At 40.9% G+C, this 119,238-nt stretch overlaps 6 protein-coding genes and 2 non-coding genes across 8 annotated transcripts; 5 read left to right on the top strand and 3 right to left on the bottom strand.

Annotated features, from left to right (window-relative positions):
* The first annotated feature begins 17,934 nt into the window (after positions 1-17,934).
* rusc2 (RUN and SH3 domain containing 2) lies at positions 17,935-30,048 on the top strand. Its single transcript, XM_077715970.1, has 13 exons — positions 17,935-18,032; positions 20,372-21,665; positions 22,424-22,781; positions 23,997-24,479; positions 24,552-24,725; positions 25,443-25,610; positions 26,860-26,936; positions 27,013-27,187; positions 27,243-27,348; positions 27,422-27,468; positions 27,595-28,363; positions 28,451-28,585; positions 28,779-30,048. The coding sequence occupies exons 2-13, from the start codon at positions 20,529-20,531 to the stop codon at positions 28,987-28,989; spliced, it is 3,840 nt and encodes a 1,279-aa protein (XP_077572096.1). The 5' UTR covers positions 17,935-18,032; positions 20,372-20,528; the 3' UTR covers positions 28,990-30,048.
* A 3,417-nt stretch (positions 30,049-33,465) lies between these two features.
* Positions 33,466-68,970, top strand: wdfy3 (WD repeat and FYVE domain containing 3). Its single transcript, XM_077714737.1, has 64 exons — positions 33,466-33,589; positions 36,356-36,566; positions 37,328-37,451; positions 37,761-37,870; positions 38,334-38,579; positions 39,100-39,292; positions 39,376-39,562; positions 40,100-40,266; positions 40,334-40,813; positions 40,887-40,997; positions 42,161-42,354; positions 42,432-42,721; positions 43,536-43,724; positions 43,834-43,917; positions 44,551-44,746; positions 45,276-45,490; positions 46,875-46,987; positions 47,047-47,320; positions 49,135-49,235; positions 49,308-49,526; positions 49,597-49,778; positions 50,460-50,852; positions 51,627-51,738; positions 51,812-52,002; positions 52,613-52,765; positions 52,843-52,916; positions 52,988-53,149; positions 53,208-53,423; positions 54,292-54,509; positions 54,574-54,770; positions 55,474-55,608; positions 55,696-55,875; positions 56,601-56,834; positions 56,905-57,004; positions 57,398-57,558; positions 57,649-57,878; positions 57,983-58,092; positions 58,725-59,086; positions 59,158-59,235; positions 60,044-60,289; positions 60,375-60,543; positions 60,882-61,051; positions 61,470-61,618; positions 61,689-61,809; positions 61,889-61,974; positions 62,043-62,123; positions 62,204-62,258; positions 62,333-62,452; positions 62,527-62,644; positions 62,707-62,813; positions 62,885-63,038; positions 63,478-63,569; positions 63,650-63,862; positions 63,945-64,086; positions 64,591-64,745; positions 64,852-65,010; positions 65,077-65,256; positions 65,321-65,503; positions 66,066-66,159; positions 66,221-66,352; positions 66,445-66,669; positions 67,387-67,498; positions 67,570-67,767; positions 68,630-68,970. The coding sequence occupies exons 1-64, from the start codon at positions 33,489-33,491 to the stop codon at positions 68,748-68,750; spliced, it is 10,875 nt and encodes a 3,624-aa protein (XP_077570863.1). The 5' UTR covers positions 33,466-33,488; the 3' UTR covers positions 68,751-68,970.
* Positions 68,971-70,849: 1,879 nt separating this feature from the next.
* Positions 70,850-80,921, top strand: cds1 (CDP-diacylglycerol synthase (phosphatidate cytidylyltransferase) 1). The gene is made up of 13 exons (XM_077715548.1): positions 70,850-71,248; positions 73,513-73,667; positions 74,447-74,543; positions 74,609-74,706; positions 75,318-75,457; positions 76,106-76,164; positions 76,320-76,402; positions 76,949-77,036; positions 77,195-77,263; positions 77,466-77,624; positions 77,703-77,822; positions 77,902-78,005; positions 79,031-80,921. The coding sequence occupies exons 1-13, from the start codon at positions 71,159-71,161 to the stop codon at positions 79,152-79,154; spliced, it is 1,386 nt and encodes a 461-aa protein (XP_077571674.1). The 5' UTR covers positions 70,850-71,158; the 3' UTR covers positions 79,155-80,921.
* Positions 80,922-81,178: 257 nt separating this feature from the next.
* Positions 81,179-91,191, top strand: LOC144195529 (uncharacterized). The gene is made up of 3 exons (XM_077715233.1): positions 81,179-81,295; positions 88,148-88,678; positions 90,265-91,191. Exons 2-3 carry the CDS (start codon positions 88,291-88,293, stop codon positions 90,714-90,716), a joined length of 840 nt encoding a protein of 279 aa, XP_077571359.1. The 5' UTR covers positions 81,179-81,295; positions 88,148-88,290; the 3' UTR covers positions 90,717-91,191.
* trnac-gca (transfer RNA cysteine (anticodon GCA)) lies at positions 85,486-85,557 on the bottom strand. The gene has a single exon. It is a non-coding gene; the product is annotated as a tRNA-Cys (tRNA).
* Positions 86,178-86,249, bottom strand: trnaw-cca (transfer RNA tryptophan (anticodon CCA)). The gene has a single exon. It is a non-coding gene; the product is annotated as a tRNA-Trp (tRNA).
* Positions 91,192-91,352: 161 nt separating the features above from the next.
* Positions 91,353-110,303, top strand: rasgef1ba (RasGEF domain family, member 1Ba). Its single transcript, XM_077715234.1, has 14 exons — positions 91,353-91,986; positions 94,413-94,585; positions 95,338-95,460; positions 95,532-95,669; positions 98,559-98,756; positions 99,502-99,576; positions 100,792-100,887; positions 101,061-101,163; positions 102,174-102,253; positions 102,332-102,427; positions 104,080-104,175; positions 107,831-107,954; positions 108,041-108,113; positions 110,091-110,303. Exons 2-14 carry the CDS (start codon positions 94,424-94,426, stop codon positions 110,113-110,115), a joined length of 1,389 nt encoding a protein of 462 aa, XP_077571360.1. The 5' UTR covers positions 91,353-91,986; positions 94,413-94,423; the 3' UTR covers positions 110,116-110,303.
* A 3,497-nt stretch (positions 110,304-113,800) lies between these two features.
* On the bottom strand, positions 113,801-117,244 carry bmp3 (bone morphogenetic protein 3). The gene is made up of 3 exons (XM_077715909.1): positions 116,552-117,244; positions 114,929-115,770; positions 113,801-114,008 (listed from the first exon to the last, which is right to left on the bottom strand). Exons 1-3 carry the CDS (start codon positions 116,763-116,765, stop codon positions 113,817-113,819), a joined length of 1,248 nt encoding a protein of 415 aa, XP_077572035.1. The 5' UTR covers positions 116,766-117,244; the 3' UTR covers positions 113,801-113,816.
* Positions 117,245-119,238: the final 1,994 nt, after the last annotated feature.

Genomic DNA, 119,238 nt, shown 5'->3' with positions numbered 1-119,238 from the left:
GTTGTGAGACAAGTGCTGGAGATCCTGGTGTAAACTGGGTAGGACTGGTAGACCTTGAAAGCACTTTTGGTGGCTCGTTTTGGTGTACAGTGAAGTGGGATTGGCTCCTCGAGTCGGACCCTGTGGACATTTGAGGTGGTGGGATTGTCCCTGAAGCTTGAGCACTGACAAACATCCGCGTATGCTCTAGCCTTTGTTTTTCAGAGGATTGGATAATGGCCGAGACATGTGACGATTGACTGTATAAAGTCTGAGAAATTTCAATGGTTTGTTGGACATTTTGATGAATTCCGGTCTGACTTTGAATTGGACTTTCTTCCCAGCCTCCAACGGTTGCCTGCTTGACTAGATTTTTAGCTTTTGCAGGAGTACTTGGATCTGGTCTTTGCAGTATGGGGGCGGGTCTTCCCACCAAACCAGGTTCGGTAGTAGATTGTGTTCCACTTGGAGGCAGTTGGACCACTTTCTTGGGTTCAAAGCCTTCCGGGTAGTTGACGGAGGGCCAAATGGACTGTGGAGCTCCGAGACCAAAGTTGGGGACAATTTGAGGTTGTGTTCCTGGTTGGTCGGCCATTCCTACTTGGTTAGTAGGGTAAACATTGGGTGAGAATTGCCATATTTCTACAGGAGTGAAAGGTGGGCGGTACTCCTGCGGTTGGTAAAAGCAACTTTGATACAAAGTCGGTGAAGAAAGATCGTCCACACTTTCAGTCTCACATTTTGAGGTCTCACTTTGAAGATCCACAGTCAAGTCCACCAAACCGTGTAACAACTTCTTTGATCTTTGGTTTCTTTCCTCTGGTTCTTTTTTGCTGTTTAGGTTGGTGAAATTTATGGGCTGGCCATCATCCACTACGGTAAAACTCCTGGAATCGCTTGTTATTTTCACACTGTCCTTTGCGGAGAAGTCCACCGGTTTGTTGGTTTGCTGGTATGGCTTGGGAGGAAAGAATGTGGGTGTCTGTCCGTGTGAGTTCTGGGTGGCGTTGAGAACTGTTGGGGAAACACTTACTTGCTGGGATGCGGTCTTAGGATAAAGAGGTTCGAGTTCTACAACCAGGGGTAGTCCCACAGAGTGTTTCCTGGCCATTACTCGAGGACTTGGTTTATTGGTGAGTGAAACAGCTTCGTGGAGACCTAAAGAAGACGCTGGTGCTTTTATTTCTGTGATCTGGAGTGGTTTTGGGGACATATCCAAGGGTGTCCTTGGGGTGGAAATGACTGAAGAGGACTCTGGGACTATATTTGGTAGAGTGGTTTGGGAAGAACTGAACCGAGGAGGAATGGAAGCTTGGATCTGGAGCTGGTGGGACTCAATCCAGTCCAGTGAGTCTTGAGAGGGAAGTTCTTTGACAAGGGGAACGCCCACGGAGTGTTTTCGGGCCAGTTGGCGGGCGCTTGGTTTCCCTTTTGTTAAGGGAATTCCTTTAGTCAGCAAGTCTTGGGTGGTCTTGGGAATTGGGCTTTTCTGGACAACTGGTTTGGAAGACATGTCAAGGGCAGCCGTGACAGAATTGGCCGGTGACGAGGGTTCGAAAGGACGCCGAGGCTGTGACAAGACCCTGTTGTGAGCTCTGGCAACATCTCGGGTGGGGGACCTTCTTGTCTCATAGTTTTCGGGAAGGGAACGTCCCAGGGGGACTACCGTCACTTCTACAAAGGACAAGTCCTGTGACTCCTGCTGACTTGGATGAGGGTGTTGTCTCTCTGGACTTGCAGGTTTTCGCTTAGTCAGTGAAAGTGCTTCAGAAGTGGATTCGGAGTCTTTTGACTGACTTTTAGTGCTTTCTAGCGAGGGTTTTTCCCGATTTGTGGACATGTCCAGGAGCGCTTTAGCCGACTCAATGACCTCCTGGTTTTCAAGAGACAGGGTTGAAGTGGATGTCCTCCTGCTGTCGGTGCAAGGCGCTTGAGACAAAGAATTTGGGGAGGACATATCGAGGACTGCTTGGAATAGGTTTGCCGGTGTGGTTACTTCTTGGTTTTTGATTGTTGATGTTGATTGAAAGCTTGTTCTTCTACTGTACACGCCGGAACTGTCGGCAGGTGAGGGTGATTTTGCTGGCCTTTGTGCATTGGATGTGAAATGTTCCGGCTGTTCTTCAATGTGGACTTGCCTTGGAACAGGACTCCTTTGAGGAGAAGACATCCTGGACTGCATTGAACCAGATTTTGCTGCTTGGCTAGAACAATCCAGTTGCTGGATCTCATTCCGTGGAGATGTCCCGTCTTTATGCAAGTCCACAGGTGTCCCCGGGTATCTGGATCGGGTCTGACGACTTGGTGATGTTTTTTCGGGTGTGCGAGGGCGAGGAATGTCAGCGTTATCCCCCAAAATCCATTCCCCGGCCTTCTTCTCTTTGGTAAGATCAACCGCCACCTTGTCGGTTAAGACCACGTTTACCTCCGGTTCTTTACATTTTATTAATTTGTGTTTAGAGAAGTCAACAAGTTCTGATTTCTGCTTCGGGATTTGAACAGCCGGAGGCTTGTTTTTATCGCCGGTGGCAGAAAAGTCCAAGACTTTGTGGGTTGACGGAGCACCCGTGGATGGACCGGAGTAACGATTGGTGTTGTAGAGTTTGCTGTCATCGTTGGGGTAGGGATTCAGGATGTGTAACTTTGGTGGTGGTTTTTCACAATGGTCTGCAACTGCGGGTAAGACAGCTGCAGGGGGGAGGATTTCACTAGCACCGCAAATCCCTGACGAGGGCGTGTGGGTTCTTTGTGGGAATTCTCTAGGCTTTTCTGTCTGGGAGGGCTGCCTCGCTAGTCTAGGTCTCGGAGACGGAGACCTGGCCGTAGAAAGAACTGAAGTCGTTGGCGAGGAGGGAGTTGGATTGGGTGAAGGCGGGAGGTGGCTTTTCTGAGGTTGGGGTATCTTGGACCCTGACGAGGTTTCAGGTTGGGGTGAGTTAGACCTTGATGGTGTCTGGGGTAGGGGAATGTTAGACCTTGATGGGGTCTGGGGTTGGGGTACCTTGGACCCTGATAGGGTCTGAGGTTGGGGTGTCTTAGATGCTGATGGGGTCTGGGGTTGGGGTATCTTAGACCCTGACGGGGTCTGGGGAAGCTTCCTGCCCATGTTTGAGCACACCTTGCTATCGGACACGGTAGGAGACGAAGAAACAGGGTGAGATTGACTCACATTGGCAATGGGGGACTTGGAAATAGTTTTTCCTGAAATGGCAGAGCTTGTTTTTAGTGGAGATTGCTGGACCGTTGTGTCCTCCGCGTGGCCAATTCGAATTTCGGGGATTGGTTGATGTTTGGGGGATATTGGCTCGGTGGACCTTGGAGAGGGTGGACTAGGAGGGACGTTTTTAAGCCCTTGATTGATCCAGTACGGTCCTCCGTGGGTGGCTTGAAGGGAATTTGTCGTCAGGTCGGCCGCTTTCATTGGGGTCTCGCGCTGTTGGCTGAGGTTTTCGGGGTGTCCCACTGTGACCTTTTTTAATTTGTACGCCGTAAAGTCCAGCGGGACTTCGGCTTGGGAGGAAAGAGACTCCCGGAACATCTCCGAGAAGCTTTCCAAATTCATGTTCATGATTTTTTGCCCTTTTCTCAGAGCCGAGGTGAGATCCTCGGGAGCCTCGGCCGGCCCGGGTCCGATGCCAAGCGGTTCTGGACCCCAAGGAGTTTTCTCTTGGATAAAAAGTGGGATTTTAAATCCACACAAGGTGATTTTTTCCTTTTCTTTCTGCGTGAGAATGTTGGCGATGTTCTCCGTAATGTTGCTGAGCGTCTGAAGGTCTTCTGGAGCGGCGCAAGCATAAAAATGGCGCCCGGCTCGGTCCGTTAAAAGAGAGTAAATAAAGCCCTGGTCGGTGTAGACGTAATAGCCGCAGTCCCCGGTTTCTGCCGGCCACCACAGTCCTTGATCCAGGAGCGAAAGCCACTGTTGGTACCATTCCGAGTCCCGGAAAAGCAAGTCGTCCTCATCGTCCAGTGGGACGGAAGCAGCCGATCTACTCAAGTCCACGGCGCCCTGGGTCAGATCCACTGGACCCTTTTTGGTGGCCAATCGTTTTAAAAATTCTGTGGCGGATTTCAAACTAAAGTCCTCCACGGGGGCTTCTTTGAAAGCGGCTACGAAAGCCAAGTCCGTTAAGGAGCGACAGCGGTTCAACTCGCCGTTGGACTTGCACCCGGACAAATTGAGTCCCCCGCCGGGCATAATCCAGGGTTGCTCTTTACTGCCAGATCCATTCAGGTGCTCACAGCTGGTCCAGGACTTTCTATCTCTGCAGCTCATGTCAAACAAAACCGAGTCTTCCTCCTGGTCCAGGAAGCGATTTCGGTTTTGGAAGAGCGGGGCGGTCTGATCTTTCCAAGGATGTGACGGCACGTTGAAGTGACCCAGGTCGATTTCTTTAAGACCGGGCCAGGCGTGGCCGTCCCACTGGGACGCCCCGGGGTTATCCGTGGGAAGGGGTCCGGATGGACGTCCGAAGACCCGGTCTTCGGCGTCCAGGGCCTCGGCGAGGGCGTAGTCGTTGAGTTGCTGCCAGAGAAGCGCCTCGATCAGACACTGGTGTTCGTAGAGTTCTGGCGGAATGACTCCGTGTTCTGTAAAGTTGAAGAGAAGGTCCTTGTAGCCATACTCTCCTTCCGTCCCGTATAGGAGGCGCTGAATTTCTTCCAGGTAACGTTGGGTGGGGGACACTGTTGGGTTTTTCCAAACTGGAGCTGGTGGTTTTTCGGAGGGGTTTACGGGTCCAGGGACTGGAAGCGAAGATGTACTGGATGGAATCTCGTCCTTGGTTTTGGGCAAGAGGCGGTTCAGGAAGCCTTTGTCTTTTTCTGGAGTCGGGGTGCTGGTCTCGCTGGGAGCGGTTTTGAAAATGCTGGACAATAGACCGGGAGAGGCGGGGCTCGTGGCGCTGGTTTTGGTTTCGGGCTTTACGCTGACTGAGGTCTTTGAGGGTGAGGGTGTCTCCTCTTTGCCACTCAGAAGACCGCTCAGGAAACCCTTCTCTGGAGCCGGTTCAGGGGTGGAGTGCGACTCCACTGGTTTGGTTCTCTGAATCTGAGGGCGCTGGATCTGTCCTGGGCTAGGTAGTGGTTGCTCCTTGTTTTTAAGTTTGGCTTGCTCAGTGGGAGACGGTGTTTGCTCTACGTTGGCGGAGATTTTGCTGAGAAGGCCTGAAAATAACCCACCTGATTCGGATGTGGTTGGATTTTGGCCTCGCTGAGGAGGACCTGGGGTCTTCGGGGCCTGCTGTTCCTGAGGTGGGCTTTCACCAGAGGCCAGTTTCAGAAAGCCAGAGAGCAAGCCTCCACTCTGACTCGGTGTTTCTGTGTTGGTGGAAGCTTGAGTATTTTTACCTGGCGCCGGTTGATGTTGAGGAGTTGGTTTTGGACTCAATAATCCAGACAAGAAACCTCCTTGTTGATTAGGTGGTCCTGAATTTTCCTGAGATCCGGCAGTGTTGGGCTTCTGTTGAGTCCTGGCTTGCGAGACCGGTTCTTGCTGGGTGTTGTCGCTAGTTAATTTACTCAACAAACCTGAGAACATTCCACCTTGTTGCGGTTCAACCGCGGGTGTAGCGGCCTGTTGGGGTATCTGGTTTTGCCTACGGAGCGGTTGTCTATTGGAAGAACTGGGAGGTGCTTCCGGTTGCTTCTGTCCCGGAGGAGGACCCGATGAAAAGAGTCCGGATAGGAAACCGCCTTGTGGATTAGGCGCTTGCTGGGTTGTCTTGGGATTTACCGTTTGCGGTTTTTGCTGTTCTTGTTGAGCGCCTGACGGAGGGGTGGTCTGGGGGGTTCCCGCATCTGCAATTTTGCTCAGAAATCCACTAAGCATCCCCGTGGGACCGCCTGGGGGAGGCTGCTGCGGGGGGATTTGGTTTTGCCGATGCAGATTGGGTCTGTTGCCCGCTGGTGGGGACGGTTGACGACCCGGTGGGCCGCCTGGAGGTTGATTCTGAGCTTTTGCGGCGGGTGGGTCTTGGCTAGCCATTCCAAAGAGGCCCGAGAGGAAGCCCCCCTGCTGAGGGGCGGTGGATGATGGCGTTGTAGGTTCGACAATTTTGTTGAAAAGCCCCGAGAGCAAATTACCTGATTGCTGGTTTTCCGGCGGTGCGCCTTGAGTACCCGTAGGTTCTTTCTTTTTGTCTTGTTGGTCCACGTTTAGCGTTGTTTGCTGGTCAGAGGGAGGAGTTTCCAAAGAACTTGATTTGTTTTCTCGCGATGGAACCTCAGACTGAGCTAGATTTTGATCTTTTTCTGTCATTTGGGTCATTTGTTTCCCGACATCCGCCTTTAGGTCCTGACTCACTTGGTTAACGGAGTCTGTGGCTTTTTTTAAGAGCCCAGACAACAGTCCACCCATGGGTGGTTGTGCACCTACGGGTTGAGGTTGAGCAGGTACTGGACCAGATTGCTTTTGTGGGCCAGGTCCAGACCCAGGTCCAGGTCCAGGGCCAGATCCAGGGCCAGATCCAGACCCAGGCCCTTGTTCTGGTCCAGGCCCTGGTCCAGGTCCAGGTGTTGGTGGCTGATTTGTCTGGACGGACATGTTGTCAGAGGCAAATTTGAAAAATCCAGTTAACAGTCCTGACGACGATTGCGCCGCAGGGTTGGGAGTTTGGGAAGATGGCGCCGAGGGTGACGAGAACAGGCCGGAGAGGAGTCCTCCCTGTTGAGGCTGACTCTCTCCTTGGGTTTGAGTTGGCTCTTCGCTAGGACCTACCTTCAACAACCCGGACAAAAAGCCTCGAGGCTCCGGAGTTTGCGCTTGTTCACTTTCAATTTTGGAAGGATTGTCTGTTGGCGTTGTTTCTGTTCCAAGGGTAAGGCCCCCCTCCTCTGATGGTTCGCCGTCTGGTTTTGGGATATCGCTGGGTTTGGTGAGGGTGACGGTTGGGGTCACTGGAGTTTTTGCAGGTTCCTTAGCCGGTTCGCTTTGGGCCACTTTGAAGAGATTTGAAAACCAGCCCGTATCCGAGTTCCCTTTCGGGGTGCTTTCCATTAGCGTGGCACGAATCGGAGATGGTGTTCTTGCCGGACTCGGGGACGGACTCCTCGAGGGCATACCGGCGGTCTCCCCGGTGGCAAACTTGAGAAATCCGGACAGGGCCCCTCCTGGGGGTTTGGCTTCGCTGGAACTCGGAGGATCTTCGCCGGAGAAGAAGGGGATCTTGAGTTTTCCGCTTAAAAAGGATTCCTCGGGCGGATTGGGACTCGGCGAGGCGCTTTCCGAAGTGTTTGAGGACATCAAACTGCTGAGAGATTTGCGGAAAGGACTAAATAAGCCCGAGTCTTCCGGGGTGGCTTCGGGTACTGTCCGGTTCCTCTGCGGAGTGTCCAGTAACTCGCCAGAGGACTCGGTCTCTGGGAGAAGTTCTACTGATCCACTTTCCGTGTCCGGAAGGAGCTCGACGGAACCGCTACCCGAATCCGGTCTGGGTTGGATCTCTGAACGGTCATCGGGACTAGGGACGGGGCCGGTGGAGTTGTCACTGGCGGCTGTTTGGGTTTCTGATGCTTGAGGGGACGGCTCTCTCGTTGGAGGGGCGCTAGAGAACAACCTCATTGGACTGAGCCTCCCCAGTACCGATTCCAAACCGGCAGAGGACTGGTTCGCGTCTGTGGATGTCTGGCTAGCTTCAGCTGGCCTAGGGGATTCCCGCGATTGGAAAGGTACGAGGGACTGCAGTGAGAACTTCTTCTCCGTTGGGGGGTCTTGGGAGGCGGGTGGGACGATGGCCACCGGTGGGGAGGCGCCACTGCTTTTGGGGATAAAGGACAGAAGCTTGGAAATTCCAGATTCGCTTTGAGGAGTCGCCTTGGAGGCGGGGGAGGCGTCCACGGAGGTTTCTGAGGCCTCAGGGGTGGTTTTGGGGAGGGAGGTGAGCAGTTTGAAAATACCGGACTCGGTTTTCGGCTCGGCTGGAGCCTCGGCTTCCTTGCTGCTTTTGGATCCGCCGATCGTACCGAACAAAGACGTCATGACATTCTTGAGTTTATCGACTTTTGCGTCCTGGTTTTTGACTTCCTCAACTTTTGCATCCTGGTTTATGACCTCCTTGACTTGCTCGTCTTGGGTTTTCAGGTCCTCCTTTTTGCCATCCTCAGGTTTCGAGCTCGGGAGCGAAGGAAGTTTTCGCCCGGTAACTCTCTGCTGCGACTCGTAGCTGTTAAGCTCCTCCTCTTTGACGGCCAGATATTGCGAAACCGAGTCGACTAAACACTTGAGCTCATCCATGGGGTCCACGTAGCATTCGCAGGGCTCCTCTTCGGCCAAGAATCCAGAGACCGGACCTCTTCCGGAGCTTCCCAAATGAGACACGTACCCACCGGGGTAGCGGTAGGAGTCATACTCGCAGGGGACATCCGTCTCCAGGAACATCAGGTCTTCCAGTTCCTCGTCCGAGCCAAAGGAGTACTGCATTTCGTCAGAACCCACCGATCCGAACTGGCTCCTGATCCTGGCTTCCTCCCTGGCCGCCTCCTCTTCGCGGAAGGCGGCGTAACTGTCCTCCAAGGCCGTCTTGGCCCACAACCTGGTCTTGAAGAGTAGACCGTCCCGGTCCGTGTGACCCTGAAGACGTTTGACCGACGGGATGATGTCGATTTCCGGAGGCGGGGACTCGTCTTCCGGACTGCCGGCTTCCCGGTAGACTAAACGGACGTCGGCGACGGCGGGGTAAGATGGCGGACGGCGCCTTGCGGCTCGCTCTTCGGGCGAGAGGGCGTCCCATTCCACCGCCTGGTAGAACCGCCCACCTGTGGATTTGGGCGAGGCCTTGTGTGGCGAATCGGCGATACGGTAGATGATGCTCTTGTCGTCGTCCTCCCACATTTTCTGTTCGGCGTCCAAGTAGTCGTCCAGGATTTCGGAGTCAGCCATTTTGTATTTGCCCTCCCAGTCGTCTACGCCCATACCCGAGTCCACCGGGACTATTCTTACGCTGCGCCTTCTCCCCGACCGCCTTTAGCGGTGAAAGTGCGTGAAAAGAAAGATGGCAGAAGCAAAAGAAGGACGGCGCAAAGAAAAGAGAAAGCGTTAAGACAGAAAATGGAAAGAAAACGCCATCTTTGGTGAAGATATAGTCAAAGTGGTTTAGGATTACCCGGAGGAGCGCAGGTCGTGGTAGTCTCGGTCCAGGCTGTGTAGCGAGTCCGAGTCCCGCGGATGGCGCTGGTGCCGACCTCCGACGGGGTATTGGTGAGCTGAAGAATTGCTCTCTGAGGTGGTGTAATAGCGCGGGGGGTGCGAGCGGACCCCTGCATCAATGTCGTGGTCCCCCATGATGGCGCTGTCGTGGTCGTCCAGAGCTGAGGACAAAAAGGACGACGTGTGAAAAGGCCTGGAAGTCACAATCTTACAAATTAGGGCCAAAGGGTGAAAAGACCAAAATGGTGGCCAAGATTAGGACTTTTATATCAAAATCTGGGTCCAATTTATAATCATTTTATTTATTTTACCATTTATTTACAATAATCATTTTAGTTTGACTAATTTCATTCTAAAGATTTGATCCATCTTTGTTACAATACTCGAGTAAAAATGCAAGGGATTGAGGAATGAAATGCTTCTCTCTGGCGGTCAAGAAGTATATTGCAGTTAAAAAAATACACATTTTGACTCTAATTTAGGCTTTTTGACTCCTATTTACAAAATTCAAATCTCACTTGAAGATTAACCCAGTCTGGAAACAAAAACTGGATGCAAGGAATTGAGGAGAGAAATGTTTCCCTCTGGTGGTCAAGAAGTATATTGCAGTTAAAAATAAAAACACATTTTGACTCTTAACGTAGGCTTTTTTACTCCTGTTTACAAAGTTCAAATCTCAGTTGAAGCTTCACCCAGTCTGAAAAAAAACTGAAAATCACGTCTTGGATGATTTGATTTCCAATTTTTAAGAAAACCTTTTTTTTAGCGCCCCCTTCTTACGTACTTGGCTGATGCGTCCATCCGAAATAACTCCAGCTGCCTGGTAGTCAGCCAGCGATTAAAAAACAACCACAAGAAGAACAAGAAGAAGAAGAAAAGTCACTCAGAGGAAATGAGCGCCACTGAGGAAGATGAAGATGGATGATAACGACGAAGATGACGATGAAAATGATTTTCCTCCAAAAGGAGGAAGAAAGAAAGCAAAGTGGAGGATAGACAAACTGGAAATAAATGGCAATGACATCATAGATTTGAGAGGAATGTCAAAACAAAAGTATGATATGAATATTTAATACTTACAGCACTGCGAGGGGACGGATGTCAAGCCTCCCCTGCCATCTAGCGGTGGATACTGCAAAAAATGTCACATTTCATACAAATGAAAAAATACTCTTGCAGTGTTTTTCCCAGACTTTTTGGAGCGGGTGGCACACTTTTTGCAGTGTGAAAAATCTCTATCTATATGCTTTATTTCTTTTAAGACATTAATAAATTATTTTCTTATAATGTTCTCTCATTTTTGTGGGTTTTCTCACATCAAAATCATACAAAATTGGGACACTTTGACCCATTTTAAAGGGTTTAGTTGGTAGTTTTTTGAGAGAATTTACATATAAATTACAAAATTTTAAAGTTATGAATAAAATTCAGGAACCAATTAATTTAGTAGAAGTATGACTGTAATGTCATGTTTTTGGTCGCATAATTTTGACTTTTCTCCAAATATTACTGAAATCTCCAAATATTACACAAAAAATTGTTGTCCTCAAAAGCATAATTTATAATTAAACATGAATATTCTGACTTTAACCTTCTGATAGTTTATTTTTAATCTGGTTATATTCATATATTCCTTTTTCTCTCTGAATATTACATTGTATGACAATTTATGACTGGTTGGGAAACACAAATGAAGTTCACAAAATGACAATTTGCGCCTGTAGGGGGCAGCAAAAAAAACCCCAAAACTCACGTCTGGCTCGTCTATGTTCATGTTGTTAAGGCGATCCAGTTTACGGCTCCAATATTTGGCTTCCTGCTCTGGAATTTCTGTTAAATCGAAAAAAAAATGACAAATATTAACATTATTTGGCATATTTCAGGATTTGAATGATTGGCAGGTGAATTTTTGTAAGTGAAAGTTAATGTTTACCAACCAAAAGGCATTTCAAATCGGGCATCCAGCAAGACTTGGTGCCAAGTGGGTTTGGTGGTCCCGAAGATCTGGTCTTCCCTCATCAGGACCTCCGAGTCCAGAGAAATCCACTCGCCGGGACCCTCCTGAAACAAATGAAGTGCTTGGCATTTTTTCCCTTAACGTTCACTCGGGTGCACACGGACTTAGGTAGACAGTACGTGTATGATTACCTCGTTGGACTGCTGAATGGCGTCCAGTGGCAGGAGGGACGTCCCGATCAAAGTGTCCCAAATTAAACCTTTGTTCCATAATTCCGCCACCAAGCCCGAATCCCGCTGGCTGATCTCGCTACAAAAAAAGGCATTTTTTTGTTTATTTATGACATCCATATATCTCTTTTAATGTTTTGTAGCAGCTACGACGAATAAATACTATCTTTAGACATTTGGCGTTCCAAAAACTGATGTTTATAATTTTCTCATATATTTTTGATCCAATTTATATGGTCTACTTTTTATTTTGGATCATTTTCTGTTGATTTGAGGGCAATTTCTTGTCACTTTTTATTGATTTTGGGGCATTTTAAGCTTTTTCCTGCTCATTGTACATTTTTTAGATCATTTTGTGGCCATTATAGGAAGTTTTTTTGATGACCAAACAAGAGTTCACAAAAAATGTATTTTTTTATTGATTTAGCCTCAAAAATAGTGACTTTTAAAAAGATTTTTAGCGTCAAAAATGAGTTGAAATGTGTTTAGTTGTGACCAAAGTATTGCCTGCCAGTGACAATTGAATTCAATTAAAGTGGGAAGTGACTTTTTTTGGGGCTATTGTTGCTGACTTTTGTACTCACAACATGAAGTCTTGTTCCCAACATGGCTGGTTGCCACGCACCGCCACCGTGGTGCTCTTCACGTTCTGGACCTTCAGTGTCACGTAAGAGTTGAATTTATCTGGGCAAAAAAAGATGAATACAATAAAAATTGGGAAATACTTGAAAAACATGCAAAAATGGACCTAGCTAAGTCTAATTCAACTAGCATATTGACCCGAATATAAGACGATCCTGATTATAAGACGACCCCGTCTTTTTCAAGACTCAAGTGAGCAGTACAACCAGGAAGTGGTCTGGTTTGACATCTCTAGGTAAGATAGCGGCACCCTGAGCGAGCCACAGCAGGCACAATTAATCAATTTTTCACATTTTATGCAAGATATGCTTTAATTTTTTCCTAAAATTTCATTTATAGACGTCAAAATACTTTGTTAAGTTTATATTTTCTTTATTTTGAAATAAATGACCGTATTCAAGTCAGATTTCACTATTAAAGTCGAAATTGCCATCAAAATACTTTCAAAATAAAAAGCCGATAGAAATAGATTCCGTACTATTCGGGTTTACAATAGTTTATTGGTGAACAAAAGCTAATTAGCCAGCAAGCTATTGAAAATTAAAGCTAAGGAGTCAACTTGTCAGCCCCTCCCTCTCCTGTCAGACGAGTGGTGCGTTCAGGAGCAACCTCGGAAAACACAGCGCTCGACAAATCATCATTGAAACGCGATTCATTACTTTGGCGTCCTTATTTAAAATATAACGACGAGTTGGAAAATCAAACAAGGCAGATGTAAAACTCATTAACTAGGAGAAAAAAATCTAAGCGATTGTCAGACTAATTAAGCAAACGACATATTTTTCCAGGCCAATGGCGCCGCTGGGATTTCAGCGTCCGTTCCCGCCAGCGACCAAACGTATCAGTTATTAGCAAAAATCAGATCAAGTTTTCGGAAGTAGAGCATCAGACTGGGACGAGTTTAACCGAATAAAGTTTATAAAGAAAACTTGGACTGACAGTAATTGACTGGCAGACATCTTGGGTTTTTTTCATCGCAAAAAAAGTGAATTAGTGATTAGTAAAGACACGATAAATGAGGGAAGACTGTACATTATTTGCATTTTTCAATGTTTTACTCCCCGTATAGGAATATTTGGGGTTAACTTGTAGCTTTTTTAAACTGTAACAGATGTGATTATAACTATTTTTTGATCAATTGTCACTAAATGCAACCGTGAGATCTAAATCAAAATGAGTGGTCTCACCTGAAGGTCCATGGAGGTCGGCTTTCTTCACTGTGGGGGGAAAAACAAAAGAGAAAAACATGGGTTATTTTTATAGCAATACTTTTAAAATATAGACACAAAGCTTAAGTTGTTCTTAAGATTTTCCCTTCAAAGTAAAACATTTGTACTCCCTATTAAAACCATGAATATGAAGGTAAAAATTGGGAATCAGGGGGCGGCTTATATGCGAGAAAATGTGTAGATTATTAAAACCACGAATATGACCTAAAATTGGCAATCAGGGGGCGGCTTATACGCGAGAAATTGTCATATTCAGCCATTTTAAGGCTATTCTAAGGGTATGCCTTATACGCTGGGGCGGCTTATATGCGAGAAAATTAATTCATTATTAAAACCATGAATTTGACCAAAAATTAGCAATCAGGGGGCGGTTTATACGCGAGAAATTGTCAAATTCAGCCATTTTAAGGCTATTTTAAGGCTATTTTAAGGGTAAGGCTTATGCGCGGAGGTGGCTTATATGTGAGAAAATTAATTAATTATTAAAACCATGAATATGACCTAAAATTGGCAATCAGGGGGCGGGTTATACGCGAGAAATTGTCAAATTCAGCAATTTTAAGGCTTTTTGAAGGCTGTGGGTGTCTTAAATGTGGGTAAATAGGGTAAGTCGGAGGAATGGCTGTCACAGACAAGCGTTAAAAGTTCAGTCATTCATCAGGTCAGTCGGCCCCGTCGATTAAACGTGGCTAAAAGCGGGTCACCCTGTGCGCACGTGTCGGCGATTGTGTGCCGGATAATCCCCGCCCACAGGATAATGCCTTAAGAGCTAGAAACCCCAAGTGGGATGGATGCCTTGACAAAAGTCAAGAGATCAACAATCATTTTTATCAAAAAAAAAAAAAAAAGAAAAGAAAAAAAACAACACCACCCACAGGAAATATTTGTAATCTGTCCAAGCAATCGAGTCATTCGTGGGATTAAACGCTCAGAGATTAATGACGTCATATTTCATCATACCCAGGCACGCTATACCGAAAAAGTCACGTAAATATCTTTAAAAAAAAAGCAAAAACTAGATTTTTATTTATTTATTGTACTTTACATTCCAAGTGTGACAATTTGTAGTCCAATTAGCGGCATGCTATTATTAGCATGAGCATCTTTTTAGGCAAATAAGCTGTGGTGAGTGAGCGACCCCACGACCCCTTCAGGGCCCGTGGGAAAAAAATGGGACGTTTCCGTGCCGGAATGACGTCGGAGATGATTGAGATGAGTGGAAATTAGCATGATCGGGAGTGTGTTAGCGTGAGTGCTATGCTCCAACACACACACACACACACATGCAATCTGGACATGAACATACATAAACACACACACACACACACACACACATGCAATCTGGACATGAACATACATAAACACACACACACACACACACACACAACTAAATGAAAAGACACACACACACACTCAACTGTAGCGGCAGATGGCAAAAGGGGATTACCCTCCAACCCGCCATCCCTCCCACGACACACTTGTATATTTTATCCTGCTCTGACCTCACTTCCTGTTCTGACATGTCACTTCCCTGCTGACCATTTCCTGTTCTGAGCTGCCATTTCTAAGTTCTGCTAGAAATGAAAAAGTTGATTCAATTTTTGGGTCCTGAGGTCTAAGGTCAGGTCAAAAAAATATGGCGATGTTTTGAATTTGGTTGCTTAGGCTAAAATATTTTTAGTTCTTTTGTGATTTTTTTTAATTGTCCCTGAATGCAACAAGTGAGGAAACCCAAGATCCTGTGAAGGAACTTGGACGACATTCTATAAAAATGATAAACGTCAAATCAACGCTAAAAAAATGTCTGAATTTGCCAAAATACAAATATGCACACTAAAACATTTTTTTAAAATGACTTGGTCAAGGTCGCTCTACTTATAAATCATAGATAAAACCAGACGTAAACAATAGAGAATCTTACAAAACGATTTTTTAAAGGAAATTGACATAATAAAATGTTTGCGGTTTGTTTAATGGCCCGATTCTATGACGTGATTTTTTCCGATTTTTCCGCATGCGCTTTTCGAGTTAGCTGTGGGCGGAACGGAACACAGCGTAGACGTAAAAAGTAGAATTCCGTGCGAAGGTTCCATTACGTCTCTGTTTCAAGAAGTAGCGCCAAAATAGAACCCGGAAAAGGAAATAAAAAAAAAACATGCGTTCATATGCAGTTCTACCGGTTTGTCGAGATTGCTTCCCTTCATAAATTCTTTGTCTAGTCAAGATAAAGCGCTTCAGAAAATGAATCCGTTCTAATTAGCCTTCATTTGTCTTCTGTTTAGTCTCCGCCCACTAAAATCCCGTCCAATAAGAGACGTTTTTGCTAGCATGCTATCCACGTCATGATGTCATCGAGTGTTAGCTAGCTAGCACTAGCAAGACGTGATTGCCAATTCTGGTTGTGATGTCACAAAAAAGTGGGCGTTCCCTATTGCATTGAAAAATAGTATCAAGTTTGTTTTGAAAGTTTTTTGACGTGGAAAAGTGGAAGCCGCTGTTGTTGTGGTCCTCAATTTGACGGCGTCTTAGCACCATCGATTTGATTGAGCGAAAAAAAAGGAGGCAGCTGCAGTCTGGTCAGCATATTAACCGGACGCTGGTCAATCTTTGCCTCCGGCATTCATTTTGCCAAAATGACAGACGGATGATGAAGTGACAAGAAAAACATTGGCGCCCTCTTTGATGTTATCGACCCGGATTTGAGCATGTGCAGACTTGCTAAGGGCCCCGACCAATAAAGGGGCGCCTCGAGGTCTACTCCGACGGGAACGACAACAATCGGCCATTTCAAATGATGCCAAAGTAGCAAAGTGTAGAAAGTCAAAAATAAGTGTGTATATTCATTTTACTAATAAGTTATTTATATATATATACTATTAATTTGTTTTTTATGTATTTATTTTCTATTTTGGGGGGTTTTATTTATTTATTTTCTATTTTTTTATTCGATATTTATTCATGTTTGTATTCTGTATTTATGTTTTTATATTTTATATCTATACATATTTTATTTTTATTTTTTATTCATCCATGCTAAGCCACCTGTCTGTGTACGATTGGGAGTGTGATTGGTCGTCTGTGTATGTCTCTGACTGGCGACCAGTCTAGGATGATGTACATTAGATAAAATATTTAGATTTTTTTTTTTTAAATCGTATTAAGCAAACTGGATCAAAAGCCCTAAACATATTTTTTTAAAATAGATATAAAACTATTGATTTCAGCTCTTTTATGAGTAAGGCAAACATTTTATAATTATTTTTCATTTAAAAAAGAAACAAAATTTGTTAATTATGTTCAATATTAAATTGAAAAACAAATATATTTTTAAATATTTATTTTTCGATGTTACAAAATGCTTTTTAGCTAAAACAGAGAAAAAAATTGATTAAAAAAATTGCAATTAGGGGAAAAAAAATGAATAAATGAATTATTATTTTGTTTAAAATAGGGAGTTAATTCTAAAAGGCTGTATATGGTCCACTAGCTTTTTCTTTCAATGTGCCATTACACATTATTTACAGTATTGTTGTGTTTAAATGCCCCCCAAAAAAACAGTTTTTTGCCGTGCTTACAGGTTGAAGCGGGACGGAGGTACCCGGGGATTTCTTACTCATGTTTACAAATGAAATTTAAGAATGACAACGTATAGTAACATCAAGTCAATCGAATCAGGCATCCTTTCACGAGTAAATTGGACAAGTTGACTGACCTCTGACACACAGCAGCGACATTTTGGGGGGTCTTCCACACTCTTTCCTTCAATCACTTGTTGCATTCATGCCCTGCCCGCAGGTTCGAGTCCCACTTTTCAGCCTGGAGTAGAAATAAAAGTAGAAAAATGGACATTATTCCCCTCTTCTTGTTGTCGCTACTCCGGGACCGAGAGGCTGTGTGACGAGTTGTCCCGAGTTCTGAGTGTGTGTGTGTGTGTGTCAGTCAAACGCGCACACGCAAACGATTAAAAGGGAGGATCAAATCCGACGAGCTGGGCGGCTCCTGTGCTGCGTTCAAGGGTTACGTGTACAGCCCGTCATTTGCAATGTCTACCTCTCTCTTGGGCTTTGGAGTCAATTGTTGTTGTTTATTTTTGGAAATATGTCATTTAAGTTGTTGGGTGGATGGTAAATTGTCGTTTTGGGGATATTTTGCGAGAATTTGGATGATAAAAGGTTATTTATATGGTCGGGAATTGAGGGATAACAAAATTTGTGGTTGATTTTGAGGGGATATAAAACAAAATGATTAATCGCGGTTGAAATTAACTGAATTGGAAGAAGGAAAACCTTTCAAACTACACTTATAAAATTATAATTATGCACTGAACTTGTTTAAATTGTTATTTTTTATACATCAAAAATTTTACAGTGTTTAAATATTAGTTTAATGGTCATATAGTCAACATATCATTTATGTCATCACTGCTAGTGGTTTTACTGTAATTTTGCGCCCTCTTGTGGCAAAAATTGACCAGGCCTGATATGTATTATAAACACATTGCATATTTTCAGACAAAATACTTCTTTTAAAATGTCAATTATCAAAAGAACCATGACCACAAAGCATATTTAACAAAATGACACAACAAATACTAATACACAAAACATAATTTTCCCATTAAAGGACATTGAATATTATAATAACGCTTTCCAACTGATGAACAACAATACAACTATAATAACGCGTCAACGAGTATCTGTCAATCATGATGCGGGTTAGGTAAAAGAAACATCCCGTTTTGGCGCATGCGCAGTGCACCAAGCCGACAAGAAGCATCTTCGTCGACGTCGTCGTCGTCCTGCGGACAGTGACCCCCCCATCCCAGACGACCCCCAACGACCACTACCAAGGTGAGTGCCTTTTAATGTTTTTAAGAAGCAAAAACAAAAACGTTGTGGAGTTTCGGCGATCGGTACACTTCGGCCACGGCTCGGCTCGACTCGGTTCGGTTCGGCTCGCAGCTTCCATTCTTTCCGAGCGGACGACGCCTCCCTCTGGTCTCCCTCCCTCCCTTGGCCTCCCCCTCAAACGCCCTTTTCTCCGCATTTCCCCACGATTTCCCGACATTTGTCAAGCGAGATTTCGGTTCGTGTTTGGTAAAATGACGCAGAATTGGATTCTGTGCGGAGGTTTCTCTACCCCCCGCCCCCCTCATCGCATTGACACAAAGGGACTTTTGTATCAGCATGGCGAATTATTTGACATTTAAATGTTTTGATGCATTGTCAAGAGGTGTTTAGACGTCAAATCGGTTTCTGATTGGTTACTCTATGATTTGCACGACTCGCTAAATGACGCACTCGGCATTGGGACCCCATTTGATTACATATTGATCCCGAAATGACCGAAACAAACCGCTATCAGGCTACACGAAAGTCGTGAAAACTACATCCACTCTTGTGTGTCAAAATAAAAGCATTGCTTATTATCGGATCAGAATTTCCTATTAGATGAGATAATTACTTTTATTTTGAAGTCCTGATAGGAAAACGCCTCCCACATGCGACCTCATTGAATCTTGTGGCCTGGCTATGTGACACAAATAGAAGATGTAGGTTGATGCTAGCTGATGGCTACTTAGACACCTGTTTACTGCTGCTTTATTGCACATGTAATAATACAAAAAACTGTAATATCAGATATAAGTTCTGCAAATATGTCACCATGGCAACTATTGATGGGGCCAGTTGTTGTTGTTAGTTGACGAGAGTGACCTATGTGACTAATTTATGTGATTGACCAGTGCTAGTTAGTGAGAATGACCAATGGTTGATGTGAGAAACTAGTGACCAGATGACTATTTATTACTAGTTGTTACTAGTGTTAGTACTTAGTATAAAAAATACATATTGTGAGCAATACCACTAGTTGTGTTAGTTGAGAAGTGACCAGTATGACTAACAAAGTAAAGAACAACAAACAAAAAAATACATAATAATAATATCAAGTCATCACAATATAAATCATTGGCAAAGTTAACAAATACCAACAACAAACAATACATAAGCAGTCAACATAATAAGCTTTAGCTAAGCTAATGTGCTAAAAGATACTAGTTATTATGCGACTATATTGCAAGTAGTGTGAAGATTTTTATTGAATTTTTACTGTCCGTGCTCCTTTAGGAACACTTCTCTTCGGGTTACGTAACATATCTGGCAACCCGCCAGGGCTGGGCGGAGGACGCGCATTCTTTCTTTTGCCGTGTGGGTGTGCGTGTGTGTATGTTATGGTCATCTTCCATGTACACTTAGCTCTGGCAACCACTTGGACCTGGCAACCAAAACATGACATTTGTAAGGTTGCCATCTAAGTCAAGACAAGTTATGAATTTGACAAACTCTTACATTTTTTTTAGTTTGTTTCTTTCAAGTTTTTTGGGTGTTAGGGACAAGTTTACCTTAGCAACCAAGATGGTTGCTTAGCACGAGTTAATGGGGAGTTATGTGCATTTCTACATAGTCAGTCTGCATTTAGTATCCGTCTTTTAGCATTTGTTAATGTGCTATGCAGACGCCAACTGGGAGTGCTAAACATGGAATCCCAGTTTGGAGTGGAGGGTGGGACGGGATAGACACTTAAGCACCCCCCACACGTCATCATCCCACTCTACTCCATTTTCCTGGAAGTGCATGTGTTGTGGTGTAAAAAGGATTGCGTTTTAGCTAAGCTAATGTGCTAATTAGTCAGTGTTAACCGTGTGGGAAGGCTGGATTATATATTTTTCTATGTATATATTTTGTGTTGGCTGGCCTTCCTTTATTTAAATCGAAGACACAAAGACTGGTAATAAAAAGATTAGATGAAATTTCCTATTGAGGTTTTAATAGGATTGCGGTTTTATCCACTTGGAGGTTATTAACGTGGTTTAAGATGGAGTCTTTCTTTAAAAGACATCTGGATCTACCCAGGTGGATTATTTTTCTGTAATTCCGAGGGATGATATTATAATAGAGGATTATCGAACGATTGTACGGATCATTTGACTTAAAAAAGGGGGATTTAGTTCTAATAAAATCAAGAGAATTCATCATTTTAAGCAAGCCTGATATGACAGATGGGAATTCACTTGTATAACGCTTAATGTGGATTGGCCGGTGGGTAACGGATGAGGCAATCTCATTGGCTGCTTTTCTACGTCCTGGAAATTCTTTAAAAAATAACGCAAACTGTCTTTCTATGTCTACAGATGTCGCACTCCACTCATGTCCGACGTTGTGATCCCGCCCTCGAATTTCTCGACCCCTCCTACCAAGTCCCCGGCGACGCCCCCGAGCTCCACCCACCCCGCCGCCATTGAATCCAATTCCAAGTCCTCGCAATCCCAGCCCTTTTTTTGAATCGCCATGGACGGCGTCTCCTCCGACAAACGTTCCGGCGAGACCCTAATCGTCCGTCACGTCCCCCTGGTACACTGCCAAGTGTCCGCCCCCCCTGGCCACGACCCATTTTGCCCCCCAGAAAACCTGGGACTGAGTCGCACCACTTCCCTCCCCGAGAGAGACATCCTCCAGACGGAGGCGCTGTTGTACAGCAGCCTGATCCAGACGGCTGCGGTTAGCGACGACTCCTCGCCGGCTTCGAGCATCTCTGACGAGCAGTTGGCGGCGGCCATGGGGCTCACCTTCCCTCGAGTCCCTAGCGGGATCCGCCCCCCTCCACGTCGCAATCCCTTCCTGATGAAGACGGAGGAAGACTACGAGGAAGACGAGCGCCCTAGCGGCTATGGCGAAAATTCTCCCTTCCGCCCTAGTGGCCTCGCCGACTCCACCCCGCCGTCGTTCCGCCTCCACGACCCGGCGGCGCCCGTCCGTCGTCACGGTAGCGCCGGCTCCGACATGTCTGTAGACTGCGCCGGGCGCGAATGGGAGGACGACGAGGACAACGACCATCCCATGGCGTGCGGGCGCAACGGCGAGACATGTTCGTCCCCCCCGCTCCGCCGCCGTTGTCGAACCCTGGGCCGGAGCATCTCGCGGGACTTCCCCGAATGCTACGGCGGTAGCGATTCGTCCTGCAACAGCTCGGACGGCGTGCTAGTGAATTTCAGCGCCATTTACAACGAAACAGACAACGATATTTCCGAAAAGCTCGCCAATCTCAACGGCCCCGCCGAGCGAGCGCTTCGCCCGGGGGAGTCGTCAGAAGGCGCCTTCTATTTGGATCTTCTCGCGTCCCCGACGGATCCGGCGTGCTATTCGCTAGCCAGAGAGCCGCCGTCGGTGGATCAGGAGCTCGACGCCAACTGCAACGCCTGCGGACCGCCGGATTGTGGGTCGGAGAGCGTCCAGGCGTCCCGCCCGGTGGGGGTGCCGGCGCAGAATTACTACAAACTGGTGACCTGTGACCTGTCGTCCCAGTCGTCGCCGAGCCCCGGGTCGTCGGAGCGAAGCAGGGGCAGCCCCCCGAGTCCAACGCGACCCAGCGAGTACTTCCTGTTCCGACAGAGGACCGAGCGGGAGGAGGACGAAGATTCGATGCCGGTAAGAACTACGAATATTAAGTTTGAATTTTCAGATTAAAGTCTGACTTTTCCATTCTTGGCCCTCTTTAATTATTATTGTTTTTTTTTTTTACAATTGGCCCTAATCCTTTTGCGTAGAAATGTGTGCTTTGTCTATTGTCACATGCTTATGAATACAAGTGCTTGCAGATTATTATAGACCATTTTATTTTTAAATGGGTGACGCTACATTCCCACATTTGTGCGACATCTGTGACTCAAAATCATGTCATAAATAGTTGTCTCGATCACATAGTTTTGACTAAACTATTGCTTATTTTCTTGCTTTGTTGTTATTAAGAAAATATATTTAAAAACTTATATAGTAATACCGCTACTTATGAATGCCTCCAGGTCTGACTTTTTCTGGATACGAAATATGCAAATGAGTACCTCGAGATACGACAAAGATTCAAGTTATGAAATCCCCCAAAAAGTTTTGAAAATATTGTCGCAGATACATTGATTCTCACTTTAGAGGCTCGCTAACCTCTACTGGGCTCTCATTGGCTGTCTCACAACAACCACTATCCATCTTTCAAGGTTCTCTCTTACATACCTGGCAACCTCGGCTAAATGCTTCCCTTATTAATGATTGCAATTCCCCTTATTAAGCGATTAAAAACTGTACAATTGCAATGTGGCAAATATTTTCACGCACACACACTTATGGCACACGTGAAAGTCTAAAATGTACTACAAAATCCTGGTAAATGATAACAAATCACGTCTCCCCAGTCTGACTTGGCCGCTAAATATGAAGACGAAGACGAAGAGGCAGCGGACGTGGTCCTACGAGGAGGCCAAGTGTACGTCAACGCGTCCCTCCCGCAACGTTCCCGCAGCTACGAACGGCAAATGGACAAGTCGCCGGGTCGCCCGGGCCCCCTGGAGCGCATGGCCAGTTGCCCCGTACGCCTCAGCGAGGAGGCGGGGCCCCCGGCCCGAGTCACCTCCTTCGCCGAGATCGCCCGGAGCAAACGTCGCCAGGTCAACTCGTCGCCTCTAAAGGTCGACGCCTTCTCCCCGACTGAGTTTTGGCCCTCGTGGGAAGAAGGCGACGGCCATGTTGTGACAGGGGAGTCTGCTGCTGAAGGTTTGACATCCACGTTTTTTTTCGCCTCCCTACCTTTTTTCTCGCATCATTCTTCAAAAAACAACAACATAGTTTTACATTTACAGACTTTATTCAAGAGTAACTTTACTACCAGAAAATATTAGTCAAATAAAAAAATACAATTAAAATAATATTGGTCGAAAAGAATGCTTAACTGCTTAACATAATGTCTGTTTTTATAAGAAATAACCAAAAAAATCATCAAAATCCGACTAAAAAACTGTTTCTTAAAGGTCCAATTCTTTCCTTATTACCCAGAAACCTTTCTTCTTGCCTTTTCTGCTTCCTTTTTCCATCCAAAATCATATTTTCCAGTTCCACTTCTTTTCTCATCTTGCTGTTCCCACTACGACACAATATCGCCCTCCTGTGGCTACCACAAACACTGCACCCAATCTCTAGCAACTGTAATTCGGCCTTTAGACTGACAAACATCTTGCGCAATGTTATGAGACGTCTCTCCCTCACACACACACACACAGACACACACATAAACACATCCCGCAATATAAACTGGTGCAACACACTGGTTTTGGGGAAGGGAGAAAAACACTAAGACCAGAATATGGAATTCTTCTGAGGTGAGCCTCGCATTTTACTGCATGTGTCCTCCGCCTTAGTGTGTAGTTGTCTGTCCCCGTAAGATGAGTCAGCAATTTGGTGGCAATTTGGCCAAGCTAAACTAAACTAATGTCCGTGTACTAGTAATACCTGGAAAGTCAGGTTACATTTTTTTTTGATTGATTACCAATGACAACCATTTCTAACGACCACTCGACTCGAACCTGCGCTTTCCTCTATCAACAACGTCAACTCGATTTCATGTGGGCCGGACTATTTTGGATATAATATTTAGATTTTTTTTCATATAAATGGATTAAAAGAACTGGATTAAAATATCTGATTATTCAGTTTTTATAGATCTAAAACAATGCTTTTATTAGCTTTTTTTAAAAATATATTTTCAGATTTTTACCAAAGTGACTAAAAAATTACAATTATTGCTTTAAAAGGAAGAAAATCAGGAAATGTAATATACATCTATACTCTTCATTTGAATTTTATCCTAAAACAGAAAGTCGGCACTCGTCATTTCGTTTCCCGGGCCACACAAAATGATGCAGCGGGCCAGATTTGGCCCCCGGGCCGCCACTTTGACACACGTCCCGTAAACAATTATTTCTGCCATTTCAGGTGGCCCCACCCACCCGGGCGTGGTGCGTTACAGCAAAGACAGACGACCCACCAGCCTCCCCATCCAGCCCTTCACCTTCCACCACCAGTTGGCCCCCATTGCCCCCCAGCTCAAGAACCTCCCCCCATTGGCCGCTCACGCAACGGGCCCCAGGCCCCGCCCGACCTCCGGCGGCACGGAGGACGAGGAAAGCCAGGACTCGGGCGAAAAGGAGCGCCCCCGGGGCCGGGGCAACGGGGAGGCGACGGGCCCCCCCAGGTCAATTCGCCCATCCCCCCTGGGGAGCCACTCCCCGGCCCGCCTTCGGGAAGGGACTTGTCCAACGTGTAGCCCGAGCCCTTCGACCCCTCGCCACCGGGGGCCGCCCGATGTCACCAGGTCAGACGGGATAAGAGGGGTGGCGCCCCCTGCCTCACCGCCCATGCAACAGGACACCCTGAGCCCCCTGGGGACCGTCGCAGAAGGGGCCAGGATGCACAATGGTAATGTGAAAATTCATCTTCTTCTTCTGGAAATATGTTCTTATATTTGTTATTATTTTTGTCGCCTGGCAGCACACCACCTTTCCCCCCAAGCCTTAAAGTGGCGAGAATACCGACGGCAGAACCCCCTGGGCGGCGAAAGGGCGCCCAGCGTATCTTCCGCGACAGATTTCCGACGACCGCTCAGACGCAACGTCTTCGATTTCCCAGCGACCAACGTCAACCAGAGCACAGGACGCCATTACGGTGCGATTATTTTGCCATTATTGTCTTTTTCTTTGAAAATATTGAAGCTAAAAGATGTTTTTTTGATGCAAATGTACGCAAGACTTACTTTTACTAGTTTTTCTGACTCCCTTTTGGGATTTTAACGTTGATTTATTGGAAATATTACCCAAAAAGTACTAAATATTTCCCAAACAATGGTGTCAGAACTACAGAAAAAAAACAATACAGTCTTATAGGCGCTTACCAAAAATAATGACAAATACAAATATACACAAGCAGTACATCAACATTAGTTTCCCCGTCAAATTCTTATGAATGAGCTCATTAGAGGAAAACACATTTCATTCCCCTTACATTTATGTTACAACTATATATAAAATCACATTGAAAAATACAATGATGAATCGAATGAAAACATATTTACAGAAAATATAGGATATGAATTTGGATTTGTTATAGTTGTATTAAGTTCATTTTGTCTTATCTGTTTTAATTGAGTTGTTTATGACATCTTAACCTAAAGCTAAAGCTAAAAACACCATTGTCTATCATGAACAAATCAGTTAAAACACATTTGTCACATTTTAACTCATTCTAAACCATATTTTAGATAACTTGGAGGGCACTTACCGTTTTTATTGGCATTTTTGTTTTTCCAGCTACTAATTTACGACGATCTAATTCCTATTTAGTGTGTGTAACTGTGTTTGTTTTTGTTATTTTGCCTGTGTTCAGTGAAACTAATGCAGCCGAGTTGCAACGATTTCCTACCCGATTACTTTTCCTTGACGGAGAGACCGCCGGACGAATTCTGCCTCTCGCCGGACGCATCCACGTCTTCGTCTTTTTCCTCTTCGGCCGTCTCGCAGTCGCACACCTGCGTGGATATGACACACAAAAGAGGTTAGCTTCAACCTAAAATTGACAGGCTTTAACCTGAGAAGATCAGCAACTCACAACAGCCTGTCAATCTCAGAAATTGACATTTGTGAGTTGCTTAATAGCTTTTTTTGTGTACAAAAAGTATGACCAACATGGGCGTGGCTATTTAACTTATGGACTATTCAGTCAATTGAGATACAAAAAAATGCTGAGTCATTTTTGAAGCTATAAAACAAAGACATTACACTTACTACAACATTCATTTTGACCAGCACATCCATTGACGCCAACAATGTACTTTTAAAAGAGCATGACATGTTAAAACAATATAAAAACCTAATTTATGGCTTATTTCCATCATGTACAGTACAACCAATACGACGTGTAAATCCCAAGCACATAATGTAGCAGCACAACGAAACATTATTAAACAAAAAGTCATACTTTGCATTCTGTATTTCGACACATATTGACCACACGAGTGTTTTGTACAAACAGATTGAGTTATTCAACATGTCAAAGTTGAGCTAATTACCTTAACTCGTCGAAAATTTTGCATTTACGATGTACCTGCGGCAAATAGTACATGCTTACGTAGCCATTAGCCACTCGCCGCTAGCGTTAGCCTCGCGCCAATCGCTAACTACCATTATATTTCCACAACACGATAGTATTACCCCCCACAACAACATTAACACTTCTATAACGACAATTGGCTTTCATGAATACTCGAGCAGAACCTCGTTTAGCAAATTAACATTTTCGAACAAAGTTTAGCATACGGGCTTAATGTATAACAAGCCTATGTTGAGATCAACATGAATATTCATTGACGAAAATTGCTCTTCAAATAAAATAAAACCCACACGTCTTTGTGCGAACAAGTAGGGAACTTGGTAATCATTGATATAGATGTGACAAACATTGTTTTATAAGTATTTTTGCATTTATACTCCGTACCGAATGCTCGCCATGTCCTCTCGTTGTTGCTCACCGGAGGAATTAAAAAATGTGACCGGGGCTTGACGGGAGTTGTGTAATGTTAACTGTTGCCACCGGAGGGCACTGTAAATCCCAAATTAATCCAACTGAATATGGACAATGAACACTGACGTCATCAAAGCTGCCAAAATAAAATGGAAGTTTTTTTTCTAATCGATTAATCATTGCGGCACAAATAAAACAAGTAACAACATAATTTCATCAAAAAATCTGCAATTCTAGCACATAAAAAATGTGCCCTAAATGTGATTTTGTCATCTTTTGGTAGGTTTGGTGAAGGCGGTCAACACAGCAGTGGATTTGATTGTGGCTCACTTCGGCACGAGTCGAGACCCTGACGTCAAAGTGAGTCCGCCACGCCCCCTTTTTTTTTACATCAGTCTCCAGACCCAAATACCAATTTCATTTTGGGTGTTGTCAGGCTAAACTAGGCAACAGCTGGGTGAGTCCCAACGTGGGTCACCTGATCCTGAAGTACTTATGTCCGGCCCTCCGCGAAGTCCTTCAAGATGGCCTAAAGGCTTACGTGCTGGACCTGATCGTTGGACAGCGCCGATGTCAGCCTTGGAGCTTGGTGGAGGCTTCCTCCCAGCTGGGTAAGTACTCCTGCCGGTCCAATCACGACGCGGAATCCATGTTTTGGTTTTGCAGGCCCGTCCACGCGAGTTCTTCACAAGCTACTGACTAAAGTCAATCAATTCTCGGAGCTGACGAGCCACAGCATGAGACTGAATTCCTTCATCTTGGGACTCCTCAAGTGAGTCTTTTTCATTTTCCCAACGGGATTTTCAGCCTCTCATTTATCCCGGGACTATTTTTTTCTTCCCCAGCATGAAGTCTTTGGAGTTCTGGTTCAGTCACCTCCTGACACATGAAGGTAAAATCATTTTTTTTGCTACAAATACGGCCTATATGTGAGAAAATACAATATATCTACCATAGTAGTAAAAACATGCCAACAAGTCATTAGCAGCTAACCAGTAGGATGTTTCTGTTGTTCCAGATATCATAAGTGCCCACTATAACCCTTGGGGACTGGTCCCACTGGCACAGGGGACCTGTCGCCAACTATTTAGCGAACTCCTTCTGTTGCTGCAACCTCTGTCGCTCCTCCCCTTCGACTTGGACCTCCTTTTCGAATATCGGCTACTGGCGACGGGACGCGAGCAGCAACGGCGGCGCCAGGAGTTGCTGCACTCGGCGGGACGTTCCGCCTCTCGGTCCACCCTGGAACTCATGAAGGGCTGGGGCGCCGCCGTCGGGGACATGGTGACCGGGAAGGGACGAGAGGGGACGCGGCATAGAACCGACACCCCCGGAAGGGAGTGCGTTCCGGAGGAGGAGAGGGGGACGGCCGTCCGGAGGGTGAAGGGAGTCGGGCGGGAAAGTGAGGACAATGTGGGTTCGGAGGAGGGTCGACAACGTCAAGACCGCCAGGCGGGGTGGTGGTACCAGCTCATGCAGTCCTCCCAGGTCTACATCGACCAATCGGCGGAAGGTTCCAAGTTCGTCAAGGCGGATAAGCGAAGGGCGTCGGCCGAGCGAAGACGGCCGCCGCCCGTCAGGGAGGGCGTGGTGGAAGGCGCCGAGTCCGGATCCTGGGAGCGCCTATCATGGATGGGAAGTCCGCCCGAGTCGGTCCTCAACCGGCAGGTGACCGAGGCTCATCCGGACCATGATGCTCGGGGTCAGGGGCCGCGTTGGGGGCGGCTCTTTGGGTCTCCGACTAAAACGGATGCGGGTGAAATAAGGTCGAAGACTTACAAGAGCAGGTACGTCCTATGCTAATACTCCTAGCGGTTAGCACAGCTATGGTGGCTTTTGTATGTCAACAAATGCAAGTTTCTTGTCCTTTTCAGGCCACCTTCGGGCTGGCTCGGTCTGGATTCGTCGGTTTTGGACTTGATGGCTCAGACCGTCGGTGGTGGAGGTGGAAAAAAGTTGGAACCCGTGACCGTCGACCCTCCTTCACCTGTGGGTAAACTTTCAACATGGTAAGAAGTTCTTCAAAAACTAGCAATATATCCCAATGGCGATATATCACAATACAATTGGAACATCTTTCAAAAACTAACAAACAAAAAGAGAAACCATTGGGTTGCTTCTAAAATCTTCAAAATGCCTACCTCATTGGTTGCGATTGACGGGACCACACGTCCAATCCCTTTTGACCTTTTCGTCCCACAGTGAAGTCCGAGCGCTGTGCCACCACATCGCCACGGAAACGGGACAACTGAGCTTCAGCAAAGGCGACATCCTACGCGTGCTGAGCAAGGCCGACGCCGATTGGCTGCTCTGCTCCGCCGGCACTTCTCGGGGCCTGGTACCCATGGTCTACGTCTCGGTCTACGAAGGCGACCATTCCGACTCTCCCGGTGATGACGCCACATCCAAATAATCCAAACCCAAAGAGACTGGCGCCCCCAAGCGGCGCCGTTAAATACCATCGTCAACGCCCGCCCTCGACCGGATCGGGCGTCCAATCCATTTTAGCAATAAAAATGGATTGCATGTCAGGGGTTACGGTTTTATCCATTTTGTATATAAACAAAACACCTGGTTGGACTTGCCAAGCACTGCCTAGCGTGGAAGTGGGAGGGGCCAGCATGTAATGAGGCTGTAAGATTAGCATTCGAGGCTGTAATATTAGCTTTTTCCATGATGGGATGCATCAAACATGTCCGCAGGAATGGAATCGGTCAAATATTTTAATCTTACCTCGTCTTTAAAGGGTTGTAGGAAGCCCGCCCCCTATTTCATATAACAATAAACATGTATTTACTGTAATATAAGTGGAGCTAGCACACGTAGCTTTAGCACGCTTCGCTAAAACTATCCTCATGTTATCTACCGACGGTGGGGCAGAGCGTTGGTTTCTCCAGAAGTGATGGAATGTTTGATTTTAGCACTTCCGTAGTTAGCATCAAAGCTAATCCATGTTAGCATTGAGTGAAATGAACTGTAAAGTTGGAACGCCACTTTATATGATTTTGGGAGATGAAGACTTGAGGGAAATATTCATTTTAGAGCCTGGAAAATATTTTAATGCTATGCTTTTCCCCCTTATGTTTAAAAAATGTTTGCTACTATTAGCCATTAGCCTGAAAATTTCAACAGTTAAACCCAACACATTTTTTTGTCTAATAACTTCCCATCATCCCCTATTTTTTGGCAAGATTGTCACAATAACAGCTCCAGATAAATGTTAGCAAGCTAGCTTCTGGAACAAAAGAAGGGAATTTTGCACTGTTTGAACACTTTACTGACATTGTTAGCTTGCTTTTTCTTGTACAGTCCAAACTATTTAATAATGCCAACGCGATTTTTAGTGTAAATATGTTGATGGCGACGTTTGTCGGGGATTGGTTAACTTGTAAATACCATCAACATCCTCTCGTGTGTATGTACGATGCTAACTGACTCATGTGGCTAACTAAAGTGCTCTTGTGACACACAATCATCTGACTGCTGTTTATTTTTGTCAATATTTTTGATTTAAACAATTAAGAGGGACAAATTGAAAGGCTCCAGCACCCCCTGCGAGCATTGTGGGGATAAGTGGTCCACAAAATGAATAAATTGATGAATATTTTTCAGGAGTTTTAGACGTAAAATCACGTTGTTTGGTTCTTGTAACCCCCCCCCCCCCCCCTCCCACATCGGTGCTTGCTTTCTTTCTTCCCACCGGCAGATGTCACTGTCGTTCTCCGGCATGTCGTCCCCGGTTGACTGGCTGCTCACTCAGTCGCCGCTGGGCTCCACTGGAGGGATGCTCTCAGACCGGCTTGGACGACGACGAGCTCCGTGCTAAGATTTGTTTCCCTCCTCTATTTGTGGATATTAGTCAAGTAAGAAAAAATGGCCACCCGCCGGCGGTGAAGCATTCCGAACGGGAGCGTCGGACCCAGGCGTCCCGTGGCGTCGGACCGAGGCGTCCCGTGGAACCCTATGGATGTACGTGGAGGCCGCCCACCCGGAGCTAACCGACGCGTCGCCGCTCTCCTCGCCTCTCAATCCGGGCCGAGTGTTTTGCCGTGACCACTACTTGGCTGGTAAGTCCCGTGGGCTAAACGGAGGCTAAATGGAGGAAGCTAAATAGCTAGCGGGCGAGTTAGCATAAACAAGCCCTGTACCGTCTCGGCTAGTTGACTTCCCACACCCATTTTCATCCTCAAGTATCTTTTCCTACGTCTTTTTATTATTTTATTTTTAACCTTAATTATTCATGTTGCGTTACGTATTGTCTTATGTTGTCCTCGGAAGGGGGTTTAAACGTGACACCTGGGGATGCTAACGGGTTCGGGTTGGGGCTAGCTAAAGGACCTCCGTGCCCCTGAAACGCCGTCTTCCGAGCACTCTCAAGCGGGGAGGTGTCTTTGGAACGTCCCGGTGCCCGAACCGTAGCTTCCCCGGAAGAGGGGCCGAGCGGCTGGAGGCCACTGACGGGACTTTGATTTATCGGAGGACCGTGAGGGGCAGATGGGGGGAGGGGTGTTACGGTTGTGGTACCGGGTGGCCTTTTTTCTTTGGTTCGAGAGTGACGTTACGAGAGGAAATGACTGGCATTTTAGTCCGCTCGAGACGGGCCTCGGTGCGGTTTTATCACGGTCGGTCGTTGCGGGATTTGAGTCTGATGGAAAATATGTGTGCGGCGCACTAATGTGTTACACACGTCCGATACGGTTCTTGTTGACATGAGTACTGTGATGGAAATGAAGGAGATGGTACCTGGGGGGGATGCTGGTGGTTTTTAGGGACTTGGACCAAAAATGAGAAGACATTTTTTCCATAAAAAAATGATGTGGTGGCATTTTTTAAATCCCAAAAATCCACATGGAAATAATGTTTACCTCATTGACACCATGATAATGCTTAAATATTCTTGTGATTAAAGTAGGGTAAATGACTTGAAAATGTTTTGAGCAAAAAAAAAATGAGTCATTAAAAAAATTAAAGACATACATTTAAGATTAAATTAAGTTGATATGTTTGACATTTGAACTGACAACTTGACCTTTGACATCATTTAGGCACTGTACTAGCTAAAATTGCTATGTCGGAGCATTAAACCAACTTTGTATTCACGTACTTGTTATGTAAGATGTAAACAAAAAGCTAAGTGGTAACAATCAAATTCCAGTCTCATTTTTTTATCTTCTTTCAAAATGATAACTAACAACAGAAGCTTTGAAGTTAGCCGCTCCGTTTCACAACATAGCGAGAATTGTTCCAAAATAAAGCATAATATTATAATTGAACCGGCCAAGATCTATATTACAAACATATCTAATGTCTAACGATACTATCTTGATAATATCAGGTGTTACAGTTGACAGACATTTTTTTAACTCACAATAAAATTACAATATAAAGATACATTTTGCCAATTTCCATTTTCCGACCATACTTTTTAAGCTGTTAAACTTCCTTTCAATGGTAATTGTTGTTTTTTTACACCCAGATTTATTTGAATTCCACATGCTAGCACTAAACGCTAGCTTAGCAGACCAAACATCATCACCTGAAAACCTCGTTAAGTTGGGAATCGACAATATTTTAGCTTTGTTTTGGAATCAGTGGAGATTTGAGCTCCAATCTCTACAAAAGACACCCTCAGGTCCTTTCTAACTGGTTTCTCCAGAACTCCCTGTTTTTGGGGGAAGAAGTATTTATTCATTATTACAATAAACCGTGTTGCCCGAAGCTAGCTAGTTTCGCCAACGAGTAGCAAGGATGATTGGAGCTCATTTGCTCACCGGATTTTGAAGGGTTAGTTTGGTTTGGTTTGGACTTTGAGGTCAGGGACATCAGGGACTTGGCTGGGGCTTGTCTGCCATTTAAAAGGGCGTTCCGCGAGAAATCTGCGTGGCGTGTCTTTGAGGCAAACGCGTTAAACAAAGAGCAAGGCTTCAACTGAAGAAGTAACAGGATCTTTTTACTTGCTCCAGGCCTCCTCTGGAATCACACTTTGGGTTGGATTCAACATTTAAAAAAAAAAAAAAAACTTTCCTAGTATTGTATTCGCCCAACACTTCAAAAAAAAAAGAAGATATAATAAAACATGCTCTATATATGTCTCATTTTTCTGAGATTATACTTCAAGATGATTTTATAATGGTTGTTTTCCTACTGCAAAACAGAAAATAACCAACAAATAGCAAATGTTATTTTGCTGACATCTACTGGTGAAAAAGAGTATAGCAATAACAAGTCTTATGCACATATAAGCCGTACCCTTGATTCAGTCATCATTTTTTTAGTTACAAATACGGTTTATATGGAAAAAATGAAGTTTACTAAAAACACATTTTAAGGTCTGGCCCTTTAAGAAAAAAAAAACACCTGAACATGCTTATTTATTTACTTAAGACCTATTTATTTATGTCCAAAAATGTCTTTTTCTGTATCTGTATTCTCTTGCTACTGCAACAGTCAATATCCCAAATACGGGATGAATAATTTAATCTAAAAACCCATTTTTTTTTTCAATTTTAGCACCCAATCCCTACCTCCCAAAATGACGCCATCGGTCCAGTTTCCGCTCAGCTGATCCGGCCGGCGCCGTCCCTCCAATTGACAATCAAAGACAAGAGCGCTTTGTCAAAAAGTCTGCTTTAATAAGTCCTTTCCCCCCTGTTTTTCTACCTAAATGGTTCATTCCTTTGGGCAATGCATTGGCCACATGCCTCAATTCCGTTCTTATTCCAAAGCCTCGTGCGGCCCTCCGGTGTCAGGGGGGGATCAGCTGCACCAGTCCCAACAGGATCCAAACACACACACACCCAAACACACACACACACACACACACAGACGCGCGGTGGCATAGTGGGCCGAGCGACTGGCAAACAAAGCCACTGGCAGTGCCATGCTTCTCCCTTTTCTCACGCTTGGGAAGGCATGACACCGCCGTCGCCGTGGAAGGAAGGCAAAGGGACGCAGGCACGAGTCCCCCGCACAATTGGTTTCGCCATGCTGGCCGGACATCGACAAAACGGCAGGTAGGGGAGAAAAACAACAAGCCGTCTCCGTGGCAACCGCCTTGGTTTTTACGGCTAAGGACGCTGGCTAATGATGATTGGCGACATGTTAAAGACGGGGGCGCAAGTGATTTGTTCCGTTTCCTAGACAGCCGAGTGGTGTCGTGGATTTTTGGTACGGGGAAAATGGTGGAGTGGAATGGCCGCCATTTACTCGAGTAGTTAATGTTAGAATTGTTGTGGTTCAGTTTTGTTTAGGATTAGTTCCGATTTTTTTCTAGTTTTTTTATGTGTAATCTTCTAAATATGTTTTTTTTTTATTGAATTACAAGTGAAATGAAATTTCACCTAGTTCAAAACAACTTTTAATGGATAAAAATAGTTGTAAACAGAGCTTTTTTGCAATTGTGCCCCCCTTAATGGAATACCAAAAATGGCTACACTATCTTTTCCATTCATTTTAAAGGTTTAAAAATATGTTCAGCACCAAATTAGTATCAAAAAAATATACTGTATTTTCACAACTATAAGGCGCACCACATTTAAAGGCGCACCGTCAATGAATGACATATTTTGATTTTTTTTCCATATATAAAGCACACTGGACTATTTTGAGAAAAATGAGATTCAAAGTAACAAAACAAAAACAAATGCATAAAATTCCCAGTATAGAAAGGTATGTTATGCTACCCTGTTAGCATTTGACTCCTATTTTTCAATGCGACGCTACAAAAGTGACTCGAACGAGTCCGCAATGTCTCAAACGTGTCTTTTCGTGTTTGAAGTCGCTCTTTTATTTATTCGCGGCTGTCAAAACGGAGCTCCCCGTCCTCGGCGTCCTCCCGAGAGAGCCGCAGACGATCCCGCCGTTACGTCACTCTCGCTCCGGCACCCCTTTGAAGACTCGCGCTGAGGTTTTTCCTCCAAAATGGGCTAGTGACGCTCATTGCGCTTGACGTCCCCTTTGAACGGAACAGACTCGTTTTGATTGTTGCAGAAACTTTTAATGGGAGCTTATCAAAGTCTTTAGTTCACAAAAATATGCCTTAAAATGGCGGAGTAGGGATTTTGCAAGCGGTTGAAACCAGGTCTGGGTTTTCAGACATTTGTTGACGCAAGCTAGTGGCTAGTAGCGTATATTCTCGCATATAAACCGTGTTTGTAACTAAAATATATATTTTTTCAGATGTTTGCAAAGTAACATTTGCTATTTGTTGGTTATTTTCAGTTTTGCAGTAAGAAAACAACCATTAATGGATGTTGAAGTATGATGAGATTTAAAGCTTTCACCAGATCGTGCATAAATAACTATTAATTAATTTTCTAGGATATTGAGCCGAGTAATATGCTTTTGATTCATAAGGTATCTTAAAAGTACCACGTTACATTATTTTTCTTAATATTTTCTCTTCAAAGTAACACATTTGTATACCATATTAAAAAAAATATGAATGTGGAGATGGAAATAGGGAATCAGGATGGCTTATACGCGAGAAATTGTAAAAAAAAAAAGTGTCTGTGAATGGTTTGGGGGTGGCATGGCATTCATTTTGTATCTTTCCAAAATGTCTGAATCAGTGTCTATTTTTACCCGGTCAGCAGGTGGCGTGACGCTAGTGGTCCGTACGTCCTTCCCGCCTTGACTCAGGAAGCGGCGTGCTGATTTTTTGACGCTGATTTGCCAATTATTTGCAGACATTTGGCCTTGAACCCACCCACCGACTGACGACTGCCTTTTCCCACTTTCTATTTTAATCTCAGTGGCTTGGCTTCTCTTAAGAAGATGACTGCACTTTTTTAGCATTGCTAGCTTGCGTCTGATTGTGAAATGTAAAGAATTCACTTCTTGTCCTTTTTTCCAATTTGAGGAAGTGCTAAAACCACAAAAACTGGATTTTTTTATTTATTTATTTGATTGACAGCCCGTTTTTAATGTTTGCTCTTCTCCAACAATGGTGGACACATGAATTAATATGACACATTTTAGACATAAATGAATAAATATAAAAAAATTAAATACATAAATAAATATAGATAAATGTAAAAAAAAACCAAATAAATAAATATATAAATTTAAACAAATTAATCTAAATAAATGTAAAAAAACAAATACATAATTATAAATAAATAAATATAAATAAATGTAAAAAACAAATACATAATTATAAATAAATATAGATGAATTTAAAAAATAAATAAAAAATATATAAATACATATATTAATAAATAAATGTATAAATATGCATATATTAATAAATAAAAAATACAAATAAAAAAGAACAATAAATATATGAATAAACAAGCAAATAAAAAATACATAAAAAATATATCAATAGATATATCAATAAATAAATAAGTGTGTTTCTGAAATATATAGATATACCTATACATAGATGTACATGTTTGCTCTCATATGAAAGCAAAACATACTATTATTATTCCTCATTTGGGCTATTATGGTGAGATATAACAGGCAAAACTAAAAGTTAGTTCTTTTTTTTCCGCCAAGCTCTGCATCCGTTCTTTGTGCTGAGCTGGAGCTTTGATGGCGTCTCCTAGCAACAGTCTTCAACTGAGGAACCGGCGTTGGGATGGCGGGCGGGCGGGCGGGCGGCTTGTGGCCATGTTGACAAACTACATTATCAAACCACCAAAAAAAACCGACCCAATCTGAGAAAAAAAATACTTTTTTGGGGCTAAAATACGTTTTCCCTTCTCAGATGGATAACCCTTGGACATTAAAAGTAACATTTGGATTGACGAGAGCACTTTTTCTTTGCATTTCAGGGCCAGCTTGGTCCCGAGCAAGCCTCTCAAGATGAACATGGTGAAGAGGATCATGGGCCGGCCCCGTCAGGAGGAGTGCAGTCCCCAGGACAACGCCCTGGGACTGATGCACCTCCGCCGTCTCTTCTCGGAGCTCTGTCACCCTCCCAGGCACATGACCCAAAAGGAGCAAGAGGAGAAGCTCTACATGATGCTGCCCGTCTTCAACCGGGTAAGATTTTGGGACTACCAATTCAGGGCGTCCTGTGCTTAGCTGGGATTGGCTGCGGCATCTGGGAGCATCACGGCAGCGCGCTCGTAACATAAAATTAACAAATTTACATTAACTTGAATGACGATGCAGACACACTCAAAAAATAAGTTGAATCTAACCTTACACTAAACTTCATTCTCATTTTGTTTGATATTTTGATACCTTTCTTGTCTCTAATGGCCCCGCCTCCACCCTGACTTTCAAATGCAACCAATGGAGGGTTGTTTGCTTTTGTCTTCCCTTCAAAATAAAATGATGCACACAAATGTCCTCACAATAGGATAACGCACGAGAAGTAGTATATACCCCTCTCGTATTAGCGAACAAGCTCTGCCATTCGCGCTGAATAATGTGGGAAAAAACACTGAAAAAATGCTAAGCTCCGCCCAGTGCTCGTAGAGATATTACAAGGGGGAAAAAATGGAAAAAAATCGAATTTTTTGTCTCGTATCAAGATAAATATTTGCTCAAAAATGTACTCGTATCTCAAATTACATGTATGTCAGGGCACTCGTAAGTCAAGGTATCACTATACTTATTTTTTCCTATCATACACAGTAGAACCAATGAAAGACATTCAAAACAAACCATCACAACGCCACGCATGGAAAAAATGAATGGAATGAATTCATTTCTGGATTTGCGTGGGATTTTATTGCATTTTTGTGTACAATCTTGATGATTTATATTGTTTGTGGCTTTGTTTTTGTTGATGTTAGGTTTTTGGGAATGCGGCGCCCAGCAGCATGATGGAAAAGTTCTCCGACCTGCTGCAGTTCACCACGCAAGTGTCTCGCCTCATGGTGACCGAGATCAGACGCCGGGCCTCCAACAAATCCACCGGTCAGTCTACTCTTTCAAACACTTGTGTTTATTATTATTTTCAGATGCTAATTTAGCATCGGATTAGCAACAAGTCAAATTAGCCTGACCAAATATGGCGCTGCTTTGACTATATAGATATATTAGATTAGATTAGAATTTTATTTCAACATGTATTTGGGAAATTTCTTGGTTCCAGTAGCAAGCACAGACACAGAAGACATTGTAGAACTAGTTAAAAAACATGGAGCCACACACATGGTAGCCAGGGAGTCAAATGAACAATTTAATTTATAGATGTTGTGTTAAAATGTTTGCATTTTTGTCCAGAGGCAGCCAGTCGCGCCATCGTTCAATTCCTGGAGGTGAACCAGAGTGAGGAAGCCAGTCGTGGCTGGATGCTCCTCACCACCATCAACCTGTTGGCTTCCTCTGGGCAGGTCAGTGCCTTAAAAAGACTTCCGGCTTTTATGTGGGTAATGAAAAATAAGGACAGTCATTTCATGATGCTTTATGAATTCTGGACATTTTCCGTTTTTTTTCCCGTGCTTTCATGGCAAATTAACTATTAGAAAAGCCTCATTGATAATACATCATATAGCTTGAAGCTATTTTTAAGGATCCTCCCCATGCATTTTTTTTTACGTTAATCTGCTTTTTTTTTAAAGATATATTTCTGATACAGATCCAATGTCCGTATTTTCTACCCATATCAATAATACAAAAGATAAAGTGAGCAGAAAATGACAAATATATTCTTTTTGGTACGAAAGCGAGCCCTCCTCAAGAAATGCTGTGTTTACAAAGATTACACAATGTTATGTTACTGTTTCTCTTTCCTTCCTTCCTTTCTTTTTGTCTCCTGACCAAGCAAATTTTTGCATCCGTTTGCCTTTCTTCCAGAAAACGGTGGACTGCATGACCACCATGTCCGTGCCGTCCACGCTGGTCAAATGCCTCTACCTGTTCTTTGACCTCCCGCACATGGCGGAAGCGGCTCCCCCGGCCCAGGCTCCGCCCCCACCGCCTCCGCCGCCACCGCCCGCCCCGACGTCGCCGCCGCCGCCGGCCCCCCAGGAGAAGGGCCAACCCTCCACGGAACTCCCACTGGCCGACCGTAGGGCGCTGCTACAGAAAGTCTTTGTTCAGGTATAAAAAAAAAGAAGTATAATGAGATTTAAAGCTTAAACCAGCAAGTGTACAAATATGACAACAAATAAACAGATAAATACATAAGCAATAAATAAGTAGTTTAAGTGAATCAGCCTTATAAATTACAACGCAATACAGTAAAAAAATTTGAAAAAAAAATCTGATATTTTCATTCATTTTGATTTATTTTTGAATAAAAAAACATTTTTAAAAAAATATCAAAATTAGCAATAAATCAAACAGAATGCTTTCTGTTTTCCATTTTAATTTATTTTTTAATGTAGATAAAACATTTCTTCAAGTGTATTTACTGCCTTCTGTTTTTTTTTTAAATACATTTTCATATTTTCAGGAAAATAAACAAAAAAATGGGAATATACATTTTTTTCATTCACTTCACTTCATTTATAAACATGAATATGTGCTTTTATTAAATATATTTGAATGAGATTGAGTTCCTGAATTTTGGAGTCTTATTTTTTAATGAGGTTTTCCAATATGGCGTCTTGTTTTTCAGATCCTGGTCAAGCTGTGCACCTTTGTTTCTCCGGCCGAGGAATTGGCCCAGAAAGACGACCTCCACCTTTTATTCAGCGCCATCACGTCGTGGTGTCCGCCGCACAACCTTCCCTGGAGGAGGAGTGCCGGAGACGTGCTCACCACCATCTCGCGCCATGGCCTCAGCGTCAACGTGGTCAAATACATCCACGGTAGGTGGCGCTCTAGGCCCAAGCCCCATTTGACGCCGGGCCTTTCCTCCCCGCTGAGTTGTCGTCCCCTTTTTTGTCCTCAGAAAAAAAATGCCTGTCCACCTGCGTGCAGAACATGCAACAGTCGGACGATCTGTCCCCGCACGAGATCGTGGAAATGTTCGCCGGCCTGTCCTGCTTCCTCAAGGACTCCAGCGATGTCTCGCAGACGTTGCTGGATGATTTCCGCATGTGCCAGGGATACAACTTCCTTTCTAATCTGATGCTGAGGTACGGTACCGCTCGTGGAAACAGCGCCCCCGTTATCTGTGGTGGTCGAAAAGTGTAATTGCAGTTTAAATTGATGGTATTTGTATATAAATCAATCAATTTGGTGTGGGATTAGCGTTCATCTCGCAAACAGCGCACCCATTTTACGTGGTGGTTTGTTGGTGTAATTGCAGTTTAAATTGATGGCATTTGTATATAAATCAAACAATTTGGTCTGGAAGTAGTGTTAATCTCGCAACAGCGCCCCCATTTTCTGTGGTGTTCGACTGGTGTAATTGTAGTTTCGATTGATGGCATTCGTATATAAATCAAGCAATCAATTTGGTCTGGAACTAGCATTCGTGTTGCAACAGCGCCCCCGTTATCCGTGATGGTTGGGTGGTGTAATTGCAGTTTAAAATGATGGCATTTTTTTCGAAAGTTTTTAGTATTATTGTTGACAAAAATAATATTTCTCGATACAAACAGTGTACAAACAACAAACAAATGACTAATCCACAAATAACAACTAATTAATGAATAATTCATTATATACAGGCTGGAACAAGCCAAGGAGGACGAATCACGGGACGCTCTGAAAGACCTGGTCAACCTGGTGACATGCCTGACCACCTACGGGGTGACGGAGCTGAAACCCGCCGGCCTGACCACCGGGGCACCGTTCCTACTGCCGGGATTCATCCTTCCGCAGCCTTCGGGCAAAGGTAAGACACCCTCCGGCGTCCCTCTCCGTCTTGGAAACCATTTAGCCCCTCCCCCCACCTCCCCCAGGCCAGACGGTGCGCAACATCCAGGCCTTCGCCGTGCTCCAGAACGCCTTCCTCCAAGCCAAGAGCGGGCGTCTGGCCGTCACCCTGCTGGACGCGGTGGGAAGCGTGTATGCCGCCGACCCGGCCAACTACTTCATCTTGGAGTCCCAGCACACGCTGTCGCAATTCGCCGAACGCGTGGCCCGCCTCCCCGAGGAGGCCCAGGCCAAGTACTTCCAGCTTCTGGAGTTTGTGGTCTTCAGCTTAAACTACGTCCCCTGCAAAGAACTGTTCAGCGTTAGCGTGCTACTCAAGGCTAGCGCCTCCCACACCTGCAGCGTAACCGCCGTGCGCGCCCTCTTGAGGATGGCGCGCCACGATCCCGTCTTCGGGGACGTGCTGAGGGAGGTGGGACTCCTGGAGGTGCTGGTTAACCTGCTGCACAAGTACGCTGCCTTGCTCAAGGAGCCCGCCACGCAGCAGCAGCACGAACACGATCAGGGTGAGTCGACGGGAAAAGTGAAAGAATGATTTTATGAGAAGAAATGTAAGATTTTTGCCTGATAATATTGCAGGTGAGTGCAAAAACAACGTGGCGGCCGAGGAGCAGAAGCAGCTGGCCTGGTTAGTTATGGAGACGCTGACCGTTCTCCTGCAGGGATCCCACACCATGAACACCAATGCGGGTAATAACCCATACTATTTTTTCTCCTTATCTGCACACCCCAAGAAGATTAAGATTCATATTTAAACTAGGATTCAGTACTCAATTGAACAGAAAGCCAAAAATGCAACACTGTTAGGGCTAATACCGCAACATCAAAATAATCTTCAAGCAGAGAAGTGTGTGTGTGCGTGTGTGTAAAAGTGTGTGTGTGTAAAAGTGTGTGTGTGTAAAAGTGTGTGTGTGTAAAAGTGTGTGTGTAAAAGTGTGTGTGTAAAAGTGTGTGTAAAAGTGTGTGTGTAAAAGTGTGTGTGTAAAAGTGTGTGTAAGTGTGTGTGTAAAAGTGTGTGTGTGTGTAAGTGTGTGTAAAAGTGTGTGTGTGTGTAAAAGTGTGTGTGTGTGTGTGTGAAAGTGTGTGTGTGTGTCTGTGTGTGTAAGTGTGTGTAAAAGTGTGTGTGAAAGTGTGTGTGTAAAAGTGTGTGTGTAAAAGTGTGTGTAAGTGTGTGTGTAAAAGTGTGTGTGTGTGTAAGTGTGTGTAAAAGTGTGTGTGTGTGTAAAAGTGTGTGTGTGTGTGTGTGAAAGTGTGTGTGTGTGTCTGTGTGTGTAAGTGTGTGTAAAAGTGTGTGTGTGTAAAAGTGTGTGTGTAAAAGTGTGTGTAAAAGTGTGTGTGTGTGTGTGTGTAAAAGTGTGTGTGTGTCTGTGTGTGCAAGTGTGTGTAAAAGTGTGTGTGTGAAAGTGTGTGTGTGTGTAATTGTGTGTGTGTCTGTAAGTGTGTGTAAAAGTGTGTGTGTGCGTGTGAAAGTGTGTGTGTGTGAAAGTGTGTGTGTGTGAAAGTGTGTGTGTGTGAAAGTGTGTGTGTGTGAAAGTGTGTGTGTGTGTAATTGTGTGTGTGTGTAATTGTGCCTGTGTCTGTGTGTAAAAGTGTGTGTGTGTGTAATTGTGCATGTTTGTAAGTGTGTGTGTAAGTGTGTATGTAAGTGTGTGTGTGTGTGTGTGTCGTATGTGTCATGGTTTATCTTGAACCTACATAAAGGAACTAAAAATGGAAATTAGCCCTGGGCTACAATCTTACATATTTCTGTTCATTAACATGATTCTAGATATGTTCATGAATATATAATAAAGTCAAGGCTATTTCCTTTAGCAAAATCTCCAAATGACGTTTGTTCTTGTAACTTTCCGCAGCTCTTTTCCGCGAGTTTGGCGGCGCTCGCTGCGTGCACAACATCGTGAAGTACCGTCAGTGTCGCGAGCACGCGCTGCTCATCATCCAGCAGCTGGTCCTGTCGCCCAGCGGCGACGACGACATGGGGACGCTACTGGGACTCATGCATTCGGCGCCGCCCGCCGAACTGGCGCTCAAGGCCGACATACTCAGGGTGAGCGTTTGCCATTGGCCGGCTAGAGAGATGGTCACTAGTCCCGCCCCCTCACCCACGTGATTTTTTGTGCTCAGGCCCTGCTGGTGGTGTTGCGCGAGAGTCACCGCACGCGCACCGTCTTCCGCAAAGTGGGCGGTTTCGTGTACGTGACGTCTCTGCTGGTGGCCACGGAGCGCTCGCTGTCCCCGTCGTCGTGCCAGTCGGGACGCAACTCCAACCCGAATCCCAACCAGAACCAAAACCAAGTGTTTGAGCTGCTACTCACCGTCTTCTGCACGCTGACGGCCGCCATGCGCTACGAACCGGCCAACTCGCACTTTTTCCGTACCGAGATCCAATACGAGAAGCTGGCCGACGCCATCAGGTAATTATTATTATTATTTTAGATTAGATTAGATCATTGTATTCATCCTGTTTTTGGGAAATTCACTGTTACTGTAGCAAGAGGGTGAGAATACAGACACAGCAAAATACACCCTAGACATAAATAAATAGGTCATTAATAAGTCAATAAATAAATAAAGACCAAATTAATTATTTATTTAATTAATTAATATATAAATAAACAAATACAATATGCATATAAATTAATAAAAATATACATTCATAAATATGTAAGTTAATAAATATATAAATATATAAATGAATAAATAAATACATATATAAATGAATAAATGCAAAATTAAATTAAAATAAATTAATTTAAAAAATATGAATAAATACATTACTAAATTAATTAAAAAAAACGTCAAAAATATATGAATTACTTCATATATATATATATATATATATATATATATATATATATAAATGTCAAAAAATATGAATTACTTAATACATAAATATATTAATAACTGTTCTGATCTGTATGTGTTTTCATGTACCTTATTTTCTCGCATGTATGCCTTATTTGACGCCCCAAAAATGATGACTGAATCGACGGTACGGCTTATATGCGCATAAATAAGACAAAACACCATAACGCAAGACGAGGTGGCCGATACGGTCATTTATTTCAGAATAGAGAAAAGATAAACATATAAAATACGAAACAATACTTGAGTGAAATTGTCAAATTCAACCATTTTAGGTCAATTTTAAGTGTATGGCTTATATGTGGCTTATATGCGCTAAAATCCGTATTTCCCACTTTTGCGCCGTTGCGATTTTGTGTTCAGACTGCTGGGCTGCTTCTCGGACTGCAAAAAGCTGGGCCCCACCAGCGTGTTCCCGTCCAACTCGGAGCCCTTCCAGCGTCTCCTGGAGGAAGAGGCTGCCCCCGGTGGCGACAGCGTGTGTCCCACCCTCCGACACTGCGCCAAGCTTTTCATTTACCTTTACAAAATGGCCACCGATTCCTTTGACAGGTACAGACACAGCCTCACTTCCTTTCGCCTATCTCCTCTCCTTCTTTTCCCTTCCCTTACGCGCTATACTAACTCTTCTTCTTGGTGTGGCTTGCCCACGTGCGTCCAGTCGGGCGGAGCACGTCCCCCCTTGCCTGACTCACGAGACTTCGCTGCCCTCGCCGTGGGGTACACCCGCACTTACCCGGAAAAGGTACTTGCTTTTGCTTGTCTGCACGCCATTTTTTCCTCTCTTTCTTTACTGGAGCTGTCAAAGAATATTCTGTAGCTGACAATGCTAGTTTCACCAAGCTAGGAAATGTGCTTTTTGTATGAAAAATGGGGAAAATGTGCAAAAAAATTGGCTCGCCGTGAGAAAGAAAAACAGGAAATGTTAATAGTTTTGGTTTGTGGCTTATTGACATTTTCGGAATTTCGATAAATAAGTTGTGCATTTTGTAAAACGTTCTATTATTTTGAAAGGTCAGTAGTGTGCTCACTTCCTCTTCAATTCTTTCACTAAAACCAAAAAGTCAGTCATCGTCAATTAGATTTTTGTATATTTTTTAAACTTTTTTTGCAAAAATCAACTACATTAAAAAGGAACTATTTGAAAAGTATGAAGATCATCAAAATATCAAAATTCTACCCACAAAATGTTATTTTGATAAAAAAAAACTTGGGCCCAATTATTGGCATTTTTTCAAAGATTGGAACCCAATAAAAAAACAGCATTTCTTAAAATGTATTCATTTATTTTGGTTTTTAACTCTCAACATTTTTACCCAGCATATTTTTCAAGCTGTATACAATCACCACGCCATAATATGGTCTGGCTTTTTTTCAGGCACGGCTACCACGGTTCCTCGGCACCCCCGGCGCCCATCAAGCTGCTGACGGAGCTGAAGGTGCTCTCCTCCAACCCCGTCCCATCGGCCCTCTCTTCCTCGTCGTCGGGGGGCGACGTGGTGGTCATCCACCCGGGCGCCGTGCTGGCCATGGTGGACCTGCTGCCCTCTGTCTCCTCCCAAAGTCAACCTGAGGTACGAGGGGGGCGCTATTGAGCCTTGGACCAATTTAGATATAATATTTAGATTTCTTTTATTTTTATAAATGGATTAAAAGTACAGGATTAAAATCTCTGAATATTCAGGTTTTTTATAGATTTAAAAAATAGAAATTTTAGCTTTTTTAAATATATTTTTAGATTTGACAATGATTTTTGAAGAAAAAATGGATTAAAAAATGACAATTATTGATTTAAAAGGTGGAAAATCAGGAAATATAATATACATCTATACTCTTCATTTTAATTTGATCCTAAAACAAAAAGTCGTCACTCATCATTTACTTTCCCGGGCCGCACAAAGTGATGGGGCGGGCCACATTTGGCCCCTGGGCCGCCACTTTGACACATGTGATTTAGTTGGTAGTTGTGTGGGGACTTTAGAACGAATTAATTTTTTTACAGATAAAGTGCACCTCTACTTAGAACATTTTGAAGTTACGAACAAATTAACAAACCACTTCATTTCTTAAATAGAGGTATAACTGTATTATTCCATTTTGCAGCACGCTTTGGACCTCCAGTTGGCGGTGGCCAACGTCCTGCAGCTGATGGTCAACAGCGAACGCAACCAGCAGCTTTTGTGCGAGGCCTCGCTGCATCAACGCCTGCTGCAGCGCTGCAGCCAAGCGCTGGGCGACGAGGACCACCCGCTGCACCCGCCGCTACAGCGCATGTTCGAGAGGTTGGCCTCGCAGGCCTTGCAGCCCGTGGCGCTCAGGTATGACCTCACACTTATTTATTATCCAAAAATTACAGAGCAGAAAACGGTCAAAAATGATATTTTGTCGTGGGGAGAAGATGATATTCTGATTTTGGAAGCTTTTCGTGGTCCGATTGGAGTTTTTTGTGCAAAAATTCAGCTAAATTTGATGTCATGCTGTAAATAATAGTTCACATTTTTTTCAGTAGTTTTGGCAAAGAAATTAAAAAGAGACATGGACAATCTTTCAAAATATAATCATTATATAATTATTGATAATAATTGTCTTATTGATAATAATAGGCTTATTGATAATACAAAATGATAATCAAAAATGCAAAATGGTAAACTTATTTAGAAGATGTTTTGTTTTTAAATGAATTATCCTGATGATTAAAAATGGCCAGGCAAAAAACAAACAAAAAACACATTTTCAGGCAAATTGGTGTTGAAAAAAACTGCTTGAATTTTTTTTTTTTTAAATTACATATTTTTGATGCAAAATTGTTATTAAAAGGTGTGTGAAGAATTATGGATGAATCCTAGTATTGGGCATCTCTGATTTTGGTTTCTGGGACCAGTCTTGTTGACTCCAAACAATATTGTTAGCTTTGTCCCATAATGATGACATCATCAAGAGCCATTGCAGTTCAGTGACTTGCTTTGCCTCACCACTTCTAAATTGCTAACAACCACAATAAATCTTGGCTTGATAGCCATCAATTCTTCAATCTATTTTGGAACAAACTCATTTCAGCCCCAAAATGGAACACTAATTCACAAAATAAATCCAACAGTAGCCTTTATTCGAGGGAGCGAGCCCTGCGGCTAACGCGGCGTGACCGGGGCAGCGTCAACCCACCAGCGATATCTCATTTCCCGCTTGACTAGCGAAGCGAGACGGCGGTCACGACGACGACAAAGTTCATTGACATGCACGCGCCGCCGCCGCCGCTTCCCTTTTCACATGGAAATGGCGCCGTGCTTTCTTTTTTTTCCCCAAAAAAAGGCCCCAGCAAAGCAATTTAAATCAATAATTGTCATTTTTTAATCCATTTTTCAGTTTTTTTTGTTAAAAATCATTTTGTAAAATCTAAAAATATATTTTAAAACAATCTAAAATAAACATTGTTTTAAATCTATAAAAAAACGGAATATTCAGGGATTTTAATCCACTTCTTTTAGTCCATTTATACAGAAAAAAAACGAAATATATCTAAAATGGAAATTGAGTTGACTCTATATAAACCGCCATTTTCCAGGAATTACTGGTTATAATAACACAAAAAATGATAAAACCATGTGCTTAAATCCCAAATAAATGAAATAAAAATGCCCCAATGAGTGCAAAAAAATTAAAAAAGATGACAAAGCCCATGTCCAACTCTTTTTATTATTACAGGGAATTCCTGCGTCTTGGCAACCCGCTCAACTGCGGCGCTTGGGACAAAAAACTCCTCAAACAGTACCGAGTCCACAAACCCAGCTCGCTAGGCTACGACGCCGACACCAGAGGTAAAAGCGGCCCCGCGCCCTCACGCCATCTCGCCATTTTACCCAATTTATCACGGCAGGAGGCATGACCACGTCGACGGAAGGCTTCGGGGCCGACAGCGTGTTCGCCACGCCGGCCGAGGATAGCGGCGGCGTGGGCGGGCAGTACAACGGGCAGTACAACGGGCAGTACCGCATCAGCCGTAGTTTGGTGCGCTCGGCCGAGGGCAGCGCCGTGCCGCTGACCCGCGTCAAGTGCCTGGTCTCCATGACAACGCCGCACGACATCCGACTGCACGGCTCGGCCGACACGCCCGCCTACGTGGAGTTTGATGCCTCGCTGGAGGGATTCGGGTATGTTTCTGACACACGGCTAGCCATGCTAATGTCGCTCAATACACATACATTATCCTTTATTTATGTATTTCTTTTTAAATATCTTTTTTAAAGCATTAGTGGTAAAGATCCGCATTCAAGAATGATGTAGGGGTGCTTTGAGTTCGGTTGCTTGGGCTCAAAACTAGGACATTGGTGTCAAAGTGGCGGCTCGGGGGCCTAATTTTGGCCCGCCACCTCATTTTGTGCGGCCCAAAAAAATAAATCAAAGGTGCCGACTTTCAGTTTTAGGATTTAAATGAATATGAGTATAGATGTATATTAAATTTCCTGATTTACCCCCTTTATATCAATAATTGTCATTTTTTAATCCATTTTTTTTGTATTTTTAGTTAAAAAATCATTTTGTAAAATCTAAAAATATATATAAAAAAAGTTAAAATAAACATTGATTTAGAGCTATAAAAAACTTAATATTCAAGGTTTTAATCCAGTTCTTTTAATCCATTTATAAAAAAAAAAATCTAAATATGATATCTAAAATGTCTGACACCCTTGCTAAATATGTCTAGGTGCTGTTTTTCTTTGGCTTTGTGTGTTTTTTTCCCTCATTTGTTTATACTTTATGTTTTGTCTATGTGTGCCACCAAGAGGTATTAGTTTTTGAGTGTGTATTTTAATTATTTTTATTTTTTTTCCTGGTGTTATGTTTATTTTTTGGTGAGTCTGTCCTTGTGTTGTTATTTTCCTTATTTTCGTGTTGCTTCTAGATACGTTTATTGTGTGTTTGTGTGCTTTTGCGCTTGATCTTTGTATTTCTTTGTTCTTATGATGCGTGTCTCCTTCTTTTATGTTCTTGTTTTGGAATGCGGCTCTGTTATTATCTTTTTGTTTTTGTCTGCGCGTACGTAGTTTGTCTCCCGGTGTTTTGTCAGTGTTTGTGTCTATCCTTGTTTTCTGTGTGTGTTGTTTTTGGGCCAGTTCCAGATGTTTGTGTCCTATCAAGGTTTTTAGTCAGCGCAGAACAGAAGCTAAAGTTTCAAGCTTTTGCTCTCTAGAGACAATGCCGCTGGCCCATTTTCTCAACACACACACACACACACACACACACACACACACACACAGACGGATAGAGCAACTCCCTCCCCCTGCTTTCCCATCTGTCAACATGAAATATTGATACTCTCCTCTGTTATTAACTCTTGCGCACACCCGTGTCGTACCTACAAATAGCAGGAATGGATAATGTTGTTCATCCCATAATTGGGAAATTTCATTGTCACAGTAGCAACAGGGGGAGAATACAGACACAGAAAAAGACACCCTAGACATAAATATTAAATAAATTATAATAAATACAAATAAATTAAGAAATTTATAAATAAATTAAGATTAATAAATAAAAATAATAATTAATTAATTAGCCAATAAATACATACATACATATATAAATAAATTAATGAATTGATCAATAAATACATTTAAAATAAATAAATGTCTTTTAAATTAAAAAAATATTGAAAAATTAATAAAATATATTTTAACATAGATAAAAAATATTTAAAAATAAATAAAAAAATATTTAAACATAAATAAATAAATATTTATAAATAAATGAGTGTTGCTGAGATGTGTATTTATATATACATATACACCTATACCTACATATATAATACACCATACATACATATATATATAAATACACCATACATACATATACATATATTTATAAATATACATACATACAGACAGAATACACAATGGTCATAACATTAAACCAATGGACTCATAAGATATATTTGATGAATGTCGTTGTGTGTGTGTGTGTGCAGGTGTTTATTCCTCCCCAGCCTGGCCCCTCACAACGCCCCCAGCAACAACGCCAACGGTTCCAACGTGGGCGACGGCGACGTCATCAGCGGCATGGGGACGGGTACGGCGCCCGTGGCGTTCTCGCCGTGAGAGAACGCGCTTTTGAATGCCTTCGCCGTGTTCCTCCTTCCAGGAGAGCGTCTGTTTCCCCCGCCCTCGGGCCTCAGCTACTCCACCTGGTTCTGCGTGGAGCGCTTCGGGGCGGCGCCGCACAACCACCCGGTGCGTCTACTGACGGTGGCGCGGCGGGCCACGTCCTCGGAGCAACACTACGTGTGTTTGGCCGTGGTGCTGTCGGCCAAAGACCGCTCGCTCACCGTGTCCACCAAGGAGGAGCTGCTGCAGACCTACTGTAAGAGCTCCGCCTACTTTGACGGTGGCGTTCGCAACCTTTTTTTTGACGTCTGCTTTCCATCGGGCAGCCGACGAGTCCAGCGAAGAAGCGTCCTTCTACGAAATCCTGCCCTGCTGCGCTCGTTTCCGCTGCGGCGAGCTGATCGTGGAGGGACAGTGGCACCACCTGGTGTTGGTGATGAGCAAGGGCATGCTGAAGAACAGTATGGCCACACTCTACCTGGACGGACAGATGCTCAACACCGTTAAGGTATGTACCAAACCAGAAAAATGCCTATCTGTCAACCTGGTACAAATGCCAATAATTATTAATGATTGCAATTCCACTTATTAAAAAAAAAACATAGAAATGCAATATTTATGACTGAGTGCCTGTATCATGCTTAAAGCACGTTAGCGTGTTAGCAGTTTTCTGCTAGTGACAAAGACCACCCAGATTCACAAAATTTTACAAAAACGTAATTTCAAATCTAAATAATTTCCCATACAAAAGTTGTTCTGTGGCAATTGGTGTCAAAGTGGCGGCCCAGGGGCCAAATCTGGCCCACCACATCATTTTGTGCGGCCCGGGAAAGTCAATGATGAGTGCCAACTTTCTATTTTAGGATCAAATTAAAATGAAGAGTATAGATGTATATTACATTTCCTGATTTCCCCCTTTTAAATCAATAATTATCATTTTTTAATCCATTTTTTTGTGTTTTTAGTTCAAAAATAATTTTGTCAAATCTAAAAATATCTTTAAAAAAGCTAAAACAAACATTGTTTCAGATCTATATAAAAATGAATCTTCAGGGATTTTAATCCAGTTCTTTTAATGCATTTATAAAAAATATATATAAATATTATATCTAAAATGGTCCGGCCCACGTGAAATCGACAGGACGCCGTCCATCCCCCAAATTGAACTGATTGGTCGCTATCGTTTCAGCTCCACTACGTCCACAGCGTCCCGGGCGGCTCCGGCTCGGCCAACCCGCCGGTGGCCAGCACGGTGTACGGCTACGTGGGCACGCCGCCGGCCCAGCGCCAAGTGTCGGCGCTGGTGTGGCGCCTGGGGCCGTGCCACTTCCTGGAGGAGGCGCTCCCCGCCGCCAGCGTGGCCGCCATCTTCGAGTTGGGCCCCACCAACGTGGGCAGCCTGCAGGCTGTCTACCTGCCATGCAAGGAATCCAAGGCGGAGGCGGCGCCCGCCGCCCCCGTGGCGTTGGTGCCCGAGGAGAAGGTGTCCTTCAGCCTCTTCGCCGTCTCCGTGTCCACGCTCACCGTGGCTAAGATCAGGAAGGTCTACAACAAGTTGGACAGCAAGGCCATCGCCAAACAGGTCAGATTGGAATAAGGCTAATGTTGTTAGCTTCTCCTGCTAGCCGCCTGCAAAAGTGTGTTGACTTCATGTATTATGATAACATTGGATGCATTGAGAATATTTAATTGTTCCTTTGTTTTTGGAAAAAGATTCATAAAATAGCCTGTATATAATATTTTGTCTTTTTTACTAAAAAATATTATTTTTTAAGACAGTCATACTTCTATTTAGGAAACTAATTGGTTTAATTTGATTTTTTTTTCATAACTTGAACATTTTGTAAGTAGAGGTGTACTTTATATGTAAATTCTTCAATTTGTTCCATGGTCCTCACAAAACTACCAACTAAAACCTTTAAAATGGGTCAAATTGTCCTAATTTTGCATGAAAAAAATGTGGGAAACACAAAAATGAGAGAAAATTATGAATAAATTATTTATTAATGTCTTAAAATAATTAAAACAAAATGAAAATGTGCCCTGTGCCTCGGAAATAGTTCCCTCCGTTATAATGGGAGATGTAATACCCTCACATGTCCGCCAGGTGGCGAATAGGGCACATTCTACCATATCTCGAGTCATTCTTTTGCATATAAAAAAATCGTAACCTGAAAATTTCATATCTAAAGGCATTTGTAAGTAGAGGTATTTTTCCCACTTTCATTTACTGACACAAATATAAAATTAAATATAATATTTAAAATTCTCCTGGCTCTTTTAATTATAATAAAAAGAAATAAAGAATCCAGGAAATATTGAATGTCTTTCCTGTTTGCCCCTCCCCTTTGCGCAGCTGGCCGTGTCCTCCCACGAAAACGCCACGCCCGTCAAGCTGATCCACAACGCGGCCGGCCACCTCAACGGACCGGCCCGCACCATCGGTGCCGCCGTCATCGGCTACTTGGGTAAAAAAAAGCCACCGAGTCGACCGACCTGGGCCTTCTTACGCTAACATCGTGTTTTTTTTGTCCTCGCCAGGCGTACGCGCATTCTCGCCCAAGCCGGTGGCCACCAACCTGCAGTACGTCGGCGGGGCGGCGGCCATTTTGGGTCTGGTCGCCATGGCGTCGGACGTGGAGGGACTTTATGCCGCCGTCAAGGCGCTGGTCTGCGTGGTCAAGAGCAACCCGTTGGCTAGCAAAGAGATGGAGCGCATCAAGGGATACCAGGTGCATCAAAAATACACAACATTAGCATAATTCAAATCAAAAGACTTTGTTGTCATCATACACAGCTGCGTATAACCCAAAAAGTGTGTTTTCCCAGTAAACAAAACATAAATAAGGCATATAAATAATGATAAGAAGGAAGACAAAACACCAAACTGGGGAGCAAAGAGCCACTGAACCCACGCGTGCGCCGCCATTTTGGATCTTGGCTCCCAATCAGCCAAACAAAACAATTTCATATAATATAAATCAGTTTAAAAGAACTGGATTAAAAGCCCTAAATATTCAGTATTTTTTTTTCAAAAATCTAAAACAATGTTTATTTGAGCTTTTTATTTCTTAGTGCGGGAAAAAACGTCTTTTAATCATTAGTTTTTCATTTAAAAAAGACACAGTATTTCTTAATTATGTTCAATATTATAGTGAAAAACAGAAAATATTTTTAAATATTAATTTTTAGATTTTACACAATGTTTTTTGAACTAAAAAAACACAAAAAGTGCCACTGTCAATGAATGCAAAATTGAAATCCAATCCTTCTTTATCTTCATCAAATAACTACGGAAACGACGAATGGCTAACACGCTAACGCTAATCTCATTTTGCTTAGCTGTTGGCGATGCTGCTGAAGAAGAAGCGCTCTCTCCTCAACAGCCACATCCTCCACCTGACCTTCTCGTTGGTGGGCACGGTGGACAGCGGTCACGAGACCTCCATCATTCCCAACTCCACGGCTTTCCAGGACCTCCTCTGCGATTTTGAGGTTTCTATGAGAAATATGAATATGAAATTATGAGAAGAAAAGCTCAAGCACCCCCCTAATTCTTCTTCTTTCCCCAGGTTTGGCTTCACGCACCTTACGAACTCCACTTGTCTCTCTTTGAGCATTTTATCGAGCTTCTGACAGAGTCCAGGTGAGTCTTCTCATGGTTTTTCTTGTTTTTTCCACTCCGCCATTTTCGCTTCTGACCTTTGAACCCGGCAGCGAGGCGGCCAAGAACGCTCGTCTCCTACGCGAGTTCCAGTTGGTTCCCAGGTTGCTTCTCACCCTGAGGGACACTTCGCTATCGCAACCCACCGTGGCGGCCATTGGGAACGTCCTCAGCCTCCTCCTACAGGGTTTCCCCAACACTCACGACCTTCTCAGGTATGATGCCCGCCATCTTGGCTCGTTTTCAGGACCCTAAAATGTCTTTTGTTGGCAGGTTTGGTCAATTTTTGTCGTCCACGCTGCCCACGTTCGCCGTATGCGAGAAGTTTGTGGTGATGGAGGCCCACAACGAGGAGAAAGCGGACGCTAGCAACGAGGACGACTTTGGCGGCCTGCTGTCGGCTAACCTGATCCTGCTTCGAAATAGGTTGCTGGACAACCTGCTTAAGCTTCTCTTTGTCACCAAGGACAAGACGGCCATCAACTCGCAGTAAGACGCTTAATCTATACCCAGGGGTGGGCAAACTTTTGGACCTGGGGGCCATATTGACTTGAAAAATGTTACAGATGGGCGGGGTCAGAACAGAAGATAGGATACATATAAAAAAGTGCATCCGTTAACAGTACATATGAAACATAAACAGAAAAAAAGGAGTATCAAGTATTAACATACTCATCACTCATCATTCAAGTAAAAATTATAAAGTACAAAGTAAAGAGGAATGTATTAAGAAATATTAAAATGTCATTTAAAAAAAATAGTGGCTGTAAAACACCAAAAACAAAGAAGAGTGAACAGAGATACTGCCACTGGCTTCCACGTGACGGCGCCATCTAGGGGGAAAAAATAATAAATAATAATAATAAAATTTAATTAAATTAAAAAAAAACATTATTTGGACAACGTCGGCGGGCCAGATTTAAAAAGCCAAACGGGCCATATGTGGCCCGCGAGCCGTAGTATGCCCAGATCTGATCTATACATTTAAACAAAATATATGTATATATTTTTTGGACAGAAATAGAATTTTCCATGCAATGCATTATCCAAACTATAAGTCGCCATATTATTCACCATAACACTACAATTATTTTTAAATATAAAACATTCAATTTAAAAAAATATATTGTTAGGGCTAATCCTCAACAGCCAAATAATCTTCAAGCACGGAATAGTTTTAGACTCCATTGGCTGTCAGGAGTGGTGAAATGGCAGGCCGCTTTCCCAAATGGACGCTGTCTCTTGTTGGCTCTGCTCCCCCTTCCATAGGAGGAGGGGGTCCAATATTCCACAAATGTAATTTATGTCTTGATGAATTTATCGTGTCTTTTAAGAGAACAATTTCAAACTCTTTTAGGGCTTGCGAGGACCTGGTTCGAACCCTGGGCCTGGATTGGCTCCTGATGTTCATGGAGGAGCACCTCCACTCCAGCACGGTGGCGGCGGCCCTTTGGATCCTCACCGTGCTCCTGTCCAACCCGGCCGTCCTACACCGCTTTAAAGAGGGCGCCTGTGGCGGCGGCTGGTTGGACCACACCGACTCGGTGCTCACCAACAAGATCGGCACCGTCCTGGGTGAGTGTCCGTAGTCATACTCCGACTCTCCAGCAGAGGGACTCAACGGCGGACATGTTTACAGGCTTCAACGTGGGCCGCAACGCCAGCGGTCGCTCCACCGTGCGGGAAATCAACCGGGACGCCTGCCACTTCCCCGGTTTTCCCGTCCTCCAGACGCTTCTGCCCAAGCACACCAACGTCCCCGAACTCTACTTCCTCTTGATGGCGCTATTCCTGCAGCAGCCCGTGACCGAGCTGCCGGACAGCCTGCAGGTACATGTCAGTACCGAAAACTTTCTTACGTTACTTCTTCATTTCACCAATATTTTTTTTTACTGAATGTCCAAAGTTGAACCCAAATTGAGGTCAAAAGGTCAAATACAAGTTTTGTGGTCAATTGACAGCCACTGATATCCTTTTAAGTATTTTTCTGATGATAAGTCGCATTGGCAAAATAATACAAAGTGAAGCAGAAATATTTAGTTGTATTTTTATGAGGAACATTTTTTTATTTGATCAGAAATCAAGTAAAAACATGTTAAAATTACAGTTTTTCAATGGAAAACAATGGACTAAGTAGACATGTCTTAACCTAACCATTTTCCTGATAACTATGACCGGAAAAAAAACAACATAAAAAGGCTGTTACTGGGAATAGAGAAGAAACAAACAGATACATTTCACTTGAAAATGAGTTGCAAGGTTAGCCAAACAATGTAAAAATGTGCGACTTATAGTCCGGATTATGCATCGAGTGGATAATTCAATTTCTATCCTGAAAACTGAAACTAAACAAAAAAAAATCTCATTTTGCTATGTTTATGTCTAATAGTGGCTTTTTTTTATAAATAATTTGTATTTTTTTAACCAAAATGTAATTGTTAGTCATGTGACTTTTTCAACTTTGGACATTCTGCTCCACACGAGAATCAAAAAATCTTCCCAAATTGAGATGTTTTTCTTATCACCCTTTCCGCCGCAGTTCGACCTGGACTCCATGTGGACGTTTATCTTCGGGGTGCCGGCGTCTAGCGCCACCGTGGTGGGATCCGTCCACAACGTGTGCACCGAGGCCGCCTTCCTTCTACTCGCTATGCTACGTAGCATGCTTAATTTGGTACCAAAACAATACAATTAAATTAAAAATGCCACGTTGGGTCACCCAAGTGAATTGACGGATGTTTTTTATTTAATTTTCCGTTAGCCGTGGCAGTCGGAGGAGGAGGGCTCATGGCTGCGTGACTACCCGGTGACCCTGATGCAGTTTTTCCGCTACCTGTACCACAACGTACCCGATTTGGCCCCCATGTGGCACAGTCCGGATTTCCTGTGCGCCCTGGCCGCTTCCGTCTTCCCCTTCAACATGAGACCTTACTCCGAGATGGTAAAATATAGACCTAAATGCTAACATTTTCGCTAAGGACAAAAGTTGAGGTTTGCCAACTTGAAAATGTTGTAAGTAGAAGTGTACTTTATATGTAAATACTTTAATTGGTTCCAGTCTTCACACAATTATCAACTAAACCCTTTCAAATGGGTCAATTTTGTCCCAATTTGTATGAAAGATGAAGAAACACACAAAAATAAGAGAAAATTATATATAATTATATTTATTTATGCCTTAGAATAGATAAAGCATATGAAAATGTGCCCTTTACTCGCAAAATTAGTTGGTTATTTTGTAAGTAGAAGTGTACTTTATATATAAATTCTCTAATTGGTTCCACGGTCCTCACAAAAATACCAACTAAACCCTTTAAAATTGGTCCATTTTGTCCCAATTTGGTATGAAAGATGTGAGGAAACAGACAGAAATGAGAGAAAATTATAAGAAAATTATTTATAAATGTCTTGAAAAATAAATAAAGCATAGGAAAATGTGCCTTGCGCCGCTAAAATAGTTCCTTCCGTGACTGACAATATTTTCAAAATAAAATGACTGATAAGAAAATGCAATTACTTTTTGGAAGGATTTCCTAACTTGGATATTTTTCCTATCTCTCCAGTCACTCATTTGCATATCCAAAAATGTATAACCTAAAAATTTCGTACCTAGAGGCATTCTTAAGTAGAGGTACGATGTGATTGGCCGCTTCTCCTCTCGGGCAGGTGAGCGACCTGGACGACGAAGCGGGCTCCCCCATCGAGGAGCTGAAGGCCTTTGCGTCGGACTCGGGCATGAACCGCAGCCAATCGGAGTACTGCAACGTGGGCTCCAAGACGTCGCTCACCAACCACCCGGCCAAGAAGTACGTCTTTGACTTTATGAGGGCGCTCATCCTGGACAACATGTGCGTCACGCCGGCCGCCAAACAGACGCCCGTCGTCGACCTCCTGCTGGAGGTGAGAGCCAACGCCGCTACCGTCCAATCAACCGGCTCGCTCAGTCAATAAACGTTGTCTCTGTCTGAAGGCATCTCCGGAACGTTCCACCAGGACTCAGCAGAAGGAGTTCCAGTCCAACATCTTGGACGGCGTCATGGAGCACCTTCTGGCGGCCGACGTTTTGCTAGGTGAGACGCGCGTTCGAATCCGACCGGGTATTCTGCTTTCCTCCCACATTTCAAAAACATGAATGCTAGGTTAACTGTAAGCTAAATTGACCCTAGCTTGGAGTCATTTGTTGTTGTTGTTTCCTTGAAGCCTGGGATTGACTGGTCGCCAATTCGGGAAGTACCCCTTCCTGATGTCTGTCGTTAGCCATAACCCTTGTGAGGATAAGCACTTCAGAAGATGAACAAATTAATGAAAACTATCGATATTTGGGTAGAAAAATGCATTGTGAATTTCAACAATTTCCCACTGAACGAACGACTCTATTGAAAAGAGTCATTAACTGAGTCAACTAAAATGCCATGATTTAATCATAATTAACTTCCATTTTTTTCCATTCCCGATTTTTTCAGGGGAAGACTCATCCCTGCCACTCAGTAGCGGCGGCAGCTACCAGATTCTGGTCCACAACGTCTTCTACTTTACTCAGCGTGTGGTGGACAAGCTTTGGCAAGGCATGTTCAACAAGGACTCCAAGCTGGTGGTGGACTTTATTGTGCAGCTAATTGGACAGGTGGGTTCCGGGCGTCCATTTTGTGCCGAATACCTTGACACTACCAAGTATGGCTGCCAAATGTTGTTGTCTTTGTCTCTGGGACTTCAGTCCAAGCGGCGTTCTCAAGGTCTGTCCCTGGACGCCGTGTACCACTGCCTAAACCGCACGGTGCTGTACCAGCTGTGCCGGCCACACAAGACGGTGGCTCAGCAGGTGGCGCTGTTGGACGCTCTGCGGGTCCTCACCGTCAACCGCAACTTGGTGCTGGGACCTGGCAACCACGACCAGGACTTTGTGGCTTGCCTTGCTCACTGTTTCATCTGTCTACACGCTGGAAGGTGAGGACATCACATTCATTGGGAAAATCTTTTTTTTTTTTTTTTTTTTTTTTAAAGAACCCGTTTTAAACAAGTCACCTTTGTTCTAAAATGCCAATCAGCAGCAGTGTGGAGGGCTTTGGTCTGGAGGCAGAGGCCCGCATGACCACGTGGCACGTCATGATGTCGCCGGAAAACCAGCACGACGCCGGGAACAACCACGACGTCGGCGAAGGTCAGACAGAGCCCCACCCACTATTTCCCTCTGGTCACTGATCCGATTTGATATAAAATAAAATTAAAAAATAAAACAATTTAATATTATTTAAAGTAATCTAATCTAAGATAAAACAAACTAAGATAAGATAAACTATAAGAAAAGAAAACAATCTGATCTGATCTAAGGTAATCTAATCTAAGTGAAAATAAACAAATATAAGATAAGGTAAACTAAACTGAAGTAAAATAAAACAATTTAATCTGATCTGAAGTAATCTAATCTAAGATAAAATGAGACCAGATCAGATAAAATAAGATAAGATAAACTAAAGTAAAATAAAACAATCTAATCTGATATAAATTAATCTAATCTAAGATAAAATGAGACCAGATCAGATAAAATAAGATAAAATAAGGTAAGATAAAGTAAAATAAAACAATCTGATCTAAAGTAATCTAATCTAAGTTAAAATGAGACCAGATCAGATAAAATAAGATAAGATAAACTAAAGTAAAGTAAAATAAAACAATCTAATCTGATCTGAAGTAATCTAATCTAAGATAAAATGAGACCAGATAAGGTAAGATAAAAGAACCTAAAATAAGATGAAGAAACAATGCGATCTGTCTTGTCTGTGGTGCATGCAGGTCGGCAGCTCCTCCTGAAGGCGGTGAACCGGGTGTGGACGGAGTTGATGCACAGCAAGCGTCAGATGCTGGAGGACATCTTTAAGGTGGCGCTGCCATGCAACGACCGCGGACACGTGGACGTGGCCACCGCCCGCCCCGCCTTGGAGGAGCCCGCCCTCAAGAGTTGGCACAACCACTTGCTCCACGAGAAGAAGTGCATCAGCCGAGGCGAGGCCGCCGCCCCCGCCGCCGCCGCGGCCGCCGCCGCCGGCCAGTCCAAGCTGTCGCGGGTCAGCAGCGGCTTCGGGCTGTCCAAGCTGACGGGCGTGCGGCGCCACAAGAAGGAGAACAGCCTGAGCAAGAACAGCCTATCCGCACAGGTCGGTTGCAAATTCCCCGAATTGAGCCGCAGTCCTTTTTTGACCTTTTTTTTTTCGGGGTATAAACGCAGGAAGCCTTCCAGTGGATGTTCACCCACATCGCCGTGGTCAGAGACCTGGTGGCCATGCAGTACAAAGAACACCAAGAGGTACCTAATATTGATCCCACCATTTTTAGAGAGGTTTTGGACATGGGAGGTCACCAAATTTAGCTCACCTCTTGGGAGGCGGGGTTTGTTCAATATCGCTTAAACAGCCCAAAAATGCCAAATTGGAATTTGACGGACTAGCTAGCCAAAATGCAATGTGAAATGTTAATGGGGTGATTTTTTAAAAGATAACAGCAATGGGAATATACATTTTTTTCCTCTTTTTTTTTAGTTAAATATACTTTTATGTTTTTTTTGTTTAAGAAAACCCCAATTTATTTCTTATAGGCCATCATTAGTTTTTAATGGAATAAATACAAAAGTCATCTTTGTAGCTTTATGGTTCTGGATATAATATTAGAAAAGAACATTATAAAAATATATTTAAAAGTACTTCATTGCCACTTCCTTATTACAACTTTTCCCTGCAAGATAACTTGCTTTAATTTTCCAAAAATAATTTATTAAAATATTTTTCCTGAATTCAATTCAATACAAATACAGTTCAAAACTAATATCCTTGATTTTCATCTTTTTTAAATATTTAAATGAATGAAGTTTTTTTTTTGTCTTTTTCAGGTAAAAGTAGAATCTTTATTTAGGATATATTAACTTTTTTTGCATATTTACTATACAGTAATCCCTCAAATATTACGGTTAATGGAGACCAGTTCTGGCTTCCGCTTACAAATTTCAGCGTGTATTTTCAGATTTTTTATGAACGTTAAAAATAATAATAATAATAATAATAATAATAATAGCGATAATGGAGGGATTACTGTAATTTCTATTGTTTGTGCCTTGACAGCGTCAACAGAACGCCCTGAAATACGTGACAGAGGAATGGGCGTCCATCGAGTACGAGCTCCTCCGCGAGCGGGGTCTTTGGGGTCCCCCCATCGGCTCCCACTTGGACAAATTTGTGCTGGAGATGACGGAGGGCCCGTGCCGCATGCGCAAAAAGATGGTGCGCAACGACATGTTCTACCTCCACTACCCTTACATCCCCGAGACGGAAAACAACTCCAGCGCCACCAACACCGGCGGCGTGCAGGTACAAAAAGCCCTCCAGAATTTGACAATTTCGTAAGTAGAGGTGTACTTTATATGTCAATTCTGTCATTCGTCTCCGTGGGCAGAAAACGGTGCGCTACCGCCGCGCTATCAGCGCTGACAGCAAGGAGTACTACATGCGCCTGTTGTCGGGCAACCCCGGAATGTACCAACATTCGGTGGAGCACAGCAGCGAGGGCGAGACCGCCCGACACGAACCCGAGCATGGGGAGGACACCATCGCCAGGGTCAAAGGTGAAAAGATTTCAATTTTTTGGGGTGGTTGGGCTTCATCCATGCATATTTTCTATTATTTAATCCTTATATAGCCTGATTTATGGGTGGATTTGTGTGTATGTTAAGATTCCCTCGCTATGTTTGTCCAAACCGTGAATTGTAGAGAGTTGAATTTTTTTATGGGGGTCAGAAACAGCTGTCGGATCCTGATAGATGTGGAAAGTAGTTTATTTTTTTAAAGCTGAAAGCATTAGATGTATGAATAATTGTTTTTACATGATGTGCCTAAACGCATCACGTGGCTGATTGGTCGTGAGTTAGGGTTAAAAAAAGATCCCTTTTTGCCCCTCCACCAGGTCTGGTGAAGGCGCCGTTGAAGCGCTCCCGATCCACGGCAGACGGTGGCGATGAGGACACTCAGGATCAGATCCAGGATCAGCTCCTGGATTCGGGAGGTTCGGAGGAGGAGCATCAGCAGCGCACTGACAACACTGCCTTGCTGAGACTATTGGAGGAGGGGGAGAAGGTACGAGGGAGTCCAATCAAACTCCAGTGTTTGTCTCTCGAGGTCATTGCATTTTGGGGTCAGGAGGTCACAGAGGTCACATTCTTTGTCAACCTCTCGGCATTCAAGAAAACTCCAGACATTATTCTGTTCCCTTGAATCCATCATGTCCGCCCTCTCCCAAGCCTTCCTCCGGTTAACTTAACTTAACATAAAATAACTTAACATAACATAACAACTTAACATAAAATAACTTAACCAAAATTAACTTAACCTAACTTAACCTAAATTAACTTAACCTAACTTAACCTAACTTAAACTAACTTAAACTAACTTAACCTAAATTAACTTAACTTAACCCAATTTAACCCAACCTAACCTGACTTAACTTGACCTAACTTAATTTAACTTAACTCTTTTTATCTTGTGTTTGCTTCAGATCCAGCACATGTACCGCTGCGCCCGAGTCCAAGGCCTGGACACCAGCGAGGGTCTGCTGCTCTTCGGGAAGGAGCACTTCTACGTCATCGACGGCTACACCATGACCGTCTCCAGGGAGATCCGAGACATCGACACGCTGCCGCCAAAGTACGTGACCTCGGAAGGCCCCCTTTGTCGCCATTTTCGTCCCCTAACGCCCTCGTCCATCCGACTTCAGCTTGCACGAAGCCATCATCCCCAGGGGAGCTCGCCAGGGTCAAAGTCAGCTCAAGCGTACCTGCAGTATCTTCGCCTACGAGGACATCAAAGAGGTTCACAAACGGAGATACCTGCTGCAGGTGAGACCCCTTTTTTTCAGGTGACTTTGGTCCAAACAGGACTATTCGCTCAGCCGTCTTTTTCACGGTGTCGTCACAGCCAATGGCGGTGGAGGTCTTTTCTGCCGACGGTAGGAACTACCTGTTGGCCTTCCAGAAGGGCGTACGCAACAAAGTCTACCAAAGGTATGAAATTGTCTGTTTTTAATGGAAATTTTTGCTAAATATTTTACATCATTTAACTTCCGTCCCAGGTTCCTGGCGGTGGTGCCGTCGCTGGCCGACAGCTCCGAGTCGGTCTCGGGACAGAGACCCAACACCAGCGTGGAGCAAGGGTTCGTCCGTCCCGTCTCGGTCGCCGTGTCGGCTCACGACGACACAAAATGGCTGACAATGACTCTTTTGCCGTTGTCAGGTCGGGGCTCCTCAGCACATTAGTCGGCGAGAAGTCCGTGACTCAGCGCTGGGAGGTGAGTCCGTTTCGCTTCTTAGCGTTAAACTCCGCCCCTTCATCCTCTGCTCCAATGGATTTTTACTCTTCCAGCGAGGAGAGATCAGCAACTTCCAGTACCTGATGCACCTCAACACTTTAGCTGGACGCTCCTACAACGACTTAATGCAGTACCCGGTCTTCCCCTGGATCCTGGCCGACTTTGACTCGGAGGTGAATGCGAGCCGGAAACCCGTAGCCGCGAGTTCGAGTCCCGAATCTCGAATCTCGCCCTGTCCGTTTTCAAGGAGCTGGATCTGAACAACCCCAAGACCTTCCGCAACCTGGCCAAGCCCATGGGCGCCCAAACGGACGACCGCTTGACCCAGTACAAGAAACGTTACAAAGACTGGGAGGATCCAAACGGTAATAAAACGGGGTGCATAGAACACCCGGCGAGCATTTGACGGACCATATCTCTCCTACAGGCGAAACTCCCGCCTACCACTACGGCACCCACTACTCGTCCGCCATGATCGTGGCTTCCTACCTGGTGCGCATGGAGCCTTTCACGCAGATTTTCCTGAGATTACAGGTGAGCAAAGGCAAGACCAACAACGCGCAAGAAAACCGGGGTGATGACGCTTTACCCCCGTTCCGGTCCAGGGCGGCCATTTCGACCTGGCCGACAGGATGTTCCACAGCGTACGTGAAGCCTGGCTGTCCGCCGCCAAGCACAACATGGCCGACGTGAAGGAGCTCATCCCCGAGTTTTTTTACCTGCCCGAATTCCTTCTCAACTCCAACAACTTTGACCTGGGTAAGTCGCAAACCAAGGTGTCTTTGATGCTAACGGAGGTGTGTCTTTGATGCTAACAAATGTGTCTTTCACGCTAACAAATGTGTCTTTGACACTGATGAAGGTGTTTTTGACAGTAATGGGTGTGCGTCTTTGAGGCTAACAAAGGGGTCTTTGATGCTAACAAAGTTGTCTTTGATGCTAAGGGATGTGTCTTTGATGCTAAGGGTTGTGTCTTTGATGCTAAGGGTTGTGTCTTTGATGCTAAGGGATGTGTCTTTGATGCTAAGGGTTGTGGCTTTGATGCTAAGGGTTGTGTCTTTGATGCTAAGGGTTGTGTCTTTGATGCTAAGGGTTGTGTCTTTGATGCTAAGGGTTGTGTCTTTGATGCTAAGGGATGTGTCTTTGACGCTAACTGAGTTGTCTTTGATGCTAACTGAGTTGTCTTTGATGCTAACAGGCGCCAAGCAGAATGGGACTAAACTGGGCGACGTCATCCTCCCTCCGTGGGCCAAGGGCGACCCGCGGGAATTCATCCGGGTGCACCGAGAGGTATGCATCCCCAGTTCGCCGATTTGGAAGTATAACCCTTAAAAAGGGAGCTTTTCCCCTAACCGTGTCTTTGAATCCAGGCGCTGGAGTGCGATTACGTGTCGGCGCACCTCCACGAGTGGATCGATTTGATCTTCGGCTACAAGCAGCAAGGCCCCCCCGCCGTGGAGGCGGTCAACGTTTTCCACCACCTCTTCTACGAGGGCCAAGTGGACATCTACAACATCAACGACCCGCTCAAGGAGACGGCCACCATCGGATTCATCAACAACTTTGGCCAGATCCCCAAACAGGTGCTAGCTCGCTAGCGGCTAATTTCTCCAAAGCCTCACTGTGGCTAACGCGACTAATGCTAACGTGGCAAATGTGTTGCAGTTGTTTAAGAAGCCTCACCCACCCAAACGGGTGCGCAGCAAGGCTAACGGTGACGCGGCTAACGTCCCGCCCAGCTCCAGTGGCGACAAGATCTTCTTTTATCACCTGGACAACCTCCGGCCCTCGCTGGCTCCTGTCAAAGGTACACACACATAAACACACACACCAGTGTTAACGATGCCATCAGCTGTTTTGGTCTAGTAATAATTAATGTCAAATTGAAATTAGGTAAAACCACATTAAAAAGTACAAACAAAGTCAAGTGGTGGGCTTACATTATTGTCTATAAATTTATAATAAGTAAAAGAAATACATTGTAGACATTTGTATTTTGCGTAAATTAACGTTTACGGCAAATAAAAACATTGTCATCAATTGAAATTGAATTATTTTATTGTCGTGGTATAAGTAGAACAAATATAGAATTTACATATAAAGTATACTTCTACTTACGAAATGTTCAAGTTACGAAAAAAGTTCGAGAACCAATTAATTTCGTAGGTAGTGGTATTACTGTACTATGAAAATATTGTAAAAACTGCTCTAGACATGTCGTTTAATTTCTATTATACTTATGGATGAGTTTACCTTATAACTCTATAACTGCCACAGAAAGTGATTTTTTAAAAATGTATTTCAATGGCAGAGCTGAAAGAACCAGTGGGCCAAATCGTATGCACCGACAAAGGCATCCTGGCGGTGGAACAGAACAAAGTACTGGCTCCTCCCACTTGGAACAAGACCTTTGCGTGGGGCTACGCCGACCTCAGCTGCCGCCTGGCCAATTACGAGTCGGACAAGGTCGGTGCTTACCTTTACGCTGAACAACTCCATATGGAATTTTCCAATAGTCTCCTCTTCGGTCTAAAACTATTCCTCAACATTATGCCCCGCCCCCCTCTTCCAGGCATTGGTGGTATACGAGTGCTTATCCGAGTGGGGCCAAATCTTGTGCGCCATCTGCCCCAACCCCAAACTAACCATCACGGGCGGGACTAGCACGGCCATTTGCGTCTGGGAGACGGGGACGTCCAAAGAGCGAGCTAAGACGCTAACTCTCAAGCAGGTAAGGACGAGTGAGCTACTCCCCCTGGCCCGGACGCCATGTTGAGAAACTCCACCCCCTACCCAGGCGCTACTGGGCCACACGGACGCCGTCACCTGCCTGACGGCGTCGTCGGCCTACCACATCGTGGTGAGCGGCTCCCGGGACAGGACCTGCATCGTGTGGGACCTCAACAAGCTGTCCTTCGTCACGCAGTTGCGGGGACACCGCGCCCCCGTTTGCGCGCTCTGCATCAACGAACTGACGGTGAGGCGGAGTTTAACCCCACGGTGACCTTCGTGACGAGCATTCCACGTGTGTGTGTGTCCAGGGCGACATCGTGTCGTGCGCCGGCACCCACATCCACGTGTGGAGCATCAACGGCAGCCCCATCGCCAGCGCCAACACCTTCACGGGGCGGAGCCAGAGCATCGCCTGCTGCTGCGTGTCCGAGATGAACGAGTGGGACACGCACAATGTCATCGTCACGGGACACTCGGACGGAGTGGTCAGGGTGAGTCAGGGAGGGTCTTATGCTTCAATGACAAAATCGGGTGAAAGAGTACCGTGACTTTTTTTGTAACTTGAAAATTTCGTAAGTAGAAGTGTACTTTATATGTAAATTCTCCAATTTATTCCAGTCCTCACACAACTACCAACTAAACCCTCTTAAATTGATCAAAGTTTACCAATTTTGCATAAAAGATGTGAGGAAACACACTAAAATGAGAGAAAATTATTAAGAAATGATATTTTGCATTAAAAAACATTGTTCATAATTGACAAATTATAATTATTATTATTTTTCGTCACTACTGAGTCCAAGTAGCAAAGGTAGATTCTGCTTACAAGTTTCAGTGTAGATTTTCACATTTTTATGAAATTAAAAAATATATATTTTCTAAAAATAGTTAAAGGCGATAAATAATTGCAAAGTTTATTTTGAATTTAGTCCTGATTCACTATCAATGATTAATTATTTGGTCGATAAATTGCAAAAAAATAGTGGGATTATTATGATGCTGTGATGCGTTCAAGGCAGTTCCGTAAAAGTCAACACTCTTTTGCTTTTACAGTTCTGGAGAATGGAGTTCCTCCAAGTCCCAGAAACCCCCGCCCCGGAACCCGCAGAGCCCGACGTTCCTGACTGCTGCGGAGATGATAAACTTGGTCAGTCAAAATTAGGATTTATTAAAAAAAATAATAATAATAATAATGCCATTTTCTTCAGAGGGCGGCGACGAGGACAGCAGCGAATCAGAAGGTGAAAACGGAGAAGTCGCGGCAAACGGTCACGAACGGGAGCACAAAGTACCACGTGAACCGTCCAGTCAGCCGGGGGGCGCCGTACGCAGACCCAGAGGTGACTCCGCCCCTTTTTAAAAAATGTCCGGCCCTCATTTGGACGTAAAGTCAGGATGGAATGTAGCGTCCAATCTGTGCCTCCTCCCTCAGGGCCATCGACACGAGCCGGCGCCTCCTGGTCGATGGACAGCGGCTCGGACGACTCCCGCCGCTGGTCGGACAGCCTGAGCGTGGACGAGAAGGACGGCTTTGTGTTCGTCAACTACTCGGAGGCTCGCCGCAAGGGGGCGCGCCCCCACGGAAACGCTGCCGTTCAGCCGCCGCCACCGCACCCTAGCGCCGCCGAGCCACGCCCCTTCAACCAGCTCCGAGCAGGTAGGGGTCGTTTGCCTGGAAATCCCATTTTCTAGATCATTTTGAGACTTTGTCCCGTTTTATTCATATTTTTGAGGGTGGCACGGTGGTAGAGTGGTTAGCATGTATGCCTTGACGTTCTGAGATCGAGGGTTCGAGCCCGGATTTCCTGTAGAAATTGAATTGAATTGATTTGAATGCTTTTATTGTCATTATACAAGTATAAGGAGATTTTAAGCTTCACCAACAAGTGCACAAATAACAACAAAAAACAGATAAATTAATAATAAATCAATAATCAATAATATTTCAGTCATAAATAAGTAGTCAACATTATAGGTAGGCAACAAATTCAGCATGTACCCGCTTCCTGCCCATACTTAGCTGGGATAGTTTATGGCAATGGTGTCAAAGTGGTGGCCCGGGGGCCAAATTTGGCCCGCCGCGTCATTTTGTGCGGCCCGAGAAAGTAAATCTTTCTGTTTAAGATCAAATTAAAAAGAGGATAGATGTATATTAAATTTTCTCATTTTGCCCCTTTTAAATCAATCATTGTCATTTTTTAATCCATTTTTTCTGTCTTTTTAGTTCAAAAATCATTTTGTAAAATCTAAAAATATATTTTAAAAAATCTCAAATAAACATTGTTTTAGGTGTATAAAAAAACGAAATATTCAGGGCTTTTAATCCAGTTCTTTTATGCTAACGTGAGCTCACCGCTAACGTGTCCCCCTTCAGGCTACCGGTGGGAGCGCCAGCTGGTCTTCCGCAGCAAACTGACCATGCACACGGCGTTCGACCGCAAGGACAACGCGCACCCGGCCGAGATCAGCGCGCTGGCCATCTCCAAGTGAGTCCCTCCCGTCCGGTGACCTTTCCCCGCCTCGGCTGACCTTTGCCCTCCCTCCTTCCCCCTACCAGAGACCACGGCAAGATCTTAGTGGGCGACGGGCGGGGTCGCGTGTTCAGCTGGTCGGTCAGCGAGCAGCCCGGCCGCTCGGCCGCCGACCACTGGGTGAAAGACGAGGTGGTGGACAGCTGCTCGGGTTGCGCCGTTCGATTCTCCCTCACCGAGAGGCGCCATCACTGCCGCAATTGCGGACAACTCTTTTGCCAGAAGTAAGTCCCGCCCATTCCGCCATTTCAAATGTAGTACTTTTAGGGATGTCCTCCATCCAATCACATGACTTTTTGAGGGCTTTGTGTTAATTTTTTTTTTTATTTTCATTTTCTGACCGCTTTACGGGGGGTGCTGGAGCCTATCTCAGCCGACTTTGGGCTAAAGGTGGGGGACACCCAGCCAATCGCAGGGCACCAGGAGACAAACAACCAATCACTTGTAGCTAGCGGAAATTTAGCATACATTAGCCTCACTCATAGCTAGGGGCAAATTAGCATACAATTAGCCTAGCATGCATTTTTTGGGGATGTGGGAGGAGATTGGAGTACACACAGAAAACCCATGCAGGCCTGAGGAGAACACGCTAACTCCACACAGGTGGACTGGGATTTGAACCCAGTACCCCCGAGTTGCGAGCCTTAATTTATTTTTTAAATTTTTTTTTTGGGACGTATGAACTTTTTGGCTGCCATAGCTGTCCACAGACGTCCAATCCATTTTTAGCGGGAGGGTTGACAGTATGTTTGATTAAAAAAAATGCAATTTCTGTTAAAACTTGCTAATTAAACTTACTAACTGTTGATTTGGGGGCACTTTTGGCTCACTTTCTATTCATTCTTTCAGCTTTTATCAAAATTGGCCACTCCCATTTTCAATAATTGAGAAAATATTGAATTTTCCAGTCAAACTCTTGAAAGAAAAAAAATACAATTCAGTAACCATCGTCATTTAAAGCGAGGCTTCTTTACATTTAAGTCAAAATACCAAGAAAAATGAGTTTTCTAGGCGCCTCGGTTGGCCGTTACCTTTCGCAGCACGGCACCTGCGTCCGTCCTAATCAGCGCTGTCATTTAATTTCAGGTGCAGTCGCTTCCAGTCAGAAATCAAGCGTCTGAAGATCTCATCTCCGGTTCGCGTTTGCCACAACTGCTACTGCAACCTCCAACTGGAACGCACGGCTAACGACGAACACAAAAGCTGAGCGACCCATCCCGTCCGTCCCCCAGGTGTGTTTGTTCATAGTGTACATAAACACACACACACGCACACACACACACACTTGCACAGCCTTTTTAACTTGCAAATTGGACCTTCAGAATAAAAGTTCCAATGTAACATAGCGGCTAGCGGGTGGATAGCAAAGAGATATGAATGTCACTCATCAATCATGTCACTCATTATGCAACAGTGTTTTATTTTTATTTTTTGGGGGGGAGGGGTTAAATGAAGTCGCTGCTTCCAGAAAAAGAGACTGTTGATGTTGAAATATCATATCTTATTTGTGGAAATAATGTTAATTCCTAAATGTCGGGTCAGGATTGAGTTTGTTTGTGTACAGGATTTTCTATCAAAAAGGGACTTTTCTTGTAAATGTAAGGGTCAGTTTTTGTTTAATTTTTTTTTTTAAATATGAAGATGAAATTTGCTGACAGCCGTGATTATCGTCATCCTCATTATGGTTGTGGATATTAATTATAATCCAGATTTTGTTTGGATTGCAAACAGCAGGAATGTAAACGCATTAAAATACCGGTAATTATGTGGATGGGGGCGTGGTTTCAACCTGGTTGCAGCTGAAAATTAATTTAAATCTATAAAATAACAAGTGCTGTTTAGATCCTCCCCAAAAAATGTATTTTTTTTTCTAAAATGATGGTTCAACCTAATTGAAGAAAAAGTCTGACATTCCGTTTTACTCCACACCACTAGGTGGCACTAATTCAAATGTTAAACTGTATTTTAATGTTGTTTTTTTGCACATTTGGAAATATGTTAAGAACTATCAGTTATGAGAAATTGTTTAACTTTTTTTATAGTCTTTAAGTGCCATTGACGGAAATTTATAGGTCACTTTCTGTTGATTTTGGGGGTATTTATAGGTCAAATGTCCAATTTATTATCCCAAAATGAAAAGTAACTGAATATCTTTCATATCAACTATAACAATTTGCAGGTTCATTTAAAAAAACTAAACAAAACAAAATGGCTGCAACCAGGTGCACGTACATAGCGGCCATTGTTGATGATGTCATTGTGTCCGCGCCTCCTTGTCAATCACCTGTGTACAAAAGAGCATTTTTTTCAGTTGACTTTTGAGTTTTTATATCAAATTTTCACGTGTACAAAGTATTTATGCAACCACGGCTGCTTTTACATTGTTTTTTGTTTGTTTGTTTATTTGTTTTTTTTGCCTGGATTGTCGCATGAGGACGCCGCATCCACAACAAGACTTTATTTCTTCTTCTCGTCGTCATTTTCGTGCGTTGGTGTCACATTTTTTGGGACAGGAAAGTTTTTGTTGTTGTTTTTTTGTTGTTATTTTTTTTCGGGCTGGGCCCGACCGACACTCGTCACCCGCAGAGACGCCAAATCGCGGCAAAAAGAGAAAAAAAAAGCGCCCATGCGGATGGCTGCTATCGACCTGAATGTTTCTTCTTCCTCCTTTTCTCGTGTGTTTGTGTTCACATGCCACGAAACATGTTGTTAAAAAAAAGAACAAATCTTACACACGTGTCATGGAAATAAGATGTTACAATAATGCAATAGAGCTTACTTATTCTTTAGCATTTCAATAAATAATTGCTGTTTACCACTAAATGATTGTTTTTTTTTCAGGAAAAAAAGTGGAGTTAGAATTATTGTTTTCCTTTTTTCAATTATTACAGTTTTAGTCATATTTATTTAGGCTATTAAAATGAGTTTTTAATTTATATTTAAATGTTTTCCAAAATGAATCTTCAATTAAATTCATTTTTTAATGGCCCTTCACAAAATATACCCTTTTTCCCCCGTTTGTGCCCCAATTACAATGAATTGGACTTGTAAGGCCGTCAATGGCACCCATTTTCTTCCTCAAATTGTGTCGTATTTGCCTGTGGTTGCTAGGTGATGTCAGAGACCGCCGCGCGCATGCGTACACGTTATCTGCAGTGTCAAATGCAGCAAACTCGCGTCCAATCCACGCTCGCGTTGCCGTACACGAACCAAATGTCCTTTTGACCACCAAAGTCATATTATGGCACAAGCGTCCTTACCGCCTGTTGCTTTATTTTGAAACTCAACACTCCGGAAGTACATTCCCCGCAGTGACGCTTTATAGACGAACGACGGAACCACGGACTGCGGTGATAAACACAAACACGCAGTCCGAGTCCAGTCAGCGGGCCGGGACGTCACGTCCTCGGACATTTTCTGTACGTCTCTCGTTCGCTCCCCACGGCCTTTAACGTGTGAAAACCCACGGACGCGTTGACGTCGGAACACCCGGGCAGGCAAGGGCACTCGTCGCCAGAAAGGGCAAACGAGCGGCCGTCCTTGGCGAGGCTCGTCTAACCGGGCTCCCCTCACCTCTCCTCGGGGGGCGGCTTACTTGAACGTCCCGGCGGCGACATGACCGAGCTCCGGCAGCGAGGAGGCGGCGGCAGCGGTGACCACGGCGTTGGGGAGGACCCGGAAAGTACTGACAACCTGAGCGACAAGGTAGGCTGAATAAAAATGAAGTAGTATTCGCGTCGTGTGGGGCCATTTAGTCGAGCTTGTGAAGCCGAACCGAAGCTGGACGGGAGGCTAATGATTAGCCTGTTAGCGTGCTAAGTGGCTAATCCCTTTCGGGGAGCTAAAAATAACCAGCCTCGCTTTGATTCATTTGTTTACAACACGGCAATTTTCTTACTAATGTGGGCTGATATCCTTAAATTGTCACATTTGACGTCTCTTAGTCGTGACATTTGTTAAATAGAAAGTTATTTCATTTTAGATAATAGTTGTCAAACTGTTCAATTTGGCTGGGAAAAACACAACAGCAGCGGCTTAACTCATTCAACGCCAGTGAAAATTGTAGTAAGTAGTGATACCGCTATTAAACAAACTATTTCTAATTATTATATTCTGTCTTTTGAACCAAAGGCCAATTTTTAGTTTTGCTTTCCATACAGCATTTGTAATAATTAGCGCAATAAACTTGAGTCATAAATATCGGCTGATACGAGGTCACCGGATGTCGACTTTTGACCTTTAACCCTGCTTTGGGAGGGTGTGGTGATTGTCTCCTTGACCTTTGAACCGCTCGCACTTTGGGGATCATTCCTATCTGGTGACACCAAGATCTACCAAAAAATATTCATGTCCACAACAAATATGAAATGTCCAAATGTATTGATTTTGAAGTATGAACTCATTGACAGCCATTGACGTTGATTGACATCCAATTTGTTTTGCCTGGGATTGAATTGGACTTGTCAACAGTGTTGCGTAAGAGCTGAGAAGACCCCACCCACCCCCAACCCCCGAGTCATCTGATTTCTGTGGTGTTAAATTGAAAACCTGGAAACATCATGTGATGACGGATATAACATTGATTATTACTGGACTCAAATTGGGAATGAAAAGGCACCAATGTATGAATGAATGAATGAACAAGAGTTGTTTTAAGAGCAACCACCCTGGGGAAAAAGAACGTCAATTTATATAGTTTTGAATAAGACTCATACTCAAAAAAAATATTCATATATATGTATAATAAAAAATATATTACTATAGTACTTTTTCCCCTACTCAATACATTTCATGGCCATGTTATCGGAAAATTCTCAAAACTCGAAAACAAGTTATATACCAATAGTTTCCACGCTAAAAAAGATGTCAACCGTGCACTGATTCTTCCTTTGGCTGGTTCGAGCCGGCCTAGCGAATGAGCTAAGCAGTCAAACTCGAGCGACGCCCAACCGGACTCGTTTTGCCAGTTGCCCTTTTTTTTTTTGTTAGAGACGGTTGACAAAAGTATCACTCTCGTTTACATGTACAGTCGGGGCTACTCATTACGCATTACCGTTAGCTACTTTGCTACGTTTACTTGTATCACCAGAAAAAAGAAAAATCAACTCTACTGTAGATTCTACTACTCGATTCGACTACTTTTGACTCTTATTAGGCTTGACTTGATTTTTGCACCAGTTTCACCAATGAATCAATAATCCAACTAATCAGACTTGACAACAGAGTCACATGACAAGCTTGCAGTCGGCCTACGCAATCACGAGGCGGCTACAAAGTGCCGGAAAAAATTGAACATTTCACGTAGAGCGCAGGCCTTTTTAATTTCACTGTAAGAAACTTGTTTTCTCCACAAGAGGGCGCTTTTACTATTTTCGACAAGTGAGTTGTTTAATTTCGGTACATTTTTCTTGTCGGAATTGGTTGATTTTTGTCAATTTTTTTGCTTAATATCGTTATGTCATAAATTATAGTACAGTGTATACCAGTCGTACCTCTACTTACAAAATAAATTGGTTTCAGAACTTTTTTCGTAAATGGAGGTGTACTTTATATGTAAATTCTCTAATTTGTTCCACGGTCCTCACAAAACTACCAACTAAACCCTTTAAAATTGGTCAAAGTGTCCAATTTTTTTATGAAAGATGTGAAGAAACATACAAAAATTGAGAAGATTATAAGGAAATGATTTATTAATATCTTAAAATAAATAAAACATGAAAATGTGCACCATGGGTGACTTAATACCCGAGTTTGTCACTTCATCCGCAAAAATATTTTCAAAATAAAATAACATAAAATGCACTTACTTTTGGGAGATTTCATATAAGAAAATGTGTAACCTGAAAATGTCATACCTAGAGGCATTTGTAAGTAGAAATACATTTTTGTGTCAGTACAAAACAATGCGAGACCACGCCTGGCGAATGCCAATCGTGCTAAACTTTGGCTTGTTTTTTTTCTGCCTTCAGGAAGCAGCGGGCGACGATGACAGGTCGCTGGGCCTGCAGGAGGCCGAGTGCGACGTGGACACCAAGGCGGACGGATCGGACGTGCCGTCGTCCACCGCCGACACGGACAACACGCCGGAGTGTCTAAACAAGGCTCTACAGGGGCTCCCGCCCAGGTACCGCTAGCAAATTCCAAACATCCGAGCCCCCCTTTTTGGCCTCTCTGGTGGGGGGGTTTGTCACCACAGACCGTTCTGGACTGAAAAAGCCCATCGTGTGTTTAGAACAATTGACACAAAACGTGCATTAAAATACAATCAAATCTTTGTTTTGAAAAAAAAAGTTAGCTCAATGCTAATAAACAATGGGATATACCATTGGAGCTGTAATGAAAATTAGCATTGGGTTGAACCTCTCAGAAAAAAAATATTTATGAAAAAAGATAGAAAAAATATTCATACACAAGAAAAATAATACTCACCTGTGTAAACTCTGCAAAAATAAATTGTTAATTTAGTTATTTAGATTTGTTAGTGTGTTAATATTTTTATGCCCATAATTTATGAACAACAGAAATGTAAAAAGATGCATAATTAGCTTTCTAAACTTTGTCAAAGCAATTGTTTGCTAAGTGATTCTAATTATCAGGTTTTTTAGTAAGTATTCTTGAAAAGCAACTTCAAAAAAAAACATTATGATCATAATAAAAATGGGCTAATGTGAAAAAACTAAACAAAAAACTTCTCTTTGTCGACTAATGACATTTTATTCCCCGAATTTATTTATTTATTTACTTGAACCGGTTTGAGTGTTAATTAACCAACACAAAGCGATGCTTTTTTAGCTAAACGAGAGTCAATTATGGACTGAAAGTCCTTTTGTTGACACTTCATAATCGAGGAATTCTTTCCCACGGACACAAACGATAAAAAACATTGCACTTTTTCGTCCACAGATGGAAGAACTACTGGATCCGTGGAGTTTTATCCCTAGCCATGATATCCGGCTGGTTCCTCATCATTTACCTGGGACCCATCGCACTCATATTTGTGGTACGTCAGCCTTTGTTTTCCCCGTTAGCGAGCTAGCGGCTAAATTGCTATCAATCCCCACTCAGGTGATGACGGTGCAAATCGAGTGTTTCCAGGAAATCATCACCATCGGCTACAAGGTCTACCGCTCCTACGACCTGCCCTGGTTCCGCACGCTCAGCTGGTGAGGAGGGGGGCGGGGCTTCCAACGCCGGGTTCAAAGATCGCCGCCGCGTTGGAAGGCGGCGGCGGACGGACGTGGAAGCCGTCTCGGGGGATCATTAACTCGTTGACGGCGATAGACATCGGGTTTGGCTTCTTTTAGTTGCGGCAAGATATTTTATGTCAAAGTTTGATTATCTTAATAAAATAGGAATGCAAAAGTTGGATTTTGTGAGCAAAAACACTACCGCTTTTGTCCACTGGAGGCGCCAAACCCCACAAACAAACTAAAAAATGATAACTGATCTAATTTTGATTTTTTTTGTGGCGTTTTAGCTACGTTTCATGTTACTTTGATATTTTATGTCAAAGTTTGTTTATCCCAGAAAATAGTAACGGAAAAGTAAACTTTTGTGAGCAAAAACACCATTGCCTTTGTCCACTGGAGGCGCTAAACCCAACAAAACAAACTAAAAAACAAAAGCTGATCTTATTTTGATTTTTGTTGTGACGTTTTAGCTATGTTTTAGCATTTTACTCGAGACAAATTGTTACATGCTAATAATATCCGAGTACTTTTGGTTCTAGGATGCATTTATTTGGCTATAAAACTGTATTTGTGTTGGATTCCAGGTACTTCCTGGTGTGCGTCAACTACTTCTTCTACGGCGAAACCCTGGCCGAGTACTTTGGCGCTCTGGTGCAGAGAGAGGAGCCTCTTCAGTTCCTGTCACGCTACCACCGATTCATCTCCTTCGCCTTGTACTTGGCAGGTACGCTAAGCTAACGGCTAACTTTGGATATCACCCCACCCACAACTCTTTGTCCTAATTTGCCGCCACAGTGTCCAGTGTCCAACAGTGTTGGGTTGGAAAAACATTTTTATATGTTCTAATTTGCCATCTATTAACAAAGTGACAAATAACTATTACTGGTTTAATAGTACTAAAATGGGGTTAATTGTACAAAAATTAGACAGATTTCACGGAGGGAAAAGAACGTGTGGGGGATTTTTGCACGCCAACGCACTTCTAACATGACAAAATTTGTCTCATTACAAGATAAACATTCTTCCAAAATTTTACTCATATCTTAAGTAAACTTTTTCCCAAATTTTACTCCTATCTCAAATTGCTCTTATGTCAAGGTACCACTGTAAATCGAATACTACTTTAAAGTAGAACTAATCATTTGAGAGAAAATCCACTCTAAAAAAGAATTAATAATAACTGTATTATTCAAAACTAAATGAATCAATTATAAAAAAAAATTTTAAAAGCCCAAACTTTATTAACCCGATGTGTTAATACTTATTGTATGCGGAAAAAAAACTTTGTCTTCCCGGAACAAGTTTGACAACATATGACACATTTTTTTTACGACTTTAACATTTCTGACGGCATGTTTTCCATTTTTTTTAGGATTCTGCATGTTTGTGCTGAGTTTAGTGAAGAAACATTACCGCCTGCAGTTTTACATGGTGTGTATACAAACCCTGATGCTAGCCGCTAATGCTACACTTTGCTTTATCGCAGACTAATGACTCATCTGCTTGCAATGCACCCGTTATTCATCTGTCAATCAAATAGCCGGCCCCAATGACACTTTACATTTTGTGTGTGTTTTCCATTCCAGTTTGCGTGGACCCACGTGACCTTGTTGATCGTGGTGACTCAGTCGCACCTTGTCATTCAAAACCTGTTTGAAGGAATGATCTGGTAAGCCCTGCTCGACATTTACGACCAAGGATTTCCGTTTCTGTGCCATAAACACCATATTTTGGGGGAAAAAAAATGTGTCGGTCCAGGCCACTTGAGAGCAAATCAACCATCAATTGGCTGCAAAAGGCCTCATTTAGCCAATTTAATCGCTTGCTTGCCTTTTTGGGAAAGACAGATGAGTTCTACTGCCACCTGCTGTTTCATAAAATATTGTCACTTACGGCTTGAGTTGCTGCAAGTCAAAGAAAAATGCGAATCATTTTTTCTTTGATGAATTGCTGATTATAGTTTTATGTCATTGTTGTTAAAGTGTCAGTTTGAAAGGCTTTTGATTTACTGATGTCATGTAATTTTCTTTACCTTATAAAAGCTTTCAAAAAGCTGATAACTGCTTTTTGTAATGTTGATAAATCAACTTTACAAATTGATTCATGTGATGAGGTTTTAAATTTTTATTGCGGCATGGCGCCATCTTGAAATCTCTGGAATTGACCGCTTGTTGGATTAAAAAATGTTGACTTTTCCGCCATGTTGTTTTGTCAGGTTCATCGTGCCCATCTCCATCGTCATCTGCAACGACATCGGCGCCTACCTCTTTGGCTTCTTCTTCGGCCGCACGCCGCTCATCAAGGTGACTCAAATATATATTTTTATATACTCCCAATGATAAGTAAACATTGAGGGATCTGTTCAAAAGACGCTTAAGCCTTTTTTTCCAGAGGAAATATTAATAGTTTTGACATGTGACGTGATCCATATGAGTGAAAACCACTTTTAATGTGTTTGCAGCTCTCACCCAAGAAGACGTGGGAAGGATTCATCGGAGGTTACTTTTCCACCGTCGTCTTTGGATTCATTGTGAGGCCACAAACTGCACAATCTTGAAACTCCATCAAAATACACACAACTGAAAATGTGCACCACATTAACAAGAAAACAAACATGGAAATACAATAATCCCTCGAAAATCGCTGTTTCACTACATTGCAGATTTTTTTCCTGGTGGAATTTTTCCTTTTTTATTTTTTTAAATGACATTTTACACGTTTTTATCCCGCAGTTGTCATGGCTGCTGTCCCAATTCCAGTACTTTGTGTGTCCGGTGGGCCTTAGTAGTGAGAGCGGCACCCTGTTCGCGGTGGAATGCGAGCCGTCCGACCTGTTCGTGGCGCAGCAGTACCGCCTTCCCACGCTCGTGCAGCAGATTCTGCCATCTTGGGTGAGACCTCCCTTTGGTCCTCTGACCACGCCCACCCACACAAACCAACTGACCAATCATGACTCATCTGTATTTCAGGAAACGGTGACGCTGTACCCCTTCCAGATCCACAGCATCTTCCTGTCGTCCTTTGCCTCGCTCATCGGTCCCTTTGGGGGTTTCTTCGCCAGCGGCTTCAAGCGGGCCTTTAAGATCAAAGTGAACACAACCGCCCATTTCGGCGCCATGTCCGACCCAACCCGATGTGACCGCCGCCCCCTTTTTGTCCCCTTTGCAGGACTTTGCCAGCACCATCCCAGGACACGGAGGCATCATGGACCGCTTCGACTGTCAGTATCTCATGGCCACCTTCACCCACGTTTACATTGCCAGCTTTATCAGGTAAGAAGAGAAAAAAAATCCACTTTGTTGAATTCGGTGCCCAAAAAGTCAGGAAGTCTGCCCCTTTTTGCACGGCGACACGCTTGTAACATCACATAAATAGATTTAAATGACCCCCCACCCACACACGCACACACACAAACACACATATATATCTATATATCTATCTATCTATCTATCTATATATATATATATATATATATATATATATATAGATATATATATATATATATATATATATATATATATATATATATATATATATATATATATATATATATATATATATATATATATATATATATATACATATATACATATATACATATATACATATATACATATATACATATATACATATATACATATATACATATATACATATATACATATATACATATACACATACACATACACATACACATACACATACACATATATATATATATATATATATATATATATATATATATATATACACATACACATACACATACACATACACATACACATACACATACACATACACATACACATACACATACACATACACATACACATATATATATATATATATATATATATATATATATATATATATATATATATATATATATATATATATATATATATATATATATATATATATATATATATATATATATATATATATATATATACACACATTTATACACATTTATACACACATACACACATTTATACACACATACACACATCACATTTATACACACATACACACATTTATACACATACATATACACATTTATACACATACATATACAAATTTACTTATACATATATACATATATTTCAGCAACACACTTATTTATTAACTTATTTATGACCTATTTACGTCTATAATGTCTTCTTCTGTGTTTGTATTCTCACCTTCTTGCTACTGTGACAGTGAAATTCCCCTAATACGGAATGAATAAAGTAATCTAATCTAATCTAAGACACTCCATCTGCTCTAATCTAATTGTCTCCATGTTTTGTTTGTACAGGGGCCCCAACCCGAGTAAAGTCCTACAGCAGCTGATGATGCTGCAACCCGAACAACAGGTGAGCATCTTCAACACACTCACCTCGCACCTGAAGGACCGAGGGCTGCTGCCCCCTACAGCCTGAGGGGGGCGAGTATCCGCACAAAACCAAACTTGCACTCACTGAGGATTCAAAAACACACAAAAAAAAACCTTCCCACATAAAAAAAAAATGTCTTCCGGCGACTTCGAAGCTCAGCGTCCGGCCGCCATCTTTGACCAGGAAGCGGCGAAAGCCCACGTTGCACTGACACGCCCACAAATATGTGGGCGAGAACCCACTTTAGACTCCGCCCCCCCATCCCGTCCCGTCGCCAAAGTACAAAACGGACACGCTAATGTACATAAAAAAAGAAGTGCTACTATTGTATAGCTACTGATGTTAATATATGCAAAGAAATTACAATTTAATGATGTAGCTAGCTAGCATGTACACATTAAACAGAGTTAAAAATAGGAACAAAGATTTATATTTTAAAAGTAGTTTATCAAATGATATAAAGTTGAAAAAAAAAGAACCAGCATGTTCTGTACCAGGTGGAAATACGCTAGCAACTAGCGGAGATGCTAATAGGCGGTAGCTTCCTAGCTGAAAGCTAACATTGCTACATGTAGTTGTACGGGGATGAGAAATGTTTCCATTGATAAGATGTAAACGCAATAAACCTTTTTTTATGCGGTAAGGAAGGTAGCTAGCTGCAAAAAACGTTAGCATTGTACTACTGAAAAGAAAATTAGCAGTAAAAATGTCTTCCCGCTAACGAATGACGCGGGCCGCACTGAGCGCCACTTTTTTTTAATTACCGCGCAAAGTAGTTTGAAGGAATCTAGTTTGCCGTAAAGATATTTTATGCAAAAATATTTGAAGTGGAAATATTTCATGCAAATTCTCTCCAAATGGTGTCGCTATGTGGCAGATGGAGAAGAGCTTTTACCAAAGTGGTTTTTTTCTTGTTTTATTTTTTTTGGTTTTTTTTTACTTTCTGCTGCTTTTGTTCCAGATACTTGAGTTTTTTTTTTTTTTTTTTTTTGTCTTCCGGAACATTTTATTTTGAAAAGTTGAACCGGGACCATTTGAGTGGGTTTCAATAGAAAATCTAAAAAAAAGCAACCCTCAAATTAGTCAAAAAATAATTTAATTTAGTTTTAGTTTTACACTGTTTTCCTAAAAAAATATTTGAAATCGATTAAGAGAGCCTCCATTTGGATAATTCATGCCGTGGATATTTTTTATCCTCTGTGAAGATACTCATTTTGAAGCTTAGCGGGGAGTTGAAACCGTTTCCCTGGCCCTCTAGTGGTCAGGTGTGGTAGCACAAGCTGGTTTGTTCTTTACATGCTCTTCAATGACGTCATTGTTTTGTGTTTTTATAAAGTGTCATGTCATGGAGTGCTGTTTTTGTTATGAGGAAAATTATATTAGCAGTTTTGGGTTTTGGAACGGGTCAATTACATTTTGTGCAAAAAATGTTAACTATTATTATTATTGCTTCTTAGTGGCCAAAATAATAAGCACTCTTTTGAGCATTGTCCATTTTGAAGGAATGGTTGAACCTAAAAACTGACACTGGAAATAAAGAAAACAACAACAAAAATATAGATTTGGATGGTTAGGAAGTTGTGATTGGCCGTAAACTTATTGTGGCAGTTTGTATTTTTGGGGTGATGGACTTTTTTTTTTTTTTAAAGCAAAGATTATTTTTAGACAAAAAACCTGGAACATTGAGCAATGGTTTGCTTTTTATTTATAATTCTGTGAATATTTAATCTGATTGTTTATTATTACGGTGATGATGTTGATGAAGGGTTTGAGATTAACGTGGGGTAAATAAAGTTATTTAAAAAAGTTTGAGTTTGGTTGTTTAGTGGAGTAGTTTTTTATTTAGAGCATTAGAGCAAAGACAAAATATGAAAATTTACATTTGTTTGTTTTCCATTACAATTTACAAATGAAGATTCCAGATGCATCCAAGGATTCAAAAAACGAACAAATGAAATATCCAAACAGCGAAGACAGACATTATGGTTCCCCCCCGCCCAATTGAAAAAAAACAACAACAACGTCATCCTACGTCACGACGCACCTGTGTTAATCAATTTACTATAACAGTGGCGATGATGGAGTGGAGCGCGTCGCTGTAGGCCAGCAACCGGTGAGAGGACTGCGTTCCCCCGCGGTCCTCGTCCACTTGGTCCGGGGCTGTCGGGGGTGCTTCATTGGAGACGGTAGGGTCCACTAATTCCTCGCTCGCCGACCGCTCGTCGTCGTTTTCTTCGCGTTGGTCGTCCATGTTGTAGCTCTGTCGCCCTGTTTGCAAACAAACTAGTGTGAGACAAGACAGCCGGGCGGTGCTTCGGCGGGGGCGGGGCAAACGAATGCGGAAGTGGAGGACTACAGAGCCGTTTCCGCAATTGATAGCGTGTACGCGAGGCTAGTTGTTTATGCTAGTCACCGTTAGGGAGATGAGTTGTAATGGCACGTTTAGGCCTTTAGAGGGAGCGAGCGATCTCGCTCAAAACTTTTATTTAGCCTTTTTGTTTTTTTAAACTAGACTTGATATTAGTGTTGCTAATGGGTGAAATACCGTTTTTTTCTGTTGGCTCGTTTGTAGGTTTGTAGGTTTGTTTTTGAGATAGTTCTGTAAAGAATTATAAGCAAATTATCAGGGTATGTTTGTTGTATGAAACAGAAAAAGTTGGTATATTTTGGGTCCTGAGGTCAAAGGTCACAGAGCCAACTTGAATTTCTGATTCTGTTCAAGATTAATGAAGAATGAAGAAAAGGATTTCTGTGAAACTCAAAATGTATTGAGGATTTGCCGTTCATCCATCATCATCATCATCACCACCATCTTCACCATCATCGTCATCATCATCCTCATATTCCTCTTCAACACCATGACAATGTTACGAGAGGTAAGGAAAACAAAGTCTGACTAAGTTTAAGATATTTTGCCATAAAGTGACACTCAGTTGATTTAGTTTGGTGGTTTTTGGGTGGAATTGTGTGGGTGGACATTATGTAACTGTTCGCGGGCACCATTGTAATCCATAAACGGCCTTGGCAAAGCTGCTAATCCATCCGGCATCGTTGCAATCTGCCCCATTCGTAACATGTGTGTGTGTGTGTATTTGTGTGTATTTGTCAGTGGAATGAAGTGATGAGGGAAATGTGTGAGCGGGTGGTGCAAAATCAAAACAGGATTTCCAAGATTAACGTCAGACAAGCGTTTTATCCAAAATAAGCCATCCATCAAAATAACTGAAAAGTGATGAACTCGAGGAAATCATATTTTCTCATCACTATCTGTTGAAATCTCTGTTCTATTGGGATCCTGTCACATTTAATTAAAATCTCATAATATCAGTACCGTATTTTCCGCACTATAAGGCGCAACTAAAAGACTCAAATGTGCCGTAGATATGGATTAATTGTATGGAATTTCGTTTAGTACATCTCCATCTAGTTGAATTATAAGAATATTTTATAAAAAAAAATTAAAAGTGGGAAAAAATATGTGAGGTTGTGATGTCAGAAGGAAGATTGGTCGTTTATCCTCATTTCTTGACACGCAAAATGTGAAAGAAAGTCTTGACAAGCTCAAACAACTTATGTAAGAGAATCAAGCGCATTGTGTGCCAACAAGAAAGTACACGTTGTGTGTTTTTGTGTAGTGTGTGTGTGTAGTGTGTGTGTGTGTGTGTGCTCACAAACACTCCAACACGAGGAAGGAATTAGCCAGCTGGGAATGTACATTTTGTATTTGTCTGTTTTTTTTGTGTGCGCGTGACAAGCTGAGTGAATGTCAACAAATTATTCTGTTTTTTTTTTTAGATTTTTTAAATCAATTTGGTGATAAGCATACTGCCAATTATGTCTGGTGCTGTTAAAATAGCCTAAAATTATTATTTAGACAGTCTTCCCTCCATTATCCCGACTTCACTTATTGCATAATAACTTCACTTTTTTTTTTCCTGTTATTATTATTTTTTAAAGTTTATAAATATAATTTATATATGTTAAATAAAGTAAATTCTCTTAAAACAGCATTTAACAAAATTAAATATTAACTTGCTAATTTAAAATATATATTTTTTTAGGGTACTTATTTAACATAACATACTTTTTCCTTTATTAAACTCATTTTAGGAATAATGATTTTGTTTTGGGTGGCACGGTGGAGTGAGTGGTTTTTTTGAGTCCGCCTCGCAGCTCTGAGGTCCTGGGTTCAAATCCAACTGTGTGGAGTTTGCATGTTCATGTGGGTCAGCTAGAATAGGCTCCAGCACCCTCTCCGGTGACCCTCATGAGGATAAAGATGTTCAGAAAATGAGATGAGATGATTTTGTCTTAATTTAAAAGAAAGTACAGTGTTTTTTTTTCCCCGACCAATCAAATTTGCCGTCCCGCCCCCACCGGAAAATGAAATTTCCGATGTTTCGTAGGCTGGACGCATAAGCCGATTAACCTGAATAACCAACGCTGTGCTAATCTCATTAATGCGGGAATTAGCGTCTGAATATGGAGCATTATTCTTCCTATTGGCGGCTTATGTAAGCTAGCGCGCAATAGGCTAATGCCCTCACAATGGTTTTTAACCCACATCTGGACTCCATTGCTTAAAGACTCTTGAGATGTTGACCTGACCGTCTTGTCATGGAGCCAAAAGATGTTCATGTACGGCTCGCGAGCCACATCTGGCTCTTTTTGAGGATCAAAAAGTGAAATAGAATTTATTTTTGTAATGCGGGAGAAAACCCACGTAACCCCAAGAAAAAAAATGGAAACACCACCTAGTCAAGACCAATTTGGGATCGAACCCTCGACCCCAGAACTGTAAGCCCGACACACTAACCACTCATCCACCGAATCACTTTTTATTTAAATGTTATGTAAAAATCTGATCGCCAAAAAGAAAAACATCAGAGCTTGAATGTCCATCAAGACCTAAAATGGACACTGCCCTGCCTCCATTTTTTTTTTTTGCGTTATGTAAAAAAAACCCTGGCGTTATGTAACCAAATGTGTGTGTGTGTGTGTGTGTGTGTGTGTATTTAGCTTGATGTTGACAAGGCGCAGTGGTGCTGGAAATATTTCCCCTGACACAGATTTGAACCCATTTGTCCGGCCACTGAGCTAAAACCACGGCTGTTTGTGTTCTTGTTTCCAAGGTGGTCTTGGAAAGATCTTAAAGGGACAAGACCACCCCACAATTTCTTCACTGTGCCGTAATATTTAATTTTTTAAATCCAAAAATAACAATAAATGCAAATCAAACATGTTCATTAAAACTTATAGCTGTCAGAATAAAATTTAATTAAATGATTAATGGTGATTTCATAATTAAATCACTTTTAGTAGTGCAATGTAAATGCCCATTTAGAGCCAAAATGGCCGACTTCTTTTCTTTCGTTTTTCAAGGCTACGGTTACTTGAACCTTTTTGTCTGCCCGATAAAATGGGAGCTGAGTTTGAGTCCGAAACTTTTCTAAAGTCTGAAATCCCCGTTCAGAACTAGGTTACCCGACACCCCACTGCTGGGAAGGTCACCATGGCGACCTGTTTTTGACCAGCGAGGAATGTCCGCCATCCTCCAGGCCTTGTTTTTTCTGCTGGTAAATAGATCTTGACCACACATAGAGATAAGCAAAATCTTCTTTTATTTTTTTTATTTTTAACTAGTCCTAGCCCCTCCCCCCCACAAGCCCCCCACCACGACTGCCAATCAGCTGCCACCAGCCAGAGCTGATGTAAAACTGATGTAAAACATGTGAAGACTAATTAAGGCTAGAATGTGAGCTTATGCAACTAAATAATCGGCTTCCTGTCGAATAATTTAATTTTGCTAACTCATTGCATAAAAAGATGAAAAGAAATGGATTAAAAGCGCTGAATATTCAGTTTTTTATAGATCTAAAACAGTGTTTATTATAGCTTTTTTAAAATATATTTTTAGATTTTACAAAATTATTTTTAAACTAAAAACAGAAAATATGACAATAATTGATTTAAAAGGAGGAAAAATCAGGAAATTTAATATACATCTATACAATCATTTTAATTTCATGATTGACTTTCCCGGGCCACACAAAATGATGCGGTGGGCCAGTTTTGGCCCCCCGGGCCGCCACTTTGACACATGTGGTCTACGGCACAAAAAAAAAAAAAAAACTTTGGAATAATTGTCTAGATATGATTATAACATAGAAAACATTTTTTTCTTCTCTTGCGCCCCTACAATCGATTGCACCCTGGGCAATTGCCTCTATTGTCCATAGCAAAAACAGGATTGGTCATTCTTAGTAATGTCATCTAACAATGTAATGATGGGATTTTTTTTGGTTTGTAGCTGATGAGATAGTTGTCAAATCTTTTTTTTTTTATTAGGGTAAATTTAGAAAGAAAACCAATTGTAAGGGGGCATCCGGACTTGAACCGGAGACCTCTTGATCTGCAGTCAAATGCTCTACCGCTGAGCTATACCCCCACACGGACTTCTCATTGATATTTTTTTGTCTCATTCAGTCAGCTGATTTCCACTCAGCGTCAACTTAAAATCATTCCACGTTCAAATATTTCAGAAATACAAGGTCATTTTTACATTTATTCATTCATTTTGTGAATGACTTAATCTCTTATTCTAATTATTTAGTGTTGTAATACTCTTTCACATTTAATTCATGCTTAAAAATCCATGATTTGAAGGGCTTTTGGTGCTGTAACACGGTTTAAATGTGTTTTTTTAACATGTATTTTAGCAGAAGCTATCTGCAAAAATTCCATGGAAGTCTGCTGCTTGTTGTCCGAGTCCGCGCTGGACATTTTATCCAAACAAAGCTGCAGAAAATTGGCGCGAGCGTCAGAAACAGCAGCCAAAATCCACGGGTTATTCAACAGACCTCGGCCTGACTTGCTGACCTCATTTTTTCATGCTTGCAAGTGACTTAAAAAGGACAAAATACAACACTGGCTGTTTAATATCACCAAAACTTCAGTCTCATTTGACACAATTTAAAATTTCAGGCCACCAAACTCACTGTACGTCACTACTTTTTATTCAATTGTCTCAATTTTGGACGACAATGCTACAAATGGATAAAAAAGTATTGACCCTGACGTGATTTGAACACGCAACCTTCTGATCTGGAGTCAGACGCGCTACCGTTGCGCCACAGAGTCGATGTAGTATGACTGTTGTGAGTAGGTCAACCAGTTTTTTGACAGAGTTGCTAGTGTAAATACACTCACTGTCAGATAAAGGGAACACAGTGGGAATAATTTAGTTTTATTTATTTTATAAATGGATTAAAATCCCTGAATATTCCGTTTTTATAGATCTAAAACAATGTTTATTTTAGATTTTTTTAAATATATTTTTTAGATTTTACAAAATTATTTTTGAACTAAAACACAGAAAAAAATGATTAAAAATTGCAATTATTGATTTAAAAGGGAAAAAAATCAGGAAATTTAATATACATGTATACTCTTCATTTTAATTTGATCCTAAAACAGAAAGTCAGCACTCATGATTTACTTTCTCGGGCCACACAAAATGATGTGGCGGACCAGATTTGGCCCCGGGGCCGCCACTTTGACACCAGTGCTGTTGACAAAACTGACTCCGAATGGCTCAACCGTCTTGACTTGAAATGAGTAGTCCAAATATGCTATACTCATGTAAATAGGTAATGAGGGTGTCTGCGGATTTGAACGGGAGACGTCCTGAGTTGCAGACACTTAAATGGGCCATTTTTAAGGATGAAAGTGAGGGTTTTCAATGTAAAGTTTCTCATGCGGATTGATGTGGAATATACGACCAGCACAAAAAGCTGACGAACATGCAAATGTTAAGGCAGGAGATCAGACGTGTGTGCACCTCCCGCCGTTTGTGGAAAGACGGTCTTGCTGTGAGGGTGATCAAACTGTCAGTGGGGGTTGAAGTCAGGAAGGGCCCAACCCCAATGAAGGACATTTCATGGATGAGGTGTTAACACCTCAGATGTGGTTATTTCCTCTGTACTTTTTTGTTATTTCAACTCCACCTTTGTTTCTTTTGTTTATTTCATCTGCATTTTTTGCTATTTGGTCATAGTACACATTTGGAAGTAGACATTGGTTTCGCACTTTGTAACACAATGTTAATACACATTTTTATGGGTCTGCAATTAAACTTTTTTATTGTATTTATAAAATACATAAATGTTCATGATTATTATTAGTCATAAACACGTATTATTAATTCGAGTCTAAAGGGCTTAAACATTAGACTCGAAAAAAATATATTTTTTAATTGTTTGGCCGTGGATCCCGTCGCAAATGACTGACGTCACGCTCACTCCATACCCGGAAGTGACGGCAAAATTGTTTACATTGCCGCAAGTTTGTCGTTCAAAAATGAATCTTCCCGTTATCAACTCCACGACTTCTGAATCCACCACAAGACGTAAGAATCTTTTGTTAATTCAGTTATAAATCACATTTTGTGTCGCTTCGGATGTTTATAATACTTACAGTATCCTTACTAAGAACAAACAGCCTTGCCTGTTTTGATTTCACCCCACAACTTTAACATTAATCTATTACTGCTAGCTGCTAAAATTACAGTGCGCTAATGCTAACATTGTCCGTAATGGCTTTTGAATTGGGCTAATTCCCACTGAGAAATATAGGTATTGTTTGCTAAGCTAACTGGCTAGCAGCTTGTCAACAGCTTGCAATAGAAGCCTAACTTCTTTAACCTGACAGTTTTTAAGGACTAAAAAGTAAGAAAAATTCGTTCAAATGGCACTTTTGACACTTAATGTTGCCGCACATTCAGTACCTTTTTATAGAGCGAATTTCACAACTTTTTGTATCACCTTATATTAAATATCATTGGTTCTGTATATTCTATACTATGTAATTTGCTATTATATGCTAGTTTCCTTAAAAATGCAAAATAAGTCAAACGTTTTTGACACGGTGACAGTGTTCATATTGTCTTTTAAAATTGATTCTTGTATAATTTACTATACCTTATGGGCGAATTTCCCAATACTACTTTTAACCATTTTATCTGTATTTTTTTTTTTAAGGTAAACGCGATGCTGAGCGCTCCGTCAACTGGACAGTGGAGGAAACTCAGGTTCTCCTCTGCGCTTGGAGCGACCGGCGCGTTCAGAAGAGTTTGTCGGAAAACCTGCGCAACCGCCATGTTTTTAAGCACCTGTCGGCGCGGATGAGCGACGTGGGCTTCTCTCGGAGTCCGCACCAATGTCGACTTCGCGTCAAAACCCTCAAGGCTAACTACACTCGAGCTAAAGTCCAAAAGAGCCAGGACGCGTCTCAGCAGTGCTCCTTCAAGTACTTTGAAGAGATGGACGCCGTGCTGGGGAGGACGGCGGACGGTCCGCCGGCGAGTCCTCGGGTTCGAACCCTAGTGGTCAATTTCGCCGATGGCGCTTTGGGACAGCTGAGCTCTTCTGACGAGCAAGGGAGCCAAACCCCTCGACGGCTGGACTTCCACGTCAAGATGGAGAAGGCGGAGGAGTCTGAGATATTCGAACCGTCGGAAGAGAGGCGCTGGGACGGTGACCCGACGTCGCCTGGATGTCCCGAAATTGACGGTAAGTCCTCTTTGATTTTTGGAAAACTGAAAATTATTTTAAATTGCGAAGAAATCGACTCCAGTTGAGTTGTTGGTACCTAAACATTTGCGTTAGCTGCTAACTTAGCAAATTCGAAATGCAAAAAATGAAAATGCCGGGCCACCACTTTGACACGTGGTCTGGTGTTTTGCAAATCTTTTTGGAATATTTTAAAAAATAAAGCTTAATGTTTAAATTGAAAAAAAAAAAACAGACATTTTAGCTCAATCCATGTTAGTAAATATTAGGTGGAAAATAATATAATTTCCTGGTTGTAAATTGTCTGTTTAAATGATAGCAGTTGTTACAAGGCTTTCTTGTTTTTGACCAAAATGAATGTGAAATGATGTCACCCGTTTGGTGTGTGTGATTTAGAGAGCGCATCATCACTATAAATGCTAATTGCTCGTCCAAAATCGATTTGACCGGATTATGAATACGGAGATGATTAGGGTTAAAGCCAAGAAGCTCGCAAACACCGGTACGTTCTTACCATGAAACATTCTTGCCCTTTTGGTACATAGACAGACGCCATGTGTTATTGAGTGATTTAAAACAAATACCCGGAGAAAACCCACGCAAACTCCCAACGGTTCCAGACCTAGAATTGAACCCTCAATCTCAGGACTCATGATAGAAATTAATTCAATTCATTATTTTTATTGTCAAACAAGTATAATAAGATTTAAAACACTAACAAATAAATATTCAATCAATAATATCAAATAAAATACATAAAATATGTACTTTTTTATTATTAACCAGTTATATTCTATTGTGCGTTAGCATTTAGCTAACGTTTTTTGGGTATGCTTAGTGTAATTCATATTTTTCTTAATGCACCCAATGTGTAGTTTTCTTAAATTGTTTCATTTTAAAAGTGACAATGCAGTTTACATTATACTAGTATAATGATATTTAAAGCTTCTCCACAAATTCAACAACAAGAAAATAGACAAATTACTAATCAATAAAAAATTGGAAAATGGACTGGACATAGCGTTATTGGAACGAGAGAATTCCATTCCAAATTTCAGGTATTGGAACGAGAGCGTTCCATTACAAATTTTGGGTATTGTAACGAGAGCATTCCATTACAAATTTTGGGTATTGGAACAAAAGCATTCCATTCCAAATTTCAGGTATTGGAACGAGAGAATTCCATTCCAAATTTCAGGTTTTGGAACGAGAGCATTCCATTCCAAATTTTGGGTATTGGAACGAGAGCATTCCATTACAAATTTTGGGTATCGTAACGAGAGCATTCCATTACAAATTTTGGGTATTGGAACGAGAGGATTCCATTACAAATTTCTGTTATTGGAACGAGAGCATTCCATTCCAAATTTCGGTTATTGGAACGAGAGCATTCCATTCAAAATTTTGGGTATTTGAACAAGAGCAGCCCATTCCAAATTTTGGGGGTTGATAAAAGCTAAAAAACGATCAAGAACTCAACAACCGTCTACTTTATTAGCTTTGTTCGTAGTCTTAAAATAAATTATAATAATAATAATAGAACAAAGGAATGCCCGTATTTTGAACTTGAATCCCTCTAACCTCAGCGTCCCTGGCCTGTATCACGACAGTACCGTCTGTGGAAAAGCCCGGCTCTCCCCCCCAGCCCGCCGTGGCGCCCGAGGACATGGCCAGGACCCTGGGCGACAACGCCACGCACCGCCTGGAGCCGGCGGTCCAGCACCTGGCGCAGTGCTACCAACAGCTCCTGACGGAAACCCGGGTCCTCCTGGCCCAGCTGGAACGCCAGCGGCAGGAGCAGGCCTCCTGGCACCAGGAGCTCCTGGGCCAGTGGGTCCAGAGACAACGGGAGGCGGCCGAAAGGGAGGAACGGCGCGAGAAGGCCCACATGGAGCACCAGATCCAGGTCCTGGAGCTCCTCACCTGCCTGGTCCGGGAACAGTCGTCGTGCAAGTGCGGCGCCGGCATGACCACCACCGCGCGGGCTGCGGAGGTCTCCACGGAACTCCATCACATTTTCACCAAAGGAGAAAATTGACATTTTTCTACTTAGTCAATGATTTTAGTTAATTTTTTGTTTTTTTTTTAAACCTCAATGGTTTTGTTGTCGTCACCTGAAGCGCTAAATGGAGTTAAAAGCCACGTTCTCCAGTTCGAGGTGGCCACCAAAGAGCAAGTTGACGGAAGTTGGGAAACCCAGCATTGGAGTGAATTGAGGAGCTTCTTCTTTAAAATGCAACGCCAGCAAGGGTGGTCCTGGCTCGTTTTGCCCCTCCCCCTTACACCAGATCCCCAATTTACAAACACTAATATATTATGTTATGTTCAAAGAATACAGACTTGAACGCAAATCTGGTCTTGTTTCACATGGTATCATTTTGGCAAAAAAATAACCCTAATTGACCAAATAGAATAGCACCATTTTTATGTAAATTCCACAAATGGTGAACCATAAAAGTACAAGAAGTTAAAATTGAAAACTAATTAAAACAATGAACAGTGCTCAAACTGGAGCAGGTGTTTTAGAGCATTTTGCTTTTATTTTGACACTTTAAAATCATGCTAGTCAAAATTTGGCAGCCTTATTCTCGCATCTGAAGATCTGGAAGACAAAAAAATGATGCCCCTGACACACAGTTACTCAATCTCATCTCTTTCCAGGTTTATGCATGTTTGACAAAACGGATTAAGGAGAACACTTCAGTCTACATTGTGTAATCCCGCTTTACATCAACTGGAAAATAATTGACAGGCATGGATGGACTGGATTCTCCCATCATCACTCATTTTCTCTACATCACTTGTCCCAAATCTAAAAAAAACAACAACCCCCTACTTCGCTCCCTATTGGTCAGAAACATTTCTTTATTGTATCTTTTGCAGAAACAAAAGTGATACGGACAAACGAAACGAGATTGAATCGAGAAAGGGGAAAGAACAAGAAACCAATGGTGCCGGAGAAGGCGTGGTTAAAAGCGCTCCTCTCCTGTGATTGGCTGCCTGTGTCATTTAAAGCGGACAACCCCCTCCACTCGTGGCTACTCTTGTTCACATTTGAGTTTAGGCACCCAGCGGGAGACATCCGTATTTCACGCCGGAGCTCAGGCGCTTTCATGCGGCTTCCACTTCACGGACACCCCGCTGACCGCGCTGGATCTTTAAAATATTTTTCTCCCACACCCCTTCTGTTTTTTATGGTGGTCTCGTCCATCCCGCCGGTGTTTTGATTTCGGCGGGAGGTGTTCAATAGTATTGGGACACTTGAAGGGATTGTTTAAGAGGAGAAAGGACGCGCACCTTGAAAGAAGGTAACTAAAGATACACTTTAATTTGTCAAAGGGTACGTTTTTATCGTTATAAGTACTTTTTATGGGATGAGAAAGTGATGGATTGTATGTGGGGAAAATGGTAACTTATACTATATCGTGCCTTTCGTCGAGTAAGAGTTTTTCGAGAGAGTGCTATTACTACATATGCTATGCTATATATTTACGGAGATGCTATACTGTAATACGTATAATATATGGTGAGTTAGCATTAGTAGTATAACGTGGTATCTTGTTTTGGGGTACTTAGACGAGGTCAATAGAGTCTTGGTTAGGGAACTACCCCAAAAATGTAATTTAAAAAAATTATGTGGTATTCTAAAAAGTTAAGGGTATTTAATATAGTGGGCAAATGTATTGTAAATGGAGAAAAATGCATTTGGAAGGAGAAAAAAAGGAAACGTATAGTAAATGATTGGGGGAAGAAAAAAAACTAAAAAAAATGATATTGAAAAACCAAAATGAGCTTGCAAAGATTGAAAAACTATTGGAAAAGTGACGTGGAAGCAAACCAATCCATTGTAAACACAAAATCAGTCCATCTCGAAGCTAGACGTAAACAAAGCAGTTGTATCATTTGATCAATTGGCTTTCATACACTGACGAAAACAACAAATTACGCCAACTCACCGCATGATGTCCTCTTGGAATTGAAATTTCACACTGATTTGGCCGAATGTTTCTGCGTTTGTGGTGGCCACACACCCACACACAACCACACACACCCGCACACCTTCTGGCTAAGAGGATTTCCACCTCCTCTCCTGCAAGATCAACTTAATCCTCCACGTCCTTTTGACTCGCCCACATTTCATTTTGACCACTGATGGCTCGCAAAAGTCATCCCGATTTCTTTTTTTCTGTCCGCTAACAGGTGTCAAATTCAAATTGGCATTTTTAATTTGAGTTTTGACCTAAAATGAGGGCTGCCATAGCCATTTAAATTAACGGCATACCCATAACCGCATGTTTATCATTGCCAATGGCAACAAAAGAGTTCATATCTATTACATTGTAATGTTTTTCAACTACATTTTTTTACTAAAAAGTACATTTCCATCAAAAAATGCTATCCTATCCCAAAATTAAATGAGAAAACGTCTTATTTTGTTTTTAAACTCAAATTTAAGCACCTATTTCCATTAAGCTGAACTGAAGCTTCTTGTGCGAGCCAAATTCAATGATATTGTCATTGTTTCGAAGCCAGAATTTGGACAAGATTGCATGTGATTGAAGTATGACACCTGATCCAATATGAGAAGGCTCATGTCGTGCGTGGGTGAGTGTGTGGGTGAGAAGCTCTTTTTATGTAGACGTGAGCTCATCCCTGCCTCGAGCATTTTTGGGGTTGTTCCAGTTTGATCTGCAGAGTGATCTCATACGTCACGTCGCATTCCCTTTTGGTCGTTCTGCACTCTAACGAGGGGGTGACGAAGCGTCGCCTGGTAGCCAACGTCTTGTAGAGGCATCGAAAATTAATTTTTCTGAACCCATTTTTACTAGAAAGATTGTTTTTGATTAATAGATGTTAATTTTGGAGCATTTCCCAGTCACTTTTTGTCCCTAAATCTATAGTTAGTGACTCAAAATGGACAGAAAGTGACCTTTAAGTGCCTCACCCAGACCCGGGCAGACCATTTTTTGATTGACAAGGCCTGACATCCAAGTCAAACCTCCCAGTCAACATGAATTGGACATCTAGTGCGGTCAGTGGCAGTCATCTAGTTGGTGTAAAGGCTATTTTAGTGGAAAATTTGACGAGCAACTTATTGGTTGCCATGACAACGGTTGAAAACAATCCATTCTTGGTGGGAGGATGTCGATAATTGATAAAATAGTTGGATATATGCGTCACAATCCCGATACGGATTGGAAAAACAGTCTTGGACGTCACATGAAGTCCACGTGCGTCCTCGCTATTCATCCTCAAAAGGGCGGGACATTTCCATGAGAAAAGAACAGGGTGGCGGGAACATCTGCCACGCCATGTGGCGTCCACGCTGATAAAAACACTTGATGCTAAAAAAAAGAAGGCAAGCTTTGTTTACATATTAGCCTTTAGCGTGTTAGCCAAATCAGCTTTAATACAAAGAAAGCAATTTTCTGTTCCATTTAGAGAAGATCCTAGGAAAAAAAAGCGCCATACTAATCAAAACCATTCATTTATCCTCACAAGGTTCGCGGGGGGTGCCGGAGCCTAACCCTAACACCTTAAATTGGCCAATTTCAAATCCTTTTTTTAGTGTCTGTGTCCTCTCAGATGTCCAAACAAAGCAAAGCTAGCCTTTAAAAGGCTCCGCACTCTAAAAAAAATGTCCACGCAGTCCACTCATTTTTAGTTGTTTTTTTGGGAGGAATTCTTGCATCAGCGTCTGCGGTTGAAAGTCATCTTGCTTTGTTTTTCCCAGGCTAAGACAGCATGCCTCAGACACCGCACAGCACGGGAGGCTACAACAAAAATCTGTACCAGGCCAAGGATGAGGTCTACTCTGGGCTTTATTACCGCGACAACAACCTGGTGTCCGGGTCCTTGGAGGCCCTCATCCGACACCTGCTCCCCACTGTCGACTATTATCCTGATGTGAGTAGCATCTAATGGCAAATTGTGCATTTGAAGTGCATTTGATTGTGTACACATCTTATATTATTTAATCATAAAAATATTTTTGTATTTTTTTTAAACTTTGAATTAAATACTATTAAGTAATTTTTGCGATAGTTTGCCTCCGCATGGTGGAAACCAATGACCATTTCAGGATTCTATTGAAAAAGGGTATTTTTTTTACTGGTGTGCTTTGTGTAAGTTTTACATTATTTAATTGTAAAAGTATTTTTTTTTTAAACTTTGTTTTAAATACTTATAATCAATTTTGTGAGAGTTTGCCTCTGCATAGTGGAAACCAACAAGGTCAGAATTCTATTGGAAAAAGGGTATTTTTTTGACTGGTGCGCTTTGCGTAAGTTTCACATTAATTGTAAAAGTATTTTTTTTAAACTTTGTATTAAATACTATTAAGTAATTTTTGCATCAGTTCGCCTCTGCATAGTGGAAACCAATGACAAGGTCAGGATTCTGAAAATATTGAAATCGGGTCTTTTTCTTTGGACTGATTGTTTTAGTTCAAAAAAGTAGTGGGTGTCACCTGCATTTTGGATTGAAGCACCCAAATTTGTGCTTTTTGCCCCCCAAAAATCTACTAATCCAGTCTGAAGCGGCCATATTTGTCCTTTAAACAAAGTCCCATATTTTTTTGAAAATGATTTAATGAAAGCGGCTAAAGTTAGGGTATAAAGTGTCCTTTTCTAACTTCTCCATTGCTTACCCTTCCACAGAGAACGTACATCTTCACATTCCTACTGAGTTCCCGCCTCTTCATCCGCCCATACGAGCTCATGTCCAAAGTGTGCCAACTCTACGTGGAACAGCAACGCCCGGGCGACACGCAATCCGACAAGGTGGGCGTCGTCATCCCGTGATTTTGGGACACTTGGCGCCACTAACGCCCAGAATTCATCACCTAATTCAGATCCGACTCAGAAAAATGGCGCCAAAAATTCTCCAACTGCTAACAGAGTGGGTGGAAACCTTCCCGTACGACTTCCGGGACGAGCGGATGATGCGCGGCTTGAAGGATTTGACGCATCGCCTTTCCGCCGGAGACGAGGTAAGAGTTTTCAAACTCCATGCTAATGCTAATTTGGCTAGCTGGAGTCATGTGTTGATGGGAGTCAAATGGAAAACAATAGTTTGGTACGGCTGACACACTCGTGGCCCTCCAGTTAAAAGTGTTCTATTTTTTTTTTTTGGGTATCATGGGAACTTTGTATTTTTTTGGTCTATATTGGGAAGGGAACAAAAAAAAAGAAGCAGAAGGAGCAGGCAGACGGTAAGGAAGCCAAACATCCATCTGGCCCTGTGGGAGAGAGACCCCCAAAGGGAATAGCCCCACCCCCATCTTCCTACACCATTGTTTGCCATGCAGGCGTCACATGACTCGTCTTTTTATGTGAAAATCAATGCGTCTTTTTCTTAGGTCATAAATAGACTAAATTTGAACTTCATTATCATTGAAAGGTGCCATTTTTGCATAAAAAATAGAAACTTTAAATTAGTTTTGTTTATTCAAACTAATTTACTGATTCAAATTAATGAAACTATTTTAATGTCATTTTTATGCTCATTTATAGGATTTAGCTTTTATACTAATAATCATATCTTAAAAAAAACAACTTATAAAATAAAATTAACCATATCTCAAACGACTTATGATTAATCATTTTGTACTTTTTACTTTAAAAACTGTAACCATATCTTCCAAAAATTGTCATTATTCATTTTTTTTACTTAAGAAAATTAACCTACCTTAAAAATTGTTATCATGAATCATTTTTAACTTTATACAAAAAAACAAACACATCTTTGAAAAATTGTTAGAATTGATCCTTTTTTACTTAAAAAAATTAACCGTATCTTTAAAAAATAGTCATTATATCAACTATATCTTTGAAAAATCATAGTCAATCATTTTTTACCTAAAAAAAATTAACCATATCTTTAAAAAAGTGAATTAAAATAAAAGCTTTCCCCCTGCATAATTTAATGCAATATTAATTTATCTGTATTCCAACTGAAAAACAAAACCAAATGAGATAACCTTTTCTCCGAAGTTCTCTCGCGCGAAAACGATGACAATCACTGTTTACTGCAAGCAAAAGTCTTAAAATCACAAGACAAATAAAATAAAGCGTCCTTTCAGACGCCACGTGGCGTCTTTGTGTTCTCAGTTTTGACGCTAAAAACACAAAGTTCCCACCAAAGTTCAAAGATGGCTCAAAGCTGGTCACATGATCACGTTTGCGCTCACTCGTCTCGTTGGAACATTTTGTCCACGTTGTCGGGGGTGAAAGAGCCACGGGGAAGATCACAAACGGCATCGGCGTGCGTCTGCTCTCGCTGAAATTATTTCATTGTCATTCGCCTCGCTGTCCTGAGCTCGAGGTTTTGATCCCAGGAGAGTTTGGATGTTCTCCCTGTTCTTGCCTGTGTGGGTTTTTTGGGGGGTTACATCAATATTTCTTCCCACATACCGAAAACATGCAACCTAGGCTGATCGGATTTTATAAATCACAGGTGTCAAAGTGGCGGCCCGAGGGCCAAAATGTGGCCCGCCGGATCATTTTGTGCGGCCCAAAAAATAAATGAGTGCCGACTTTGTGTTTTAGGATCAAATTAAAATGAAAAGTATAGATGTATATAAAACTTCCTGATTTTTTTTCCCCATTTAAATCAATAATTATCATTATTAATCCCTTTTTCTGTTTTTAGTTCAATTTTTTTGTAAAATCAAAAAATATATTTTAAAAATGTATCTTAAATTTCCTGATTTTTTTCCCCCCTTTTAAATCAATAACTGTCATTTTTTAATCATTTTTTCTGTTTTTAATTCAAAAATCATTTTGTAAAATCAAAAAATATATTTAAAAAAAGCTCAAATAAACATTGTTTTAGATCTATAAAAAACGGAATATTCAGGGCTTTTAATCCAGTTCTTTTAATCCATTTATACATTAAAAAAAATTAGACAATTAGCAACAATTGTTTTTATCTTGGTGGTGCGTTCGCTGACTGTACGAAATCCAACTGTCATGTTCTTTTTCATCATAGTTCATCCCAAAGTCAGGGATTGTTTTCTCCTACCACCGCCAGAATCCGGTCTGGCTACGACCCATTGGCCCCGAATGTCATCACGCGGTCGGTCGCGCCCTAGAACGGAGAAGTCGCGCCCGTCAGTCGGTTCCTCCCTGGTGAACGTTGTTGTTGACATGGCCGCCAGGGTTTGTTGTTTCTGATGTGGCCTGAAAAGTGTCCAAAATGTGGCGCTGAGAAATCCTCCCACTCAAACATATGTGCGCCCCCGCCCTTCTTTTTTTTATTTAACCCCCTTATGTAAGCAAATTAAGCCATGATCTAATCCGGGCGACGCTTGGGAATCCGTAGTGGGAGAGGGGCGTGGCTTCGGTGGTTTTTGGTTGGCTCGGTTCTGTTCATGGGTCGGTGCTCTTCAAAAAAACAAGTCCTGTTTTTCAAAACAAATTTGACTGGCGGCACAGTGGTTAGGTGGTTTGTTTTTCGGCCTCGCAGTTCTGGTGTCCTGGGTTCGAATCCAGGTCAGTCCACCTGTGTGGAGTTTGCATGTTGTTCTCGGTGGGTTTTCTTTGGGTACTCTGGTTTCCTTCCACATTCTAAAAACATGAATGCTAGGCTAATTGTATGCTAAATTAGAGCCTCTATGTTAGAGTGAGCATGATTGGTTGGTTGCCCATTGATTTGGGGTGTCCCAAATCAGCTGGGATAGGCTCCGGCACCCCCTGTGACCCCTCGTGAGGATAAAGTGACTCAGAAAATGAATGAATGCATGTTTTAGTAGGTGCTATTAATACTCTGGTGCGGCTTATAGTCCAGAAAATACGGTACAGTAATTCTAGTGGCGTTTTTTCCTATTTTTTTGAAGATTTCTATCAAATAATGTATCATTTTTTTTGTCTGAATGCAGATTTACCGGAATGCGGCAAGCCAACTGCAACAAGGTTTAATCCGGCGACTGACGGTCTTGGGCCAGTACGAAGAAGCCTTGCTCAAGATCAACGGCACGACGCCCGTCCTCGGAGTCAAAGCTCCCATCCGGAGGGACGTCCTGTCCATCTGCGACGACCCCTTCACCGTGGCCCAACAGTTGACTCACATTGAACTGGTGAGTGTCCAAATCCGTCCCTCTCATTTGATCAAAACACATCTTTTTTATTATCCATCTCACTAAGGATGTCCTCATCACATTTGTATTTTTTTCACCCAAAACAAAAACACCCAAAAACCAATCCTTTACCTGGGAAAAAATATCGAAAGAATTTCATACACTTTACATCACAACATTTCTCAAAACTGCTTATATTTGGTCAAATTGCATTGGACATGTTTTGCATTATAAGCCAGCCAATCCGTTCATATTTGACAATAAAAAAACATTGCATTTATTTATTCAAAACCCCCAAATTTTCCACCCAATTTCAATCCTGACCCTGTTTTGGATACCTTAGTTTCCCATGAGGACCACCCCCAATTTTCCCGTCCATTGACTCTATTCTTTCAAAATTGGAACCACCATTGTGTAAATTTCTCTTAAAAACTGGAAGGTCAATCCGTAAAAAATCTTTGTATTTTCTCTTCTTGTCTTTTCATGTCTGTTTTTGACCAAACAATAGTTCATCTTTTGTTTGACACCTTGTTTTCTTTGTCCTCTGGTGCACCCCCACCCAATAGAACCCACACAAGACCACCCATTTATACTCCCAACCTCATTTTAATCCCTTTTACTGCTTTTTTTTTGGTCAGGAATCACTCTTGAAATTGAACAGATCTCCCCCGAGAGTAAAAAAATTCCAGGAATTTATTGGGTCTCATTCCAGGATTGAAGACTTTGTTCTTCTTCCTTTTCCCAGGAAAGACTGAGCTACATCGGCCCCGAGGAGTTTGTCCAGGCATTTGTCCAGAAAGACCCAATGGACAATGATAAGGTAATAAAACCTTATTTTCTCACATAAATGGCCGTATTTGTCACTCAAAAAAATTGACTGAATCGAGGGTGTGGCTTATATGCGCATAAATTAGACTTGAAATCCATGAAACGACTTAAAACACAAGACAATGCGGCTAATGTGGTAATTTCTTTCAAAATAGAGACAAGATAAACAAATAAAACTCTAACCAAAATTTATTTTGAAGACTTTGAATGAAATTCAAGAAAAAAATAAACCATATCTTGCATAAAATGTGAAAAAAGTCTCTTTTGCCTTCGTATTTGCACGCTCAGGGCGCCGCCATCTTACCTAGGGTTGACAAACTAGACCGCTATGGACACATTTCCTGGTTGTACTGGTCACATGACTCCCATTTCTCCATCAATTCATACAGTATCTTAGAAATACCACATTTGATTATTTTTCTTAATATTTTCCCTTCAAAGTAACACATTTGTACTACCTATCAAAACTATGAATATGGAGGTGAAAATTATGAATCAGGGGGCAGCTTATACGCGAGAAAATGTCAAATTAACCATTTTTAAGGCAATTTTAAGGGTGTAGCTCATACTTGGAGGCGGCTAATATGCAAGAAAATATGGCAATGGTTTTTTGGGGGAGATTTTCCCCTTCAAAGTAAATAATTTGTACTCCCTATTAAAACTACAAATATGGAGGTGAAAATTGTGAATCAGGGGGCGGCTTATACGCGAGAAATTATCAAATACCACCATTTTAATGATGCGGTTTACACCCGGAGGAGGATAATATGCGAAAAAAAGACAGTATGTTCCCAGCATAAATCCACGAGGAAAACATCTATTATGCAATGTTTTAAGTCTGTGCTTTGACCCACTTTTCACGGTCCGGAACCAACGTTGACGTAACGTCTCGGGTTCACGTCGAGGTCGCGTGACGCCGCCCACAGGCAAAAGAAATATCAGAAAAACAAAACGACAAAACGCAAAGCTACACAATTTCTGTCAAGTTCCAAAGGGATCTCAGATTAGAGTGGGCGTCGCTTAGCAACCGTGGTTGCCGCGGGGGTCGGTGGGTTGCTAGGCAACGTGCCCATTTGGGATGTTGGTTAACAAGGAAGGAAGCGAGGTGGCTTTTATGGCTCGGGGCGCTCTGTCTCGGACCCTCAAAGGGTTTTTTTGTTGTTGTGCTAAGTTGCTTAGCAAAGGCTATTTGTTGTTTTTGTGGCAGAGTCGCTTCATTGGTCAAAAGAAGGTCGCCAACTTGGAGGCCTATGTGGATTGGTTCAATAGGCTAAGCTACCTGGTGGCTACAGAGATCTGCACGGTGAGTAGCTGTTAGCGATAGATGCTAACAATCGGAAATGGATAAATTCTATTCTGTGGATGTGCAAAGTTAGCATTTCTGGCCCATTTTTGTAAATGTTTCGTATTAGCTATGTTGCTAATGGCTATGTTGCTAATGGCTATATTCCGATTTTTTTTTTACTCTTTTGGCAGCCCGTGAAGAAGAAACAGCGCGCGAGGGTGATGGATTTCTTCATTGATGTAGCGCGCGAATGTTTCAACATCGGCAACTTCAACTCTCTCATGGCCATCATTTGTAAGTTTTACTATTTATTTGTTGATAGTACAACTAGCAAAAATCAATATGTACTACAATTGGTGTCAAAGCTGCGGCCCGGGGGCCAAATGTGGTTCGCCGCATCATTTTGTGCGGCCCGAGAAAGTAAATCATGAGTGCTGACTTTCTTTTTTTAGGATCAAATTAAAATGAAGAGTATAGATTATAGTACATTTTCCTGATTTTCCCCCTTTTAAATAATAATTGTCATTTTTTAATCTATTTTTTTTCAGTTTTTAGTTAAAAAATCATTTTATAAAATCTAAAAATATATTTAAAAAAAGCAAAAATATACATTATTTTAGATACATGTACAAAACTGAATATTTAGGGTTTTTAATTCATTTATAAAAAAAAAGTTTGATCAAAAAAGTGATTAGGGGGACATCTGGTCGGCCATGGCGGTGGGGGCGGGGCTGGGGGTGTGCAAACAATCCAAGCAGATGGTCAATACTGACCGGAGAAAGTCCCATCACACGGTCAAGATGTTTTTCTTCCTTGGGTGGGCGGGGCTATTGACAAACCAGCTGTCATTCGTCCATTCGTCATTCAACCAGACGCTCACAAAATGTCTCCCTGGGGGATTAAATGAGTTTCTCCCTGACAATTTTCAGTAGCTCTTTCGTTCATTTTTTTGAAGCACTTATCCTCACGAGGGTCGCGGGGGGTGCCGGAGCCCATCCAAGCAGGTTACCCTGAATTGGTGGCCGGCCAATCACAATGAGACGAACAACAAACCATCGTAGCTAGTGGCAATTTAGCATAAAATTAGTTTAGCGGGCATGTTTTTGGGATGTGGGAGGAAAATGGAGTACCCGGAGAAAACCCACGCAAGCCCAGAATGAACATGCAAACTTCACACAGTGAAGACTGACCTGGGATCGAACCCAGAACCCTAGAACTGGCAGGCCGAGGCGCTAATCGCTTATTTAGTTGAGTTGGAAATGCGGGTAAACCCTTGTAAATAACCCATTTTTTTCCCATTGCAGCTGGTATGAACATGACTCCCGTATCCCGCCTGAAAAAAACTTGGAGCAAAGTCAAGACGGCCAAGTTTGACATCCTGGAGGTATGGCATTTATTTAAATTATTTGGTTCTTGGCGCTTGGACACTTTTGCTGACATTTTTAATTTTTTTTTTTGACAGCATCAGATGGATCCATCCGGAAACTTCTACAACTACAGGACGGCGCTACGTGGCGCCACCCAGAGGTCCGTTATGGCAAACAGCAGCAGAGAGAAGGTCAGTAGTGGCTTGTTTACATTTTTTTTTAGTTGCCAGTCAATATTTTGATTTTTTTTTGTATAAAGGGATTAAAATCCCCGAATATTCATTTTTTATAGATCTAAAATAATAATGTTGATTTGAGCTATTTTTTAATATATTTTTTAGATTTTACAAAATCATTTTTGAACTAAAAACAGAAAAAAATGATTAAAAAATGACAATGATTGATTTAAAAGGGAAAATCAGGAAATTTAATATACATCTTTACTTCATTTTAATTTGATCCTAAATCAGAAATTCGTCATGATTTACTTTCTCGGACCGCACAAAGTGATTCGGCGGGCCAGATTTGGCCCCCGGGCCACATCTTTGACACCTGTGGTTTAATTTTTTTTTTTTTTACCTATTTCATCCTAAATTGTCAGACTTTTTACCATTTTCAAAGAGTTTAAGGGGTTCCTTTGAAAGAAATTAGGCCTTTTACATGTTAAATTGTGACTCTAAAATCCTGTTATGCAACAACTTCTGAAATTTAATAATTTTATAAGGTGATACGATAGATTTGGTATTTTGAAATGAATTTGTAAGGTCAAAAGGTTGATTTTGTAAGGTGAAACGATTACGTAAGATGAAGTATGAATGGGTGATATTAAAAGGAACATTTTTTTGTGTTTGTCTGCGTACGTGTGGGAAAGAGGGTGTCGGAATTTGTTGTTTTTTTTTGTCTCCCCATGTCGCTGTCCCTATTATGGTGGCCGCAGTAGTTGTGGACTGGAATGTCCTGGGAGGACAGCACTGTGACATAAGTGGTCGCCACGTCCGTCCGTCCGTCTCGGAAAAAACAAACGTGGCGTCTTTCCAGGTCACATTGCGTTCCTTCTTCGGGCCGGCGCAACATTGGGACGTGAGGAGGAATGTTAGCCGCCTTTGTTTGTGGAGATTAGGTTACGCAAGCACAGGGACAGAGGACAGGGGTCAAAGGTCGGACACTGGAAAGTTACGGCATGTCAGGAATGCGGCGACTTGTCACCTCTCGCCCGTTTGTCCGTCTGTCCCTGGCTTTGGTGGATCGTCATTGGGGTGTTTTATTACTCTGGAGAAGGAGTGGCCGATAATTTATGAGTTGTTTTTTTAATGAGATTGAGGAATTGGAGTATTTTAAGAGAGAATAAAAATAAGAAAAATGAGTCACATTTAGATACAAAATAGGATTTTATAGGCATTATACACATTTAATAAGATTTAAAGCTCTCATCAGATAGTGTACAAATAAGAACTAAGAGACAAAAAAAATGTAAGAAGGATTTTGGCCGGGAGCCACATGCGGCTCATGAGCCACATGAAAAAAGTCAAAGTTGAAAATTACTTTTTAAATTTTTTTTTATTTTTTTATGCTGAAAACACTCAATTTGTATGACAAAATATTTATAAAATGTAATGTATGTAATTGGTGTAAAAATACATTTTAAATATTGTATAATTTCATTCATATATTTAATGATTGTGATTTACATTTTAATATTTTGTTCAGAATTGATTCATGCTTATTTTTGGTAGGTCCACATTTTGAAAATTTTAGGAATTATTTTAAATTGTTGTACTGGACATGGTTTAAATGTGAGAATTTTTAAAAATATTTTTTTTGTATTTTTTGTTGTTGTTTCCAGATGGTGATTCCATTCTTTAGCCTTCTCATCAAGGACATCTATTTTTTGAATGAAAGCTGTGCCAATCGCCTACACAACGGACACGTCAATTTTCAGGTAAAAAAAAAACATTTGTTCCACTTTACGAAAATGTCAACTTCCCTAAAAAAGGAGATTTTAATAGAAAAGAGAAGTCATGTTTTCGTCACATTTTGGGTATTTCCCACACATTTCAGCAGTTTCCACTCATAGTCACACTTGTGGAAATTCAGTTATTTATTTTGGGGGGCTTTCTACATATGGTAATATTATATAATGGTACGTATATGTTAATATTATACGTCTGACATTTTTAATGGCACTGAGTTAAAATGTACTTTAAAAATGGAAATTAGGAAAATATGGCATGGGATCAAATATATATATTTTTAATAATATATTGAACAAATGTATGTATATATATATATATATATATATATATATATATATATATATATATATATATATATATATATATATATATATATATATATATATATATATATATATATATATATATATATATATATATATATATATATATATATATATATATATATATATATATATATATATATATATATATATATATATATATATATATATATATATATATATATATATATATATATATATATATATATATATATATATATATATATATATATATATATATATATATATATATATATATATATATATATATATATATATATATATATATATATATATATATATATATATATATATATATATATATATATATATATATATATATATATATATATATATATATATATATATATATATATATATATATATATATATATATATATATATATATATATATATATATATATATATATATATATATATATATATATATATATATATATATATATATATATATATATATATATATATATATATATATATATATATATATATATATATATATATATATATATATATATATATATATATATATATATATATATATATATATATATATATATATATATATATATATATATATATATATATATATATATATATATATATATATATATATATATATATATATATATATATATATATATATATATATATATATATATATATATATATATATATATATATATATATATATATATATATATATATATATATATATATATATATATATATATATATATATATATATATATATATATATATATATATATATATATATATATATATATATATATATATATATATATATATATATATATATATATATATATATATATATATATAATATATATATATATATATATATATATATATATATATATATATATATATATAATATATATATATATATATATATATATATATATATATATATATATATATATATATATATATATATATATATATATATATATATATATATATATATATATATATATATATATATATATATATATATATATATATATATATATATATATATATATATATATATATATATATATATATATATATATATATATATATATATATATATATATATATATATATATATATATATATATATATATATATATATATATATATATATATATATATATATATATATATATATATATATATATATATATATATATATATATATATATATATATATATATATATATATATATATATATATATATATATATATATATATATATATATATATATATATATATATATATATATATATATATATATATATATATATATATATATATATATATATATATATATATATATATATATATATATATATATATATATATATATATATATATATATATATATATATATATATATATATATATATATATATATATATATATATATATATATATATATATATATATATATATATATATATATATATATATATATATATATATATATATATATATATATATATATATATATATATATATATATATATATATATATATATATATATATATATATATATATATATATATATATATATATATATATATATATATATATATATATATATATATATATATATATATATATATATATATATATATATATATATATATATATATATATATATATATATATATATATATATATATATATATATATATATATATATATATATATATATATATATATATATATATATATATATATATATATATATATATATATATATATATATAATATATATATATATATATATATATATATATATATATATATATATATATATATATATATATATATATATATATATATATATATATATATATATATATATATATATATATATATATATATATATATATATATATATATATATATATATATATATATATATATATATATATATATATATATATATATATATATATATATATATATATATATATATATATATATATATATATATATATATATATATATATATATATATATATATATATATATATATATATATATATATATATATATATATATATATATATATATATATATATATATATATATATATATATATATATATATATATATATATATATATATATATATATATATATATATATATATATATATATATATATATATATATATATATATATATATATATATATATATATATATATATATATATATATATATATATATATATATATATATATATATATATATATATATATATATATATATATATATATATATATATATATATATATATATATATATATATATATATATATATATATATATATATATATATATATATATATATATATATATATATATATATATATATATATATATATATATATATATATATATATATATATATATATATATATATATATATATATATATATATATATATATATATATATATATATATATATATATATATATATATATATATATATATATATATATATATATATATATATATATATATATATATATATATATATATATATATATATATATATATATATATATATATATATATATATATATATATATATATATATATATATATATATATATATATATATATATATATATATATATATATATATATATATATATATATATATATATATATATATATATATATATATATATATATATATATATATATATATATATATATATATATATATATATATATATATATATATATATATATATATATATATATATATATATATATATATATATATATATATATATATATATATATATATATATATATATATATATATATATATATATATATATATATATATATATATATATATATATATATATATATATATATATATATATATATATTTAATAATTTGTTGAACAAATATATTTTTTTTAATATGGTGGAAAAAATATTTTTTAATATTTTATTAAATCCTAAAATTGGGTAAATGACATTTTATTATGATCTATAATTTGGAATATTAATATAATACTATTTATTTATTTTTAATCAATTGGTGACACTGATCCAATCAGTTTTTTGTGGATATTTATTAAATATTATATATATTTTTATTTTATTTGTACATAAAAAAAAAATCTTTCACCAGATCAAGTTATTATTGGTAAACGCCATAAGTTTTTTCAAAAAAAAAAACAAATGGGTGGAAAAAAAGAATTACCTTGACATTTTTTGAATGTTTTTTTTTTGTAGAAATTGTGGGAGTTGGCTAAACAAGTTAGCGAATTCATGAGCTGGAAGAAGGTAGAGTGTCCCTTCGATAAAGACCGCAAGATTCTGCACTACCTGCTCACCGCGCCCATCTACACCGAAGACGGTACGGCGTCCAATCAGAGTGTTGCTTTTGATTGAAATGGCGTCCGTGCACACTTGTGAACGCCGTCTTTTTTTTGTCACTCGCAGCTTTGTATCTGGCGTCGTACGACAACGAAGGTCCCGACAACAACATGGAGAAGGACAGGTGGAAAGCTCTCAGGTACACACACACACAAAAATACTAGCAAATTATTGTGTATCATCATTTATTTTTGTTTAAACAACATAGTATAGTAAGGCGTTTTTTCGTTAAAAACGACATAGTATAGTAAGCTGTTTTTCTTTTTAAATAGAAAATTGTTCATTCATTTTCTATATTACGCATCCTTGCTCAAAGGGAGAGTGAGGAGGACACTGTGGCGTAGTGGTTAAGTCACGTGTCTCTCGTCTGGGAGACCTGGGTTCAAATCCCAGTTGGGACACTTTTTCACTTATTTGTTTCTGTTGACTTGTAGTCAAGATACTCAAATGATGACAAAGGAAAGTATAGTCACTTGGTGGCGTAGTGGTTAACTCAACTGTCTCTGGTCTGGGAGACCTGGGTTCAATTCCCGGTTGGGACACTTTTTCACTTAGTTGTTTCTGTGGACTTGTACTCAAAAAGACTCAAATGATTACAAAGAAAAGTGTAGTCACTTGGTTGGCGCAGAGGTTAGATCACTGGACTCCCGTGTGGGAGACCTGGGTTCGAATCCCGCTGTCGTTTGGCTGAAATTGGAATTGGAAAGAAGAATTGCTCAATGGAAAAAGAAGAAGGAAAAAAAAAAGAAAAAAACTTTTTAATTTATATTAAACACTTAGTCATACTTTTCAGCAAAAGGTTATATTCCGAACTGCCTTCGGCAGTTCGGAAGAATGTTGGAGGGACCTGTCTGTGCGAAAGGCGTTCTCGGGTCGGCCTTCGGCCGACCCTCGACCGCTTGCTTGGTCAGTGAACCGCCGACACCGGGAAGCGAACTCACGTTCTTTCCGTGCAAAGGCGAGTGTGCAACCCACAACACCAACTCGTGCCCCACTTATACATGGGTGTTGAAACGTTTTATCCAAGGAAACCGGGTGAGACACTTAGTCATTTTTTTCCACAAAATGTTTCATCCACCACTGAAGACTTATACACTTAAACACTTAGGCATTAGAACTTATTCTTTTAACTGAATAATATTGAGAAAAGCTTTGCTTGCACCGGGATTTGAACCCAGGACCACAGAGGTGGGAGACTGATCACTTAACCACTGGGCCACCACCTTGTGAGAATTAGAAGTAGTACTTGTACCTTTATCTCATTCTTTTAACTGAATAATATTGGGAAAATCTTTGCATGCACCGGGATTTGAACCTAGGACCACACAGGTGGGAGACTGATGACTTAACCACTGGGCCACCACCCTGTGAGAATAAGATGTAGTACTTATACTTTTGTCTCTTTTATTTAACTGAATAATATTGGGAAAATCCTTGCATGCACTGGGATTTGAACCCACGACCACAGAGGTGAGAGGCGGATGACTTACCCACTGAGCCACCATCCTCCATGAGTAGTCAGTAGTATTTGTGATTTTGTCCCCTTTCACTCCTAGATCATACTTAGTACTTTATTGTACCTTCAAGTGGGAAAAGATAGGTTAGATTACAAAGCAGAGCAGGATTTGAACCCAGGTCCACACAGGTGGGAGACCAATGACTTATTCACTAAGCCACAAGCTCCTTAACTTATTCAGTAGTATTTGTTGTTTTGTCAGTTACAACTACTTGTATAGTCTGGATTTTTTCTTAAAAAACGACATAGTATAGTAAGGGTTTTTTTTTTTTTTTAAATGACATAGTATAGTTAGGCTTTTTTTTCATAAAAAAATAACAGTATATGTAATAAGGCTTTTCCCCCTCTAAAAATGACATAGTATTGTAAGGCTTATTTTCTTCAAAAAACGACATAGTATAGTAAGGCTTTTCTTTCGAAAAAACAACACATTTATACTTTAGTGGATCTGATGTAAAATTGTGATCATTTATTTTTTGAATACTCTTTGTAAAGCTTCTACCATTTAATGTATGTACAAATCTGTATCTTTAAATCCTACTATAATCCCCATAATTGATTGAAATGGTAACATTTTCTCTCTCTCTGTCTCTCTTTTAGGTCGACGCTACTTCAACGAGCGTAACCATCAAGCACGGAGAAGACCCAAGATGTCATCTAAAAATGTCCTCTGAGTGCAAGGAAACCCCAAAAGCTACTTTTTGCGTTAGCATACATAGCTACAATGCTAATGGCGGCTTTTCCAATTCTATGTAAGACTTTTAAGTATTTTTTTCAACAATATTTTCGTGTTCCAAAATATTTGACCCCATTCTAAAACTACTTGATGAATCTTAATGAAAGTATATATACTTTATGTTGAAGGTCATTAACTTTACTGGTTACATTTGCAAAAAAATAGTACAAATATTTGTTAGTTTTATGACACATTTTTATAAATGTTCACTATCGAGTCGGTATTTGAGATCGTGCCAAAGTCCTGGCGATCTAGGTACGCAGAAAGAACAAAAAATATCAAATTATTGGTATACAAAATAGGGTCAAACATTTTGGAACACCATGTTTACGGGTCAAAATCAATGGAAAAATGTGCACTAAACATGTAAAAGTATGTTTTTGCAGTACTCACCATGTATGACTCCACTTAGTTTTCAGGGTAGCATTCTGTTAGCATAACTAGCAAATGACATCTAATATTTTCAATGGCACCTAGAATTTTAGACAAAGAAAACTTACCTTTTTAGTGCGCATTTTTCATTCAGTTTAACCTGCAAACAATATTTAGCATGTGGTACAAGGCGCTAGCTGCTGGTTAGCTAACACGTACCACGCCACTACTGTATTATTCAATGCATTAGCTGAGGATGTTAGCATTATAGCAATGTCCATATGCTATATACACATTAGCATCCTCATGCTAAGTTTTTTTTTGTCGTCTCCTGAATTTGTTCAAAAGATATACTTTACAAGTGTACTTTTTATTTATGCAGCCATCATGATGTACCTTATTTAATGATGTCAAATATGAGATTATAATTTCACGTTGAAATTTCTGAAGCTTCTATGTACTTACCTTTTTTGTGGGCATACATTTTCCCCTTTTTATTATCCTCACTTGTGTACACATGATTTCATGATCACAGGAAGAATAAAAAATTGATACATTTTGGTGTTGTTGCTAGTTTGTAAATTATATCAAACTAAAGCTCTTTCTTTAAGAAACGACATAGTATAGTAAGGCTTTTTTTCTTTAAAAAACGACATAGTATAGTAAGGCTTTTTTCTTAAAAAAACACATAGTATAGTAAGGCTTTTTCCTTTAAAAAACGACATAGTACAGTAAGGCTTTTTTCTTTAAAAACGACATAGTATACTAAGGCTTTTTTCTTTAAAAAACGACAGTATAGTAAGGCTTTTTTTGTTAAAAAAACGACATAGTATAGTAAGGCTTCTTTTGTTAAAAAACGACATAGTATAGTAAGGCTTTTTTTTGTTAAAAAAAACGACATAGTATAGTAAGGCTTTTTTTCTTTAAAAAACGACATAGTATAGTAAGGCTTTTTTTCTTTAAAAAACGGCATAGTATAGTAAGGCTTTTTTTCTTTAAAAAACGACATAGTATAGTAAGGCTTTTTATCTTAAAAAAACGACATAGTATAGTAAGGGTTTTTTTCTTTATAAAACGACATAGTATAGTAAGGCTTTTTAGTTAAAAAAAACGACATAGTATAGTAAGGCTTTTTTGTTAAAAAAACGACGTAGTATAGTAAGGCTTTTTTTGTTAAAAAAATGACATAGTATAGTAAGGCTTTATTTTTTGATAAAAACGACATAGTAAAGTAAGGCTTTTTTTCTTAAAAAAACGACATAGTATAGTAAGGCTTTTTTGTCTTTAAAAAACGACATAGTATAGTAAGGCTTTTTTCTTTAAAAAACGACATAGTATAGTAAGGCTTTATTTTCGGTAAAAACGACATAGTATAGTAAGGCTTTATTTTTTGATAAAAACGACATAGTATAGTAAGGCTTTTATTTCTTCAAAAACGACATAGTATAGTAAGGCTTTTTTTCTTTAAAAAACGACATAGTATAGTAAGGCTTTTTTCCCTTAAAAAACGACATAGTATAATAAGGCTTTTTATCTTAAAAAAACGACATAGTATAGTAAGGCTTTTTTTGTTAAAAAACGACATAGTATAGTAAGGCTTATTTCTTTAAAAAACGACATAGTATAGTAAGGCTTTTTTTTGTTAAAAAACGACATAGTTTAGTAAGGCTTTTTTCTTTAAAAAACGACACAGTATAGTAAGGCTTTCTATCTTAAAAAAACGACATAGTATAGTAAGGCTTTTTTTCTTTAAAAAACGACATAGTATAGTAAGGATTTTTTTCTTTATAAAACGACATAGTATAGTAAGGCTCTTTTTCTTTAAAAAACGACATAGTATAGTAAGGCTTTTTTCTTAAAAAACGGCATAGTATAGTAAGGGTTTTTTTCGTAAAAAATGACAAGCGTCACAGGGGGTGCTGGAGCCTATCCCAGCTAACTGTAAGACACAGGCATCTAAGTCTATGTCCTCTAAGACAAATTCAAAATTGAAAGCAAAATACTTTTGCATAGTTTTTTATTCATTTCTACGAAAGCGTTGCGAACCTGTGCTGAGGGTCAGAGGTCAAACGCCCACGCCACCCTCAAATTACACACAAATAAATAGTTTTAAGACGTATCCAAATATACTTACGGAAGCTTTTTTTGTACAAGCGTTTTGGTTCTTTTCCAGCTAACATTTACACCAAAAAATAAAAAAAACCTCCACAGTGTGGCATGCATTGCTAAGAAATAGAAGTACAAAATATATAGAAAAGGTACAAAAGAAAAACCTCTATTGACATGTCTCTCAAATATCAAAATGATTTGAAATATATATATATTTTTAAAAGAATAAATTCTACAATAATAGACTTTTATCACAAACATATTCCCAAAGATTTGGAAACAAAAGGCACTTTTTAAAAAATGAGCTGCAGTTCAGTATATACAAGAAAATGTACAATTAAAGTATTTAGTAAGTAGAAATACTTCTTTTGCTTTGGATGTCACCCAAAAAAAATACAAAAACCTGAGGATGTGTTTTTTTGGGTCTGCTTTTAACTATTTAACTGCCAATTAACAGTGCCTGAGGTCCCCAAAACGTTTTAAAAAGAATATTTTAAACTAATATTATTATTAATATTAATTAAATTGGGAGTTTGTGATGTGGATTGAAGGTGGTGGTTTTTATTTTGGTTTTTAAATGAACAAAAAGTTTTTTTTGCGCTATAAAAAAATAGGTTGAGGTCCCCAAAATGTGTATAAAAAGAATATTTCAAAATAATAATATTACTTATATTAATTTAATTGGGAATTTGTGATGTGAATTTAAGTTGGTGGTTTTTAATTTTGGTTTTTAAATTAACAAAAATATTTTTTTGCGCTATAAAAGGTTCCGGGAAAGTACGCTTAAGTAGAGAAAGTTTTATTTTGAAAGCTACAGGAAGTGTTTTTCCAAAGTTGACCTTTTCATGCAAAATTTAGACATTTTTTAAGCCTTCATTTATTTTATCAGGTTATAAGATTACGGGAAAACTCGTCTAAGAAGAAAAACTTTTATTTTGAAGGCTACAGGAAGTGTTTTTTCATGATTGACCTTTTCATGCACAAATTTAGATTTTTTTTTAAGTCTTAATTTAATTTAATTGGTTTTCCATTTTTTTTTATTGGGGCGAGCGGGGCGAACAAAGAAAAATAATAATTCGAGAAGTTTTTTTTTTGATTTTTTTTTTTTCTTATCGGCACGCGCACGAATCCACGGTCATGTTAGGGTAAACCTTGAGCACCACATTTTTGTCCTCGTCGAAGAAGAGGATGCTGAGGGAGGACATTTTCTCCGGGACGCAGCAGGGCTCGGGGATGCCCGGCACCACGCCCACCGCCCGCACGATGCTCTGGATGGTGGCGTGGTTGGAAGGCTTCAGAGCCTGAAAGCACCCCCAACGTACACACGTTAGCCACACAAACAAAGTTCATGCCTTCATTTTTACTACTCTTACTTTAAATATCATTTGTGGGAGTTTATATTCCTAATCACGATTCATCCTCATATTACATTTGAAGCCCACTATTGCTATATTTGCATTTCATTTTTTTTAAAAACTAAACGGATCAAAACGGACACTAAAATCAATTATTTTTTGTTTGAACAACACATGGTCTTCATTGTATCTTATTTGGGAATTTTTGAAATTTCAAACTAGATTTAATCCAAGCGAAGGATTCTAAATATGAAGAAAATAAAAGTTTAAGTGGTCAATGGTGGGATTTTAAAGTGGGAAACAGTGGCCTCCTATGGTCAGGCATGATTACTACACGTCGCAATGGCAACCTACATGTTTTTTAAAAAAATCAATAAGACAGGCGTAATGATCGGTTCAGACCATTTTTAAAGCGATACGAGACTTGTACGACATAATAATTGCTATATATCACATAATAAATCAATAAAAACACATTTTGTAACATTCACTTAGAGAGACAACAGTTAATCGACTTTTTTGTATTATTTTCGTCCCAATCAACAAAATAAGTTCCCTCAACATGAGGGAGACCCAAAAATGCCCTCAAATTACCAGAAAACGACCAAAAATCAATAGAAAATGCCTTAAAATGGCCTAAAACAACCCAATTTTATCTACTTTTTTTAGTACCTAGTCGTTTTCAAAGCCTTCATTTAGATTAAAAAACATTTGTTCACATTTCCGCCCTATTTTTCCATTTAAATCCTTTCTATTTATCAATGACGATTACATTAGTTCTCTCGCGATGCCTTTTTAATAAACATTTGTCGCCCTCTAGCGGTCATTTCGGGAACCACGAAAAAAATAATCAAAAAAAGACTTACCTTGGGCATGGGGAACTGGCAAGACCCGGAGCAGTAGTAGGCGTCGAAAGACTTTGGCGAAATAATCCACTCGCTCCAACCAATGTCGGCAAAGTCCACTTTGAGGTATCGGCGTGCGCAATTCCGCGGCGGATTCCACTGCTTCTTTCGGGCCTTCTTGATGGTACGCTCATCAAACTGCAACAGGGGGTTCTTGCGACTCTTTTTGCGGGGGGGGCGGCGACCTCGCTCGCCCCGGAAGCCCTCTAGGGGGCCTGATTCGTCCCAAACGGGCGCCGCCGCCGACTCGTAGGGGTACTCTGGCCCGGGAAGTTCGTTGTTTTGTAGCGGTAGCGGGACGTGGGGGGAGCGTCTAGACCTGGGGGAGGAGCTAGTCTCGGTGGCGTTACGACGCCCCCTCAAGGCGGCTACTACGCTTTCGGGCTCCGAAATGGCCGAATCGTTGGCGTAGACTAGAACGTAAGGGGAGCGGTCGGCGAGGAGTTCTTTCCAGGGGCGGGATCCTCGTGAGGATACCTCCATCCCGATGAGGAGCTGGCCGTGAGCTTTGGCTTGATTGACAGCCCGGGTGATGTCCTTCCACTGCCAGGAGATGAAGTCCCGGGAGTGGGTGGAGACGTTGACGCGGAATTGGCCCAGAGTCCTGGTCCGCTCGGCCTCGGGGGCGAAGCTCCACACCACGGCGTGGACGTGGCCGCGTCGGCAGCCTCGACGCCCGCCGCAGGGTCGCGTGGCGTTGCGGAGGTCGCCGATGTAGTAGTGGAGAGTGGCGGAGAGGACGTCTTCCGATTTGGTGAGGGATGTCAAGTTGAAGATTTGGAGTTGTTTTTGGTTGATTGTGCCTGGAAGGGGGGGACAGGATGGTCAATTTTGGGCAAAATAAACAAAAAAATTAGACCAACATGTTTAAGTTGCAACAGTTTTTGGTTCCAATGAGTAAGAGATTTTTTTTTTAGCAATCTGGTGTCCTATAATTGTAATTAGTGGATTGAAGTCAGGTGCTTCTTGTTTTAGCACAACCATTTTTGGTTCAAATACCCGTTTTGTTCAAAAAACTTCACCAAAAGCGATTTTTGATGACCAAGTTTGCTCAATTCTGGTAAATTGTTTTTCAAAAATTTGAGATTAAAGATGAATATACACATATGTAACATAAGCATGAATAAAAAAATATGGCAATTTAAATCATGTTTTTTTCTGTTAATAAGACACCAGTATTTTTTTAAACAAATTTTGCATTCTATAAACCTGCCAATATTATTTTTTTACCTATAGTTATCTAAAAAAATGAGTAGGTGTACCTAATGAAAATCTCGCATGCACCTCTAGCAACAACCAACAGGGGGCGATAAACACCAACAAACACCTTGCGCTGTTACGACGGACATAACAAAGTTGACGCCGTAAATAAAGCCCAAATCCATTAAAACTACAATTTCATGAACACAAACTTTTACTTTTGAACAAAAAACATGCATTAACTTGACTTAGCTGATCAAAATTGTACCAAAAACTGCATGTTTCAACGTCCAATTTGAAGCATTTAACAGTTGTTGTTTTTCTAAAGGACATGCTTAAAAGTCACGATCCGGTATTTTTATGTAAAGATTCGCTTTAACGTACCCCAATGCGCCTTGAAACTTCGCACCGTGTTGCCATCCTTGAAAGGAAAACCCGCCTTGTTGTACTTGTCGTACAACATGTGCATATGTTCCGTCACCGTGTCCTGGGCCAACCGCTCGCGCTCCCGGTCTCGCTCCCGGTCCAGTTCCCGACCCCCCGCCTGGCAAGTCCACGCGGCTACGGCGGAGAGCCCGAGGAGAAGCCAAAGAGCCATCCCGCTTGCGTAAAAAGGAGCTGGCTGGAGGGAGGGAAGAGGAGGACTTTCTAGAAACGAGTGCTTTCCTGGCCAGAAGCTGACTGGGGGACCATGGCGAGGGGGGCGCTGTCTAAGCGGTCTATCCGAAAAAAGGGGGCGATATTCGGCCGTGACTCCCGGGGAAGCTCCGCGGCGGCGATGTGAGGCGAAGCGCTCCGTCCGCCGGGCTCAGCTTTCATTCAAACTCCGGGATGTGGAGCTCGCTATTATAAGGCTGCTGGGACCAGCTGGGGCTAGTATTACTCTCTCTCTCTCCCTCTCCCTCGCTCGCTCTCACACACGCGCATGCGCAATGAGTGAGCCAGACAATCGCATGCTGGAAAGAAGCAGCTGATTCTGTCAACTTCAGGGACTACTTTTTCCTTGGACTCCATTTGAAAGGATGGATTTTGGCCACTTTGTCACTTTCTTTGCAAAACACATTCTTATCACGGGTGTCAAAGTGGCGGCCCGGGGGCCAAGTCTGGCCCGCCGCATTATTTTGTGTGGCCCGGGAAAGTAAATGATGGGTGCCGACTTTCTGTTTTAGGATTTTAAGTTCAATTTATAAAAAAAGTACATTTGATATTTAGATTTTTTTAAATAAATTGATTAAAATAACTGGATTAAAAGCCCTGAATATTCAGTCTTTGTAGATCTAAAAGAATGTTTATTTGAGCTTTTTAATATATTTTTAGAGTTCACAAAATTATTTTTGAACTAAAAACACAGAAAATGGATTAAAAAATGACAATGATTGATTTAAAAGGGGGAAATCAGGAAATTCAATATACATCTATACTCTTAATTTTAATTTGATCCTAAAACAGAAAGTCAACACTCATGATTGACTTTCCCGGGCCACAAAAATGATACAACGGGCCAGATTTGGGCCCCCGGGCCACCACTTTGACACCAGTGCCTTATAACGCCACATATACTACAATGGTAAGGCGGGGGCAAAAAAAAAAATGTCCGTCCCCTCCCATTATAAAGAAGAGCAATGACAGGTTGGGGGTAAAAAAAAAACACCCACAAGGAGGGGACACTAACATCAACAAGTTCAAAGCATCTTTGAGTCTCATTAAACACACCCCCTACTTTGGAGAATCCCAGCCATGGGTGACTTTTGCGTCCAAGTCAACAGATAGACGCACCCCCCCCCACCCCCCCAACTTGGACGCGTGTGGAAACAGCAGCTTATTGTACGCATTAAAGGCTCCAGCTCCCATTTAGCGTACCTCAATAGCGTTAAGCGCACACATCCTGTAGCATCGCGCTCCTGTCCGGATATGCCACGCCCCCCCGCCCCTCGTTCACTTTCGGGGGGTGCCGGGGGAGGAAACGACCAGGCCGTTTCTCCGCCTCCGACATCTGATTGCAATAATATGAACATGCGACGTCGTCCGCACACTGAATGCGTTTAAGACCCTCACGAGGTGGGGTGAAGGGGTTTGGGAAGGGGGGGCCGGGGGTGGAGATGTGAGGGGGGGCGGGGGGTCCAGCTGGAGCAACTCAAGAGCATCCGTCAAACATGTACTACAAAGCACAAGAGTGGAAAAATGCCCGGTTTTTGCAAAAAATCAAAAAATATGACTAAAAATGTAGCAATAAAGCACTTGAAATGTAACGGACGATCCAATTGGCTAACGCAGTCAAAACGGATTGGACGCCTCATGCCAGTTCATACTTCAAAATGTCAACAAATATATTTTAAAAGCCGACTTTTTATACCCAAATGAGCTAAATTTAAAAAGGTTACCGCCAGCTTTGCCCTCAAAAGCTAAATAGATGAGCTAGCATGTCCGTGTTATTAGCGCAACTCCGTCAAAAAGGTGCTAAAACAGGCTATAAAAGCAAAAAATGTCAATGACTTGACTGTCCAATCATGAGCATTCGCACTTGCGTGCCACTCAGTCTTTATAAGATGTGCTAACAACTTGCTAACACTTGTAAGCCACAATATACCGCCGCTAGTTTAACTCCAAACGCATCAAAAACATCACTGACACCAGTTAAAAAGGCCTAGAAAAAATAAGGTTAACGCACAGTTATGTTTTGACTACATTTATGGAAACGAGTACAAAATTGAGTTAGCTAGCGGAGACATAGCGAGTTTAGCAAATTAGCACGACAATGAGATTCTAAAAATGTTGAGACATGGCTGCTAAATGCTAGCAGTTTTAAGATGTGTTTTGCTATGCTAGCTAGCAACACGCGGAATGTTTGAAGCTCGTTAAAGAGTCTTCTATCAGGCCTGGGGGTGCCGGGGACATAAAAGCAGACAGAGCTCCACCTTTGCCCTTTAGCCAATCTTCCTAAGCTCTTACATCTTTAATTTACTAAGACAAACTTAGCCAAATGCAAAAAATAAAATAAAAACATTGCTACTGAAAAATATGCAATGTACAGTAATCCCCCAAATATCGCGGCTTCAACTATCACGGTTTCA

The sequence above is a fragment of the Stigmatopora nigra genome, chromosome 4 (assembly GCF_051989575.1).
Source record: "Stigmatopora nigra isolate UIUO_SnigA chromosome 4, RoL_Snig_1.1, whole genome shotgun sequence".
Taxonomy (NCBI): domain Eukaryota; kingdom Metazoa; phylum Chordata; class Actinopteri; order Syngnathiformes; family Syngnathidae; genus Stigmatopora; species Stigmatopora nigra.
The sequence above is the reverse complement of the archived record's forward strand: the minus strand, read 5'-3'. Positions and strand labels throughout refer to the sequence as shown.

Excerpts from the sequence above, each read along its gene's own strand:
- rusc2 (XM_077715970.1), top strand. The coding sequence starts at position 20,529 with ATGGACGGCGTCTCCTCCGACAAACGTTCCGGCGAGACCCTAATCGTC. Across the intron at positions 21,666-22,423 it reads AGGACGAAGATTCGATGCCG|TCTGACTTGGCCGCTAAATA; the intron begins GTAAGAACTACG and ends ACGTCTCCCCAG. Across the intron at positions 28,364-28,450 it reads TCGAAGACTTACAAGAGCAG|GCCACCTTCGGGCTGGCTCG; the intron begins GTACGTCCTATG and ends TGTCCTTTTCAG.
- wdfy3 (XM_077714737.1), top strand. The coding sequence starts at position 33,489 with ATGACACCGCCGTCGCCGTGGAAGGAAGGCAAAGGGACGCAGGCACGA. Across the intron at positions 61,619-61,688 it reads ATCGACACGCTGCCGCCAAA|CTTGCACGAAGCCATCATCC; the intron begins GTACGTGACCTC and ends ATCCGACTTCAG. Across the intron at positions 61,975-62,042 it reads CGCAACAAAGTCTACCAAAG|GTTCCTGGCGGTGGTGCCGT; the intron begins GTATGAAATTGT and ends CTTCCGTCCCAG.
- cds1 (XM_077715548.1), top strand. The coding sequence starts at position 71,159 with ATGACCGAGCTCCGGCAGCGAGGAGGCGGCGGCAGCGGTGACCACGGC. Across the intron at positions 77,625-77,702 it reads AGCAGATTCTGCCATCTTGG|GAAACGGTGACGCTGTACCC; the intron begins GTGAGACCTCCC and ends TCTGTATTTCAG. Across the intron at positions 78,006-79,030 it reads TACATTGCCAGCTTTATCAG|GGGCCCCAACCCGAGTAAAG; the intron begins GTAAGAAGAGAA and ends TTGTTTGTACAG.
- LOC144195529 (XM_077715233.1), top strand. The coding sequence starts at position 88,291 with ATGAGCGACGTGGGCTTCTCTCGGAGTCCGCACCAATGTCGACTTCGC. Across the intron at positions 88,679-90,264 it reads TGGATGTCCCGAAATTGACG|CGTCCCTGGCCTGTATCACG; the intron begins GTAAGTCCTCTT and ends CTCTAACCTCAG.
- rasgef1ba (XM_077715234.1), top strand. The coding sequence starts at position 94,424 with ATGCCTCAGACACCGCACAGCACGGGAGGCTACAACAAAAATCTGTAC. Across the intron at positions 98,757-99,501 it reads AGTTGACTCACATTGAACTG|GAAAGACTGAGCTACATCGG; the intron begins GTGAGTGTCCAA and ends TCCTTTTCCCAG. Across the intron at positions 107,955-108,040 it reads GCCCATCTACACCGAAGACG|CTTTGTATCTGGCGTCGTAC; the intron begins GTACGGCGTCCA and ends TGTCACTCGCAG.
- bmp3 (XM_077715909.1), bottom strand. The coding sequence starts at position 116,765 with ATGGCTCTTTGGCTTCTCCTCGGGCTCTCCGCCGTAGCCGCGTGGACT. Across the intron at positions 115,771-116,551 it reads AAGTTTCAAGGCGCATTGGG|GCACAATCAACCAAAAACAA; the intron begins GTACGTTAAAGC and ends CCCCCCTTCCAG. Across the intron at positions 114,009-114,928 it reads GCCAGTTCCCCATGCCCAAG|GCTCTGAAGCCTTCCAACCA; the intron begins GTAAGTCTTTTT and ends GGGTGCTTTCAG.